Genomic DNA, 143,658 nt, shown 5'->3' on the forward strand with positions numbered 1-143,658 from the left:
TGATCAGATTAGTTAGGGGAACTCTCACCCTAAGCTAAAGGTATAGCAAAGAGGAACTCTCACTCTATTGCTTGGGGTAGTTTAGATAAGGAAACTCTCACCAAATCACAAACTACAAGTCTTAACTTTGGGAACTCTCACCAAAATTACTACTCTTCAAATTTGGAACACTCAAATTTGGACAATTAAAATTGACTAAACACAAGTCAAGTTCAATAAACAAAACACAAGTTTTTTTGGCAAATTTCTGGATGGATTTTCATTGATAATCAGCATGCTATTTATAGACTTAGTACACCCACTAATTTCCTTTACAACTTCCCTAATTAATAGCAACAAAACAAAATAAAATGCTGAAAATAAAAAGGTGATTAAAGGGCTCATAACCGTCCACTTTAATCCCCATTACAAACCCTTTGAATTCCAAGACTGATTGGAATTAATTCCCATCAATAAGAGTAAAAACCAGCTTTAAACATGACCCTTTGTATTCCAAGGCTGATTGGAAGTTAATGAGATTAAAAACCAGCTTTAAACATGGCCCTTTGTATTCAAAGCTGTTTGGAATTAATTCCTTGTAATTGAAGTCTTTAAGGAAGAATCCAACTAACTTAATCTGTAATTAGTCATGCTCAGCAAAGTGCAACCATTTGAGGAACTATACGGACCATGCATACTAAGATCATAATAGGACTTAGACAAAATTAATTCCCTTGCATTGGATTGGACTTGGACATCTTGGACATTCGTATCTTGACCATCTTGGTCATCCTCCTCTTCTTCAAAGGGAATTGCCCTCAATTCTTCATCATCATAGTATGGTGCAAGATCTCCCACATTGAACGTGCTAGAGACGCCATGCCTTCCACCCAAATCAAGCTTGTATGCATTGTCATTGATCTTTTCCACTACTTCAAATGGACCTTCAGCTCTTGGCATGAGCTTGTTTTTCCTTTGACTAGGAAACCTTTCTTTCCTCATGTAAATCCACACTAAGTCACCAACTTCAAAATTCTTCACGTTTCTAACCCTCTTGTTGGCTTGCTTCTTGTAAATCTCATTGGCCTTTTCAATATTCTTCCTCACTTCCTTGTGAATTTTGACCATGAACTCAGCTTGTTCCTTAGCACCTCCATGCACAAACTTATCTTGAGGTAGAGCAATAAGATCAATAGGAACATAGGGATTAACCCCGTAGACTACTTCAAAAGGTGAATACTTTGTAGTAGCACTAAGAGTCCTATTGTAAGCAAACTCGGCATGAAAAAGCTTAACATCCCAATCCTTGGTGCTCTTACTAACCAATGTTCTAAGTAAAGAACCAAGAACTCTATTCACCACCTCGGTTTGACCATCGGTTTGTGGATGATGTGATGTAGAAAACAGCAACTTAGTTCCCATGAGACGCCATAATGACTTCCAAAAATGACTTAGGAACTTAGTATCACGATCGGACACAATGGTGCTTGGCACCCCATGAAAACGAACCACTTCTTCAAAGTACAACTTAGCCACTTTCATAGCATCCTCGGTTTTATGACAAGGAATGAAATGAGCCATCTTTGAGAACCTATCAACAACCACCATGATTGAGTCTTTACCCCTTTGAGTTCTAGGTAAAGCCACAATAAAATCCATGCTAACATCTTCCCAAGGTCTCTCGGGAACTGGAAGTGGCTTGTATAGACCTTTATGAAACACCATTTTTGCCCTTTGACAAGTAGAGCAACGAGTGATAACATGATGGACCGTAGATAACATCTTAGGCCAATAGAAATGAGCTTGAAGAAGCTCCAATGTCTTTTGAACACCAAAGTGACCATCTAGACCTCCCTCATGCATTTCATGGATCAACAAACTTCGAATCGGACACTTAGGAATGCATAATCTATTTCCCTTAAAAAGAAAACCATCGTGTAAGGAAAATAAATCATAGACTCCATTGACACATTTCTTCAAAATGGTCTTGAAATCTTCATCTTCTTTGTAGTATTCTTTGACCAACTCAAACCCAAGAATCTTGGCTTCAACAACACCAAGTAAATTATGCCTTCTAGATAAGGCATCCGCAACAACATTTGCCTTTCCACTCTTGTATTTGGATGAAAAGTTAAATGTTTGAAGAAATTCTACCCATTTTGCATGCCTTGAATTCAACTTCTTTTGCCCATGAATAAACCTCAAGGACTCATGATCAGAATGAAGTGTGAACGGTTGTGGTCTCAAATAATGTGACCAATGATCTAGAGCTCTTACCATTGCATAGAACTCTTTATCATAGGTGGAATAATTCAGCTTGCCTTGACTCAACTTCTCACTAAAGTAAGCAATTGGACGCCCCTCTTGAATCAACACAGCACCAATCGCTTTCCCACTTGCGTCACATTCAACTTCAAATGGCTTTGAAAAATCTGGGAGTGCTAGGATAGGTGTGTTGCACATCTTCTCTTTGATTTCTTCAAATGCCTTTTGAGCTTGTGGAGTCCATTCAAACGAACCCTTCTTTGTGCACTCGGTTATGGGAGCCATGAGAGTGCTAAAATGCCGAATGAACCTCCTATAAAAGGAAGCTAGCCCATGGAAAGAACGGACCTCCGTGAGTGTTTTAGGACTAGGCCATGATTGAATTGCTTCAACCTTGCTTGGATCAACCTTCACGCCATCACCTGAAACTATGTAACCAAGAAAAGTGACCTCATATAACATAAAATCACATTTTTCAAGTTTTCCATACAATTTTTGCTTTCTCAAAACAGTAAAAACTTGAAACAAATGTTTCAAATGTTCATCCTCATCTCGACTGTAAATAAGGATATCATCAAGGTACACCACCACGAACTTGCCAAGAAATGGCCTTAACACTTCGTTCATCAATCTCATGAAAGTGCTAGGTGCATTAGTAAGACCAAACGGCATCACGAGCCATTCATACAACCAATGCTTCGTTTTGAAGGCGGTCTTCCATTCATCCCCTTCCCTCATTCAAATCTGATGGTAACCACTTCTCAAATCAACTTTTGAGAACACGTTCGAACCACTTAACTCATCAAGCATGTCATCGAGTCTAGGAATAGGAAACCTGTACTTGATAGTAATATTGTTAACAGCTCTACTATCAATTCACATACGCCAAGTACCATCCTTTTTTGGAACCAAAAGAGCAGGAACAGCACACGGACTCATAGACTCTCGCACATAATGTAACAAGAGAGGCAATCTCGATACATAATTAACATTTAATAATAATGTTTAATATAAAAAAATATTGCGGAAGTCTCAAAATGCCGAATTGTTAAAAACTTTAAATCATAAAACTAAAATTGTTTAAAACAAAAGTAAAATATTACCTCTGATAAGAAATATTGTTTGCTCAAAAAGAAAAAAAAAATACATCATCATCAAGTGATCAATAAAGATACAAAAAGAAGCTAAGTTCTCGATAAATAGTAATTGCTTAATATCACTAAAATATAATTTTGCACTCAACTTCCTAAACTTGTTCAAAGACTATTAGATTAACATACTAAATATACTTTTAGCATACACATACTTAATATAATCTTGATCATAATTTCATTAAACTAACTTCCACTAAAATATATCAACATATTTCATACTTTGCATATTATAAAGTAAATATAATGTAAAATTCCACAAAAAGAGTAGGGTAAGAAGTTATACCATACTAACACCAAGGATTAGTACTAAGTACTAATAAGTAAAGAGTGTTCTAAGCTCCATGTTCTTTAATTTCTTCAATTAATAAAGGTATTAATGTAGTAAGATTTTAAGGAAGTGAAAATATAAGAAAGAATGTTAAAAAGATTTGATGATGGTGGTGTAAGTGATCTCATGGCTAAGGGGGGTATTTATAATGGGTTTGGGCAACTTTGTAGTCATTAGATTGTATGAAAAAGAGTGTTAGGAGTATAGAAGAAGGTTAACTTGTGTAAGTGATTTAGAGTGTGTAAGTGAATGTGTAAGAGTTGGAGTGTGTAAGTGAATGTGTAAGAGTTTGGAGTGTAGAAGAAGGTTAGCTTGTGTAAAGAAATGGTGATAGCTTGTGTAAGTGATGAACATCATGGGTTACCATAGAAAGGATTTTGGTTCATCAAAATTTTGTTCTAATATGTACAAGTGAATATACTTTAAAATAATGGGTAAATTTGATCATGAAAATATGTAGTTTATTTAAAATTTTGCTTAAACTATACTTAATCTTAATAATAAAAATACGACTCATTTTTATTTATAAAATAATTATATCAAAATTATAAGGTTAAATAATAAGTATTAATGTTAATTTAAGGAGGAAAGTTAAAAAGTAACGTTTTACAAAATCGTGAATATAATAATAAAAACTTACTTTTTGTACTATAAAATAATAAAATAATATTTTAGTGCTTATCAAAAGATTTTAAACAAAATACTATTTTAAAGTTTAATATTTGAAAGAAATTACAAAATCGAAAAAGATTTAGGAATTAAAGATGGTTTGAAATGGATAATCAAAGGATTAGAGATTTGATTTGAAAATTCAGAATAACTAATCGGAAGATTAAAATTAAGAATTTTGAGTCTGTTACACATAACCCGTACCCATCAACTCTTCTATTTGACGTTGTAACTCCTTAGTTTCTAAAGGGTTACATCTATAGGTAGGTTTATTTGGTAAAGGTGCGCCTGGAATGAGATCAATTTGATGCTCAATTCCTCTCAAGGGTGGTAACCCAATAGGTAATTCATCTGGAAAGACATCCTCAAAATCCTTAATCAATTGCGCCAACTTGGGATTTTGACTCACAAATTTTTCATGAATTTCTTTTGAATACAACAAAAACAACTCTTCCTTACCATCAATTTCCTTCTCAAATTCTTTAAAAGACAACAAGGAAATTTCTTTGGATGATTTTTGTGAAAACCGTGGGGGTGGTAAAGGGTGTAATTTTTTTTGTTTCCCTTGGTGAGTTATAGTGTATGTATTATGGTATCCATCATGAAATGATTTTCTATCCATTTGCCATGGCCTACCAAGCAGAATATGACAAGCATCCATTGACACAACATCACACAATTGACTATCATGATAGGAACCAATAGAAAAATTAACCATGCATTGTTTTCTAACCCCCGTACTAGAATTTGAATCTAACCAACTCAACTTGTAAGGATGTGGATGGTTAGTGGTTGTAAGACCAAGTCTAGACACTAAAGTTTTTGACACAGTATTTGCCTCACTACCCCCATCTATAATTAAATCACATACCTCGCCACCAACCTTGCATTTGGTGATGAAAATGTGTTGCCTTTGTGGTGCCAAAGGCTCCTCCACACGTGCTTGCAAAGCCCTCCTAACAACCAGATTGGTTTTGTCCTCCATCTCCGGAAAGCAATCATCTTCCCCATCCTCTTCCTTAGGACTTTCGGTCTCCTCTTCTTCAGTTTCAAATTCCCCCCAATTTATGTTTTGGGTGGCTATGAGCCTAACCTCTTGCATGGTTAAGGCCCTTGAATTAGGACAATCCTTTTTGAAATGTCCTCTACCTCCACACTTGTAACAGACAATGTCGCTAAGTTTGAAGTCTTTCTTGTCTTTCTTAGGTGCTTCATTTGACTTGCTAAAGGAAGAACCCTCCTTCAAGGTAAAGGGTGGTTTGCGCACCACTGGAGTAGTGGTAGGCGTTTTCTTCTTTTTCCTCCTAGCATCAAACTTGGTCAAAAGTTTACAAGCTTCCACAAAAGTAAGGTTAGTGTAACCTTCAAGCTTGTCTTGCAACTCTTAATCCAACCCAGCTACAAAATGCCCCATTTTGAGCTCTTCATTTTCAGTTACTTCACACACAATGGCAAGCCTATCAAACTCTTTGATGTAGTCTTCCACTGAATCGCCATTTTGTTGCAAAGTACTCCACTTCACATATTGGCTTTGCTTATAGTTGTGGGGAATAAAACTATCCCTCATACGTTTCTTCAACTTGCTCCAAGTAGAAATGGAAGCTTTGCCCCTAAGGGTACGCCCCCTTTGCTCTCCTTGCAACCAACTGTCACCATAGCCCTTCAGTTTCACCTTGGCTATCTTATATTTCTGCACTTCTTCTTGAATATCTTTGTACTCAAAGTACCTTTCCAAGGATTTCTCCCAATCCAAGTACTTCTCTGGATCAAGTGACCCATCAAAGGCAGGGACGTCTACTTTGAGACTCCTATCTTCCCTCCTAGGTGGAGGTTCCTCGTTTTGATCTCTCCTATCTTGCTCGTTCAGGAGTCTTGCCATTAAGGCAGCAAGATTCCCTTGTAGATTGGCATTAGTTTCGGCCAACCTTTCTTGACTAGCAATGGAACGATTTAGAGCTTCCAAAGCTACCCTCAAATCTTGATTCTCTCCCATAGTGTGTAGGTATTCGACCCCTTTGGAAGTGTATGAAAAAACTCCCCCTACCTGGCGCGCCAAATGATGTGTAAACAAGATGAGAAACCTATAAAAACTCCCGCTTATAGAAAAATTATGTACAGAGTCTAGGGAGGGAAGGACGACGGCAACTCATACCCATAAAAAAGAGCGCGACCAAAAGAGTCCCCTGGCTCGAGAAAGATGATAAGACGTAGCTGTACGGAAAGATAAATTAAATGCATATAAATAAAATAAATAAGTAGAACCAACTACAAAAAGAAAACAAAAAAGAATACAAAACTAATAATAACGAAACGAGAGAAGCAAGATGGCAAGCTGATGTGTAAACAAGATGAGAAACCTTGTTACAAAATGATAAATTAAAGGGGTCACACGTTTTTTTGGTATATATTTTTTTTGTATGATCAGATTAGTTAGGGGAACTCTCACCCTAAGCTAAAGGTATAGCAAAGAGGAACTCTCACTCTATTGCTTGGGGTAGTTTAGATAAGGAAACTCTCACCAAATCACAAACTACAAGTCTTAACTTTGGGAACTCTCACCAAAATTACTACTCTTCAAATTTGGAACACTCAAATTTGGACAATTAAAATTGACTAAACACAAGTCAAGTTCAATAAACAAAACACAAGTTTTTTTGGCAAATTTCTGGATGGATTTTCATTGATAATCAGCATGCTATTTATAGACTTAGTACACCCACTAATTTCCTTTACAACTTCCCTAATTAATAGCAACAAAACAAAATAAAATGCTGAAAATAAAAAGGTGATTAAAGGGCTCATAACCGTCCACTTTAATCCCCATTACAAACCCTTTGAATTCCAAGACTGATTGGAATTAATTCCCATCAATAAGAGTAAAAACCAGCTTTAAACATGACCCTTTGTATTCCAAGGCTGATTGGAAGTTAATGAGATTAAAAACCAGCTTTAAACATGGCCCTTTGTATTCAAAGCTGTTTGGAATTAATTCCTTGTAATTGAAGTCTTTAAGGAAGAATCCAACTAACTTAATCTGTAATTAGTCATGCTCAGCAAAGTGCAACCATTTGAGGAACTATACGGACCATGCATACTAAGATCATAATAGGACTTAGACAAAATTAATTCCCTTGCATTGGATTGGACTTGGACATCTTGGACATTCGTATCTTGACCATCTTGGTCACAAGCACATCCAAAGATAATCTAAGAGGACATCAGTAGTCTAAACACATGGATATGGCGCCTCCAACTACCCCTATCCCTAGTCAGGCCCTCAGAGAAGTTTAACTCATGTAAGTCAACTCTTATTTGCTTATCTCAAGTTCTCTTGGGTCTTCCTCTACTTCTCTTACCCTCTACTATAATACTTTCTACCCTTCTCACCAGGGCAGCGAAAGTCTTTCTCTACACAAATCACTTCAATTTATTTTCTCGCATTTTTCCAGAAATAGGAATTACTCTTAGTTTGTCCCTGAACTCTCGATTCCTAATTTTAAACATATAAGTACAACAATATCAGTGTGATAGAAAGGTTAGCAATTCTACAACTACCCAAATATTAAAACATTACTTACAACATCCACATCCAAAATAATATATTTCCTCCATTTCAAAAAATAGTTGCAATAGTAGAAAAAGATACTATTTATTCATCACTCTTAATTTGTGATTAGTTTTTAATTTATAGGTTAAAACTTAGTTAAGTGAAATCTTGTTTGATTCGTCTCATTGCAAAAATTATTAATATCAAATTTTTATAATTTTTTATCATATATAATTAGAGATATTAAGGACTAAATTAGTGCATTGGACTGCATGAATAATCAAACGTTGCAAGAAAATTAATTCAATTTAATATTCATTCATTTATCTATGAAATGTGTATTAAAATAACTTATGTCATAGTTGCCTAATTAGGTTCCAAAAATAGTATGTGTAAGACTTGTTTTAGTTGATATTGTTAATGAAATACTTGTTTTTTTCACCTTAATTTTATGTAATAAAAATTCAAAATAGTAGTTCTTTTAAGAAAAATAGCACATAGATAGTTTTTTTACTTGGCATCAAAATATTTATTTCATTTTAAAATTAAATTACATATAAAAATAGATGTAATATGTTAAAATGTTATTACTTTCATTTTTTTATTAGACTATGTATCAATTACTGTTTTTACTTTTTATTTTATTCTTCTTATATCAAATCAGTTATAAATTCAAATATGAATTAATTAATTTGTGATTGATTTTCGTATTTTTTTTAGTTGATGATTGATTTTCTTATATTAATTCAGATTTTCATATTGATTACTTAATTTATTATTTATGTATTATATAATAATCAAATAATATGAACTTATGATAATCTTTATGTTAATATATTCTCTCAAAAGTTGATCCACTTAAGTCAAATATTTGTGTATATAATCTTTTGATCTTATTTCTCATCTTGCTACAAAAGGTAAAAGTTAAAATTTTTACTACATTTATTTTCTTAATTATTATTATATTTTTCAATTTATTTATTTACCACTTTTAGTTATACAATTACTATATAAAAATTAATCAATATGTCATGTAGTTATGTCTCATCCAATAATATTTATTCGTTTATCATGCCTCGTTAGAGAATGACACTCAAAAATTTCTAATATTTTTATAGTATTGTATGATAGTATTAACAATTTACTTTTCAAAATACATTTTCATAAGTTCTATAAATATTCCAAAAAATATTAAAATTGTGTATCACACATTTGTTATTCCAGTTACATACTACCTTCATTGTTGACTGTATGGTCCCAAAAGAGATTCTTACACTTTTTATTGTAATCACCCTTTTTAACTTTGCAACATTTTAATTATTTTTCTCCTTTGCTTTTATGTTTAATCTAACACATTTAATTTAACGATTGCTATTAATTACTTCCTCTGTTCCAAAAATACTTGTTATGTTTTTTTTTCATGCAGTCCAATACATTAATTCAATCCTTAATATCTATAATTATATATAATAAAAAATAAAAAAATTTTAATATTAATAATCTTTGCATCAAGACGAATCAAATAAGATTTCACTTAACTATTTTTAACTTATAAGTTACAAATTAATCACAAATTAAAGAAGATAAGTAAATAGAATAAATATTTTTCAAACAAATTTTAATGTTGCAATTTAAAAGAAAACTGGATATCGTACGTCTATACATAATAAATCAGCCAACTTAAGGCAGGTTTTGAAAGAAAGGAATGAAAACGGGGGGAGATGGTGGCAGTATTTCTAAAAACGAAACCCGTGGGACTATCTGTTTTCCCTCCTATTTTTTATAGAGAAACAATGGGCAGTTTTGAGTTGCCACCCTAATACCAAATTTAATTTAACAAACAAAACACACCGATCCCCCTAACTCCCTACTCCCAGTCCTACCCAGAGCCGTCAGAACCGTGAATTGCTTCGGTTTTGGGTCATTTTTGATGTGATCAGTTCGAGTCAAATTTTCGAATAAGGTCATATCGAGTTCAAGATGAGTATGAATCAAATCTAATGCGTCATGATTTTTTATTTTCTCTCATCACATTTATTTCGAAAATATATATTTCATATAATACTTTTGTTTTATAGTAGGTTCCGACTAAAATAATAACATAGAATTAATAATATTGATGAAAAACTGAAAACGTGTCAAACGATCAACTTCGAATTTCAGTCGGTCTTAACCTAGTTTTTCCTTTTTTGGGTTAGGTCAGTTTTATCACGGGTTAATATTTTCGAATTGTAACCAATTCGGGTCTGATTTCAGACCAATTTGAATTCGATCAAAATTTGACATGCCTAGAATCAGGGCCGACTTTAGGTTTTTAGGGGCCCAGGGCAAAAGATTATTTATGGGCCCCTAAACCATTATATATATATAGAAAGTTTGAATCTTAACACTAGTTGAAAACTAAAATTTTTTAAACGCTCTAAACGTAGACACGACTTGCACTTACTTAGGACCACTCCTATGTCTGGTCCTCGTAGTCAATTGAGGATTGACATTACAATACCACAAACTCTAAAAACAGGCAATACCGCTCTCTGTATTTCCGTTCCCCATTATTTTTTGTATGTATATCTCCTGCAACACCACTCAATTTCACCATCATTCATTCCTCACTCATCAAAACTCCCTTGGTCTAACCAAATTTCAATCATAATCAAAAACCAGCTGATTTCTTTCTTTCTTGCATTAAAAAGTCTACATATTTCATTATTTAAGTCTTTCTTTTGTCTTCTTTTCTGGGTTTCGCTAGGTTCTTACAAATACTTTGACTAAATTTTTGTTTAATTCTATATTTTTTTTGGTTTTTGTGCTTTAAATTTTAGTACTACAAATAATGGAAGGTAATGGGTTATCAAGTAGAATGTATTCTAATACAGGTGTTGGAATACATGGTTTAGAAATGCCCTTAAACCAACAACAACAACAACAACAAATGATGGCTTTTGCACAACAACAACAGCAAACTCAGCTCTCAATGAAGCAACCCACTAACTACTTACCCTACAATACCCAAAACCCAAACCCAAATCCGAACCCATGTCATAAACCCAAAACCCAATTGACCCAAATGACAAATAGTGATGAAGATGAACAAGCTACAGCAAATGATCATGAGAATACCTCAATGGAAGGGAAGAGAAAAGGAAGTGATAATATGTCTCCTTGGCAAAGGATGAAATGGACTGATAATATGGTGAGATTGTTGATTATGGCGGTTTATTATATAGGAGATGAAGCTGGGAATGAGATTGGACCCGAGAAGAAGAAACCGGGTCCTGGTGGATCTGGGTTGTTACAGAAGAAAGGAAAATGGAAGTCCGTTTCAAGAGCAATGATGGAGAAAGGTTTTTATGTATCTCCACAACAATGTGAGGATAAATTCAATGATTTGAATAAAAGGTATAAAAGGGTGAATGATATTTTGGGGAAAGGAACAGCTTGTAGAGTTGTGGAGAATCAAACTTTGCTTGAATCCATGGATTTATCACCTAAAATGAAGGAAGAAGTGAGAAAATTGCTTAATTCTAAGCATTTGTTTTTTAGGGAAATGTGTGCTTATCATAATAGTTGTGGGCATGGAAGTACAAACCCTAATTCAATTGGGGATCAACAACAAAACCCACAAAATATTTCCCATCAAAACATGCAAAATCAGCAACAATCTTGCCATCATTCTGAACCTTCTTCAATGGAGATTGGAGCACATAAACTAGGGTTAGGATCAGAGGATCATGAAGATGATGATCTCGACGACGACGATGAAGATGAGGAAGATGAAGATGAATTTGAGGATGAAGAACAAGAACATGAAGAAAGAGTAGGCCCATTAAGAAAGAAAGCAAGAGGGAATTTAGAGGCATTACAACAATTGAATAGAGAAGTAATGGGGATGTTACAAGATGGTAATAGAAGCTCAATGGAGAAGAAACAATGGGTGATGACACAATTAGTACAATTAGAAGAACAAGGGTTGAGATTTCAATTTCAAGCATTGGAATTGGAGAAACAAAGACTAAAATGGATTAGATTTAGTAGTAAGAAGGAAAGGGAAATGGAGAAAATGAAGATTGATAATGAAAGAAAAAGACTTGAGAATGAAAGAATGGTGCTGTTGCTTAGACAAAAGGAGATTGAGTTGATTAATGAACCACAACACCAAAGCCAAAGGCAATTACAACATACTCCTCCTACAAACCCATCATGTCTTACTGCTTGAACATTGTTTAGTACTTCCTTGTGACATTTTCTCACGTAATATGTTACAGTTAACTGCATGTAATGTATGTAGTGTTTTGAAAGGGAGGTAATACTTTTAGGAGTAGCTACTTTCAAGTTCAACCTTTTGCTATTTTTTGTTTGTTTTAGTTGGTTTAATTAATTATATATACTTGTATTTGGATTTCGTTTAGTTGTTTAGAGGGGTATTGGATTCTTCTTCCATGTATAATTATTGTTATTACTAAGAAAATGTAATTAAACCTTGGTGAAAAACATTGAAAACATGGAAGGAATGTAGAACTACTTTTAGATTGCATCATGCATATTACATTACATATTTCTTCCCTTCTTTTTTACTTAGCAATGTTATTGACTTTAACACTATTCATTAAACAAATTGATTTTTATATAATTGGCTATCTATAAGTTTTACATTAAAAGGTGTGAAAAATCTTCTCATTTACTTTTTTGCACAGTTTTTAAAATAAATTTTTAAGCCTTAACATCTCTAAATACACATTATATATTAAAAATGTATACGTTAAAGACGAATCTAATGAGATCTCACATGATATATTTTATTATCAATATATGTTATAAAAATGTTAATTAAATTTCTTTTTTCAAAGTAGAATATTTTAAACGGAAAGAACATTAGAAAACAGAGGGAGTATAATCCTACCTATATTACCAACTATGGCAACTAATATACCATCCATCCACTTTTCTTAGGAGCAATCTCACTAGGAGAGAGTACCATACAAGCCCAAACAATTGAAAGTACAAATAAATATTTCAAGCACGAGATTGAAAGATACTTATCAATTCAAAAGTATAAAACAAACTCTTACTATTGAACCAAAACTATTGGGAACCTCCATAATCTAATGCAGGCCTTTCTCCCCTCTTATCTCTTTACGGGAGTGGGACTGTCCCAAAACTTATTTCCAACATATATAGAATTTCATTGCAATAAAATATCTGCACACACGTTGACACACATTCATTTGTGCCATTTATCAAAAAATGGGAGTCATGTCAAAACCATGACTTATCCGGTCACATTGTTCAGATAATTTTATGCTGTAATATTCTGCGATCAAACTACTATCGAATTTCTTAAATATGGAATGGTAATCTGCATAACAGCTCCCAGCTTTAACCAGGGAGATGGAAGACACGCTAATAAACGACAAAAGATTTCACTTGTGGGCAGTATAAGGTCTAATCTTCCAACTCGATGATCTTGACCACGGATGCATCACCAACCTTTTGACAAACGACAATACGGTCATGTGATTTGATGATTCCTAATGCCTTTCCATGATCTAGTGCAACCTTCAATACGGTTTCATTTGTTGCATTTGCAGACTCAGCCTGCATGACAATGTATTTCAAATTAATTCCATGCATGAAGAATATTTAGTTTCATAAAAACTGTCATAATGGGTAGTGTATAAAGGAACGTCACTTGGCAAATTTCAGTAAACTCGACCACCAAAAGACTAGACATTAATAAGAACCATAGAATTGAGGCTTACAGGATGTCTAGGATCAGCAAGCATGGGAAAGAGGCCTCGAACTATCAATGACTGCCTAGCCTGAAAATTCATTAAAGAAAATTCTTTAGAGAAAAACAATCAAAAAGCCACATAAAAGAAATAGCGCCCAAGGATACATAAATTAGCTGAAGCTATACAAAAGACGAGTCATGTTAACTTCATACAAGATATGTCAGAATTCCACAAGTGAGCATTTATATGGATATAAAAGTGTTTAAGAAATTGTCCAACAAAAACAATGGAGAGAAGAAAGAAAGACCGCTCAAAAAAAGACCAGGGTTCCAAGCTTATTCAATCAGTACAACAGTCTTGCATCCCCAAAGCTAAAATTCACAGAATTTAATGTTCCATTTGGATCATGAGACATTCATGATTCAACTGATCAACTAACAGCTCCTAATATTCACAATAAATAGTGATAATGTCAAAAAATGCTGTCTTTAAAATTACTAGTCTGGGAATTCTGTGGAAAAATCATCATAAAACTCTCCATCCCAGAAAAGTTTAAAGTTGAAGCTTTTAGTTTAGTCATCCATAACTTTTTTCACTAGTCAATATTTGCATCCAACAGAAGACAACGTCAATAAGTGATCAGTAAAAAGAACATTTGGTTTGCTCTGATTGCTTTTTATTTCTGAAGAATAATCAATTTTTTTGGGCGGAGAGAGTACTAGAGTAAAATAAGGAATATTAGTATGCTGTGGATTAAGGAATGTGACCGAGTCAATATCTATAATTAGCTAACTAGAACACAACAACAGTCCATCCTGCTTACCTCAAAGGCACCACTGAAACTCCATTTCAGTTGATTTGTTTTAAGACGAGGGATCACAACTGAGAGAATTGGCATAGGTGGCCTGTACTTAGCAAGCAACCTGTAAACAACAAATAATGCAAGTCATTCTATGCTTCTAGCCCATTATCATCTTCACTGTCATATACATAACCTTCATTCCAAATAAACTCTTCTGGTAAAGCACTCGCAGGGGAGGGGGTGAAGGACAGGAATCGACTACTCATAAACTTAAAAAGTTGGTACTCGAATATCAGTGCGGAGCAAACAAGTACTATAAGTCAATATGAAGTAAAGTATACAATTATACGCTTTTACATTTTGATTACTGAAGTTTTTTAGTAGAGAGGGGGTGGCCACAACAACAATGCCAAAGCCTAAATCCGTACAATATTGCAAAATACCTTGCAGCCCTCCCAGAGGAAGTGAAGCAGATTATAACAGATGCTTTCACCTTCAGAGCAGCACGCACCTATAGAAGACAGTTGCCCAACTTTTCAATACTATGGAGGATAACTCTATCCAATAAACAATTTGAAGGATACTTTAAATAAAAATTACCGCAGAAGAACCAATAGATTCCAGGTGAGACATTGGCTCTCCAACATACTTGACAGCCTTCTTGAAGTATAGATCTTGATTAAATACCTTCTCAGCCTACAATTTCATTTAGCAAGGCACAATAATGATAATGCAGACAAACACGTATGAAATTTTTTAATGAGACCGAGATCATGTAAGCAAATTAATGAATTATTCCCCTGAAATTTTAGCTCACCTCAAAACAAATTCTATCAACAGTTCTAACAGTATCAACAGGATATAAACCTCTGTGAGTCTCAGCTCCAAGAAGAATTGCATCACTTCCTGAAATCAACAAAATCGTAAAGCAGCTATGAGTTGCACATCATGCCTTAGATCATGGAGATAATTTTGAGGAAGAATGTTCACATTTAAAAAATAAATGAAAAATGACAGCCACGATAGAACAATGAAATTCAAAATGGAACGATGAAACAATAACGAATACACACCATCCAGTACAGCATTAGCAACATCAGTTGCTTCAGCACGTGTTGGTCTTAGGTTATTGGTCATGCTATCAACAACACGAGTAACAACTGCAGGCTTTCCAACCATGTTACATTTGTGTAAAGCAGCTTTTTGAAACAAGAAAACCTTCAAGACAACAGCACAAGATCAGTAAAGCAGAAAACAATGTATATGCCCCAGAAACTGCCATGTCGCACTGGAGAGGAGAACAGATGTGCGGAACCTTCTCAGGAGAGAGATCTATGCCCAAGTTTCCACGTGAAAGAATGATCCCATCAGCTTCTTGTAGTATTTCATCAAAATGGGTCAAACCCTAAGCAAATTAAAACATCGAGTAATTCAGAACCCTCATACATTAGATAATAAAGAAGTAAACCATTATGAATTACAAACCGAGGTTAGTTAAGTAACTTTCTAAAGAAGATTCATTCTAACTGAAAACACCGAGGCTATTACCTCTACATTCTCAATCTTTGCAAATATCTGAGTTTGACTAAGGTCACCTAAGCTCGAAAGCAGTTCACGCGCCTATGCAAGAGCAAAAAGGTATTTATAAAATAATATTTAGGAAATAACAGAGAAAAGAAAACCAAAGTACACCACTTACTTGGCGAACATCTTCTGCATGACGGGTATATGACAATGAAAGAAAGTCAATTTTGTTTTGAACACCCCAGGTGCTTATAACCTGAAGAACGATTCACATGACAAAAAGTTGCTCTGATAAGAACAATAACACTAAAGAATAAAGATGAAGCATAAAAGCAATCCAGTAAAGAATAACACAGCTAATAACTGAAAGCAGAACGCGTAAACAAGTTAACTTACTTCCTCATCTAACTTAATCACCATCCACATAGAACAGTATTTTCCTTTTCAAAGTCATCAATTAAATCAATTCTTAATGCAGTCATTTCAGAGATATGCAACAATACATATAGTTATACAAGTGCAATAAGGAGAATATTGAACATGCATCGCCAGCAAACAAAAAATTAACAACACAACATCTGATCTGAAAAAAGTGATGCTCCAAATGTTACTGAAGTTGAAACCCTCTACAGGCAGTACCTTAGCAATGATCTATATATAAGTTGGACACCAGATATCCCAATTCCACAGTGCAACATACTTTCTCGGCATATAAAATTTGAAGTATTGGCTCCTTGAAATATTAGGTCATTTCCACGCAAAAAGGAAACCGAAAATTAAAAAAGAAAACTACTTTTCTGTACAGCATATGACTTAAGTACTTAACATAACACAAATAAACTCTTGCAGATTCAAGATAAATCTAAACACTTCTCATCCATAAATCAGTATTGTTCATCACAAATTGACTTTGAAATTGGCATATACTGCAGAAAGCTACACAGGGACTATTTTTGATAAGCAAAGAGAGAACTAAACTAAGATGGCATCTCTATAATAAACCCAAAAAAAAAGCCTTTAGTATAAAAGTAATTTTGCTTTTATCTGCAAAAAGCAAAGAAATTAACAATAGTAGACAACAATTTTATAATTGATCCTGGATATTTTCCCAAAGAGTTGCTCTAGGAAAAGTACTATTGTTTTAACATAACCCAACAATCATAATATATTGTCCTAACCTAATCTTCCATAATTTCCTAAAAGTGGTTTAATCAATTTAATGTGACATGTGAAACAGAGACCACCAGAAATACCAATATTGATATGCAATAAAATCCAAAGCAGATGCATTAAGTGAAAAGTGTTGCTTCAAAATCAATGCCAACCCAATGTCCGTATGTTATTGTTTAGAAGCACAATTAAAAGTACCAACTATAAATTCCCTATTTTTCCACCTTGAATTCTCTTAACTACTCAATTTAATAATTTGTATATGTAATTTGTTTTTCTTACAAGCTAATGATCTATGAAACAAATACATACCATGTATGAATCCTCTAGCATCCAACTTTTGCACATGGCAGCTTAAACTCGCTTAAACTTTTCCTCTCCATTCAGGCATCACAATATAACTGGTTAAATGGGGAAACTGCCTCCTAGGCACTGAAGCCCAAAAGGCAGCTGCCCGGCAATTCAATCAACCTTAGCAAGGTATATTCAAATGTTACTGCCTCCAACCTCCTTCTGCCCGTAAGATCATCAATTCTATCAAATGCACCTCAATCAAATGAGGCAATCACCTCATGCCTAGATCTTTTTGCCTTGGATAAACTATTTCTGCCAAAGTGCGTGTAATGGACTAGAACAGTCCATTGATAAGCCATGTGAATGTAGAACTGTAGAGACGGAAATGTAAATGGCAATCGTATTATAGTGATTCATGAACTACAAAGATGGTGACAAGCTTTCAAGTGGCTTGCACTCTCCTAGCCTAGGACATGAGCGTAAAACCCACTAAATGTGTATACAAAATATCTGATGTGTTTTTCACTTTTTCTACTCCCCCATCCTTATTTATACTTGTTTCCCCTTCCCTATACTAACTAACTCATACCAAAATACACATAATACTATGAACGTGCGCCTCGACCTTTTTAGCACTCTATTGATCTAAATAATTTCCACTTAATTTTCTGATGGATAAGGATGATGCATAAGCTCAAATAGGAGTGTTCATCAAATTTACATCAAGAGGATTCTGTAAAGTAGAACATGGCTAACAGTTTTTACAAGCAAAATGAGCTGGAAATACCAATTAGTTTCCATAATAAATGCCTTTATTGATCCAAAGAGCCCTATGAAAGCACTTTCCTAGTTTATGCACTATAAATGTTATCAACAGAAAAATAATAAATATAGAAAACTTTAACATCAATGCAGTCAATGGAAGTATCAACTATCAACAGAAAACAATCACCCCCTTAGTGTCCAAAGACAAAGTATTTTTCAACATGAAAAAAATAATCAAAAGATGAATGAGAACAGATAAGGTATCATAACTATAAAATGCATAAAAACACTTGAGGTCTACAGAAGGATTACTTGCCTCCTTGTCTTTCTCTGACAGAGTGGGCATATCAATACAAACTTGTGAAGCATGCAAAGTAAATAGTGTTCCATCTAGTGTTGCGGAATTCTTGATCACGCAAACCACATCATCTTCTTTTACCTCAGATACCTACACAAGTATATACGTACATAAATGCTCAGACAAAAAGTTATTGTAGTCCATTAAACATCGAATTTTCATTCCCCTGGAAGAAACCCTTACACAAGCATTATATATAGCCCTCGGAAAAGAAAAAACTATAACCACCCAACTAATTATATCCTAAGGTTCTTATCTCACCTCAAGCCACACAGATGTAGTTTCACTTCCAGTAAACAAGTATTTACCCATAAATATCATGTCTCCCTTCTTCACAGCCTGAAAAACATTTGATATTATGTCAGCATAATAAACAGTCTTTTCTTTAACAAAGAAAAATACATACTCTCTTCGACATTCGTCCGTTTTTCTTAGTAAAATAATTTTCATATGGTAGATGGATCAAGAGAGTAAAATAATAAAATAAAGGTTGGTGAAATATATAGTGAAAGTTGGCGGGACCAAAAGCAAAGTGTCGGAGAATAGGGGTATGATAGAGAAACCGTTATGACAAATAGAGAAAGATTCCAATCGAGACAAATGAAACAGATTGAGGGAATCAATTAGCACAGCACCATAGAACACTAAAATTGTTTAATACTCCCTCCGGCCCTAAGAAATTGTCACGGTTGTATGTTGCACAAAGATTAAAACATGGTGGGACCATTTGAATTGTGTAGATGATATCAAATGAGAGTTAAATGTGTGGACGGGAATAAAAGAGAGTGGTGGGGATATTTCCACAAAAAGAAATTGTAGCAAAATAAAAGTAATGGACTAAAAAGGAAATTGTGGCAATCTCTTAGGGACATAGCCCACAGAGAGTAATGAACATGAATGAGAAAATAAAACATTAGAAGTTTCAAATAAGGATGAAAGTCATTTGGATAAAATCAAAAAAAAAAAAAAAGAAACTTTGATTTTAAAATATGGTTTGAATTTGGTTTGAAAATTCAAGACCGTTGGGAGTCGGATTTGGATTGATAAATTCCAAACCTATTCCTTTTGAGTTTGGATTCGATCAGACAAATTTAAAACATAAACTGACATGCAAACCGATTTACTGTCAAAACAGAGAAAATTATATTTACTTGAAAGACCCAAACACCAAACTGGCCCAAAAAAACTTAAGGCCCAGACCACCCTTAAAGAAATGTGGCCAAAATGCCAAACAGATTTCAGTTTTTGATTTGGGTTAGGTTTTAATATTAGAAATTAATTGTGTTTAGTTTGATAATGCGTCATCTCTAGTTTGAATTTGGAATAAAAAAGATGTAAATCCAATATAATTTGATTTATTCTGGTCTTAGAAAAAACCGAAACGAACACCTTAAAATGGTGACAATCCCCAAATAGACCAAGAAAACCACTTTGCATTAATTATAGGAAATGACATGAACTTACTAACCTTCGCAAGTCCGCTGAAATTGATGGGCAAAAGATCTGAGGAAGCATCTTGTTCTAGATTAGGTGTGAGAGTAACCATCTCATCTTCCTTGAGAGTAATTTCCTTCCCAGTCTTATTCACAACTTGCAACTCAGGCCCAACTGTGTCAAGCATGACCTACACAAAAAGTATGCTTCCAACTAAATCACTTGTTTCCAAATAATTACCCTAACAAGGAATCTCATTCAAAACCAACCACCAAGGATACCATATCTATATTAACCGCTAAAACACCTCAAAAGATCGTTCGAGTAATCATGACATTGGGAGGTCAAGTTGAAACATATAAAGTAGACAGAGAATATTACAGCCAATATCTGAATATGTCCCTCGTGATGGCTATTGTAAACTACTCAATGTAACCGACTGATTGAAACCCTACTCACACTTGCGTACTTGAGTAATGTGTTGGACTCACATATTTGACAAAGTGTTTTAAATCTCAATTGGCTATTTGGTGAAAAATTTATCATAAAATTGTCCAACAATTAAGTAACATATCAATGTGTTGAGGATTCTAAACAAGTGAAATGAGTAAGAATATCATATCTGTAGGGAGATCTTCAATTTTAGCACAGGAATTTCATTATTTCAGTAACGAAATAAAGCACCAACTAGTAACACACAAAAACAATTTTTAAGCTCCCCATCAAACACACATAGCAATCATCATTCGACAATGCCACAAAACAAGCAAAACTTATTTCTAAGCTCCCCATCAAACATACATAAGAATCATCATTCGACAACGACACAAAACAACCAAAACTTAGTCCACTGCACTTGATGTACTAAAAACTCCAGTCCCATCTGCACAATTACTCTGATTTTGCATTGAAGGCATAACAACTTTTAATTACATCAACAAAACTTCAGAATTTTAGATGATATTCAGCTATATTTTACGCAGATGGAAAGTCAACTATTCAAATTATCTTCATCGTTACATTTTCCACTAAGTAACAGCAGCCCAATTTCAGCTAAATAAGCAGTAAAAACCATCTTCAACCCTCAAAAGTTGCATGATAGGAGTAATAAATATAGTAACGAACTGACGATATCAAGTCCCAATCAAAACTACAGTTACTATTAATCTTACTAATTTCATATCTCATCAAACTAAGCCAATACAATTATTCGACATTTAGTATGAGTAAGTGAGAAATCAATGTCAAGTATAGAAGTGAAAACGAAAAATATGTACAGCGCAGATTTTTCAGTATTTAGTGCTACAGAATTGACGAGAAATCAATGTCATGTACAAAATTTAAAACCAAAAAATACATACAGCGCAAAGTTTCTTGGTAGCTTTAACTGCGGTCTTTAAGTTTTCAAGAGTTTGGCAATGAGTATCAGCATCTCCCCATGAAAAATCAAATCTAGCCACTATATCAAACCAAAGTTGTCAAAATATAGTATCAAATTTCATTAAATGTGAAATCCATACTCTTAATTAGAATTTGTAAAAATAATCAAAAATAGCAGAAAAAAACAAACCTGACATTCCAGCTTTAAGCAAACCAGAAATAACTTCAACAGATTCAGAACGAGGACCGAGAGTTCCAACGATCTTCGTCATTGCAGTGAAGAAGGTCTACAACCAGACAAAAAAAATGAATAAAAAATCAAAGATGCGACAAAAATAGCTATAAAAGTTTGGAAAATCGAATTCAGATTTGGACAGAAAAAACATACAGATTTAGAAGGCTCAAGGATGGATGCCATGCGAATAGGTTCTTCCAGGAGAAGATTAGTGGAAGGCATGGTTGTGGATGTGGTTGTTGTTGATGATGGATGATTGAAGAAGTTCTTGACTGGGTGTTAATGGAGGAGAGAGAAAATGGAGGAAGGGAATGCAATTACTATGTGTTAGTTAAAGAGGAGGAAGCCAGAGAAAGAAGTAGGGGTTAATTTATTGTTCAAAGAAAACAAAGTGACGTTAATCAACTGGAAGTGGTATGCGACTTTTGATTCCCCCTTGTCTAACACTTTTCTTTTTTTTTTTTTTTAGTTTTTGGTGTTATTTGAAGAAAAAATTAATATTAATAATTTAATTTTTTATTTATTTGTTGTGAATAATTTTATTTTTAGATTATTTTTTAATAATTTAATCTTTACACTTAATTTCTTATGCTAATAGCATATACTGATAGTAAAATAGAAGCAAAGGTTGAATTATTATAAAATACTCTAAAAATTTATGCTTCTAGCTAATTAAAGTTAAAGGTTGGATTATTAAAAAATAATTTAAAGGTGGATCATTTATAGCGGATGGGTGAAAGGTTGAATTATTAATATTTATTTTCCCTTGTTTTGAATATTTTTTATTGTTGTCATTTTTGTTATTTCATTTCATCAACTCCTAATTAATTATTACTATTATTATTAGAACTATTTTTGTGAGAGACTGTCTCTCAAAGAGACAACCTCAAAATAAAAAGTCTATATTCTTATTTCCTTTTTAATGTGTATTAATTGGATTATTTAGCCTATATATCTAATGCGTCTTTCAAAAAGATCATTTCTCACGACAATTTGTGATAAATAATAAGGTAAATTTAAAACACTACAAGCATTGTTATAGGGTTGAATTATAAAAGAATCGTTAGTAGAAATAGTCAAATACTACGACTTAGTAGAAGCATTGGAATATTTAGAAAAAATTATTCATTATTTTCGTCTTGTATTATAGAGTTTTGCAGAAATAAAAATACTTTTTAATTGAAAAATAAAAATACATAATTATTGAAAAAATGACGATTTCATAAAATATTAGATGGGTGAAAAAAATATAAAAAATAATTTTAAAAAATAATTTTTTATAAATAAAAATTAATAATAGAAGAAAGTTATTTTCGTAGTAAAAGTAAAAATCAATAAAATGAACAAAAAATATCGTACTAATATTGCTATGTGGGAACTGTCGATGCAGCCAGGCAACCAGCGAATCGGGCCTTTACCAACACGTCAAGATTCAAGAACCACGTTCCACGCCTTGCTTTCTACTAGACAAACATGAATCAAATATAATTCAAATGGTCAACAAAATTATCCCATCCAAAAAAAAACTAGGTGCAAAAAGAAAACATAAAAAATATCTTCCAAATCCAAAGCAAAAATACCGGAAGAAAGTGAACTAAATATCCCATCAAATAAAAAATTGTACTTCCTCTCTTTTATGTTACTTGCACCAAATTAATTTTGCAATATTTATTATTTTATGATAATTTATATATTTTGGCTATTATACGAGAAAAAAACATAGTCATGTGAAATCTTATTTTATTCGTCTCGTTCCATCTTTTTATAGTATTAAATTTTTTTAACTTTTTACTATGTATAACTCTAGATATAAACGATCAGACAAATGTATTAGATTGCGCAAAAATGTATTTGTTATAAATATTTTGAAACGAAGGAAGTATAACAATAGTAACATTTCATTGCTCTAATGACATTTACTTAAATTTTAAGGAGTTAATGTACGCAATATTATCTTTATTTAATGGCTGATTTAGATATTATATTAAGTGAATTTAAAAAGTAAAAGTATTCAAAAATTTTGCAATTAGCAATGTACTTCTACATCACTAAATTTCTCAATATATGTTCAACTACAATAAATAAATAGGGTAAATCTATAAAGCTCAAAATTTTCAATTTATATTTGGACCAAATTTATAATCTTGTTATGAATAATTAGTAGTTTATATTTACCTACATATCATAACCCTACATGAAAAATTATAATATATACATTTATACTCATTTAATTTAATTGACAAATGTCATTAAAAAAGTATATTACCTTCAATTGTAGATAGTAAAATACATTATTATGTACATACTACTCCAACTTCTAAATTTTATATTTTAAATACTAAAAATTAGTGCTGTAAATAATAACAGTAAAAACATATTCTAATTAATATATACTAATACATATAATATGGTTTGAACTAAACTGGATAATTTAAAATTAGCTCAATTCTCTGTGCAAATGTGTGACATATCTTAATTCAATAATTATAATTAACTTTGTATAAATAAACAAAATTAATATTATATTTGATTATATATCTATGATATATTCTAATTAGTTTTACTTATCAGCCTTGTGATTTTTCAAGGGGAAATATATGATTTTGACGTGTTTCATAGGGAGTTTAGGACAACAAGTTTTTTCATTTAATTACATCATTACATGGTATTGGTATACCAAAAGAAAGAGGACATTTTCGAAAAGGGGATATTTGATCTCCGATTGGGATAAGAGCAGATTCTTAATATTAACAACTTTAATATAATGTATATATAAATAAATTAGGTGATTGTCCGTGGTAAGCACGGGTTATTTAATATTTTTTACACAGATAAATAAAAAAGTATCAAAAGAGATGAATAAAATAGAAAAAATTAATATTGGTACATAATTTGAAATATAGGTTAGTGTACCATGATATACATTACAACTGAAAATAAAGTTAAACGATATATAAATTTAGTGAAATGGATACATTTATAAGAACTTTTATCAACTATAAATATTGAACCACTTTTTTTATATAAATATTGTATGTTAAATTATAAATATTATTATAATCATCACATATTAGAATCTTTAGTTTATGCCTACTTTTGACCCATAAAACAACTACATATGATTGATCATGCATTAATACGTATTAAATATCGCCCATCCTTAAGCATGACTTATTTCACCTCAATTTGAATAAAGAAATCAATTTTACCTAATAAATAAACCACCAGTAATAAAAAAAATACTCCATATATCAATCAAAATCTTCAATAAATCAAATCCAAGCAATTCATATCCATAAGGGAAAATTGTCATAAAGTAACTAATAATTTTTTTTTCCAAAACTAATAAAAGAAGTTTTGTCAAAAAATATCTAATAAAAGAAATTGAAGATGAGGAAGAAGAATTTTTGATTTTGACCAATCAACCGTTATATTTGACGGTCAACTAAAGGAAAATGTTAATTAGTACTCTTTGAAAAAGAAAAAATTTTGTTAGGTATTTTTTGACAAAATATTTTTTATTAGGTACTTTTTGAAAAAAAAATTATTAGGTATTTTTTGACACTTTTCCCTATCCATTAATTTAAATTTAATTATTTAATTAACAATTAATAAAATTTAAACTTAGTAAAATACCCATACAAAAATATCAATTAAATATATTTGGTGTTGTTACTTGAAATTGAGCGTCTAAAATGTCCTTCATTCATACTTAATTAACTTGCATTGGAAAAAATTTACTTTTTAAAAAAATGCATTAATTTAAAATTTTTATTAGAAAAAGTGATATTTAATATTTGTAAAGAATATAACATATGTGATACTTTATATTTCCTTACATGTATATATTATTATTCGATGTAAATAAGACAATAATTTATTTATTATACAATATATGTATAAATGTAATAAAATGATGGTAAAAGTTAAATAAATTTGCCACAACAATCAATTTTCCAAAAGATTTAATATAAGAAAATTATAATAAACAAAGACACTCCTTTTATATCAATATATCTGCATCTAGTATTGGTCTTATAAGGGGGCATAAGGAGACTGTGTCGGGCCCATAAAAAGTTAGAACAACGATGCTTTTAATATTTAATAGTTAGAGTTCTATAATAGTATTTTTAGTAATTAGAGTCCCATAATAAATATTTTACACCAAGCCTCTCAAATTTCAAGGCCAACCCTAGTTACTTTCACAAAACTTATACTAAAAACACAAAAGCTTATATAGGAGTATATATTGTAAAATAAAATATATTGTCTACGGTATCACCTAACTTTTGCTCCAAGTTCTATTTGGGACATGACTAACCTATATTAATCTAATTAACTTTATTCTCAGGTTTCACCTAGTCTTCATATCTTATTATTATCCACTTATTTGAAAATCACAAAATAGAAAAACCATTACAAATGTAACGCAATTATACCATTTTGTAAGAAAATAAAATTATTTGATATGGTGCAATTAAATAAATAATGACAGTGGGAGTAATAGTACGAAAATTTTGTAGTTTCCATAATAATAAGAAATGCATTCTAATGACAGTGGAAGTAACATTTAGAAAACATATCACAATTATATCAATTCTATGTCTTTCCTCACCTCAACCAATACAGATATTAGATAAGCACACTAAATATTCTATGGAAAATTTCGAAAGATTGAACTCTATACTAAAAGAGCACACTCATAAACCCTAAAATAAATAAAAAAAAAAAGATTTAAAAATATATCAAAAATACTCCAATTTAAATGAAAAAGCGTTCTAAATTTTTTAAAGACTTATTAGACATCTCATATCTCCGGCAAATAATAGTGTCTCCTTTCTTGACATCTTGTAATCAACTTGAATAAATTTGCTAAATTAGAAAAAAAAGAGATCCATGTTTGATCAATCAAAATAATAACAATAAAAAGCAATTAGAATCTAAATTTCTAAATAAATTATTTACATGTATAGAAGAAAATATGACAACAAAATTCAATAAATAAAAATATTTAAGAAAATGAAAGAGATAAAAATGTACTAATGCAGGAGATATGACTCATTCATCGAGATTGGTTACATGCTTTACTTCTCTCTTTCGTTCAATTTAACTAAACCAAAAAATCTACAGAGAGAGATAATTAAAAATAAAAAAAACTCAATTTTTAGATATGAAAATAGATGAAAGATAGAAAAATTTTATTAGAAAAAGATAGACGTAATATTCCACCACAAGCAGCAATGATCTTCCCAAAATGTGAAAATTAGTTTAATGAGATAGAGAAAGTCAATAATGCTATAGTAATTAATGCATTAAATGTAGGGATTATTATAGTAGATAATCTAGTATTAAAGACTATTTAAGGTAATAGCGTATTCAGTACTCTAGTTATTAGGGAGAAATTAAACTCATGAGAAATTAACATGTGTCATTAGGTAGTCTCTATTTTAATATTAGAGATAGATTGTTAAATATTTTTCTTATTACCCATTTACTCTTAGGATTTATGGCGAGATAAATAAACATATTTATGATGCATATCATTGGAAATAACGACTTCAATATATAATACTTCCTTGGTTTCTTTTTGTTTTTCTCATTTTTGCACAGTTTTCAGTATAAATTTTAAACCTCAATATCTTGAAATACACATAATAAAACATTATTAAAAAATACATAATAAAAAAAAAATTAAGAGGATTCTAATAATATCTCACATGGATATATTTTATCTTCTAATTATGTGTCAAAAACATTAATTAAATTTCTCTCTTTTAAAATGAAATATTCTAAATGAGAAGAATATTAGAGAACAGAGGAAGTGCTCCAGATAAGATATTGATAAAAAAAAAATAAATGAAGTAATTTATGTAGTAAATTTCATTGAACTAAAAAGTTATTTTACCAAGGAAATGTGTTAGTTCACTTGATATTTACTATTTCAACTAATTGAAACTAATTTTTACCAATCAAAAGTAATTTTTACTAATTGTAATTGATTTTTATTTATCAAAATTATTTTTTACTGATTAAAACTAATTTTTACTGATTGTAATTGATGTTTAATTATAAACTATAATTGAGTTGTGCTGATTCTAAGTGATGTTTACTAAAAAAACATATTTTTTAATTTATAATCGATAGTTGCTGATTAAAATTCATTTTTACTAATTAAAACTGTTATTTCCTAGTATTAAATTTTTAAAATGAATGAAACTGGCCCTACGTTATAATTTTTTTGACCAACATATATTTCACGTGTTTTTTTGAATGACTAAATTTTCAGTTTTCATGCTATCAAATACAATATTTTAACATTAATATATTTATTAAAGTATAATAAAAACATATACTTCTTCTGTTTCAATTTACTTGCAATATTTGTTTTTTCATGCAGTCCAATGTACTAATTCAATCCATAATATCTTTAATTATGTGTAATAAAAAATAAAAAAATTTGATATTAATAATCTTTGCAATGAGACGAATCATTAATCTATAAATTAAAAACTAATCACAAATTAAGATAATAAATGAATAGTGTTATTTTTCTTAATGTTACAACTAATTTAGAACGGAGGAAGTAAAAAGTTACTAAGAGTATAATGAAATATGCATTAAGACGTACTAAACAAGATTTCAGTTAACCATATTTTTTTATATATTTGTAAAAATAAATTTAAAAAATTCATCAACCAGTAGTGATTTCTATTCACATGTAGCATAACAAAAAATAGAGATTGTAATTCTTTCGTTTAAATGACTTTGTCCCATTTGATTTTTTGATAACATTCACAATTCACTCTTAATTTGTATTAATTGTATATTATTCTTGATTTATATATTAAAACGGGGTCAAGTAAATACTTATTTGATTCGACTTAATGCAAAGATTATTAATATCAAACTTTAAATAATTTTTTTGCCTTAACGAAGTATCCAAATCAAAGGGAATAAAGGCGCTAAAAGAACGAGAGTATTAAGAAAATATACGAAAAAAAAAGGTAGATAAGAGTCACAACACACGAGTCCCAGATGGAGAAGGTATAAAAAACAACAAATTGCACATTGATCAGTGACTGGTGAGTCATGCAAGAAATGAACCGCATGTTTCTGACAAATGACAATCCCTCACCTCAACGTAGCACCACCCATACCCGAGCCCTAGGCTCACCCGGTTCGAATCATCATGCCTGTCCTGTTTTTACTATTTTCGTTAACGGTAACCGTGACAAGCCGTAACGGTTACAGTTCCAAATTATCTCATCATCGCGTCTTATTTAACGCCTTCTTCTAACCAAAACAAACGGTGTTCGAACGTTCCTCACCCCACACTAACGTCGTCTTCTCTCATTTCACGTCGTCACTCACAAACCACAACCCACTTTTTCTCTCTCCTCGCCAGCAATGGCTTCCTGCGACGACGATTTCTCTCTCCTCAACGATGACCACCACCACCTCCACCATTTCACTTCTCATCACCGCTATTTACAGCCAAAAATATCTTCCGGCGCCGGTAACGCGATCTCAAACGACGTTGTTAAGGTATCATCTACTGGAGGAGGATGTGGGAGCCATGAAAATGGCGCTGTTTACGAGGTTAACCCTTATGAATCGGCCGATTTTGACTCGGTACCTGAATCTGAGTCAGATCCGAAAAGTTCTAGGGTCGGCGGTGATGCAACAGAAAAGCGGAAGGAGAGAGAAAGAGAGAATCTATCTCTCTCCAACGGAAGTTATAAAAAAACGAAATCAATCTCCGGTGCCGGAGGAATAATTGTTCCAGGCGCGTGCGAGTATAGGAAAGATCGAGAAGAATGGAGTGATACGGCGATTGAGTGTTTATTGGATGCGTATACGGAGAAGTACACGCAATTGAATAGGGGGAATTTGAGGGGTAGAGATTGGGAGGAGGTGGCTGCTATTGTTAGTGAGAGATGTGAGAATCAGAATAAGAGTGTAGAACAATGTAAGAATAAGGTTGATAATTTGAAGAAGAGGTATAAGTTAGAGAGGCATAGGATGAGTAGTGCCGGTGTTTCGGTTAGTCATTGGCCTTGGTTTAAGAAGATGGAAGCCATTGTTGGTAATTCTTTACCGGCTAAGTCGGCTTCTGATGAGGATAAGATTAGTGGTTCAGGTGGGAGTTCTGGCAGGCAGCAAAAGAGGTATATATTATTTTTTTGTTGTTATTCATGATATTGTATCTCCATTATTTCCATGGATCAATAATCTATATTCTTTTAATTTCATTAAATTATGTAGACTTCTTATCTATTTAAAGTTACACATAACATCTGTTTTAACATATTTGTTAGTTTTATCATTAACGTAAGGTTGCTTATATTCGATTCTTTCAAATCCCATTGTAAGTTGGAGACACTTAATCAACTTGGGATAATGAAATGTTGTTGTGTTGTATTGTGTTTGGAATAATGATTATTTCCAACAATTCTGATTAATACTTCAACATTGTTGTTTGAATGTTCATCAGTGTTTTGTTATTATATATTTATTTAAAGTATCTCCTCCATGGTTAGAATATATCTACTAGAATGAATAGTATGCAAGAGGAAGAACCAAGAGTTGAAAATAAAATAAGGGCTAATGTTATGCATCAGTGAATACGTGAGGATCTCTAGGTTTTTAGTTGCATAAAAACACATGGTGCTCCTCCTCGGCTCACTGTTGGCTTACGATTAATACGCACCATCTTATTTGTAGCGTGATGTATGTGGGGCTTTGTTTTGCACTCGTCAGTGTCAGTATGCTCTTGTTTCAGTGTCTATACATATATGCTATGGAGAGCATTATAGCATAGAAGTATATGAGGGACATTAGGGCATATAAGTATATGAAGACATCATAGCATCTTTTTTTAGCTTAAGTTGGTATTAAAAAGCATATGTGAAGCTATTGTGAAGAAAAGGTTAGACTAGCTTTCATTAAAATAGCACCATGCATGCATGGGTTTTATGAGCTGCAGGGAACTAAAATTTTCAACTGTTCGTTAAGGAAATGGAGAGGTATAGAGGGTTCTATCATTATTATTATTCCCTCCGTCCTTTATCTTTTGCTACGTACTATTTGCTAAACTCTTCTGATACTTTTTGATTTTGACATTGATATGGTTTAGGATTTTCATTTAAATTTTTGATGAATGCTCCGTTCCGCTTTCCCCCTTTTTACCCCTTAATTTTGACACTTGGGACCTAAAGTACTCGTTGATGTATTACCCCTTAAGTAAGAAGGATTGAACTTTTGTTAAATTTGGCTACCTTATTGTGAAGATCATAATTTTGTTTGGTTTTGAGGCCGCAAAAGCACCATGTGGATGTTGGAAGAAAGCTATGCGACATGGTGAAGTTCACTAATCATAGATTGCATGTTTGATTTTCTAAGGAGATTGTCAGAGAGATTAGCTTAGATGAGGGATAGGAGTTGATGTACTGTTCCTTCTCTATAGTGGATAGATAGTGTTGGGAGGTTTGGGAAGGATGTTATAAAAATTTTATTTCAAGAGAGGAGGGGCTAAGAAACTGGGTGAAATGCAAGTTATCCATCTTCTAATTTCTACAAGGATAATAGACTTGTTCTCTTGACTTCCACACATGTATACTTCTATTTTATGCCCCTGGCCGCTTTTTCAGTAGCTAGAAAAACGTATTGATGTCTTTGATTTATTTATGGTCCTGGTTATCATGAGATAGTAGGTGTCATTTTTTATTTTTAATTGAATCTACCTGTCGCACAGATATTCTGCGGGGCCTTCTGGTTCGCTTGGACAGGTCAATAGCATGAAGTCCAAATCTATACCTAACTCAAAATGGCAGAGGGTCGTTTTTAAGATCAGTGGTGCTGCTTTAGCTGGCAATGGTCCTCATAACGTTGACCCTAAGGTTGGTTGCAAGATCATTTTTAGATTCGTTGCTAGCCTGGCAGATCTGGTAGAATGTTAAAATGTTTAAATATCTAGAAAATACTTGTTTTTGTGAGCCTATTCTCTAGTAAAGATGTAGAGCCTAGTGCGTATATATATATTACGTCTTATTTGCATGGTTGGCCTTTAACACCAGACATGACAAGCACCCCTTTGTGAGCCTTGGTTGAGTGATAGAGTCAATGGGTCTTTGATAGTAGCTATTGGATTGGCTTTTTTAGTGTTTTACCTTAACATTTGATTTATGCTCTTCATCATGATTTATGAAGGAATAATTTGTTCATCACACAAGGATATGCCCTCCTTGTGTATTCTTCTGTTTGTGAAAATCTCTTGTACCATAATGCAGAGTGCTTGACATGGGAGACGGTATTTTAGGACTTGCTTAGCTGAGCTTATCTTATCTTATTGTTTATTGGGGTTTGAAAGTTCACTTGACTTAAATTACCGAGCTAATTCCTATAGAGTTGATGATATTTGACTTCAAAACTTTTTTGAGGTATGGAGTTCAGTTAACTTGAATCATTGATCAAATCTCTACATAAATTTGTTTGTAATGGTCTCTTTGCGCTTTACTCTCAAGGGCCCCTTTATTTTGTGTAGTCTATAGGCTGCTAGTGCCTTATTCTTCTTGGTGCTGCCTTGTCATGTTTCTTTCCGTAACATATTGTTGTATTTTCATCTAGTTTCTTTTGTTATTTAAAAAAAGGTTTTCATTAACTTTTATAATAGTTTATTTTGTCAATTCTCAATGGACTGCTATTTCCATCAAGTTTCTTTTGTAATACTGATCAAGTTTCTTTTGTTTCGAATTATAGTGGACTATGGTAAAATGACTCTTTGATTCTTGTGCACTTATGTGAAGTTGCAAAAACTCTGTTATTACAAGGGTAAGGTCAAGAGCCTAGGTGGGACCCACTTAGGCATTGGGGTAAAAAATAACATACAGTTCAATATGTTAGTCAAAATTGTATTACGTGAGATAACAAGAAACACTAATATTATCCTCACCTATTGTCCGTTTCTGATCTTGAGCTAGACTTACTAAAATTATGAACGTGGGATTTGCCAATACCCCCTTTCCTCAAAACTTGATAAATTTGTGCTATGAATATATGAGTATCCCTTTGTGTTTGTGCCTTTTGGTATCAACTACATGTTTCAGAGCATGGTTGCATTCTACTCTCAAATGGTGCAAGTGAATAACTATTTAAGTGGACTTTCCAGTGTGTGATTTGGGAGGTGGGTTGTGTGGAGAATCAATGTATAGTTTTGGTGGCCTTTGTAAACTTTTTATTTAATTTATTTGTTTAAAATATCAATTAATTCTTAATAGCTGTCAAAATTTTCAGGTAGTGACCCTAGTTGCTAGAGAGATTGAAACAGTTTACCGCCTTGGGGTGCAGGTATATTTTACATCTTTATCCCCCCCATCCACCCAAAAAAGTTCACCATTTTTTTGGAAGCATCTTTAGTGTTTACATAATGAAAATGTTATACAAAATGTGAAAAGCGGAAGGCTGTTGTGTTGCAGGTAGCAATTGTTATAGGCGGGCGTAATTTTTTCTGTGGGGATATATGGATGACCGAGACTGGTGCAGATAGATCTACAACATACCAGCTTAAGTATGCCATCTTTCTGCTGAAAAGAATGTTGATTTAGTTTTTCTGCGTTAATTTTCATTAATGAAGTATGACATCCTATTAGTGCATGAAACTAGAGATAGAGTCCATACTAAGTTAGAGATGTGGAGGCAGTTGTTAGTATCAAAAGGGGTTAAACTAAGTTGGAGTACGGCATTAGTATATGGATTATGGAATGTGATTCTGACACGGATGATCATTGTTGTAAAGTTGGATAAGGAGTTTTCTCTGAGTGAGTGTTCCTACTTCCTAGTATCTTGGATTAAATTTACTCAGCGAAGATATTAATCAAGATGTATAGATTAGGATTCGGTGGCTTAAATGTAATGATGTGATGTGACTGTTATATTATGTTTATGTGATCGAGTTATGTCGCTGAGGCATGGAATAACGGGCGCTTTATAACAGTATTTGCGCGTACCACTTTGCAAAACCTGGATAGGTAATCTGTGATTTAAAATTGTTGAGTTACCGCCATTATAAGCTCTTATTCTTGCATATTTACCCTTGTTATTGAGTAAAGATTTAAGATGCTCTTAAATCAAAGTATTAGTTGCATATTCGGACCTGGATGGCACTTGCTTTCTATCTGCAGTTTCTATTTTGACCCTTTTAGTGTTTTTTTTGTTCCAATGTTTTTCAAAGGACAGTAACCATATTTTGGAGCATCATTTTGTTGGCAAGAATTTTCTGCATTGATGGATTAGCTTAGCCGGTTTCAAGAAATGTTTCTGAATACATGCTCAAGTCCAGTGGAATCTTTTCCAGGCAACAACATTTGGCTTTACTGTCTAAGCTTGAGAACTGTTGATTTTGTTACTTGATTATTTCTTGGCACAGTGTATATTTATATTGTAAATGTATTACGGCATAGTGAGTTTGGTTGTTAGAGTTTAAGGAGCAGCTAGAAGATATTAAGATACTATCTGTTTAATGGTTATCAATGATCTTACAATGAGTGCACACCATTGGCAGTATGATGGCAAATATGATGAACTCGGTGTTGCTCCAATCAGCCTTAGAGAAAATGGGTGTGCAAACACGATTGCAAACTGCTTTTGTGTTGCCAGAAGTCGGTGAGCCATACAATAGACAAAGGGCAATCAGACATCTAGAAAAAGGCAGGGTGGTGATTTTCGGTGGAGTTGGTGGTGGTTCAGGAAATCCCCTCTTTTCAACTGATACAACAGCAGCTCTACGAGCAACTGACTGTATGTCCTGATTATCTCCTGTAGTTTTGGTAAAAAATAATTATATTTGAAGTATTTTAAATTGGGCATTGTGTTTGGTTCTGGAAGTGGGGTGTTTATGGTTCACCCTCCTTCAATACCTGTTTTCATCTCTGAGTAAATTTTTTTGTCTCCATTCTTTCAGTAAATGCCCAGGCAGTTCTCAAGGGAACCAATGTTGATGCTTTTTATGACTGTAATTCCAGAAATTCTGGCATCTCATTTGAGCACCTTTCCTTCAGAGAGGCTGCTTCTAGAGGTAATACACCTATGGACATGATGGCATTGACATTCTGCGAAGAGAATGTTATTCCTGGTTAGTGTACACAACTTCATTAGCTTCAATTCAACCACCTGACTAGTACATTAACATCGCTGCACAAGATGATTGGTTTTGTTGAAAATAATATGGTTCTTGTTCATTAGACACAAAACATTCTCGTGAATGCATAGCTGATATTACATGTACATCTCTAGAGTATGCATCTCCCACGTTTTGAACTTTACATCAGCAATGCCTCGATTTGTGTTGTTACCGGAGAATTTGTATTCATCGACCAGTGATAATAAACTAATTCTGCTGTTTGTTCTGTGCAGTTGTGGTTTTCAATCTTCTTGAACCTGGTAACATATCAAGAGCCTTGTGCGGTGAGCAAATTGGTACATTAATTGATCAGACGGGAATGATTAGCTAACATCTATGACAAATGAGTTTTTCCTCATTACATGTTGTAGCTTGTAAGTTGTAAATACATAAAGATAGGGAAGATCAAACCATTAGTTGCTGGTCACTCTATTTATGCTGGGGTGATCTTGATGCAGACAGTGCTTTTAGAATTCTGTTGTCAATTATTTTGACTGATACTGGAGGTTCGAGGTGTGGGAGGTTGTCGCCTAGGCGGCTACTACTTCATCAACCACATAAGTTATAAGTTATGGCAACTAATGCCTCATCAATGGCAGGCTAAGCGGCTGTATGTATTTTTACTCTCTTTAGAATTCTGCCTCTTCTCCTGATCCTGTAGATTTTTTGCGGGCAATTATAACAAGCTTTTATCGATTGCCTTGTAAGTTGTAACTATCGAGAACTCACTATCTGGAGGATCGGTTTTATTGTCAACTTCATTGAATGTTGAAAGCTGTAGTTGCTGGAATATATTTACACTTACAGAATGATGTGTAATAATTAGTATCAACTAATTCATACAAGACTTTCATGTTAAACCTTGCTAAATATAAAAAATACAAATAAATCTTACATTCTCATATTTTGTATTAATCGAGTCATTTAACCCATTAAAAATGTGTATTTAAATGCGTATTTTACGGTAATATGGCCTTACTCAACAATTTATATTTTACAAAATGTCATTGGGAAAACTTAAAAAACAAAAGATAACTTTGGCAGACATCTAACATGTAAATAAACATTTACACATGCACATGCATGAGCATGAGATATTCTGGTCAAAGTTTGACCATGGTCAGGCACTTTTGCATCTTTATCCACACTCTAGAGTCTAGTGGCAATTGGCAAATAAGAGAGATTTATGCCATGTACTATGATTCCTATGTTAGCATCTAAGAAATTGCACAACCTATTAGAGTTTGATCAATAGACACCTCAATGTTAAGAATTTTTGAAGTTGGGATCAAAATCATAATAAATATAAATAATATTTTAAAATTAGATTTAATCTGTATAATAACTGTGTTTTTTTTTAAATTATAAATTTTTAAAAATAAATCACTTAACTTGAAATTTAATTATAAACGTAATCAAGTAAAAGAACATAGGACCACATATTTTAATTCATAAACAAAAACTACACATTCTCTGAATTTCAAGAACATTGAATAAAGTCAAAGTGTTGAAGTTCATGAATAAGTTTGTGTTATCAAGAAGAGAAAATGATATCCATAAAAGAGCTGCAGTATATTCTCACCACCTCCATATTCTTAATATAATACTAGTATGTTGCTTTGCTTTTGAGTTTTGACCTTTTTATTTTTATTTTTTATACCTCATTTTAAATTAAATTTTACATTAAGACGAATTTAATAAGACACATAAATATCTTTGCATCAAGACGAATCTAATAAAATCTCACGTAAATATGTTATATCTTCAATATATATTTAAAAAAATCTAATTTAAATTTCCTCACCTAAAGTGAAAATCAAAGAGACTATTTAACATAAAAAAACTAGCATGACGAAAGATCACAAATACATATTCCATTCACCCTTTATTTTATACCAAGTTATGAGGAAGACTCATATTGCATCCACACATCGATCTTTGAGGTATGGAGGATGAGGTATTGATAAAGCTTTTGACCCTATCTCATTGTCAAGAAAGGAATATTATTTCATGCTTATGAGTTGTGACCATAGCATAGCATCCCATCTTTGTTAAAATTGGCTATGTTAAGTGATTCCAATATACTTGTTGGTACTTGTGGTCACTACTATATTGTTAATATGTACGGCCATTTTATGTTTTGAGATTAAACTCTATTCATGTCATTAGTTTGTAAATTACATATGTTTAGTTTGGATGTTAATGTTCGAGGTTAAGTGTTAAATTAATGTTTATTCTTAACTTATATTTCAACAATGTTATAAATGATGAAGCTATGCTTGTTATTTGTGTTAAGTTTTGAAGTGATTAAGATTGGTTTCGAAGCGACATAAGTTAGTTTTGTTTGATAAAAGTTATTTTTGAAATAATTGAAATTTTGATTATTTGATGTTAATAGTTACTCATTTTATTGATTAAATATTTTTGTTAGCATAATGATATTGATATTGATCAATATAAATTGTAAATTATTGTCGTTAATATTGACATGTTAAATAAAAACATATAGAATATGGGCATATTATATTAAATATCAAAATGCATGTATTGATTATTGTGATTACGTACTAGATATAGAAATTTTTTCATTTATCTGAATTTTATTGATATGATTATAAGTAATGCAAAAATAGGGAGGATGGTGGTGAAACTAAGGCATACACATAGAAGATGCAAATATATATGTGCAATAATTATTGTGTTGTGTTCATAAAAATTTGAAAATGAGTGTTGATTGATCCAGAAAATTGGAGAATTTGTAGGATTTATGTTGTATCTCGATTTTTCAAGGTATAAATTGTAACAAATAAAGCCTTTTTAGAACATGCTTAGCATTCCAATTGAACATGACTACATGTGCATATTATTTGTTGATCACAAATTTTTGTATAAAATAGTTTTATTACGAGACATTGAGATGCCTCTCATACATGAACTGAACTATGTACCATTCAACATTGAATACTCTATTGAAATTGCTACGGATGATTTGACATGTTGTCTAGCGATATACCACTGTTGGTAGAACCTTTGAGATCCACGGTGACGGCAGTGTTTATCCGACTATGATCAAGAAAAAATCAGTCCAATTAATAAGAGTATATGATTGTTCCCGAGTTGATCATCAAACAATCAAGCCTGTAAATCATCAAATGAGGATGAGGTTTGACGTCCCTTCTCCTCCTTGTGTAAAAGCAAATTCTGGGTTTTTCTCTTTGAACACAATGTTCGCAGATAAGGAAAACAAAAACCCTAATAAAGTATATGCAAATTACTAGGGTAAGTTTGCTGTCCAATGTTTTTAATATACTCCTTATTTGTGGGAATTTCGTTGTGAGGGTTTAAACCACTATTTTAGATCTTATGAATTTGTTCTTTTGCATCCTAAATTCTGAAAATGACAATATATGCAATAATTAATGGAAATAGAACCAATTAGTATGATACTACATATATCTTTTTCACTCAGTATTTAAATTGCCATAATGTGTTGAAAATGCTTTTCTGAAATTTTCACTTGTAATTTCAGTGTATCATGATTGTATTTAATAAGCTCCTAAACAGGTTTAATCTTTTTGATGACAGATATTAATTAATCTAAACATGCTTGATTTTGAGTATGATTATGTAAATTCTGAGATTCCCTCCTTTTTAATTTGTTGTAGGGTAACCCAATGCACAAAGCGTCTCCGCAGAGAAGTTGGAAGGTTCTCACCAAAAGGAGTCAAACTTTATTCTGCATTTCTGCAAAAGGCTGTTTGATGGTAAAATTTGATCCATTAGATGTAAATTTCCTGCAAAAAATGATCATCATAAACATATGCTTCTCTGTTACATGCATGTACTTCATATAAGTGAATGTCAATTAGCAGAGGCGGAGAAAAAAATACACTTTAGACCCGTTAATTTTACATCTTTTCGCAATTTTGGGGTCTAAACACAAATAACCAAACTAAAGCAAAACTAATGTTAACTAATACTTTAGGCCCTTTAATTTGAAAACCTCTATGTGGTCGGACACCTTAGACATGCCCAGAACTACTCCAATCACTAGCTTAATTGGTAAGTAGAATGGGAATTGCTCTCAAGTCTCAACATGGAAGCTGATCTTTTATATAGCATTTGTCCTTGTATTGCTCTTTATGCAAAAAATGCATGCACATACTGAAGAGCGTTTTTTTTTTTTTTGGTGAATTGAGGTAAGATTGATCTTTACTAATGAGGGGTTTGGACACTGACTACTAACTTAGGATGGAGTTTCAAACGCAATACATACAAATTATCAATCATCTTTATTCGAAAAAGGGTGAAAAATAAATTATTGTCTGCAGCACTTTCAGCTAGCAAACAGTCATTGGCATAAAAGGCAGTCGATGCGGGAACATATGCTTACCTAAGTGCTTGATTTCCCTAAACAAAAATCAACCTGAAGGCATGCCAATTTGATATCTTTAAAGTCAATCTAAATATCAACCTGTAAAAGTCAAACTGAAACCGAACTTGGTGTATGTCTTGTATAATGTAGACTCCCCTCTTTCTGTTCCCAGTTCAAGAATTTGCTTTAAAATTTCTAAGACTTAAGGGTAGAATAACAGGAACCTAAGACTACTTCTCTATATTTTGATAAAGTTTTCATCTTCTTAAAATATGGAGTAATTGTGTATGGTTGTCTCTTAGGATGACCTTACTAATATTTAAAAACAAGGATGGTGAAAATTATACCAACTACTATTAATGTTTTTCGAGTCATACCATATTCGAATTATGTGAGGTAGCGACTGGGTAATTACAATTATTTCTAAATGGGTTGAGTATTCAAACTCCTCCTTTACTTCAAGTACTTGTGTCCGATACTCAACACTCTTCTATAGATTTGTATATTAAAAAGTATACGTCGATTCATGACCTAATTACGGAAGAGTTTCATCAAGAAACCGAGTTTAACCGATGTCTATCTATTGGAGTCCTAGAAAGGTGTGTAATACAGGATATCTTTATCATATATAGTTAACAATCACTTATTTATAACATTTTAGGGAACTCGGAAAATTAAGGTCAATACTAAACTACTAAATTATGTATGTATGTATGTCAATGGTATATCATTGCAGCTAGGGGACCGGAAAAATTCTTCTGGCACATCCTTTTTCCTTCTCTTCGATTATGCTTATGGATATCATTCAAAAATGAATTCAAAGATGGAATCTTTTGAAACCCCACTTTAGTCAAAAAGTATACAACCCTTTACTGAGTACTGACATTCCACCATGCACATAAAAGTTTCAATGTCAAAAATTTATGTCTTTCTCATCTCTGTATCCCATTCCCAGTATGTGTAGAACTTGCACATTATATACAGACTATAACAAAGAGATTATTTGACAATAACTTCATATTTTTTCATAAAACTAAATATTTTTATTATAATCTTTGTTTCATTTCTGATGATTGTAAGACGATAATCTGATGCAACTTTGTATCAAAGTTATATGCATAAGCTCATCTTTCAGCATGTTATCTTATCAGTGTGATTCTATTGTTGGCATTATGATTAGCTATGTTGCTTGCTGTATTAATACACCTTACAAAATGAAGAAGAATATAATAGTACAGAATACAGATCATAGATTACAATTAAAGTACTAGTCTTGTCGACAAGAAATCAGATAAAACCGGAATCTTATCAGAAAATCTACCAGAATAATCTTCCAGTCCAGAATGCTCCAAAGTCCAAACTCCTTTTAACCAAAAATCTTGAGGAAACTCCACTTAGTATTTAATTTAGAATCCTTTCTATAACAAGAAGTTTGTTTTAATTAAGCATGAAATGTGTAAATGTAATTGTTGCATATGAATCCTTAGGGGGTGTTTGGTAATTGGCTTTTACATTGGCTTTTTGGTTGGCTTTTGGCTTGTTGGTTGGTCAAACAGCCAAAAAAAGATTTGGTAAAAGGTTTTTGAGCTAGCTGAAAAGCTGGCCTTTAAGCCAAAATAAAAAAGCTACTCCAGTTAGCATTTTTCTGTTGGCTTTTGGCTTGTTGACCCATTTTTTCTCTAATAATAGCCAACATCCAATACTTAAATTTACCAAACATCTCCATAAACAGCTGAAAACATAAACAGCTTGGCTTTTTCAGCTAGCTTAAAAACCAACATAAACAGCCAACTGATCAAACAAGCCAACTACAAAAGTCAACATCCAACAACCAATTACCAAACACCCTCTTATTATTCTAGAACATTGTTTTATGAATATTAATGAAAACTACATGAGTAATTTACTGCACAAAGCACCAATACCAAATGACCATAGAATTCTTTGAACATCAATCTTGTACACGAGTAATTACAGAAAATGATTATGACGAAGAAAAGATTTGTGGCCTCTTCAATTGAAACTTGATATATGATATAGTCGTTGTGGAAAGCTTTATTGAAGTAATATATCCCCAACAACAGTGTGGTTTGGGGTCAGTTAAGATATAGAAATTACATTAAAATACACAATAAACACAAGAACTACGAAGCACTTGTATTCTTTAGATGAACATTATGAACAACAATTAGATAGCACAAATTTCATTAACAAAATGAGTAGCTAATTCTTTTTGTCCGTTTGCATGTAAAGATCCTTATATATATTGAGAATGAGGGTCATCAATGTGTATTAACACGTCTTAAGTTAACACATGCGTCATTTCATTAATTCATGCATACTTTCTCTAAAAAGACGTATTTTATTGTAGAAAGCCGCTTCAGAGTGCTTGCTCGACCCGGTTGAGCAATATGGCTCGATCAAGCTCGTAGCCACAAACTTAGGGAAATACTCCGAGCAAAACCTGGAGGAAACTCAACCAGGCTAATCAAAGAATCAAAGATAACAATCTCTGTGAGAAGGGAAGTTGATAAGAAATATACTATGACCTAGCTTTATGTGACTAAAAAGGTTTGAGACTCAAAACTTTTTTCCCCTTCACTGTCATTTTGGGTCAATGTTTACATTGTCAAAGGATCCAAACCACATAAATTTTCTGTCTTTGCATATCAAGGGATCAGAACCATATAAGTAATAATTACGGTGAAAAGACATGCAAAAGATTTTTGAGAAACTGTTTGAAGATTCTGTGTATATGAGTTAGCATTATGCTCCTAGGATGCACAACTACGAGGAAGCTTTAGAACTTGTACCTCTTTATGTGTCATTTAATCACAATTACCTATTCTTGGAGCAATCAATAAAGTTTCTTTTCAATACATAAAGAAATAGTTTCCACTTTATCATGGCAGTGCACATGTACATGAACACACATTTTCTAGAGGTCCAGAGGGAGAAGGTGAGGGGGAGGGGCGGGGACCAATCCCCAGCATTAGTGAAAGGCCAAACAGCAAGTTAAAGGCTCATATAGAATTCATGTTATTTATTCATAATTACTTACTCTAGGACTGTTGGTGAATTGACACATACAAGAGTAAATTTTCCTAATATTTCAAAGTCATGAACAAATTGTGGTAGCCCCAAGTTTTCTAACACCGGAACATGCACACGAATGCACATATTCTGCAGGTACTGATGATAGGGGGACCAGGGCATAGAAAATGGGTCACGACAAATCGAGAAAAGGGTTTAGGATAGCTATCTCAAGGCAGAAAAAGAAGCTGCCAAAGTTCAGTAGCAAAATGTGCGACTTTAATCTTAAGGAATCATTTCAACATCCAATTGAAAAACCTTTTGCTTTTATCAATCTTTTTAGCTAGCTAGCTGCCTTCAAACTGATATAAATTTCGTGCCAGTCCTGCCTCCTCCTTCAAGCTCTTCTCACAAGATTTTAGTTGTACCACAATTTATAATACTTGTGAAGGACAAAACTCCTTAAGGTCTATGATGGACTACAGATCAACCAAATCATCCGAGACTTCAAGGCATTAACTCTCTTTCCATGCTGTCTTATAAATTAGCACAATGATATTAATATTATTTACTTCTTGTGTTAGTCTATTATCGTGTTCTCATGTTCATTGATAACTCAAGGCTTAAATTATGCTATCACCTTGAAATGGTTTTAGTTAAAGTTGGCTTACATATTTGTATTAATGATTCATGCTTAATCATATGTATGTCTTAAAATTGACAGATTTTTTTCCTTTGAAAATTTTGCATGAAGCAGGAACAAATGTGCTGCATGTTATAGACAATTTAACAAAATGGAGCACCTTGTGGATCATATGCGGACTTCTTTCCACTCAGTTCATGAACCCATGTGCGGTGTATGCAAGAAGCATTGTATATCCTTTGAATCACTCAGAGAACATCTTATTGGTATGTTGCACATCTGCAATCCCATTCCATTCCATTTCCCCAATGCCATAAAATGGCTTTGCCTTCCATGTACGTGGGGTTTGTGGGGTTAGATGTACGCCACCTAACCTATATTAGTGATAACAAAAAGTTTGTTTTCGAAATATAATTCATTATAATTCGAAACCAAAACATGTGCTTCAAAATTTTGATTTGGAATACATTCACTAGCTGAACCTTAAAACATACGAACCATTTTGTTTGATTTTTTTCTTGTGTATTAATCATAGAGGAGCAAGATGCTTGTATAATATTCTGTAATATTAATTTAAACTTTATATTATTCATACAGGACCATTGCCAAAGGTTGAATGCGCAAAGATATTCAGCACCCGAGGATGCAACATATGCTTAAGCATCTTTGATAGCCCTAACACCCTAAGAATGCACCGAGGGACATGCCAACTCCCTCGCCCAAATGTATTGAGAAAAACCTTCTGTAATTACTATAAATAGAGTTCAAACAAATTTTGTGAGGAGTAACATCTTCAAAATTTTCTGCAGGCATTGGTTTCTCGCATGACAAACTTAGGAATACATGATGCATTGAAGATAGATAATGCTAGAGGAGGAACTCTAAAAGTAGTTGCACTTGCTTGTAAAATGGTAGGTGGTGGGAGTGATGGATCACTAGACATATGCGCTAGGGTTTGCTTAACTGATGAATATGATAACATCATTTTTCATACATATGTGAGCCCTCAAATTCCTGTCACTAACTACAGGTACTAAAATTTTACTTCTAAGGTTTTATACTGCCACTTTTAAGGTGATAATATGCTTACTTTTGTGCTGTTATTTCTTGTGTTATACTATTAGGTGTGAAACAACAGGAATTAGGCCTGAGTATTTGAGGGATGCTATGCCGCTGAAGCAAGTTCAAAGGAAGATTCAAGATTTCCTTTGCAATGGAGAACCTGTATGGAAAATTCGGTCTAGGGGAGGAAAAGCTAGGATTCTTGTAGGGCATGGACTAGATCATGACCTTGAGTGCTTAGGAATGGAATATCCTTCAATAATGATCAGGTACACATCAACTCTATCAACAACCCCTATCATTTACAAATCTTAGTTCTTTCTTAGAGATCTTCAAATTTGCAATTTTGTACTTCTAAATAGTTATGTAGTACCTATGTTACTTGGACTCGGGTACTGATGTCGGATACTGGTACGTATCCAAGTGTCGGATACGTCTAGACATTCAATTTTACCCCTAAAATAAAGTGTCGATCGGACACGGGTATGTAAAGCAAAATGAAGAGTCCGAGTAACATAGTGTAGTACTATGCACTCTAATAGAGTATATAAAATATTACGAGGCACAACCATTAGCTCGGATGCCATGTTATGGAACCATGTGCTGTAGCCCCATAATATGTTATGTACTCTATCACACTTAAATTTTCTTTTCTTATTCTTTTGAAGTCTGGGGCTTTAATATAATGGAACTATTCAATATTGTTACAGGGACACGGCAAAATATCCTCCATTGATGAAAACAAGCAAGCTTAGCAACTCACTTAAATACCTAACACAAGCATACTTGGGGCAAGTATCCTTAACTAATTGAACTATATTGTTCAATATTATTTAATCTAGTAAATAAGTGATCATTCATACTTGTATATTTCAGTTATGAGATTCAAACTGGATTTCAAGACCCTTATGAAGACTGTGTTTCAACAATGAGACTCTACATGAGAATGAGATCTCAAAATCATAGAGCGGAAGAGTATCCATTAGCTAGTGATCCACAGAATCGTAACAATTTCGGGCAATGGAGGGAAGCCGAACTCCAGAGAATGACTTCAGAAGAACTCTTAAAGATTTCCAGAGCTGACTATTACTGCTGGTGTTTAGACATAAAGGGATATGCTTGAAACAAATTTGATCCTTTATTATTGTTCACAAATATGGAGAAGGCAAACTTCCTATAGGGCTTGGGGGTATAGAAACAAATATGAATAAACCACAGTCCACAAAATTTGATCATTTACCTTATAATTAGTCAACATATTTGAGTACATTTTTATCTATAATTCATGATGTTTCCATACAGTGTAATATTATATTAATTTACAGCCTCAAAGAAAGCATTTTGTAGCGTTTCATATGCTATCTTGAATTATATAAGCATTGAAATATGGAATATTTCTTACAGTGGTGGACTTATAAAGGTGCATAGGGTGCCATTGTCTCTTAAAATCAGCTAGTAAAGTGATAAGCCCCACCAATACAATTATAGACTATATATATATAAACGTCAAACACGTACTTAACAATCAACCCATGTATGAAGGATAATTATTGTCGTCCTACTATAGTTAAAATTTGAGTTTCCCTTCTTTAAAGAAACAATTAAAGAAATACTTTTTTTCATGCTTTTCTTTATTATGAAAATGTGGGTATAGTTAATTAATCCCTCAACTTTTACCAAGTGTGCAATTGAACCCATAAGTTAGAGATTGTGAAATTTAATCCCTACGTACTTTTCCAGTGCATTTTTCATCTAGAAAAGGAGATTGCTTATGTCTTTGTTTAAAACAAGGGTATGGTTTTGCTACTTTAGGGTAAATCATAATTGTTTACAATACTTATCGATAAAATGACAAAAAAAGTAAGTAAATGTGCCAAAGAAATCAATTGAATCGAAAATTTAAGTTGATATTTAAAGTATTAGGATATGTTATGTATAATAATTACAAGGGAAATTCCACATGGTAGCATCCAGTTTTTATGAAATGCCAGTGGTAGCACTTTTGTAAGATTTTTCCACATGGTAGCATCCAGTTTATGCACTATCTAACTACCGTAGCATTTTCCGTTAAATTCTTGTTAATTTTCGTTTAATTTATCATTTTGTAAGATTTTTTCACATGGTAGCATCCAGTTTTTACTATCAAATGTTTAATTTACCATTTTAATGTTTAATTCACTGATTAATTTATCAACGCCTTTAAATATTGTAACAGTTAAGTAGATATGTATTAGTGTTTGGAATGCACCTTTTGAACTTATGAAATGCACCTTTTGAATTATTTATTAGTGTTTGTAATACACCTTTGAACTTTATAATACCAATAATTTGAATGAAAATAAAATTGTTACAACATTTAAGAGCGTTGATAAATTAATCGATGAATAAAACGTGTAAATGATGAGTTAAACATTTGAGAGCAAAAATTGAATGCTACCATGTAGAAAAATCTTACAAAATGATAATTAAACAAAAATTAACAAGAATTTAACAGAAAATGCTACGACAGTCAGATAGTGCATGAACTGGATACTACCATGTGGAAAAATCTTACAAAAGTGCTACCACTGACGTTTCATAAAAATTGGATGCTACCATGTGAAATTTCCCTAATTACTAATACACTTATTTATATAAGGCCTCTTTATATTAGTAAAGTGGATGTAATACATGCACTTTTCATATATGATGCTAAAATAGTCCACTAAAAAATGAGAGGTGAATGAGATTTGAATTTCAGCTAATTATTTTCTTCACACGTTAGCCCAAAGGTCTTTCGTGTGTGGGGGCGTGATAGAATATATAACATATGTTAGTGCGTTAACTATCAGATTAAACTTTTGCTTGAGTTAGTCTCTTAACGCATATTCCTTATCTCATCGAAAACTTGTGGTAAAGCATATTTAATATTTTCCACAAGAGACTTGGGATGTAAAATTTGATTTTTTTTTTATATACCCAGGAAAATGTAATGTGCTTTCTATATGGTCCTAGAGTTATTGTGCAATGAATAAGGAGTAAAGGACAAACCTTTTATTGAGCTTCCTATTTTGATTGCTAATTAGTTAAAGCTTTTCTTTATAGAAGATTAGGAAACATTTGCATACAACATAGGCTTATACCAAACTCCAGTAAACATTATTCAGGTTCTTCAACAGCGTGGATTTGTTTGGATTGCAGCTTCCATAGATCAATTTCAACAGCATTTCATTGCCTCAATGCCGTTAAACGCCTCCTGTCTATGGAGTTTGAGAGCTAAATGTACACATCCTTAACATTGTTAGTGATAACAAAAATGTTGTTTTCTATTTGGTAGCATACATCATCTATAACGTCACATTGATAAGAAGTGCACATGATTTAATGAGCAGTCACTAAATGAAACTCACTTGAAACCGACCCGAAACTAACCCGAGCCAACAGACGACTGATCGACCATTTTTTCAGGTTTACTTAGAACGATTGATACTTCTCTTTGGTATCACTTTTAAGGGTACTAACTTTCTTGCTGTCAATCCGATCCTACGCTCCCAATCAATTGTCTCAGGCGTAATGTGATTTTCAAGCTCCCAATCAAAATTATGTAGCAATGCACCTAATATGAGATCTAGCATTTTATGAGCTAGGGGTACCCCTGCACACATTCTTCTCCCTGCTCCAAACGGAATTAGTCCATAGTGTTGTCCTTTATAATCAATTTTTGACCCCAAAAATCTCTTAGGCTTGAATGTCAATGGATCATCCCACCTTTCTGGGTCTCTTCCGATTGCCCATGCATTTACAAAAACTTGTGTGCCACGCGGTATGTCAAACCCCATTAATTTAACATCTTCGACCGCCTTTCTTGGCACAAGAAACGGGACTGGTTGATGTAATCAAAGTGTTTCTTTGATCACTGCTTGTAAATACTTGAGATCATCGATATCAGCCTTGTGCAACTCTCTTTGCTGTCCTATAACTTGATGTAGCTCACATTTGACTTCAGACATTGCATCAGGGTTTGCAAGGAGCTCTGTCAGTGCCCAGTGCTGGTTGTCGATTCTGTACCGGCCATGAAAAACTCCTGTTTCACTTGTTGGTGTTAAGTCAGAAAACTGACATGAATGGAGAAGGGGCATTCATATGAATGACCATTGGGACTGATCTACTGACTACTAGTTCATATAGCCGACCTCAGTTTTTTCCCTCATGAAATTTGACGTCTTTAATATGCTCTAGGTTGTTGTTTTATTTTTCTATTTTGATAGGTGTTCAACGGGTCTGGGCGGGTCATGTCAAATTTAAACGAGCCGGTGCGGTTCAAAGTCCGTTTAAATCCGACCCACTTTGACCATAGTTTTTATTCTACTTTACGGCCCGTTGGGTCGGCCCACCTATGTATATAATAATATCATATAAAAATATTTTAAAAAAAGGAAAAAAAATTTCGCAACTAATTCCTATAATTATCTGACCCGGCACCAAGACCCGTTAACCACCCCTATTTGAAACTAACTTCATAGAAACAAAAAATCATAGACTTACCAACATAAATATGTTGATATGGTGATCTGATAACTTCTTAGGATCCTCATTTCCATCACCCTCAAATTCCAGCAACACATCCAGCATCTCTTTTGTCCCACCCGCTCTGCCCATCTCGTTCTCTTCGATTCGTTCTCTCACAAACCGTGTCGCGATCTCAAAAACTTTTCCCATATCTCTTTTAGTCTTCCGTTTTAGCCCCTGCAAATCCAACCATTTTAGCCAAGGAAAAAAATCAGCAACATTTGGAAGGCCAGTCCACTGAGTCAGCCCATTCATAGCAGCAAAAAACTGATCCCTCAGCTGAACTTGGATCCACGAGATTCTTTGACAGTAATAGGTTTCCGAGCAAGTTAAACTCTGCAAGGAATACGAATCGACCAATCTGAATCTCCTGTGTACCTCCTGCAGCATCTTCTACCCACTTGATCATTTCACCTACACACTTTTCTCCGATAGATGCTGTTTCTGTTAGAGTATATAAGATATCCTGGGAGCTCAATCATTAGCTTAAGCTTTTAGTTGAGTTGGTTTCTTGACATGGTATCAAAACCAGTATGACAAGAGGTCTCGGGTTCAAATCTCAACCACTCCTCATTTAAAGTGGAATATTTAGCGTCAGGTATAAGATGTGCCTGTGTTGCATTCACACTTCTAGCCCAAAGGGCTCCAGTGTGAGGAGGCGTGTTAGAGTATATAACATTAACTAGGTCCTCAATCATCAGCTTAAGCTTTTGGTTGAGTTGGTTCCTTGACAGTTTCAAGCACGCGTTTGCTAGTCAACATCTCAACGACACTGATCTTCCTCATCACTCGCCAGTGGGGTCCGTAAGGGGCTGGAATCATCGACCCCTTGTCGTAGTCAAGCACCCTCATCGTCTCATTGATGTTACAGTCAGCAAAAGAGAGGTCATGGTGCTTGAAAAACTCGGCTGCTGCACATTCTGTGAGAATGACCAGGACTCTCTGACTGCCTAGCCGTAGCCATATGAGTGGCCCGTGCTTGGTGCCTAGTTCAGCTAAGATTCGGTGTGGCATTGTCCCTAGATCGAACGTGTTCCCAACTATGGGAAAGCCACGTGGGCCTGGTGGAAGCCGCTGCTTGGTGCTGCGACATTTTTGTTGCCTGAAGAAGGCGAAAATTGGAACGCAGACGAGTAGGATGGACCAAATTTTAAAACTGAAAGGCCAGTCGATCTATATGGATGCAAGATTTCTAGCATAAATGAGACCTTTGGTTTATTTTATGATATAGTTGACTATGGATGAATTTTAATCAGTATATCAAATAATTTTTTTGCTTTCTTTTGTAAATTCACATGTTTTGATCCTACAATTCCGCCATAAATGAGATAAACTTTAATAATCTATGTCAATGCATGCCAAACAGATTAACAACTCAGTTAGGCACTAAAATATCCATCTTTTTTGGTTTGTGCAAATAATAAGTTAACTCAACGGGATAGAGAAGTATAGAGAGCAGGAGTTTGTGACGAAACAAAGCAAATAGTGCAATTGAGTTTGTTAGCAGTTTATGATTGTAACCGATAAAAATCACTTAAAATCTCAACATCGTTCAAATAAAACCGCACATAATCGCATAAATTTTCCTCTAGTTCTCTTAAAATTTAAACATTCTTCAAATAAAATCACTCATATTCTCTTATATCCTCTATGCAGGGATTCTTCTGTTTGAGGCAAAATTGACGCTTTCCTTTAATTCTCCTTATAAAGAGAGTACGGGTATAGATCATCCGTCAACTTCCCTCATCCAGACCCTACTCTCGAGCTGGATATTAAATATGATGATGATGATGTATTGGGTGTGTTTCGCAAATTTTTTTTTTATCGATTTTAGCAAATGTCTAAATAATTTTTGATAAATAACTTTAATGTAAGTTGAAAGGTTGAAAAATTAAAGAATTAGTATGAGCAATTCAATGAATTTTGATTTTTTAACTTAGTTTTTTTTTCAAATAAACAACAAATAAATAACATCTGATTTTCGTCAAACATCTTCATAATAACTAGTTTGATAAGCCGAGTTAACAACTAGTAAAATTTTACAAATATTTACAGATGATCAAACTAACCAACAACTTTAATCAACTATTCCATAACGAATTTAAATAGCATTTGAGTTATATTTTAACACTTTTCAACAATCAATTTTCAATCTCTGTCCGAAATTCGCCCACGAGGGAAATCCATCTTTGATTCTAGAAAAATTGTAGCCTATTTATGATTGTAGCTTTCTCGAACTTTCCTTTTATATCCACTTGTTGACCAAGCGGCGGTATGCTTAACTGCAATAGACAAGCCGGAGTAGCCGGCCCCAAACACAATTTACAAATTACAATCCTAAAACCCTAAATCCTAAAATACCCAATTACTACTATTTCATTTCTAACTTCTATCCAATCCCTATCTATAGCTTTTATCCAATCATTCCAACATTTGACAATGGCATTTACTCACAATCTTCGTGGGATTTTCAGTGGATCTTCTTCTGCGTTCCCTGTTCTACAGTCGCAGCTCTCTTCTATTCGCCTCAATTCAACTCTCACTTCTCCCAAGCTCTTCATCAGCGGTAATTTGACTGCGTCTGCTCCTATCTTTTTGCGCATTGTCTATATTTCTATTTAGTTGGAGTATTGATTTTGTATGTAGAATGAACTAATTTCTATGATGAGCTTATAGCCACAATTGACTGATTTGTTAGAAATCATTGTTATTTGGGCGTTTTGGGGTTTAGAAAAAATTATGTCTTTTGCAATTTCTCTTTTCTCATATGATTTTATTGGATCATTGAATTAGTATGTAAAGTGTGCTACTTTGTTTGATGAGCTTTTATCATCAATGGACTGATTTGCAAAAAAAGATCATTGTTATTTGGGCGTTTTAGGGTTTCGTTTGTGGTGAGTAATTAGAATTGTTTCTTCTTCAATTCCCATTTTTTAGAATGATTTTATTGGATTTCGATTGCTATGAAGAAACATAAAATTGCAAATTGCAATGCTCTAAAATTTCAGAAGTCTTCCACATTAGAGACCACATCTTTTATTTAATACATTTGATAGTATTCTAGTATCTAATTGCTGGGTTAGCCCCTTGATAGTTAATTCTGTTTAAAAAGAAGATCTGATGAGAAAATACAGGGAAATTTTGCTGTCAATGGTTTCTGTAAATATCTAATTATGTATGTATTTCATATCACATTCTTAAGATGAGTAGTTTTGTAATTTTTTGTCAGATGTAATGTTCTAGTGCATATAAAATTAATCTGTATCACCACCTTCTCAAACTTTTGTCCTGTCATTACATTGCTATTGAGTGTACTATCATTTTTATTCGACAAGTCATTTGTCAAAGTTGTAAATGTGTATGTCACTGGACGAGGGACTAGGTTTATTAAATGAATCTTTTGGTTTCGCATTTCCCATGTTGATCATACAAGTAGTTCCTTACCTGGGTTTAAGGACTCGTGAATGTTGAGTAATAAGCTTTGAGGTACTTGATGATGCATTTATCTGACCGCTGTCCTTCAGTGCACTCAAGCAAGGTGCTACATGGTCTTGATCAATTAACCTTACTTTCATTCTCCTAATTGTTGTTTGACGTATCCGTAGTTAATTTACCTGTATTCCTTATGCCTGTTTTAGTAACTCGTAATTAGGAAGTCCTAGTTCTTAATAAATTATTGGAATAGGATAACAAGCACCAAAAATGCTGTAAATTGGATGCATTTAGATCAAATCGCAGCAGCTTCACTTATTGTCTTCGAACTCTGATACAGGTCTTTCAAAGTGGACTACAGATGAAAAGCTCATAGAAGCATTTGCTCCCTTCGGACAACTAGTTGAAGGTATCTTTGGAACTGCTCACTTAATTTCAATCAAATTCTAGTCATTGGTATACTGTCCAACAGTCCAGCTGATCAATCTTTGTGATGAATGCAGCCAAAGTCATTGTAGATAGACCGACAGGGATATCGAAAGGATTTGGTTTTGTAGCATATGCTACTATAGAACAAGCCCAGATGGCTCGTGAACAAATGAACGCCAAGTTCTTGGATGGTTGGGTTATCTTTGTTGATCCTGCCAAAGCCAGGGAGCCTAGATCGCCCCCTCGATTTGAGTCACAACCTCAACAAACTGGCTTTTCTGTTAACAAGACTGTTGGATGGAGCAGGCAATAGAAGTCTAATCAGAATCGAAATGAATATAATTTACAATATACTTCATATTACTAGGGCACTAATGCATTATTGGGGTCGAAACGCCAAAATATTGATTGGTGATTCATTTGAAGCGTACAATCATGACATTTGTTTTGGTTAGTTTATATCCTATGGCGATTGACTGTTGATAAATTTTCCGTCTTTAACTTGTAAAAGATGTGCTTGGATGTTCGGTTGAAACTTCCCTCATCAAAAATTGAGGTAAATTGGAGCAAATTTAACTATAATTGTATACTTCGGCTACTTTTTGATTGTTATCTTAATAAATCTTTGGTGTTGATTCATTTTCCTCGGGGATGTTTGCTTATGTGGCTAGCTTGTGTAGAATGAGTTGCATGCTAAACAAGCTTTTATTTATAGGATATACCGTATATGGAGGAGTATTAGATACAACTGTATAACTCCATTTATGTTTAGTCTCAAAATACGAGGTATAAGACAATAGACAAACCAAATTAAAGTGTGTCCAAATTTTGAAAGGTCATTGACTGGAGTTGTTGGTACACATCGACGAAGTCTTGGTGGTTTTGGACAGTTAGATGAAACTTGGTGGATAACCGATGAGTCATCAGCTTCCATTTTAGGCGATGATTAGGTGACTATAATTTTTTGTGCATTCTCGTGCCTAAAAGGTAATTCATATTCGTGTTTTTTTCATTAAAACATGTTTAGGAGAATGAAATGACACTTTGAAATATGGATGACAATAGACCTTGGACTTGGAGTTGTTTTGGTGGATTTAGGTTCTGTTTTTTCGATCAGTTATAGCTGGGTGTAGATCATATCAAATTGACGTATGATTCAGATCTTAATAAGGTATTTGATTTGTGAATCTATGAGATCTGTTTTATTTTTAATATAGGAAAAATTGCCCTTTTTTCTTATTTTCTTATAATAATCTTAAGTATCGATTAATCGTGAATAATCCCAAGCATTAATATTATTTTCCTGTGGCACACTTGCTTTACCTGTTACCGGAAAGATAAATCAATATTATTTTTTTTTTATTTTGTTTATTTTATCAAAACTCAAAACTCTCCTTCATCAACCATGGCCTTTGGAAAGACCAAGAGAAATTGAAAGGGTAAGAAGGAAGGCAAGAAAAGTTGTTGATCCATTTGCCAAGAACGATTGGTGTGACATTAAGGCACCCTCCATCTTCAGGGTACCAAGATTGCTTCTGAGGGTCTAAAGCACAGATCTTTTTAGGTTTTCGAAGGCTGATCTTCAAAATGATGAGGATCACTTCTTGAGGAAGATCCATTTGGGAGCAATCAACCACAGTGAACTTACTGTTGCATTTGATTATTTTTACATCATCTGGACACCAATCAAGGTCCATAAAAATTTAAGAACATGTGTAGACTGTCATAATGTAATTAAATTTATTTTCCAAATTAAGGTCTAAAAAATTATTATGGTTTTTCATGGAAAAATGGAGTGAGAAAAAAAAAAGTATTTTATATTTAATGAACAAGAAGATATAAAAAAGAAGAATAATTTTTCGGATTTTAATGTAGGAGAAATAGGAGAATCAATGGAGGACAAGAAAGATATTAGCCTACTAATTGGGAGAAGATGATACAATATAAAAAAAGTGAATATATAACTTGGTATAATCAGTCATACACATAATAACAATGTTTCGGAAAAACAATAATTATTGGGGATTATTTAGGATTAATCAATACTTGAAATAATTGTAAAAATTGTATGAAAATCAGAAAACAATTAGATTATTATGAATAATTTTTTCTTTAATATATGTGTATATAATATATATGTATGTATATATGCGTAAGTCCCATATTAAGTTTTGGGGGTGCTAACATCTTTCTTGACCATGTCATCCTCATATGTGTAAACACAAAGTATGTTTACTTAATTGGAAGTTGGCCTCCACTTAGAGTTTGAGACTATCCGAGATAACTTGCCCCTCATACCCCTAATTGATAGAAGAATCATAAACTTAGATTATTGTTTGGATGATGTTGAATGTTCAATGTTCTAAGATATATCTCCATTTTATTTGGCTCTACATTCATATGTAATCGTCTTAATAGTAGAGAAATATTAGTATCATTATTTTATATTTAATCTCTAGATGACTCCTATCATAAAGAGCAGACCCTTAAGAATAAAATTATGCGTAATTTCAGTTTAACCTCTTAAAAGCAAACTTCCAAATGACTCTTAAGTCCTAATCATATAGGGTATACCTTTACGAAGGTCTTGAATAATTTTAGTCATATCCTTGTACATAATACTCTTTAAGATTAGTAGATTACTCTTAATCATCAAGGGTAAACTTTTTGAGAAGGTGAAATTTTTACAAAAATGATAAGATGCAGTCAACTTCAGTTTGCTTGTTATCATATTTTTTCATATCATATAATTAGTAATTTATTAAGTTGTAAACGAGTTATTAAAAATAGAAGTAAGTTGAAAGACACGTGATTAATGTTCTTATAAATTATTAAAAAAACATATTTTCCTAAAGAAACTATATTAATAAAGGAAATGAATCTCTTAAAATATAAAACGTAACGTACAATCATTATTATATATATTTATATTAAATAATTTTGATTTCTACATCGCTTGAAAATCATGTATTTTGACTATATTATTTGGTAAACATATATTTTTGAATCCTATTTTCTAATAAAGTGAAATAAATATTAAATATGTAAATCATCTGTCACAAATTTTTTATTCCTCACATAAAACCGTTTTTTAGAAATAAACAAACCAAATCAATGAATATAAACCCCATCAAAATTCAAAAAAAGCATTTTCTTGTGATGGTAATAAGCACATTAAAAAAATAAAAAGTTATATATTAAAAAAATAAAATCCCAAATCTCAATTTACCCTAGCTTCCCCTTAAATTGCTAATCAAATCCCAATATTTCAACACTCTAATTTTCATTTCCCTCTAATTTATTTTCTTCTTTCAAATTACTCTTATTTTCTCTCCGGTAATAAAATAGCTCTACTACTTTCATAGTTCTGGCGCCATTCTTTTTCCATTTTTATTCAAACTTCAAATCTCAAAAGACCCATCAATGGAAGAAAGAGGAAGTCCCATTTCCGGGTCACCCGAAAACACTGAAAGCGGGTCACCAACCCCAGTAAGTGGCGGCGTTATTTCTGCACCGCCGGAGCAACTCTCCGGTGGATTTTCTACCGCGGTGGTTGCTTTAGGAATTACTGGAAGTTCAGACCCAAACAAAAAGAAAAGGGGAAGACCAAGGAAGTATGATATCAACGGAAACTTAAATCCGGCGTATGTCAACAGAAAAAAGATCTTGAAACCGGAAAATCCGGTTTCTCCTCCGCCTGGGTTTACATTAACGACGCCGTTTCCGACTGAGTATGGGATGAAAAAAGGGCGTGGTAAACATGCTGTTCCTGTTAACTGGCATCAACCGTCTCCTGCTTCTGCTTCACCTTCTGTTTCTGCTTCTTCTCCTTCCTTAGGTCAGTTTTTTCTTACCAAACAGTAGCAGATCGAAAACATTCATATTTTTTTTATTATATTTAATTTAATATTAATAGAGTTTTTATTTTTATTTTAATATAGGACCATGATTTAGACTAAATTCTAATATTAAAAAAATAAAATAAAATAGATGATAAAATAATTACGCATTTCATTTTCAATGTTGTATAATAATTCATAAATGTAATAATCATGGTTGTTTCACCTATTTGTTTCTACTTTCTGGGTTGGGGTTTAGATTAAAAAAATAAAATAGTTGTAATTTTATTTTATTTTTGTAATTTTTACTATTATCTTGACTTGTAGTTACAACTTTTGTCTGGTTTATTTGACTGATTCTGATGCTTGGAGTTTTGAAAGTAATTTGAGAATAAAAAATTTTAAGCGTGAACGCAAAAATCCAGACCTTTTAATTTTAAATTATTCCGTTTATCTTTTAAAAGAGAAAAGTTATTTGCTCTTTGCATCTGATTAAAGTAATGGGTTACATTTACTTTAATGCTTAAATTTTGTATCTAAAATCTAAACCCTTCTTTTCTTTATTTTCTTTTAGAAATTATTATTATTATTATTATTATTATTATTATTATTATTATTATTATTATTATTATTATTATTGATCCAAAGTATTCTAGAGAATGCCTAGTGATGAAAAATGTAATTAATCATTCTTATAGTAAGTGAGAATCTATGATACCATTGAAAAGATTGTGAACCATTATAGCTCACTAGGTTAAACTATGATGTTGGATTAAAAAATATAATGGTGTTGTTTAGTAAAATAATTTATTTGATAATTTTAATTTATTTTAATACAAATAGCGGATCGAGTTGTCAAACTCAATTTAATAAAATCAAGTAATTAAATCAATCAATATAATTAGCTATCAGCTATCAGCTGATTGTCAAACATCCCAATAATTTACATAGTCCTTTAGAAATTAGAATGATAATTGAAATTATTTTTGAATATTATTTGGACTTATCTTTCATAGGTATAAATGCTATGAGTAAATTTTGACCAATTGAATCAAATATGCCTTTTAACTTTAAACTAAAGATGGAATAATTAATAATTTCTCTACTAAAAAAAAGGTAAATTAATATTTTTTGTTTGAATTAATAAATGTTTAAATTAATTAATATTTCTAATATTGAATAAAAAATCGAATCCTAGAAATCTGCTATAATTGCAGTCTTTGATTGCGAATTTCTTATATTATTATTTTTCTGATTTCGGTGGCTTCTAATAGAGCCTAGAAAAAGGAAATTTCGTGCTTGTTTAACTTGGGTTGTTGAGAATTAGAACCCCTAGAAAAATTAATAAAAATAAATAAATAATTAAATAATCAAATATCAAATAATATAAAAAAAAAAGTAGTAAATTAAATTGCTTTTCAACTAATTTTGATGCTTTTATGCCTAATTAACTTAATGATGTAAGAAAGGTTGACTTTTTTAATTATTAATTTTGGGTTATTATGTGGGTGAATGAAGGTGGAAATTTTGCAGAGACAGCAGGGTCGGACTTCACTGTTCATGTCATAACAGTACAAAGAGGAGAGGTATTTCTGAATATCTGTTTCAAAACTACTTGTGTACTCGTAATAGAGTATTTCTTAGACTATATAAAATCCGGATCAATTAGTTCTTTGATATGATATTAAAAGTCAGCGTCACAAGAATTTACTGATGAATCTCAACCACCCATATTAGAGTAAATAACATACCTTGATGCTTAGTGCCTTCTCTAAACTTTTAAGGGCCTTGAGCGAAAATTGAATATTAGCTTTTTTATTATAAACATGTTTATTTTTTTAAGTGACAATAAACTTCTATTTTATTTTTTCTAAATAAAGAATTAATTTTTTCAATTAATTTAATCAAAAAAGAAAATACAATAAAATAATAAAAGTACGATTTTTAATAGAAATACTAGCACTGCTTAGTTAATTAGATTGAATAATGATCAATAAAAAAAAATCAATCAGTAGCTACTAGACAAAAACCCAAAATTAGTAATTAACTAAGTTGTTATTATTGAGCTAATGAATTACCATTAATTATGAAAAAGCATTGACATAAATTATATGATTTACATGTGTTGCTAAAAATATTAATTTCCGGATAAATGTTAACTTTTTAGGCCCTTAAAATAATGGGAATCGTAGCCGCCCCTCATGCAGCTCATGCGGTTGAGTCGACTCTGTTATCTGTTAAAGTTTTAACCATCAACTTAAGCTGATTATAAACCGCTAATCCAATTAGTTGTTTAAACACCATATAAACCTTCATTTGTAATAGTGGTTTATAGTACAATAAATTGTTTTTTTATTTATACCATTCGCTATGGTTTATTAGTTAGACCGCTATTTGGATCAAAGATTTGTGATTGTCAAAATGTTATATTTGGTACCATTGTATGTGAACTGCACTGTTTATACGGAATCAATTCCAATCGGGCGTAACGTGGAAATTCTGTTGACATTAAGTAATATTTAGGGAGAAAATTTCTAATTTTGGCAGCTGCATTGTTATATTAATAGAATTTTTCCATGGTTCTATGGGGACCGAATGCTCATTTTACATGGTTTTCAACCAAATTGTCACCTTTTTTGTGTTCTATGTAATGCAATTCAGTATTTATATAGTTTTTAATCAAATATTTCGATCCATGACTAAGCACATGGGCCTAGATTCCCCTGCTTGGGAAATTTGTAATAATAAACGAGATTTGTTAGGTGCAACTGAACTAATCACTTTTTATTTGTTGGATGAATCTTTTGCAGGATGTTACAGCCAAAATCCATTCGTTAGGCCAAAAGGGGTCAGGCCCCCGAGGAGTTTGTGTTCTGTCTGCTACTGGTGTCGTCTCCAATGTTACCATCCGTCAATTAGGATCTTCTGGTGGACTTTTAACTTATGAGGTACTTTCTTTGTTTGGAAATAATAGTTATCCATACTGCTTTTTGTACTGTTATCTTTTGTAAATTGTGCTCCTGATGATTTGGGATTGACAGCCAAATTGATCCTTTTTTTATGATTCAGACAATGAAAGTGCATTTCAAGAAATAAGCATATGATGCTCCTACTTAAATTGTGCATATGGATCACAATATAAGATAATGATGATCTTAATAATATCAGACAAAGAGAGTACATTTTAAGAAATGAGAGTGTGATGAGCATACTCTTTAAGTTTAATTCTAGATGCATCTCAATGTCGCTATTAGAGCTATCTTACATGTACACAGATATTTGGATCAGACATGAATATCTATGTTTCCAATCATGTTTTAGGCTCAGAGTTAATGATATGTCTATCAAAGTTATTTTTGAGATGTATTGAAGATTCTGATTCCTAAGTGACATAGCATTCGAGAACATTATTGCCTTTTGAGATAAATTTTTTGTGTGTTTTACTTCCAACTTTACAAGTACCGTTTGTTAACTGCATGAATCTCATTTGGGTTTATATGTGAGCTTACCAGTTCTTCTCTTTGTTTGGGTTGCTTAGGTCCATACCTTGTTTATGATAATGGAAGTGTCATGTGTTTTGAACCCTTTATCACCCATTCTGTTATTTTCTGACTTTTGATGACCTCGGCAATATTTGGAGTTTGTATCCCCCTTATCAGAATTAAGCAGCAGACATGAGGTTCTTGAAACATGAACTAAATTTTATAGTTTATAGAAGATCCTTTTTTCCTGTTTTTCATTCTATGGTATATTATGTTTATTAGTTGGAGACTATGACTCATTGATCTTAAGGTTATTGCCTACTTGGTTGATCTTAAACATGAAGTTTGGTGCAGGGCCGCTTTGAGATATTGTTATTGAGGGGGTCGTACACAATTAACGAAGCCAATGGAGTGACAACTAAGACCGGTGGATTAAGCATCTCATTAGTAGGTCCTGATGGCCGTGTGGTCGGTGGCAGTGTTGCTGGCTGGATTACCGCTGCAAACCCCATCCAAGTAAGTGTAAATCTTCTTTATATTCTCGCTCTTAAATAGCCAAGTTAGATTCTTGGACATGTACATACCGCCATGTTGGACATATTTAAGGAACATTTTTCGTTTCCTACTAGGTGGTGATCGGAACCTTTGTGCCATACGGTTACAAGCCACCAAAGAGGAAGTACCAGCGTGAATCCCCAACTGCAACCGCTGCCATCCCTGTTTTTCCCGATACAACACCTGCTGAAATACCAAATATGCAAACTGTACCCGAAGTGTTCCCACCAGAAGTTCCCCCAATGGGAACACAAAGTCATAGTGAGGCAGACGACAGCATAGGAAACGGGCATAACCTAAATGTGATATCATCACATAATGCCCCGGAATGGAACAATGGGTCGCAGCCATCACAGCAGCAGAGATTTTACGCAGATATCAACGTGTCTGTGCCTGGTGTATGAGGCCTCAAGTATTCATTAGTGAGTTGATCCTAGTTTCTTTGCCTTGTCTAGTAGTGTCCACAGTTTTTATGGTAGTAGGTTTTAGAAAAGGTTGAAAAAAGGACTGATTTACAAAACTCAGTATTGATTTGATGGCTCTGGAGTGTGTTCTATTCTATGACCCGAGTTAAATGAACTTCACATTGACATTATAGTTCTTGTAGCTCAAAGTGTAAGCTCTATTTATATTCTGTTTCACCTTTACTTATCTGTTTTTTCTAACTTTTGTTTTTTTAAGTGCTTCAATTTTTTTATTCAGCATATTTATTTAAAGAGTACTCCTATTTCTTTGAATTTGCATTATATGATTCAAAAACTCTCACAATAGAATAATATGGTTTTATATAGGTGGTTACTGGTTAATGGTTATGAATTGACTTTGCAAGGGAGTGTAATGAAATCCAGGAGGAACAAATTTGCTTCTTGTTCTATGCATTCATTACACAACATTTAGAAGTTTAGTGTCAAATGTCAAAAAGCTCAAATCGATTTGCTCGAAGATTTTTGATATGGTATATACTCTATCACGATCTCTCACACAAAAGGCCTGCAGACTAAAAATGTCGTTTCAATATATATACTCCCATACCTAGTAAAAAAACTTTATTCGAAATAAAAAATAAATGATGTTTAAATTTGTGACCTTTTGTAACATTTGACTTTTAATATCAACTAAAAATTTAAACAGATAGAAAATATTTAAACCCATAATTTACTCCATAGGATAAAAAATCATACATTTTGATAGTCAAGCACTAATAAAACCCATAATCTCTTCACTTCAAGAAGGAAAAATCCATAATCTATGTCCTTTGGAAATTTAGAATTGAATTTTTATTTCATCATTCAAACCCTATTACAAAAAAGTCACAACTAAATAAGGCATAAAAAACTCAATTAGATGAATATTTCAACAAATGTATAAATTCAACACCACAACAAAACAGTACACAACATGACAATTGACCTCAGCAAGTACATTAAGATGGAGTATCAGAACGAAGCCAGCTGCTGCTACATCAAAGAGTGAGGAGAAATCCTAGATAGTTGGAGAAGAATACTAGAATAATAGTCCCAGTTCGGGTGTTTCTTATCAATGGCTGCCTGTCCATACAAAAAGGGATGTTGCTCCACATATCTTGGACCATCTTCAGCATCTGCTAAGCCTTCTAGATAGCGACACAATCCTGATTTTTTTTGGATCTGTTTGTTTGAACAGCACACAAATAATTAATAGTTAATCACTATTATTTTCTTATTAGGATCGAGTAGATTAAACTAAAACAAATTCCTCTGTCCCACTTATTTTCCAGAGGTTTTTCATCTTAATGATGCAAAATGAATGCGATATACATCTTAATGATGCAAAATGAGTGCGATATCATCTTAATGATGCAAAATGAGTGCGATATCATCTTAATGATGCAAAATGAGTGCGATATAGGAATATGTTTTATTATTTTCTTACCTAAAAAATCATCATTCTGATTTTCTTGCATCATATTTTTAGGAAATATGCCACGGTTTGCCTGTATCATTGGCAAAATCATCACCAGGATTTAATATGTAATCGATATTAAAAATAAAATTTCTATTTTTAAGATAATGAAAATAAGAGTAATATTTAACATATATATATATATATATATATATATATATATATATATATATATATATATAATTAAAAAAGTCTAAATTTTTAATTTTTTCATTAATTTTAAATAAAAAAATCTGCTTCTACCTACAACTAAAGACAAAATCAGAATATAAATTAAAGAAATATATAAATTAATTTTTTATCTAATTTTCTTACTAATAATAGCCAACAAAAAAACTTACATTGTTGCAAAATCAATTTACATTGAATAGTAAAATAATTTATATAATTATCTCTATTTTATGACAAAGTACCAAATGAATTGAAAAGTTCTCACATATTAGCGTCATCATAGTGTTTTTGATAGAAAAAGTATGGAATAAATAAAATTAAAATTAATAGTAAAAATAATGTTACCGGATTAAGGAGGGCTTTGTAAGGCGCATTCTATGAGCAAAGTGTTTGATTCAGAAAAAATAAGGTCTCCTCTTAAAATAGACACTTTCCAAACTTTCTTAAGCTCTTTAAAAAATAGTGGCTTGTGTTTATTGTCCAATGACTTAAACCCTAAATCAGAGCAGCTTTTTTGGTCCTACAATATTAACATACACTGTGAGTCAAATATTCACTTCTATATGTCGTATGAACTATTTCGACTATCATATTTCCATATTGTCTCTTCTGTTACACAATCTAATATTAATTGATTTTTAAATTAAATTATCCGGACTATAGACTAGACATATGTGGAACTAGATTGCCATGGCTAATGATACAAATAAGCAAGAATCTAATTATATTTATAGGTTCATAAATCATAACTAATCATATAACTTACCCAAACAAACAAGAAGCTGCTTTTTAAACCCTTGAAAGCACATTCAACAATACCATTAACATTGCTCCTACATATATGCATTAATTGTTATGTCAATATGAGATACAAATTTTTATATTAAATCTTAAAAAAGTACGTCTACAGTTATACTTTTAAAAACGAAAATAATAAAATAGTTTCAAAGGTTTAGATTAAGGTTCAAATAGACTCAATAGTTTGATTTTTTTTTTAAAAATAATACAAAAATCATGGGTATAATAGTATTATTTTTTTTTATGATTTAAATAATTTTTTGGTGAAATTTAAAATTACATTTAATATTTAATTGTATAATAATAATTAATTGAAAATTTTTATGTTGTGATCCTAAATTTTAAGCTTTTTCACAAGGTGAATAATTTTTTTTTTAATTCACATGGTGACCCTATTTTTTTTAATTACCTAGAATAAATAGAATCAGGTTTTCGATTTGGACGAATTTCAGAATCGTTAGATTTGTGAGCACGATGAATGAGCAAACCATTGAGATCAAGAACAAGCAATTTATTTCTAAGATTTGAAGTTTTGATAACATAAATTCTTAAAGGTAGAAACTTAATTTGGTTTATTTCTTCCTCTTTTTCGTTATCGTTATGAATTGAAATATTTGCCATGTTACGTAGTTGATGTTTTAATAATAATAATAATAATAATAATGTTCTTTAACCCACCTATAACTGCTAGTAGGTCCATTCGGAAATTGTGTAAGGTTAAAGAGCCAATGACTCAATGAATCAACTCTGATAAATATAACATCAATACAGTTTACAAAGAGTTGATTGGGTCTAATCCTCGTATTAATTGGTGCAAGCTTGTTTAGCATAGATCTTTAGTTTCTAAATCCCGATTCATTTTTTTGGATGGCCATGCTCAACAAGCTTAAAACCAAGGATCATCTCATGAGATTTGGTGTTACTCCTGATGACTGCTGCCCCCTTAGACTATAAAAAAAAAAATCACTTTAAAAATATAAGTGATCATGTTAAGATTATAAAGTGACCACTTTGACATGTAGATGTATATTGGGTCAGTCCTAATTGCTAATTAGCTTATAATTTTTAGCTTTATTTCTGGTAATTGGTTTATACTTCTAACTTTTTAGCTTATGAAATTAGTTAAGATTTAATTTAACTGTTGATTAATTTTCAAATCAGTTTTTTGTTTAAATTGTTCGGTAAAATTAGATGTTGAATAAAGTATAAATATTTAAAACTAATCAAACACTTTTTCATGTTAAGTTATTATAAGCAACTTTGGAAATGCTGGTATTGTACCTTCTTAAAATTGTATTCAAAAACTATGTTTTTCTTCAAAATGCTATCTATTAGAAGCTATTTTATCTAACACTAAAAATAGCTTAACTAAGTCACGAAATCAAATATGAAAAATAAGCTAACAACTACCATTAACTAAAAATCAAACACCCACTTATTTTTTATTTGACTTTTTTGTTGGCCTTTTAAATTTAGTTTTAGGCTAATCAAACAATAAAAAAATATTTTATTAATCACAAAAATTTGGACGAGACCGTCGCAAGTTAAGATGTAGTGTGGGTCGGCCCATTTCAAGCGCGTGTAACAGCATTTTAATTTTCTGAGAATTGATACCTAAGGTCAAAATTGATACCTTTAAGATCAAAATTGAAAAATGCCTAAAAAGTGAAAAAATGCTCAGCATGTTACACGCGCAAATTGGGTTGGCCCAAATTGACGGTCTCATTATAAGGCCATCTCGTCCAAGACCAGTTGTTTATTAATAGCTTTTAATTAATCAGATAAAAAAACAAGTTTTTAAGCGAAATCCAAAAACTTAGGAGTAATTAGTATGAAAAGACTTATTCATTGGCTTTTTAACTTATTACCCAATTTTTCATTAGCTAGTTGATGAGACTAAGAAATCTTATCTTATTTTGTAAAAAAAATGCACTTTAAAATTGAATAATTAATCTGTATTAGCTCATGTAATCAAAGTTAAGAAATCAACGCTTAAGTAGAGTTGTGATTTAAACACCTTCTAATTAAAGCTAAGTAACATCATAAGTTGTCAAGCACAATAGCTTCATGTGAGCTCATTAAAATGAATTCTACCAAATATATAACATCACAAAATAAAAAAATTATTGAAATAACTAACAATATGAAATAAAGATGGTACAAATTAATGCTAAAATAAGCCATAAATTGAGCCATGTAAAAAACTTATTTAGCATACTACTTTGAAGAATTACATCTTCATTTAGGATAAAAGAAAATCGGAAAATTAAATAGCTACTTAATTCGAATAATAAGATAGCTAGTTTTTGAACTTTAAAGAACGAAAAACATAATTATTTTTTCATACCCAAATAAAACTCTTGCAATTAAAGATAAAATTATTTTTCAACAGTTGCAATTTTGTTATAAATATATTATTGCATACTTTCTGTTCAAATGCATATAATAATGTAGTTAATGCATCACTATTATTCGCTTCTTATACATATCTTGAATTGATGTGATTATTGTAAATTATTTATCATTAAATATTAATCATAGTATATTTAAGACAAAATATTGGTATTATATTTAATGAAAAATATTTTACTTAATATTGATGAAAAAATATAATTGTCGATAATTTAATTTGTGTAAAATATTTATTTGTTATCATACACTTATCGTTTCTGATGGAAAGAAAATTAATATAATGATTAGAGAATTTTAAATAGGTTGTTCTCATGAAAATACGTGTCTCATATATAAATTAAATAATTTATCTAATATATATATGAGTTAAACATTATCTCATCGAATTAAGAAGGCCTTCTTATGGTTCATCATCAATGAGCAAAGTGTTCGATTCAGAAAAACGCAATTCTCAGCTAGATTTAGCAAGACTTGAATGAAATTTGCTCAATTCTTTGAAGAACAAAGGCTTTTCCTTGTTTTTCCAAGGACTTGAATACAGAGTTTGTGCATTATTCTTGGTCCTATACGTAATTTGTTAGAATATACACCATATCGATCAGTTCATATATAACATATCACTTTTTGAATATAAAAAAGAGATGGATATATAGAAACTGACCCAGATACACAGGAATTTGGTTTTGAAACCCTTGAAATTCAAAACAAAATGCATTACATCATCAACATTATCCCTGCAGATAATACATTAATATATGTTATACGTAGAGTTTTGATCTGTCTTATATCAGTATTCTACATTCTGGTTGTAGTGAAAATTATACTAAAATGAATAAAAAAAAAAAATAGCACGCATATAGAATAAAAAAAGATGGATCCATTCTAGTGCCTCGATTATAAACTTCATCAGGAGAACGATTGCGAGGAATACGAGAGCGGTCTTGGGAGTGAGCACGGTGGATAAGTAAACCATTAAGGCCAAGAACAATGAGTTTATCCTTCCTGGAATAATCTAGAAGACTAAGTGAATGTCTTTGATTCTCAAGTTTAGAAGGTGAAAAAAGAAATGTTGATTTAATAAAATTTAATACATCTATCAATGTGTGAATAGGAGTAATAAAATACTTTTTATATAATTTTTAAAGTAAATTTAAGCTTAAATATTTCTAAATACAGGTAATAAAAAATTATAAAAAATATATAATATAAAAGTATACATTAATACGAATCTAACAAGATTTTACATAGATATGTTCTATCTTTTAAATATGTCTCAAAAACATTAATTAAATTTCTTCTTCTTAAGATGGAATATTCCACATGGATAGAACAATAGAGAACGAAGTAAGTACATAAATAAAAAAATAATTAAAATACAATTTTTTTTTCATATATAGCCTTTAGGCCGAGATTAAAATATATCATTTTCCTAAATATATTAACAATTTTATGTAAACAAGGTGAGTACCTTTGTGAAAAATCAACGGATAATAATGTTAATTTTTTTTTGTCCACAAACACAATGTACAGCGGCAAATCTACGTATGGCCCCCGGGGCAAGTAATTTTTTTTTTTCTAATCTTAATTATAATTTTTATGTTCAAATTTTTGATTTTTTAGGTATTTTTACTTTTAATTTTTATGTTCTGATTTTTAAATTTAATCTTAATCTTAAATTTTTAATTTTATTGTTCTAATTTTTATTCTTAATCTTCATTCTTATTACAAATAAGTGTTTTATTGGTATTTGATAACAATGCCATCTAAATTTAATTGAAGTTAGAATTGCGAAACCAATATGTCCCTGAACCAATATTTGATTTTAAGCAAATAACTTCTTAATTAACAATTGTTTCAATATTTAGCAAATCAGCTAATGCTTTAATTTAATTAATCAAACCAACAATTACTATTGCAAAACAAATCCTATGAGATGCTCCTCCAAATATATTAAAAAAAATTATGGACACTCTCTCTGTTTTCATAGGTTATTCTTAAATATGATTGAATTTTAGTGCAAAATTTGACTATGATTATTTATCGATTTATATGAAAAAACATATTCACGTGGATCTTAATAAATGTTATAAATATTATTCCATAAAGAATCTTTTGATTTACAAATTTTAGACAAAAATAACATTGTTCATCTCCATTTTAATATTTTAATACGCTTCTTATATGTTTCCCAATAACTTTTTAAACACATTTTTTTATTAGTTATGGTCCTCATATTTTTCCACTAACTTTATTTTAATATTTTTTAAATGTTTATAAATCCGACTTTTTCTCCATTAGATTTATTTTTCAATAAAGTATTATATACCACTATCTAAAACATCTATTTTATTTAACTCTTGTGAAAATTTTTTTGGCAAAACTTTATCAAAAAAAAGGACAAAGGGAGTATTTTTCATCTAAATCTAGATATTTCACCCAATTATCTTTTTTTGTCCGTTGTTTTTCGCACCAAAATATTACGTGTTGGTCTTAGAATCTTCTAGCAACAACTCACCCCTTCCGTCTTGTTCTCATCCATTTCCAAATGTTCTAGCACGTCCTACGCTCGAATTATCTTATGATCGACTCTATTAAAACCCTACTCTCATCCCGTTTTCCATCATCAAAACAACAACTAACTCTCAAACCAAACAACCTATCGATCATTACACAACCAGTAAAAAACCCATTTACATCAATCAATTTTATTCATTTCTCAGCTAGTTATATCGATAGATCAATCATGGCTTCCGCAGTAGACAACACCAAAGACACCGTCATACTCCGAATCAAACACCGAGACGAAGAAGGCAAAATCACAACCGAGAAAACAGAGGTTAACACCCACAACATGGATACCCTTAAACACATCGAGAAGAAACTGGTAGACACGGGTTTACACCGTCTGGAACGACACTCAGCGGATTACAGAGCATCTGTGAAGAAACCACCTCCTAAAAAGGGACATGGTGGGAAGTACACTTGGGAGGGGCCAAACCCAGAAGCTGAAAACGAGCTGGAAGCGGTGGAGGTGCTGGATAAGGGAGATCCGAACTATGTGGAAGAAGATGAAGAGGTTATTGGGGAGGAAAGTAAGGATTTGGTGAAGGGTGAAATTGAAGTGCCTAAGGTTGTTGAAGAACGAGAGGGGGTTGCTAGAGTTGATGTTGATCCTCAACTTAATGTGGTTTGATTTGTGTTGAATTTGATGATGGAATTGCTGTAACTTTTTTGTTTGTGCTTGGTTTTGTTCAATGTATGGTTTGATTACAGTGGTTCTTCTTTGAGCTAATAAACTGAAAATCATTTTCTATTGTAAATTGAAGTGTTTATGCAATTTTGAGTTTCTTATAAACCTAGCTAAATTAAGAATTTAATTCAACTCGGTGTAATCCGTTAAAGTATTGGACATATTATGGGTCATTAACGGCTTACCTTAGAAGTTGTTACATGTATACATAAAGTATGTGTTATATTAATAATAATAATAATAATATATAATGTGTTAGCATGTCGATTAGCAAGGGCAAAACGAGCAATTACTTGGGATTTTAAATAATTAGGATAAAAAATATATATAATTTATAGTTTTTGCTATATAAAATATATGAGTTATTAGGATTTTCTATAAAATAATTATATTATTAATAATACAAATTAATTTATTACGTTTTTAGTTAATAATATTTTTTTATTTTTTATTTTAGGCTTAAAAATAAAAAATGCCCTGCGTGTTAGACAAAAAGTTTGGTTGACTATAAAAATTTTATTTAACACTTAGTCGTAATGAAAGTAGGTTAAATCGTACGTGAGGAAGAAAGTATCCACATTCATTGTTTATTAAAAATCTAAATCCAGGAAATTAATGATTTATGGTATTTAAATGATTAATGATTGAAAATGTTGATTAGTTTAATCGTAAGTATGATAATAAGTCGGATAAGTTAATTGTTTGTTGTATCTTGGTAGAAATTAGTTTTTAATCCTTTTAAAAAAGCATAACTCATACAGAAGGAGTATTATTTATTATATTTTTTTGCTTTTACAATTGGCTTTTTAATTGTCTATTTATCTTAAAAGGCATATACAAAACATCTTTTGACAATTTGATTATTAGAAAAATAATCAAAACATTAACAAAAACATAATTTATTACACAATATATATTTTTTAAAATATTATAAGTAAGCTCTAAGATTAATGTAAGTAGACATTTAAAAAATTAAAAATAGACATTAAGAATACAATAATTAAGCATTTAGGATAATATAAGTTGACATTAAAAATACGGTAAGTAAACATTAATCTTTAGTAGGCTGAACTTGAGATATGTTTATCAAAGAAACGGTCTCTTAAGAGACTAGATATATATATTCTTTTCCCCTCCAAAATTAACCTACGTATCCAATCCAAAGTTTGCTAAAAAAATAAGATAAGATCGTTGAGTAATCAACATCAAGGGTCAATCGCTGATAAAGTAGTTATATTCCGAATTCCAATTCTTAAAGCAGCAAACGAAGCAACCATGTAACAGTAAACTTGCATTAAGTGGTAGACAGAAACCTTAGACATTCCTTAAATAGTCAATTAACTGATTTGAAAATGTTGTTTAAGCTGCTATTCACCAACTCCAAGTAAACAATTATGACAAGACACACATCTAAATTTTATCTAGGATTATGCCTTAACTTAAAACCTATACACAAATCCAAGGATTCTTTAGATACATCCTTTTTATGATTAGTGTTTGTCGTTATATATTTTTTTTCAAACTCTAATTATGATGATGAATTTGAAATAAAAAGAATATAAATGGTGTTGGTAAAATTAATAAAGAATTAAAATATATATATAATAAGATTAAAAGAAAATAAAAGGTTATAATCCAGATTTAAAATAAAAAATAAAATAAAATAATAAATAATGGTAATTAGTATGCATGAGTATTCGTTGCTTTGAAGGGTTTGGGTTTTTTGGCTTAGTTTGTTATGTAGTTTGGCTATGTATTTGTTTTTGTTTGTTTTTCTATTGACTTGTTTGGTTGTTCTTTCTTGTTGGAAAGTTTGTCTCTTTGATGTCTTTCTCTCGTGTTTAGGAAATGTTTTTCCTTTTATAGTCTAGGTTGTAAAAGGTTTTTGGAGTTAATATATTTTTTTTTAATTGCCAAAAAAAATAATAATAATAAGTACTGTAGTATGAACGGAGTAAAATTATCTGGTGCACTTATTCCTACTACTCAGTCCTCTCTATGAGACTCTCAGTCGTTGAAATAACTACTACATAACGCTCTGTACAAAATACAAATGGTTCATTCCGGTGTATATTTCAATTCAAGTTCAAAAACTTCATTTGTAAATAGCAAAAAATGATGAGGTCCTACCGGGAGTCGAACCCAGGTCGCTGGATTCAAAGTCCAGAGTGCTAACCACTACACCATAGAACCTCCTATGCTTCTTCCATTCTAAAATAAAATTAAATTAAAAATATATCTTAACTATTACTAAAACAAAACACTACAGACATTATCATTTTTTTAAGGAATTACTTACGTGTCACTTCTCATTAAAAGTTTTCTCTCTAAATTTCAATGATCATGTCATTGTTATTATGACTTATTTTATATATTTGACTTACTAAAATCTAATTATTATTTTTTACTTTCTAGATCACATCATTTAATGCATTAGTGAATCATATATTTTATTTTATGTTTTTCAATTGTTTATAAAATCTTTTCAACTTTATTTATTAAATAAGTATTATTTAATGAATTTGATATTTTGAGATGATTACGACATAATTTTTTTTGTCTTTTATTGTGATTTAATTGTCATGAACTAGATTTTCACAATTACCTGCACACACAATGCAAAATATCATGTAATGTAAGTAATGTATACAACCGTTCAAAGTGAAATGAAATACAATTATAATGTACAATTTATTTCTTTAAATTTGAATTCTTTAGTTTATACAAATATGTCAAACAATTTTAAAAAATCGTATATTGCACGACACTATCTAATTAGATAATAAAACTTTTTAATAATTACCAGGGAAATGGGCTCGAGTTCTATGATTGAAATTATGATTTTGTACTTCCTACTAATTGACTTAGGAAATTGAATTGTTGGTAATTGTATGGAGAAAACTTAATTTATTAACAAATAAAATTTGACTTATAATTTTATTCACGTGATTTGAAAATCTTAAATGAATATAAGATTAATGGATTATAAGATGAGTTTAGATTGATTGAAGGAATATTTAATTAAGTATAGATTATAAGTTAGAAGACAGTATAATTTTATGGAGTAACGGTAGGAAGATAAAAACTTCCCAGTAAATGAATGATGCACAAGTATTTATAATGTAAAATGGAGGTTAGATGATGAATTAATGTAGAAATTATGGGCATGACGGGTAATTGATAGGTTATGATGAGTAGTGAATAGTTATTTTAAAAAGTTATTAGACCAAGGTGAGTGATTTAGATATAAAGTACATAGAGGCTTAATAGAATTTTTTGCGGTAATGTGTAACATCAAAACAAGTTACATTCTACTCATATTAGGTAAACATATATATGCAATAGTCCCACATTTCATAAAAGTAAGACACTTAAAATCAGTGGCCCCAACTCATATTCGGTACGTTTTAAATAGGCTATTTAATTCATATATATATATATATATATATATATATATATATATATATATATATATATATATAAAAGATGCGTCAAATTGTCTCATACAAGAATTTGCACTATTAGAATAATAATACGACTTATATTGCCTAAAAGTATGGTGTTTGAACCTCAGTCGTCATCGTTAAAGTTCTTAATATTTTACCTCTAGTATCTTATTCTTACCGCTATAAGCATAGTTAAAAAGTTACAAGAAGCACCATCATCATACATTGTGTATTTCGCTTAGAAATACTATACTTAGAATTTGGCGAGAAAAAGAAGATAATTTTTCAAACCTTTATTGAAAGAGGTTGCAGCTAGTGATACCCTAAATTTGAGAAAAACCAGCTAATGAAACAACAAAGACAAGACAATAAAAATACTTAGAATATATTAGGTAAATTGTTTGACAATTTGTAAATTTTATTTCTTAAAATGGTGAACTGAAAAGGTTTTTGTGAAACTAAGGAACATTAATTTACATTTAAAAAATAACTTGCAAAATAATACTCCTATATTTTAACTTAAATATTATGGTCGCACAATAAAAATATCATATTATATGAATTTGATTCTTAATCAAATTGAGTTGAATAAAAAATTTTGAGTTGAATTAATAATTATCAACACGTGTATGTAAAAGTTTTTTGATTTTTTAGAATGAGGTTCTCAATCTGTCAATCCTTACTATGTCTGGACCTGGTAAGTTTCCCCGTGTTGAGTCAAATTAAGCCGCAGGCTCCCCTCCTGGTGGTGCCCTTCCGTCAATTCCTTTAAGTTTCAGCCTTGCGACCATACTCCCCCCGGAACCCAAAAATAATTATTATTCAGAAAAAGTTTAAAATTCTGAGTTATATGCTCATCTAGTTTTACCTTTTCGTTGGTCTCTCTTATTATCCAAAAAAATATATGTAAGTTTTTGTGCATTTTATCAAGACATTTTAAATTTTAATGAAAAACAAAATAGTGTTTTTGGTAAAAAAAAAAAAAAAAAAAAAAAAAGGAAAACCAAGGGAACTTCTTATAAATAGGCTCTAATCTATTGCCATTCATCAACTTTTCTCAATTAATATCATAAATTACTTTCAAAATTTTCAGGTTCTGCTTATGTTTTTCATTTGATTTCAGAAGCAGATTCCATTTTGTTTCAACCAAAAATCATTTTTCTCTTACTTTTCTTTTCTTTTTTTCTTGTAGAAGATTAAAAAAAAATAATAAAATTAATAAAATTTCCTTCAATTTCTTCCTGATTTTTTCCTTCAAAATTCCTCTGTTTTTCAAGGAAAAATGGAGGCATTATCAAGAGAAGGGCAAAATGGGTTAATATGGGAGCAAATGAAAGCACCAATAATTGTGCCGATTTTAAAATTAGGAGTAATAATATGTTTGGGAATGTCCTTAATGTTGTTCATAGAAAGGGTTTATATGGGAATTGTGATAACATTTGTTAAATTATTTGGAAAAAAACCAGAAAAAAGATATAAATGGGAAGCCATAAAAGAGGATTTAGAGCTTGGTACCTCTGTTTATCCTATGGTTCTTATACAAATTCCTATGTACAATGAAAAAGAGGTCACATTTCCATTTCTATTTTTCGATCCTCTGTTTTTTATTATTTATTCTGCATCCTCTGTTTTTGCATTGAACTAAAATGGAGTATAAATAAATTTTAATGAAAATGTGCAGGTTTACCAGCTCTCTATTGGAGCAGCATGCGGACTTTCATGGCCGTCTGATCGAATCATGATTCAAGTTTTGGATGATTCAACTGATGAAGCAATCAAGGTAATACATTAGTTTTTATTGAAGGTAATAGTAATACAATACTGTAGTTGGAATAGATTTAGTTCACTTTTTTAAGCTTTATCATCCCCTAAAACATCATTAAATGTAATGATAATTTATATAAGTATAATAATATTAAAAATAAATAGTTTAACTAAATTAAATTGAATAATATTGGAAAAATTATAGTCAAGGTTTGAGAAGGGAAGAAAGATGTTAACTCATACCCATAAACAAGAGTGTAGTTAAAAAATACCTCTGCTTTTTTAATAGAAAATTAGTATTTTTGATTGAAATTTTGTTTATAAAAATATGATTCTTATGAGGAAAAATAAGCTTTAAATAGTTAAATTTATTGGTGTATGGAGATTTTGCAAATCCATAATAAAAATTTTACCGGTGAGAAGAACTTTTATTCAAAATGTATGCAGAAATTAATTCCTTTATTCATTTTGAATTATCTGCTACATTACAATTATTGATACTATTTATTATTAAATTTATTTTATTTATTGCGGCTAATGTGTAAGAAAAAATATAGTGAAGTGAGATTTTATTTGAATCATAATTGCATACTGTCATAATATTAACTTTTTATAATTTTTAGATTCCATAGTTCAATATACTTCTATAAATTATCAAATAACACACTGAATTACGTAAAAAATCGAATATAATAAATATAGTATAACGAATATTATATATTACACAATTTAATATAATAATTAAAAAAAGGTGTGAGATGAATGTTGTTGGGATGGTGTAAATGTTGGGCAGGAACTAGTGGCAGTGGAATGCAAGAGATGGTCAAATAAAGGAGTAAACATAAAGTACGTAATAAGAGACAACAGAAAAGGATACAAAGCAGGAGCTCTTAAGGAGGGGATGAAGCATGATTATGTCAAGAATTGTGATTTTGTTGCTATTTTTGATGCCGATTTTCAACCTCAATCTGATTTTCTCCGTCGCACCATCCCCTTTTTCGTCCATAATCCCAACCTCGCTCTCGTTCAGGCTCGTTGGAAGTTCGGTAATTTCTCTTTTCCATCCTCATTTCATTATCGAATATTAAATTTATTCGCGTTTTAATAACATACTATCAAGAACTCAATTAAAAATTCGAGTTGATGATTTAAACATCCTAATCATTGGGTATCGGCAGTGAATTCTGACGAGTGTTTGATGACAAGAATGCAAGAAATGTCATTGGATTATCATTTCACAGTGGAACAAGAAGTTGGATCATCCACTTATGCTTTCTTTGGCTTCAATGGTAACTTAACTTTCAAGTTAACTAAACCAGTGTGTACGGTGCTGATTTGGTTGACGCTCATTCATAACTGAGGTGAACGCAGGCACAGCAGGCGTATGGAGAATCGCGGCCATTAATGAAGCCGGAGGATGGAAAGATCGGACAACAGTGGAGGACATGGATCTTGCTGTTCGAGCTAGTCTCAAGGGCTGGAAGTTTTTATACCTCGGCTCTGTTCAGGTATTTTTCCAATTCTTAATTTGTCTGATTTTAATTGTTATACAACTTGCTAATCGTTTGTGCATTATGTTTGCAAACTGTGATGATCATACAGCGAGAGCTCAAGTAGCTCTCGGTAAGCTATCTTGTTGGGCTCAGAAGTCGCTTCACGATTCAAATCATCGTGAAGCTGAACTTCTGAGCTCAACAAGATAGCTCAATCTCGTACAAGCCAAGCCACACTTTACTATTCTAACTCAGCTTGGTTCCAATCATGATCACCCCTAGAAAGAACAATGTAAAGTACATTACAATTTAGAACTTTTGACATAATATCTAGCAAAGTGAGCTCACTTTAAGCACCAAAACATATCACATTCCAATGAACACTGGTTTAACCAAAACTTTGCATTGACATGGATGAACAATAGGTGAAGAATGAATTACCAAGTACCTTCAAAGCATTCCGATTCCAGCAACACCGATGGTCCTGCGGTCCTGCTAACCTGTTTAGAAAAATGGCCTTGGAGATTATAAGAAATGAGGTATACATCTTCTTTGTAAAATGCCATGATACGATTTCTCCATTAAGAAGACTACAGTTATAAACATTTTGCAGAAAGTTTCACTGTTGAAGAAGGTATATGTGTTATACAGCTTCTTCCTAGTCCGGAAGGTCATCGCTCATATTGTTACCTTCTCTTTCTACTGCATCATTCTACCGGCCACTGTATTAGCACCTGAAGTTGAGGTTCCGAAATGGGGGGCGGTTTATATCCCTACCATCATTACCTTCCTCAATGCAGTTGGGACACCAAGGTTTACTTGAATCCTTTCTTTTTTTCTTTTAGGTTGACCTTTAAATGACCTGTCTGCTGATGCCATATGCTGGTCTTATTGCAGATCACTTCATCTGCTAGTTTTCTGGATTCTCTTTGAAAATGTCATGTCCCTGCATCGCACGAAAGCAACCCTCATCGGCTTGATGGAAGGTACACGAGCCAATGAATGGGTTGTTACTGAAAAACTCGGTGATGCACACAAGTTCAAATCGGCTGATAAAGGATCTAAGAAACCTCGTTTTAGGTTTTGTGAAAGGTAGACTGTATAGAATAGAGGCAGAATTTCCCTCCTTTCCCTGTTAGCATGTTCTTATGTCTAATATCCACTGTTTTTCACCCATCGAACAGGCTGCACATAACAGAGCTGCTTCTTGGAGTTTATCTTCTCGTTTGTGGCTACTACGATCTCCTATATGGGAAGAGCCACTTCTTTCTTTACCTTTTCTTTCAAGCATGTGCCTTCTTTGTGGTAGGATTTGGATATGTGGGCACCTTTGTTCAAAGCTCTTAATTCAGAAATGGCTTGCAGGTTCTGGTTCTTTTCTTAAAACATGGGTGCGAGGGAACGATGCTTTAGCAGCAACGCCCTGGTAATCTAGTAGCATCAACATTTCATTACTCCTATGTCATTAGGGGTTACCACATAAGCAGGGTTTTACAATCAGATGTACGCAATCGTATCCTTATACGATAAAGAGTATGGTGCCTACGGCAACTCCCTCGTAATCTAGTTGTATCAATTTTGTAAGCTTAAGGGTGAATAATTGAATATAGAGTAAAAGCTGGTTAATTTTTTCAGCTTGCTACAAAGCCAACATTTTTTTAGATTTGTTGTAGTAGATACAGTTGCACTAAAATTGACTATCAGCAAATGAACAGAGTTCAAGGATGGGCAGGAATAGATTAGTACATGTTCCTTAAACACATAAACATGAAAATCTTACATTCATACTCCTACATTTTCTCTCCTATACGAGTTTTTTAAAAAAAGTGTAAAGATTTCATTCGAATAGATTAGTGCACGCTAAGCTCAATGCAAACACTTGTAATTACAAGAATAGATGAAGAAGAACACATTAATTACTTATCCATACATTTACTAAACCAAAAGACATGATGAAGTAACCAAGCACACAGCTCGATCATCAAAAAACCTCAAATTGCGGACACTAATATTTACTCCAGAAGACAGGCATCATTGTCATCTAAAAGTACCAAATCTGGACTGACAAAAAGCATATAAGTCACCATATCCATAAAGCAAGCACTCAGAAAAAGAACAATAGACCAACACCACCGTTAAATTTGCCAGGTCTCCATCATATGTTCTACAAAAACTAAAATGATGACACATCTCAAAAGGGTAATCAAAGAAATCGATCATAACAGCTCAAAAAAGTCAATACAGCTCTCATTGAAATCATATATCAGCAATAGGGTGTATGTAAGGCCACATGCTTCCGACCTTTGTCCCATGTGTGTGCCCGTGTGGGACTCTTGGACTCTTGACACTCGGGCATGAACAGTGCACTTGTAACACTTCAATTTGGCACAAATTCTCAACTTTCTTGCATAAAATAGGCAAAGCGAACTCTTAAACATTTATGTCCGACATAGATATATGAACTATTCTTGTGAGAGATCATCTTTCGGTGAGATGGTCTCAAAACAAGTTCATATGCTAATAATTATATCAGTTGTGCAATTCAGCCCATGTAAAAAGGGCGCCAAAATTCAAGTACATGTAATGATATTGTGTTGATAATGTAATAAAAAACTAAGTGATAACGGATAAAACTATACCCGAGTCTACTTAGGCCAGATCATTCCATTAAAACTCTATAAATATAAGAAATAATTTAGAGCAATAACGTAGAATTTTAGGCCCCGGTCTACCTTGCTTTATAGTTTTATTAATTATAATAAGATTGTGCAACACATAGGGGGCTATAATAATAGCCGAATTGGTTCAACACAGTTAGTATCCTCAATCCTCAATTCGCCACTAAGTTACCTGTTAGAATATCATATATCTCATAGTATATAAAAGTCAACAACAGAAATATATCCTCAATTGCAAAACCCAACAAACAATTTCCATCAAAATGCAAGAATTCAATTTCCATAAAATTAAACAAAAGGGTATAATTTAATACATAATTTATTCACCCTACAAAACATAAACTAAAACCCTTACATGAGATTTAAACTCAACTCTAAATCAAATAACAAAATTTAAAGGACCTTAAGCATGTCATCAGCACCACTGTAGGTAAAAGCACCACCATCTTCCATATTAAGAACTTTAACAACACCATCTTCAACCAGCATAGCATACCTCTTAGATCGAACCCCTAATCCAACAGGTTTATCCCTCAAATCAAGTTCAGCCCCAATTGCTCTAGTAAAATCTCCATTTCCATCACTCAATAGTAGTACTTCATCGTTAACATTCAAATTCTCTTTCCAAGCTTTCATAACAAAAGCATCATTGACTGATATACAAGCGATTACATCGACGCCTTTGGATTTCAATTCAGCGGATTTTTCGACGAAACCAGGGACGTGTTTTTGTGAACAGGTAGGAGTAAAAGCGCCGGGAACAGCGAATAAGATGGCTTTTTTGGAGGAAGTGAGGTCGGAAACGGTGATGGTTTGGACTTGGTCGTCGGCATCAAGGTAAGAGAATGTGGATTCGGGTAGTTTGGATCCGACTGAAATGGAGGACGTAATTTTGGGTTTGGCGGTTGTGGAAAAGAATAAGGGTTTTGGGGATTTGGGTTTGAATGAAAAGGAAGGGGTGAAAGTGGAGGAGAGAAAATGGGAGGTTTTGTTGGGGTGGAAAAGAAAGGTTTTGGGGGTGTTAATGGCGGAGGAGAGAGCAAAAAGGCGAGTTATGGCGGTGGATGATGTTAAGGACGCCATTGATGGTTTTTGTAAGCTAGAGATCCAGAAATTTGAGGAAGAGATTGGGGTTTATGTGGTTGTAGCCTTGTAGGGAGATAAGTTCAATAAATGGGGTTAATTTCAATTCAACGCAATCCTGCCACCTCCAACCCAACTCTTTCAAAATACTTCTATTTCATTAATTTCAAAATACTACACATTAGTATATTTCAAAACGAAAGAAGTACTTATAAGTTACGCCTATTATTATAAATTTTTAATTAAATGTGAGTATTTAAAAATGAAAGAAGTACTTGATATGTTATAAGCTTATGGCTATTATTGTTTATCATCCTATAAATTTTTTTATGATATATACTAGAGCTAATTTATGAAGGTATCGTGATTTTGTTTGAATCAATCAAGCGCATACTTATACAATGTTAATTTTTATAATTTTTAGTGATAAAAAATATAAATGATCAAGAGAGTGGATTAGATTGCGTAAAAAAAATTAAAAATAACATGTATTTCCTTCTTTTCAAATTAGTTGCAACATTTGTTTTAATACACTAATTTAATACTCAATATCTTTAACTATGTATGATAAAACATTATAAAAATTGATGCTAATAATCGTCGCATTGAGACGAATCAAATAAAATGTCACTTGACAATGTTTTAACTTATAAATTAAAAATTAATCACAAATAAAGAATGATAATAATTTCTAATGTTGTAAGTAATTTGAAATAGAGAAATTATTATGAAATTGATAAAATACTCCCTAGCCAAAATTAAGCTACTTTATTATTGTTCAACTTCTTCCTGCAATATTGCAATTTGGGAATATATGTCTCACTTTGTATTCATGAAAAACTTATTTTTCATGATGGATGGTACCATCCACCTAGAAGGGATATTATTATTATTATTATTATTATTATTTATTTTTTATTTGGATCGATCCAAAAAAAAAAGTCTTCCAACAATTTGTGTTTTTCAATTAAACGGAGTCATCTTAACCGTTGAGCCATCGCTTATTAGGACAATTTGGGACCTCAAGGTCAGGTCAGGATTCAGGTCCAAATTTCTCATTCTGTTCATGTCTTCATCTCTCCCTCTTGAGTCTTGACGAGAATCACCTATCCGCAGCAAGTTGCGTATCGCTCGCTCTTCTTCACTGCTTCATCTTCAGGTATTTCTCATATCTGTACTCTGTATAGTGTTCTAGGCTCTTCTTTTGGATTATTCTTTTGCTATTTGTCAATGAAAAACTTTTGATCATCTGCTTGTTACTTAATTTCAATTTATTTTTTGCTTCATCTTTTAACTTATTACTCACTAGTCACTACTTGAATGCTGCGGTATGTTTAGTGCATAGTGCTAATTTTTGTCTGAGAATATGGTCTTGGATCCTTTGATTATAAACCTATTAATATTGAATTGTTTTTGTATTAGTCGAATTAGTTCAACATAGATACAGATCCGCCGTATACTGTATCATAATTCATGGGTTTGCTAATGCTGTGATTCAAATGCTTTTGGTGTTGTATATGGTTGTAAATGGCTGTGAATTTTGGAATTTGTACATAGAAAATGTTGTTTGATAGTGGAGAGAGCAAAAACTCACAATAACTTTCGAGGCCGGATATTTTTACATTTCTTTTACAAATTTGGGGCTTAAAATCCTAGTAATTAAACTAAAGATGAAGTAATTTATGGCAATTGCACATGCCCAAAACCACTCATGTTGTTTACTTTTGGTTTTGTTCATCTGTTTTGAACTATTTTTAAGTTGTATTTTTCCTTTCAAACAGTATCTAGTATCTGTTATGGATTGGCAAGTTGGCATGATCTGGTCGTCAAAGGAGAATGGCTCATTTCACCGTTCATGTATGTTTCATAAGATGGAACATGTGAATACATTGTTCAATTTCAAGACTTTTTAGAGATGGTCACTAAATTGATTTGTTTGAGCAAATTCTAATTTTCAGAAGAAATGCAATGTGTTTTTTCATTATCAGGAAGAATTATATGTTGCCCTCCTCGTTTGGCAATCTATTGCTCTATAGGAAGAGACCCATGTGTTATTTTGTGATGAGATATAATAGTGCTCAATATGTTGATATTCGTACATGGAACAAGCGCATTATTCAGCTAAATAGAAATGGTCAATTAAACGAAGCACGATCATTATTTGATAGAATGTATATAAGAAACACAAGAACATGGAATGCTATGATGAGTGGATATGCTAAGAATGGAGAGATTTGGAAAGCACGTAAGTTGTTTGATGAAATGCCCGAAAGAGATAAAGATGTTGTCTCTTGGAACTTGATGATCTCAGGTTATGTTTCACTTCGTGGGGGTGGAATGAGACATGTTGAGGAAGGGAGACATTTGTTTGATCAGATGCCTAAGAGAGATATGGTTTCTTGGAACACTATGATCAGTGGTTATGCTCGGGTTGGGAGAATGGATGAAGCGTTGTGCCTCTTTAAAAGTATGCGTGAGAGAGATGTTATCACTTGGAATGCAATTGTGACTGGTTTTCTACAGAACGGTGATGCTGGTAGAGCTATTGAGTGGTATAGGAAAATGCCCAAAAGGGATGCCTGTTCATTGAGTGTACTTATATCGGGGTTAATTCAGATTGATGAGTGGGTCAAGGCAAAGGAAATTTTGCTTGAATGTAGAAAAGGAGTTGACGTAAAGAAACAAGATCTTGTCCAGGCTTATAATACTTTGATTGCAGGATATGGGCAAAAAGGGAGAGTAGACGAAGCTAGAAATCTTTTTGATCAAATTCCTTATTGTCCACATGGAAATTTTTTGGAGAGTATGGGATTTGAGAGGAATTTGGTGTCATGGAATGTAATGATAATGTCTTATATCAAAGTGGGTGATGTTATGTCTGCAAGAAAACTCTTTGATCAAATGGTAGACCGTGATACATTTTCATGGAATACAATGATTAGCGGCTATGTTCAAACATTGAACATGGAGCAAGCGGCACAACTTTTTTCACAAATGCAGGATCGTGATATAATGTCATGGAATATGATGGTTTCTGGTTATGCTGAAAGTGGAAATTTGAAATTTGCCATCGATTTCTTCAGCAGGACTCCACAGAAAAATCTGGTGTCTTGGAACACTGTTATTGCAGGATGCGATAAGAATGGAGATTATGAAAGCGCAATCAAGTTGTTCATGCAAATGCAGCATGAAGAGGTGAAGCCTGATATGCACACTCTATCATCAATTCTAAGTGTTTGTACTGCACTTGCTGCCTTGGAATTAGGTTGGCAGATCCATCAGCTTATCAGCAAAACACATACTGCAGACACACCTATCAATAATTCACTTATTACAATGTACTCAAGGTGTGGGGCGATAACCGAGTCAAGGATCGTGTTTGATGAGATGGGAATCAAGAAAGATGTAATATCTTGGAATGCAATTATAGGCGGATATGCATCTCATGGATACGCAGAAACAGCGTTGGAGCTTTTTGAAGAAATGAAGAGGGTCAAAGTGAAACCCACAGTTATTACATTTGTATCGGTCTTGAATGCTTGTGCCCATGCTGGCTTATTGAATGAAGGTCGCAAGTATTTTGAATCAATGCATTTAGATTTTGGAATTAAACCTAGGAGTGAACATTATGCTGCACTTGTAAATATTGTGGGTCGTCATGGCCACCTGAAAGAGGCCTTGGATTTGATTTATCACATGCCTTACCGGCCAGATAAGACCATATGGGGTGCTTTGCTCGCAGCTTGTAGGATGCATAACAACGTAGAGCTGGCTCGAGTTGCTTCAGTATCTCTATCAAAGCTTGAACCAGAAAACTCTGCACCTTATGCTCTGCTTCACAACATGTTTGTTGATGTGCAACAATGGGAGGATGCAGAAAAAGTCAAAAATATGATGGAAATAAACAATATTAGAAAGGAACGAGCATCTAGTTGGATAAACAGTGTAACCTCCAGAGAATATTGTCGATACTGAGTGTTCGAGAGTCTCCTGAGTTCTAGCCTTGCTACTTCGTCTTGTTTGTCTTCTCTACATGTCTTGTCTATGGCATGTCACTAATGCAAACTTCTTTTATCTCATTGATAAGGGTATGGTTTGTCGTCATCCAACCCTTTCCAGTCCCTGATCATATCATGTGCGGAATATACTGGGTACTATGATGGAGAGACTCCTCGGAGTTCTCTAGGATTCCTACAACTATATGCAGTAGCATTTTCTTGATCAGGATGCAAAGTGCTGACAGCTTTATATCGGAGGTGTGTCATTGACATTGCTACATCAATCAAGTTTCAAAATTTTTGTAGAATTTGTTTCGTAAGGCCTATTTGCCTTAGTTGAAGCTGTCAATAAAAAAGCTAATTGTCACCCTATAATCTTATTTTTTTCAATCTTATATAGCTTTAGGGTGAAGCATCTCATTTGAAAGGTGAAGCATCTCATGTGTTGCTAGATCTCTGAAAAAAAAGAACCTATGCTTATACTTCTATTTGTTAACTCTACACAAACCCTTTGAAACAGAGGGAGCATACGTTTTATATGAGAATGCTCAACTTCCATACTTTGGTAGATCTTTAGCTACAGAAAATAATTGAAGTACATTAAATTGGTAAAGTTTTAGATAGAAACAACAGTACACACTCTTCTACAATAGATGTTGTAATAAAGTCACATTCACTATTTGAAGTTAGGTTAGTTCTTATAATTTACAAATGACATTTTTAACTTATTTTAATTCATCTAAGCTAGTGCAATCAAATTTAAATTCTAGATTTAGATGCAATATTATTGAATTGTTTTTATGGGTATCAATTCATGATCTCTTATCCAATATTCAAATTTTTTATATTTAAGTCATATTCAAACTTTTTACACTTAATTATTAATATTTGCTCTAACAAAATATATATATTTCAAAATTTTCACCGATATTTTAGATAAAAAAATTAATAAGAAGGTGGTTTCGAAATAATGGTGTGTTGAATGTTATTTATAAATTAAAATAAAAAAATAAAAAAAAAACCCTAAATGCAGGCCGTGGGGTTCGAACCCACGCGCACTTGTGTGCAGAAGATCTTAGGTCTTCCCCCCTTAACCACTCAGACAAACCTGCTTGAATGAAAAATTAAAATCTTATTAATGGATTTAAAAATAATTTAGGTTACGTACTTGTGCTAATTTAGGAACCCAAGTTAGGTTAACAAACATTTGGGAATTTCATCTTGAAAATTAACCGACAATGGCGGATAAGAGAAAGAGAGAAAGGGATAACGAGACTGCAGGAGCAGGTCATTTGGCTTCCATTTTTGGAACAGAGAAGGATAGAGTTAATTGTCCTTTCTATTTTAAGATTGGAGCTTGCAGGCATGGCGATCGTTGCTCAAGGCTTCATACTAAGCCCAGTATTAGCCCTACTTTGGTCCTCGCTAATATGTATCAACGCCCTGATATGATTACTCCTGCTGTTTCTGTTGATCCTCAAGTTCAACCCCCATCTGATCCTCGCAAAACTCAACAACACTTTGAGGTTTAATTCAATTTTTAATTAGTTAATATGTGATGAGATGTGATTTTTAGTTTTTTCGATTTCAAAATCCTATTTGGCTGTAAATCAGGATTGAATTCAATTTTAAACTAGCTATAATGTGAAGTGATGTTTAGGGTTTTCGATTTTTAGGCCTTTATTTTGTAAATTGGGGTTCAATTCAATTTAATTACTCCTAGTTATTATGTGTTGTGATATAATGTTTAGGGTTTTCGACTTCATGATCCTGTTTTGTTGTAATTTTAGTGGTCAATTCAGTTTTTGAGATTTCGTTAGTTTTATAGGGAGTGAATCTGGGGTTTTTGGATTAGGATGAAAGAGGCAGAGGAAGATCCAAAGATGACCTTGAGTGCAATAGTTGTAAAGGTTAGGGATTTAAATTTACTGGTTTAGATGATAGAATATCAAAATGAACGAAAGAGGAGAATTCATGTGAATTGGACTTATTCATTAGTTTATGCTGTCGAACCTAATCTTTGGGGATTATGACTTTGTTTTATTGTTTCTATAGCTGCTGCTGCTCCTTCAATTTATTGTTATCAGGTGTTGTTTTTGATGTCATGAGATTACTGATTGTTTCATGTTTGAAATTTTGTACTTGTCTGCAGGATTTCTATGAGGATTTGTTTGAGGAACTAAGCAAGTATGGGGAGATTGAGAGTCTCAACATCTGTGACAATTTGGCTGACCATATGGTACCTCTTTTTATCAGTTACCACATAGACCATAGTAGGACTGTTAGCAATTTGTTAATTTGTTGTTTTGTTTCTAAGAAAGCTCTAATCTCAGATCCCTTGGATTTGTAGGTGGGCAATGTTTATGTGCAGTTTAGAGAGGAAGAACATGCTTCTGAGGCTTTTAAAAATTTGACTGGAAGATTTTATGCTGGTTTGTCTCGTAAACTTGTGCGTCTTTTTTTTTTAGTGAAGTAACTAATGACTTTTGATAGTTCTGAAATCCAAGGAAAAACTAGTTCTAGTACTATCTCTTCTGTCTGTTAGTTCAGGGGGTTCTATAAAATCTATACTAGGTACAGCTTTTTTTGATGCTGATAGAAAAAGGGTCATCTTGTGTATTCAGTGGTTTGATTTGCCTGTCCCAAAGAAAATAGTAGGGACTAGATCACGGGATAAACATGAACCGTTTTGGTTGCATCCGGCCTTGATCTTGCAAACTTCTAAACTGCACTTGATTTTAAGTAGGACCGTTTATGTTTCATTCTGGGTGTATTTGGCCTCCTAGTAATATCTCTTGCATCTTTTAGGTTAGGTTTTTCCATTGAATATATATTTGGGTCTAGGTATGACAATATTACCCAATGCTGGTGGAACAAGGGTCATCATGTGTATGATGGTGCTTTGCATTGTCAGTCTTGTTGCAATTTTGATCGAATCTGCTTTGAGTAGAGACTAGATAGACATGAAATATTTGTTGAATAGTAATGAAACAAATCTTTGTGGGTTTATATTTCTGCACGTAAAATGATTTGTCATCTCTTATATAACTATAAACTCTGACAGCTTCGTATATTTTTTAGGCCGTCCAATAATTGTTGATTTCTCTCCTGTAACGGATTTTAGAGAAGCAACATGTAGGCAATATGAGGAAAATGTGTGCAACCGTGGAGGTTACTGCAACTTTATGCATTTGAAAAAAATTAGCAGGTGAAGTATAATGTTCGTGCCATCTACTTAAAATAAGTTAAGTGTTAAATTCAATAAGTGACAATTTTGTTGTTCTTGTTTACTTCTATCTCAGGGAGCTCAGACGGCAGCTGTTTGGAAGGTACAGGAGGAGGCGTAGCCGTAGTAGAAGTATGAGTCCTTACAGACATGGGCATGGAGACCGTTCCCGTAGTGGCCATGGCTACGGTGGTGGAAGAGATGATGATAGAAGTCGGCGGAATGTTGATAAGGAAAGAAGGGCTAGAAGCCGTAGCCCAAGACGGAGAGGGAGAAGTACAAGTCCTGCAGGCAGCAGGAGAGATAGGAGTCCAGTAAGGGAGAACAGTGAAGAGAGAAGAGCAAAAATTGAGCAGTGGAACAGGGAAAGAGAAAAGGCAGAAACCGGGAATAATGATGTTAGTCATGATGTCATTGACAACCATGCAAAGGACCTTGCTGACAATGGGGAGGATTATTTTGGCCATCCTAACCAGTAGATGGAAGAGAATCAGCAGACATCCACCAAAACTTTTGGTATGAAATCTTCCGTGATTTGAATGATTAAAGTATCTCATTTCAAAAGACTAGAAAAAATTTATCTTACTCTCTTTAATACCACATAGCTTACCACCCATTTCCCACTGTGCAGGTGGTGTACAGGTTCATCCCCTCATCCCCTAATGATATTGAAAGTAAATATTGACAACTTTTGAAATGGTAAAGGAAATTTGTTATATGTCCGTTACAAAAATAAAGCAGAGTGAACACCATCTGATCTTCAAATGATTTTTGAATCTTTCAACTTATATATTCAATTTTACAGTCTTGCCCAATCTTTTCTAGAATCTTAGTGAATTAATAGCTGCCTTGCAAGGTGGGATAGCCGATCAATTGGCCTAGGAATGACATATCACTTCACAGCCCACAGTCTTCCCTTGTAAATTCTTTTAGGATATGCAGTCAACCTGACATTGCACTTTTGTCAATTTATTTACTTCTTTCGGGCATTACAGCTGTTTGGCTGGCGAATATGTTACATTGAACAGAACTTTTGTGCTTGTCATTGTGGTCTTTCACTCTCTGCGTTGAAACTATTGGATTAATTTAGGCTCTCAATTGAAGTATGCCATGTCTTTTTTAGAGTTTATTCATGTATTTGACAGATTTCCGCCTAGCTTGTCAGTTAAACTAGCCGTAGAAAGACCTTAGCATTGAGTCATGCCAAAGACTTCTCAATTTTCTTCATTGTCTCACGTACCGCCTTTTGTACTGTTTTTCATATGATTTGTTTTGGAGTCAAAAGACAAATGTATCACGTCAAGTGCATTGATCTATTCTTATTGTGACCTTGTTATGATAGTGTTTCAAAGATCTCTAGAAAAAATGATCCTGCTAGTTAAACAGCTGGTTTTCTTGTTATGCTGCACCTTACAATCTTTAATGCGCATTATTTCCCGTTTCACTCGCACAATCTTCTGTTATTTTTCTGAACCAAATACCTTCGTTTATTATCTTGTCTGCTTGAGATCCGTTCATGAATTAGTCTCAGCCGATCAGGTTTTGCTTACAATTTTAGAGGCATAATTTTATTTATTTTACTCACATAGTTTCTCAAGGTGTGCAGGTTCAAGTTTTTATCCTGCTAGAGGGCAGTGACTCTTCTTTCATACCATCTTTTTGTGAAATTTCCATACAGGTTGGCTGTTATCAGAGTACGCTGTTTTGTATGATCTTTTACAAAGTCATGGAAGCATTGAAGAATTTACCTCTGCTGAATCTTCTGTGCCAATATCGATTTTACTGTGTTAAGAAATTTCTGTTCTATTGCCCTATCAGTAGACTAGTTTGAATTCTTATGTCTGTACAAGACTTTCTGGAATCGATTACTTGTAAAACATTGAAAAAAAATACTTGTATGAATGACTGTGTTTGACATGAGTCATGTTCATCCTGGGTAGTCGTTACTGATCTAAAACACATAAGAGGGTGCAAAACAGTGGCTTTTAGAAGGCACAATTGATGTCTAAGCTCAGTTAGTCAGAAATCCAGTTTTCGTGGCTGAGCCACAGAAGCCTGAGATCAAATCGGAACTGCCAAGGGTTCCGTCATCTTATGGCCTCTTCCTGAGTTGAAGTCTTGTGCACTTCCCATATACCATATAGAAGTATAAACAAACAAATAGAAATGAAACTTTGCTCTTATTCTTCCTGATGATCATCTTGGTAACTAACCAACCTAAATCTGTTCTTCATGAAAATGGTCCAAAGTTGCTTGGTTAGTTGGTGTCAGTGAGTCAGTCCAACTCTAGATCTTGTCCTTACTATTAAAAATCACATTCTTGTGAGAGACAATCTTTTTGAAAGACATCTCTGACTGAGTAGGCCCACAAAGGAAAATGTAGAATAAAAGTAATGAGTGTTTAAGATTTAACGGATTGGGCCTAAAAGATGTAGAATAAAATGTAGAATAAAATGTACAATAAGCTTTAACGGATTGGGCCTAAAAGATGTCTCGTAGAAAGATGGTCTCTTAAGAGACTGGCTAAACAATTGATTATCATTTTATTTGTACCACTTTTAAAGAAGTGTGAACAATCAAATATTAATATGTAGTTGGTATATTAAGTCGGGTTCAGTAATGAGTGTTTAAGATTTAAAAAGTAAAAAATTTGTAAATGAGATTAAAAAAAATTTATAAGAATTATCATCAAAAGTGAAAAGGGCGTAAGGTAAATTGAAAAATTAAAAATTAAAATAAGATGTAAATTAAATGTATAAAAGACTAGTAATTTGATTTTTATCAAACTTTCATGTGTATACTTGGTAATTTTAAAGTATAGTATAGTACTAGAAAAGTATAATACTATTGCAACACTTCACGTCAAAGAAAATAACTACTTAAAAGTGATTACGTACACGACCGTTATAGCGATACCAACCCTAGCACCAAAATTTTACGTTATCGATCCATTTGGTGATTGATATTAAATGGTGAGAATAAAAATGAAAAGATAGTGTGGTTTTGAATTTTGATAGTAAAATTTCTTAGTTAGTTTAATGTTTATGTTTTTTCTCTTTCAGTCATCTTAATTTACCCTTAAAATTCATTCTATTGCATACTCATTTGATCAGTAGATTGTAAGTGGTAATAAAAAATTGTGAAAAAAAAATAATTTTTACGATTAAAAGCATTATCACCACTACAAATCATCCTCACTAGTGTTGTTTATTTTCACTGTTTTCATATGTTCTTCTCAAATAGAATTTATAAATTTTAGTGTCAAACTTAATATATTTTTTAAATATCAACTTTTCAAAATTTTTTAAAAATTCACAATAAAAATTATTAGACTTTTAAATTTACATTGAGATCTAAATAAAAGTTAAATGAAAAGAACAAATGAGAGAAGAGAAAGTACTAACAACCAAACAAATAGTACGGATAAACTGTTCAAATAAATCGTGCAAGTGGATTAATAAAGAGTAGCCAATGTAATGGTGCTTTAATCTAAAAGTAACGCCTCCCAAGCTGTTAAAATAGAAGAGTGTTTGTCCCTTAATATTGACACTTATCTGTTCATCTTTATAGCCAACCAGCTATTATTACTAATAGTAAGCAAGTAGCCACGCATGCATTCTGACACTTGGATATTTTAGGCCACCATTTGTGGGGCCTCTATAAGCTTTTTATTTTTGTCCCTATCTATTCTACTCTATCAATTTAACGATTTTAGTACTTCTTCCGTACCAAATTAGTTACAATTACTCTGTACGGAATAACTGATAGATATTTTAATGTACTTCCTTCGTTTCTTTTTATTTATAATATTTTAATATTTTTGTTTTTAATGATAGAGGTTGATCTTTATTGAGACTCAACTCAAAGGAGCCCACCTTTAAACGTTTAAAAAACGTATATAAAAACAAAATGTTGTATAATTATTATAATAAAAAAATATAAATTTGTGATTAAGAGTATAGGTTTTAACATATATAGGTTAGGAGTTTAAATCTTGGTTATTTTATTTTTTTGTTCAATTAATAGGTTCGCTTTTTCACAAATTCTTATGAAAGACCAAATATAAAATAAGTTTTTCGATAGACATTAAGAATATTATAAGTAGGCATTTAGAATATTGCAAGTACTTAAGTATTTACTTAGTGGATATTAAAAATATGATAAATTGGTATTAAAGATATTATATATTGAAGATTCAAATTTTGGCCACTCGAATTTTTATGTTTAATTAATTACTTTGGTCTCCTATAATTTTTATACCAAGATCCACCACTACATGTATGAATTTAAGGACTAAGCCCAAATCTCTAAAACGCGCAATAATTGTCACCTCCTCCTTAAAAATCTTGAGAGCCTTGAGTACTCAATGATTTGACGCACCTATCATTGGCTACCAACAAACTACTTCTTCTCTTCCACACTAAACAAACTTATGCGCAATTTTAATGCGTTTTTCAAATCATTTATACCCATAGTTATATATAATTAAAGATTATAAAACTTTGATATTATAAAAATATACAATGAGACGACTAAAATAAGATCTCACATGATTATATTTTTTTTCGTATAATAGCCAAAATAAGTAAATTAACATAAAATAATAAATAGTGTAAAATTAATTTGATGCAAGTAATATGGAACGGAGGAATTATTAATTAACTCTTTTTTTCACATAAGATTTGCAACTAGTTCAATATGAGTGCTTTAAAGTTCGGAGTAAAAAGATACTCCAGTTAATATTATTTTATTTACTTTTTATATGTTTGTCAATACACTAATTTAATTCATAATATATTTAATTTTATATAATTAAAAATTATAAAAAGTTGATATTGATAAACTTCACATTAAAACGGATTAAACATGATCTCACTTGACTACTTAAACACATAGATTAAAAATTATATCCAAATTAAGAGTGAAATGTGAATAGTTACTAAGTAAATGAGATTATAAACTCTAAATTAGAAGAAGTATATTTTATGAAAAAAATAAGTAAATATATAAATAAAACAAAACATAAATATGTAAACGGCAATTTAAAAAAAATATATTTCATAAAAAAATCATTTCAATTCTATATCATCATTGTTAGTCTTTGTGAGAATTAGTAAGACTCTATCTAAGAATTGCATACTTCCTCCATACTTCCTACTTGCAACATTTACAAAAGTGACATTATTTATTTATCACTCTTAATTTGTGATTAGTTTTTAATATATAGGTTAAGATATAGTCAAGTGAAATCTTGTTTGATTCGTCTCATTGCAAAAATTATTAATATCAAATTTTTATAATTTTTTATTTTACATTATTAAAGATATTAAGGATTGAATTACTGCATTAGACTGTATGAAAAAGTAAATATTACCAGTAAATTCAAATGGAAAAAGTATATTCTTACCCACTAATATATTTTAACTCTATTATAAAAATTTTCTGAAATATATGACAACTAAAATATATGACGACTAAGAAGGTGTTCTCTTCAACTTATTTTTTTGACTTATTACTTATTTTTATTGGAATCAGATCAGATCAGAACAGATCAGATCAGAACTATTCAGATCAGATCAGAAAGTTTCAGATCAGACCAGACCAGATCAGACCAGATAAGACCAGACCAGATCAAATCAGACCAGACCAGATCAGACCAGACCAGACCAGATCAGATCAGATCAAACCATTATTATTATTATTATTATTATTATTATATTATTATTATTATTATTATTATTATTATTATTATTATTATTATAATATTATTATTATTATTATTATTATTATTATATTATTATTATTATTATTATTATTATTATTATTAATCATTATAACTATGTAGTATGTAATATTAATAATAATAATAATAATAATAATAATAATAATAATAATGATAATGATAATAATAATAATAATAATAATAATAATAATAATAATAATAATAATAATAATAATAATAACAATAATAATAATAGTAAAAATAATAGTAAAAATAAATAATAATAATCATTATAACTATTCAGATCAGATCATAAAGTTTCAGATCAGACCAGACCAGACCAGATCAGATCAGATCAGATCAGATCAGAAAGATTCAGATCAAATCAGACTGAATCAGACCAGATCAGATCAGATCAGATCAGACCTTAGTAAATTCAAATCAGATCCAATCAGATCAGACGAAGAGAACATGTCCTAAGAGGGAAAAGTTGATCTTTGCCAATGGCCACCGTCATGGTTATAGATTTCTGAAAGAGAATACAATATAATTTAATTTTGTCTAAATGTTTCAATTTTATCAGATGTCTAAATGTCGTTTATAATGTTGGATTTTGTGTTAGCAAATAAAAGACCAACATAAGTCTCTGCATACTTGGTCTCCAAAAGTAGACCCCACTCCCATTTCCCATCAACGCTAAAAGTTGAATATTGTCAAGATAAGTTTGAATCGAATTTTGATGCCCCAAATAATTCGTATTCGCAGCCATCACGGTAGGGATAAATATTTCCTTACCAATATTACATTTGAAATTAGGAATATACTTTTTTTAAATTTATAATTTAATAGAGATGAATTAGATTGAATATGAGTTAATTTAATTAACTAAATAGAGTAAAATTAATTTAGATAACAAATTTAAATTAAATAAGAGATATGATTCCAACGGTTTTTTCATATGATTTGGATTGGGATTATTTAAAATTTAGGTAAAGAGTTTCTACTGAAAATAATTGTTTTTCTTATTGTTTAAAAAGACTGCAACCGTAAACAATTAAAAATAGATTATTATTGAAAAATATTAATTATTAAAGAAATTATAGGTAATTTGTACTAGATCTAAAGTAGTTTCAACCATTTATTTATGCTAAAATAAGTTAAAATTATCTAATAACTTAATTTACCAAGCAACCTCTTAGAATATTTGGATACTTATTATACTACCTTCTAGTTACTACTATAGTACTATTATTGTTCCATTTGTTTTTCTAATATTTTTTTTATCAATGACTCTTTATTTGTACGTTATTCTTAATTTATAAGTTATAATATTATCAAGTAGGATATTATTTAATTCATCTCGATGTAAATTGTATTAATATCAATATTTTTAAATTTTTAATTATGCGCGTTAGAAATTTTCAAATTGAATATGTGTATCAACAAATATGAAAAAAGTAAATAGGACAAATATTTGTTGATGTCATTGTCATCATAAGAAGTTGATCAAATATCCTAGAGTCTTCACAACTTTCAACCCTATCACCTAAAATTCTTTTTTACGATGTTAACGCGTAAATTTCAAATAAAGTCTATTTTTGACATTTTCCCATCTAAAGCCTGACTTTGTCTATGCCTATAACTAATTAAAAATTAAAAAAAGCGACAATTAGTACTTATTGCAAAGTCAAAGGAAAAAAATATTGTTATGTTGTAAATGGGTAGAGAAATAGTATATTAAAAAAGGTACAAAGAGAGTAGTGTAAATAAAGGTTTAGTAGAGCCAAACAGTAACTTAACCATAAACAAAAAAATGGTTGAGCTGTAATTTTATGATACTCTTTTTAATTTTGAAGATAACAACAAGAGGGACACATGCCTACAATTCCGCTGCAATCTCAGTTTCCCAAACCCAATTAGAGCTCTAATGAAACCATTTCAATCAACATACGATCCAATTTGGCCGTTGGATATTATTTACCTTTTTTTTAAAAAAATTTACATTCGAGGCCGATGGAGGCGATGGTTATATGTTAATTTATCAGAGAAAAAGATATTTGTTTCAATTAAAAAATTCTCAATTTTTTATTTATCTTTTTTTTATATATTTTTAATTATAAAAATTGAAATTTTATGATTAATACTCTTATTCAATCTACTTATCTTAATTAACTTCATTATATTTGCGCAGACAATACTTTAATCCTTAATATCTTAAATTGTGCGTGATTAAAAATTATGAAAATTAATGTTAATAATCTTTGCATTGAGATAAATAAAATATGATGTCGCTCAACTATATTTTGACTTATAAATTAAGAATAAAATATAAATTAAAAAAGTAATAAAATAATAAGTGAATAATAACAGAAAAAGTAATAAATGAGACAAGTAAGAAGAATAAGAGAGAGTATTACTTAAGGAAAATTTAATAAATTTTATTTGATTATATTTGATTTTAATTTATTAAGTGATTTTTATCAAGTTAGAGTTTGAATTTAACATACTTAATAAACAATTCAAGTCAAATCAACTCATTTATTAATTAAGTTTAAATTGACTTAGCTAGTCAACGTTAGCTTTTGCTAGACAACTAGTGAGACTAGCTAGAGACCAGTGAATCTTGACTGTAGAACTCTCAACTCCAAAGTCTAATACTCCTATAGGAATAATATTGCTTGCTGGTTCCTTGTACGCGGAGAACATGCTATGATTACAGCAAGGTTAGGCTCCTAGGTGAAAGATTTTCCTTTTTATTAATTTAATATTAAATTAATATTAATAATTTTAAAACGTAAAGTAAAGTTTGTTGTCTTGTTGATTGTTGAGGTATATAAGTTTTACCGTGTTTAAAGATAGTAACTGTGAAAAAGTAGATTAAGTTGATATGCGCACAGTTTAAAACAAATCTACTTGAGTTACAATACGATACGATTATATCTAATCTAACTCAACCCAATACATACAACTACCATATTTATTTAGGTCGATTTATAAGAGGTGGAAGGAGTAGCAACCAATAGTGACAACAATAGCTCGGTACATGAGGGTCGAGGGAAGCTCGATCGATATACATGCTCTATTAAAATATCAATTTGACCTCATACTAATTTGTGATATATAGTATATAAATGCTAATTAAAATTAAATATCACAAAATAAGTAGTTTGAATCATTTTACGATTTTTCATGTTTCAAAATGCAAAACTTGTCATCGAACAAAAAGTTGGAATTTTTGTTCTTTCCATTTAATAATTAAACCTTTATTATTTTTTTATTTTCCCATTCATTTTTTGCACACACTAATGTAACTTTAATTGTAGGTTTCTAAAAATTATAGAAGAATCGGTAAAATATCTAAAATGTGTCGTTGAGATTAAAAATAAAAGTTACACGTATGCATAAGAAATTAAAAGTGTGAGGTCTTAGTCCGAATTAAAAAATATAGCAAAAATAATAAGAGATAAAAATAAAACATATAGTAAAGTTTATGGAAAAAAAGTAAATTCTGAGCAAATAAGACAAAAAATCAAACCACATAAATAATATGATACTAAAAAGTGTGCATATGTAAACCAATATTAAAAACATAAAAATCTAGTGACACGATAAAAATATATATGTAAACTTTTAAAGGAAAATGTAGCAATTTATTATAACAAAAATAGTCAAAACTACTCCATATGAAAGAAAAGTCAACTCTATTCATTTTTTCAATAAAATGACAAATGACGAGACAAAGAGAGTAATATAAATAATTGATAGAACTACTTTATCCAAACTAAAACCAACTGCAGATAAAGAGCAACTTTTTGCTATTTTTTATATGTCGTTTTAATTTTATCAGATGTCTAAAACAATAGATGCACATTTAAAGCTCATTGGTAGACTGATAAAAATATAAACAAAAGAAAAAAGAGAAAAAAAAGTGGCAAATGGCAATTACTTTATTCCATGGGCACTGAAATTGACAGAATAGCCCCAGGCTCCCTAGAAAAGTTGGATAATGGAGTACTCCATCTGTTGTGTATAATTTGCATTGAAAACAATATAAGAATATTAGTTGTTTTCTAAGAAAAAGGTAGATAATGTTAATAAATAAAGAATGATAATGAATTATGTAGATAAAATTAAAAATAGTTAAAATGTATAGACGTGATTAAAAGAGAGTAGTGTGTTGTGTGTCATTGTCCAAATATAAAAATGATGCAAATTAAATGGGATGGACCAAAAAAGAGTACATCTTTAAAATATACTTCCTCCGTTCTAAAATACTCACAACACTATGGTTAACAATACTATTTATCGTTCAAGCTTATTTTATATATTGCAGTTAATGTATAAGAAAAAATATAATCGAGTAGGATCTTGTTTGAATTATTTAATCGCATACTTTTATAATATGAATTTTTTAATTAGATGTGTATAGTTCAACATATAAATAATCAAAATAACACATTAAATTATATAAAAAGTCAAAAATAACAAGTATAGTGAATTAAAGAATATAGTATCCAAAATACAAATATATAAAAAAATAGAACCGATTAAAATAAGAAATGATTGACTACTAAATAAAATGGGCTGAGGAAATAATCCAACGAGAAGAGGTTATGTATTTGTGCATTATTGTATGACAGTCAGTGAAAATATCAAATGCTAATAAAGTGAAGATAAGATTCGATGAGGGAGTAACTAAGTCACGTGAGACGACCGACAAAGATGTACGGTGAATCCGTTAATCTGACGGAATGACTGGTAAATTAGTTTTTGCCGCTTAATTAAATCTATTTGGAGTACTATTTTTTAAGTTTGAACTTTGAATCCATCTACTCCTATTAGGTTCCGAGTTTCCTACCGTTCATTTTTCATATTTGTTGATCAGAAATTTAATCTCTGGTATATAATTTTTTTTAAAATAACATATTTTAAAATGATTGATTTTAAAATTCTTAATTTTAAATGCTTAAATTATAAAAAATTTCAATTTGTTATCTTTATCTAAAAATCTCAATTTTACAGGTATTTTATTTTAATTATAAACACTACATCAGGTAACCGAAAGAGTTTAAAAAACAAACTAAATAAATGAGGCACAAAATGGACAAGTGGATTACTTTCTAAATATCAACTTTTCATTTTTCACTTATTCGACCGGTCAATATCCATAGTTATTCTTCACGTGAGTGATTCATTCCATTTATTTTCTAATACTGAATAAATATAACACTTTAAATTCCAAGATCCAAAAGCTTCACAAAAACTTCTCAAACACCTTGAAGTCCATCATATTGAAATACCCTTCTCCATAGTACATATGGTCCGTTTGGTTAGTGATTCTAAATAGTGGTAATGGAAATGAATTATACTATAAAATTTCATCAAAAATTTCATTTCATTCCCATGATAATAAAACTTTGATCACAAATAATTTTTTTATTTACAAATTTTCATTACCACCTAATACCACCTCTCTCAATGGTAATGCATTAGAATGAATTTTATGAATAAAATGAGATGATTGAAGTTGGAGAAGCATGATCATCAAGATAGCAAAGAGATTTTTCAACTAAAATTATACTAATTTTTCATTCTCATTACCACCGTTTATTACTATCTACCAAACATGGCGATATTACTTCAACTCAATGCTTAATATTTCAAATCATAAAGTATGAATAGCGCAAAATAGCCAACTCAAATTATATATTTTGGTGAATCAAGTCACCACTTGGAACAAATAACAAAGTGTTGTTGATGCCTTGTTCGAAACTAATGTGTCCTTCCATTTATTTATTTTTCTAGTACATACCTCTTTTGATATCAAATTTTAGTAAAAAAATTAACATAAATAATATAACATTTTAAATTTTTTTCTATAGTAATACTAATTAAGGGAATGGTTTTCTCTAACATCCCCATCAGGTCATCATACTTGTCATAATAGCTAATTTAAAAAAAAAATTAAAATAGATTTTTAAAAAGTAACCACTTATGTCCCATCGCCACCCCCTCCCCGACCACCTCATCCTCTTGACCACCCCTTGCTCAGCGTGGACATCCCCTTCCCCTCCCCCACCTGGTTGTACATCCCATAAAAACTGCTCTCACCCTGAGCACCACCCAACGTTTTCAGCTCACCACCATTAATACCAATAGGACACCCTCATCATCAGCCTACAAAACCCTCCGTCCTCCATCCTTCACGCCATTACTAAATGATTTTTGGATGATAGAGGAAAACACCTCTTTATGTTGCATTATTGTAGAAATAAAGATAAAATATTGTATTATTCATAATAATTTATTTTCCAAATCTATTTGTAAATAGCATTCTAAATATTATTACATAATTATTCACATGTACATAACTTCTAAAAAATTTAACAATCTATTTACTTTAAGATGAAATAAATATTTGCATTAGAGAATAAAATTTTGATTTATAATCTTTGAATAAGATATTCAAAAAAATGTAATCATCTATCAAGCTCCTAATTTTTCCTTAAGGTATTCAAAAAATATTATGTTCAATTGCTTAAGAAAAATCTATTTTGAATTTATAACCTTTTAAAATTTTACCAATACTTGAAGCAAAAAAAATTTAAAAAATTATATGTTTTGAGCTGAGAGACTTTTTAGCAGCACTCTCTTTTACGGATATGAGTTCTCACCTTTCTTCTCTCCCTAGACCCTGACTATAATTTTTATGAGCGGGATACACTGGGTAAGATAATGATAAAGACAATGACTTGAAACAAAAAAATTGATATAGCTAGTAAATAGGTTTTTGATCACATATATCTAATATGTTTTTAATGTCCTAACTCTCATCTTCTTATTTCTATTTTATAGATATGTATAATTTCAAACAACGTAAAATAAAAAAGTATATATAACATGTTTAATATTTCCATCAATTTAATCTATCAAAAAACCTTTTTGATTTAAGTATAAATATAAATTTATTCTCCTTTCGGTATCAGAGGAAATACTATACACTAAATTCACCCCTAAAAATAATTTCAAAACTCAACGAAAATTTTTTAAATCAAAATTACTAATTATTAATTAAACTATTGAGACAAATTAAGTAATCAAATATATCATGTAATGGTACTCCCAAAATATGATTAGGATGAAACGAGTATGGTGTGAAAGGTCGATAGCTAAGACCAAAAACATGTGATTTAGCAAGGGTGATGATTCTCATGTGTGACTTTGAAACAAAAATATTATTTGATAGGCGTTTTATGAGAGTTAGTTGTGTTAATAGTATGAATCGGTAGTCTTTCATTTTTTTTTCAATTTCGACTTTTATGTTTCTGTATTTATGTTATCTTTACTTTGTCTATATTCGAAAATAAATAGTCCCTACACATGATCCGACAATAGATACCACTTTTCTTAATTTATCAACTTTTTTTTATTCATTTAAATTTAAATATATAATGAGTTAGATTTTTATAACACTCAATTTCAAATATGACCATCTTGAATCATAAGTGAGAATTCTATAAAAAGTTATCAAAATAAAATATATTAATTCAATTTCATAATAAATCACTTAAAACCTTTTTTTTTTTTTTTGACATTTAATGGAGTTAAAAAGGAAATAGTAGTTTTTATTCAACAATATAGAATCAACTTTGAGTAAAAAGTTATATACGAATATGAGCATGATCACTTAAAGATTATTGTTATATATTGAACAACAATATATGAAGTATCTTCTCAATACACTATATTAACTCTGTTATTCACTAGAGTAAATATTTTAAATTATATATATATATCATAATTGTAAACAAAGATACTAAAAATCACTTTACCTTTCATACTTAACAGTTAAAATTCTATTTGGACAAAAGTAAATGGAGAGAAATGAAGGGGGAAAATTTTGAGTAATGCTAGATTTCTTACTTGGATATCATAAAGGAAAATGAATTTGGAAAGAATGGATTAGTTTTATTAGAATTGCAATCTCAACAGAGGTGGACAGATATTGAGTTAAAACAGCAATTGTTTGTTTTAAAATTATAAGTAAATGTTTTAAGACAATGATTGCATATTAGGCTAGTCAAATAAAAATTATCTCATCGGGAGATTGTTTCATGTGAGAATTTGTAAATCAATATAGTTGACTCCACTTTTAAAGTCATCCTTTTTATAAGCCCACTACTATTACGAAAATTGTTCAAAAATCGTTCCTCAATTTACCAAATTAAAATAAAACCTAACTTAGTACTCCAAGAAAAGTAATCCCTTTAAATTTTATCTATTTTGTTATGTTAAAACCATATCTACATTTTACCCCATTTATTATTTATTAAAGAAATATATATGAATATCATTAAAGTAAAAATAAGCTAAGAATAAGATGTGTATTCAATTTATGGTAACTATATGCCATAAGCATAAACTATTTATACATAATTTTATGACATTTACATGATATTTTGTTTATCTTAATACTCTCTCCTATGTATCATAAGTGTCCAATTTATTTTTTGGACACTATTCTTCGTTTACTTCTAATTTGTATTTTATTATTAATCTATAAGTTAAAACATAATCAAGTGAAATCTTGATTAATTCGTCTCAATACAAGGATTATTCATATCAACTTTTCATAATTATTAATTACGCACAATAAAAGATATTAAAAATTACAAGTACATTAAATAAAGTACATAAAGCAAATAGAACACTAGTTATGAATAGGAGGGAGTATAATTTAAAACTTCTGGTCAATAAAATAGACATTTAATAATTTGTTCTTTTATCAATTAATAAGCATAAGTCACGTCTAAATATGTAATAATAATCATAATTATACTATATATGAATTCATCTCTATAAATTTTTCAAACACCCATTAAAAATCAAAATCAACCCTCAATAGTAAGACCTATTTCTTTTCATTTTGTCTTATGTTCATAAAATATTAAAAATGACATTGCGTCATTTTCAAACTAAAATCAAATAAATTTCACTAAATTGTATTTTAATTTATAAAATAAAAATAAAATATAAATTAAAATAATTAATACACAATACTAAAAACAAATAAATTATTTAATCAAAATAGGAGATAGCAAAACTTCAAATATAGTATGCACTGAAAGAAGTTTCAAACACATACTAAAGAGAAAAATCACTTAAAGACAGTGTGGGACCCATCTTAGAATAGTTTAAGGTCTTCTCATCTTTTAAATGCTTTTCAAGTGATCGCGGCATATTTAAAAATAACTTTGACTATTAATTATTCTCTTAAAAACGAAACAACTATAGAACATGACAAACAACACCTTTTATAATTTAAGATATTAATGATTAAAGTTATAATAATCCATTCAGGAAAAGTAGGAACACATTTTATTAATTGTTTACCGGGAAAAGATGTTTTATCAGTTTCAGAGTGAGTTTATACCCTACGCATACGTGAATAAAAAGACCAAACCCAAGCCTTTTTCTTGTTTTCCATTTTTATTATTTATCTCTCTATCTTTTCTTTCTCCTATTCTCTCTCTTTTATGAATGACCAAACTGGTTTTCTCACTCCCAATTCTTCTTTCTATACTGCTTAATCAGGAACAGATCTCAGGCATTGACATAATTTTCTGGTAATTATTCATCTTAATTTAATCCTTCATTAATTTCTCTATTTTTACTTTTTTTTTGTTATTTAAAGTATTTATTACCTGATTTTCAATATCCATTTTGGGTTTCTAATTCCGATTTATTGCAAATTGGGCAAGTGAGTTTTAAATCAGCAAAAGAATATTTTTCTTTGATGGGTTGTTCTTAAATCTTGATGTTTGAGGCAATGAAAAAAAAGAAAAATTTTCTGGGATTTTTTCCTAATTTTTAATGTAATAAATAAATAAATTTATTTCATTCTTCAGCTGTGGATAATCAAAGAATGCCTGATCTGAAAGATCTGCCACTTAATTACTCCCAATTACATGATTCACTGAATCTGGGTTAATTAAGCTATGACCCTTTATTTCCAGCTCTGTCTGTATATGATTTCCCTACAAGGAAATCTGGATTTCTCACCAAATTTTCAAATTCAGATGGTTTTTTCCAAATTTATATATTTATTTCCTAAATCTAATTATTTGTTTTACAATTTTTCAGGTAAATTAAGGGTAATGGGTTTACTTTAAAGCAGATTTAGGTTTTTGGGGAGAAATAATTTGGTCAATGTCTCCTCCAACAACCCACAACAAAACAGAAACACAACAAAATTAGAGAATAAATAGTGGGTTTTATTTATAAAATAAAATTTTCCTTTATTTATTTGGGGGGAGGTGAGTTTTCCAAGAGTTGAATGATGGAAACTCACAAAGAAAAATCAGTTCCAAGTGTAAAAGATTACCAGATACAAGGTTCTTGGGTACCAGAAACCCCAGTAAAAGCACCAAATAGTCAATTTCAACCCATAAATGAAAATGCAGAATTAGAGGCATTTTTCACCAGATATGCACACCAAAATCAAAACCCCCAAAATCTTGTATCTTATACAATAACCTCTGCAAAAAATAATAATTGTATACCTTTAATCCCTAATCAGAATTACCTTTGGGATGAAGGTAGAATAAATTTACAAAGAGATGATATAGAAATGCAGAAAAGGGGTTTAGAGAATTATCTGCCTAATTGGAATAGTCAAGGTAGAAGAACTAAGGTTTATTATCCTCCATCAAACCCTCAACAGATTCCTTCAACATCAGCTGCACAGCAGAATGATTATCCTTACCTTAGTTCATGGGAATCGTCGAACTGGAAAAATTGTGGGAATTTGATGGAGAATGATCCATTGAATAGTCTATCATTTGGTGAGCTTTTGGGTGGAATGGGTAATGGCTCAATTTATCCAGCTTGGAATCCTAATCTTGGTGATGTTAGCAGCTTGAATGGGAGCTCTATGTATTGTAATCAGAACGATTCGCATCGATTCAATCAGCAGATTAGTGATCAACAGATTAGGGATATTTTTGGAAGAGAAATGCAAAATTGTAAGTTCTTTTGGTTTTGAGATTTTTATTTCAACATAAAATTTGCAAGATTTGGACTTTTAAAATGATTTTAATGTCTTAGGAAGTCTGTAGAGAATGGAGATTTATGGGTCATTTTCTCAAACTAATCATCCATTTAGAAAACTAACTGCTCAGACGAGAAAAGGAGATGCTTAATTGCTTAAGCAGTTAAAGGTAGAACCTTTTTAGTTTCTTGTCTATTTGGTCTGAGGCAGAATATTGAAGTTTACATAAAGGTAAATTAAATTCACAAATTCACAAATTCACAAATGAAATAATCTCATGATGCGATATCTATTGAGTTGGCCCAACTTATATTTATTGTTGTTTTAAAGTGATCACTTACAATATTAAAAATATTCAATGCATTGTCATTCTAAACATGCTCAAATCACTCTGACACAAGACTGAACGACTTCATAATTTGAGATAATATCTAACCTTAGTGCAAAGTCGAGTTATTTTTAATCATGAAGACTTAAAATAACTCTCTAATTAGAATTAACAAGAATAACTCTTTGATTTTGGGTACAGAGTGAAAAAATGAATAGATTTTATCATTAGGTAAATAGGTAACTTATATGAAAGAAATCGAGGTGATAATTTTATTGATTTTGGGAAAAGAGAAAAGGAGATGAAAAGGATTTCCGCCTAACTGCTACGTTACTCGAACTTGGTTATTGTGTGAAACACAGGTACATGTACAAGTCAGACTTCTAATTGCTAATAAAAAGTTTCTACTGCAATTTGGTACAAAATATGATGCGGGTGTTTGTACCCATTTTGGACTCTTAACGCAATGTGACATGAGTATTCGAGGTGATAATAAAAGTCATCAACAACAATATGATGAATATCTCAATTTTATATTTAAAATAATTATAACATCAAAATCTATATTTTTATTATTGAATCGGATTCAATGTAATGCTACATTCTTGTTTAAGTTTTGTTGGTTGTTAGTGACAGAAGAAGATTAAAAACACGAAGGAATGAAAAACACGTTTAGATGAGAGGAAGGAAGAAATTAAGTTTGTATATGAGATTAGTCAAAAGAATATGAAGCCATGGTCAAACAAGGAAGAAAGAGATTAAATTTGTAGCAAATTCAATGAGACGGAACATTTAACTTTCTAATACCTTTTATAAAATTATCACCCTTAACTGGCTGTCTTCTATTGCATTAATTGTAAAACTTTGTCTTGATCAGTAATCAACGGTAGATTGTTGCAGGTGCTTCTCTTCATCCATACCAGCAGATTGTGAGTGATACCAACTCTCTTCCAACCACCAAGCATTCGATTGCAACAAATTCAACGTTTGTGCCTGCAACTCCTGATTCACGGTGGAGAATCGACAGTGATGTGGTTCCACAAAACACACCTCACGGCACACAACATCATGGGCAAACAGAACAGAATGAGTTTCAGGAACAAGATGTTGCGGCCGCAATGGTCAACCTTCAGAATGGTATTGAGGAAGTCCCAGTTCCATTTACAGACTCGTCATCTGGTAAAGTCTCCATGGTAGTAGAGAATCACATCTCAGACAAGGGAGGCGACCAAATTATTGACCTGAACAAGACACCACAAAAGAAAACACGACGAAGAAGGTACCAACCAAAGGTCTTGAGCGAAAAAAAGCCTAGAAAAACTCCAAAACCTAAGACCCCCAAGCCCAATGAACCCAAAGAAAGTACAGGAGCTAAAAGAAAGTATGCTCGGAAGAGCAAGGTGAGCACTGATGAAACTCCAGCAACTCCTCCAGCGGAAACAACTGAAGCAGCAGAAACTAAATCATCAGGAGCAGCTGAGACAGGAGATACAATTGAAGCAACTGAAGCTAATAATGTAGAACCAGCAAAAGCTGCTGCCAAATCATGCAAAAGATCTTTAAACTTTGATTTGAATGGAGTATCAGCAGAAAACAATTTTGCTCCTACAATAAAAGAAGGTCCATGTGCAGAGCCTCCGAATAGTCACACTGCAGGAAACCAGTACAGCAACAACATTCATCTTGGAGAAGAATTAACGGTTGAAACAAGAGTGGGTATGGCTTATGACCTAAACCGTAACCTTACTCAGCAACTCGAAAATTATCTTTCGCTTCCCACAAAAGATAACCTTGCCCATTCACAGCCTGACCAAAATAGCCTCTCGAAAAGAAAAGAAAATGATCCTCACACTTTGTCGGGAAACACTGCAGAATTCATTGCTCATCTGGCACAAAGTCCCAACTCAAGTCCTTGTGCAAGTTCCAGTGAGCAACAGCAGAGAGGGAAAAAGAGGAGTAATGCTAGCATAACAAATGTTGAAGCTGGAGTTGTGGCTGCTGGTCTATGTCAGTTTTGGCAGCCAAACCAGACATTATCTGTAAATGTCAATACAGGAGAACTTCCGAAATACCTTCTTCCAGAAATTTGCAAGAAAAAGAGAACTGAAAAGGTACAAAAGTCACATGTAACAAGCACATCATTTACTGTTGCTCCAACTGCAGATGTCAATCAGGTAGCTGACACCCAAAATCTTCCAAGAGTTGATCCCTCCACATTGGCGTACTACTGCGGAAACCCTGGCCCATTTGCTGTTAATGCTGGAATTAATAATAATCATACAAATGTCCTTATGGATAACATCCAGAACAATTTCCAGCTTTCTAGTGCTTGGACTGATTTGACAAGGTTAAAGAAAAAAAGATCAAAAGGCACCAGTCGTGTACGTGATGTGGCTCAACTGATGGGAATTGCACCTGTGCGTGCCAAACCAGGGCCCAAGGGTCCTCGCAAGAAGATTGATATCTCAGGGCATGCTGACGGAGAGGTATTTGCGGTTGACAGCACTGCAAAACCAAAACCAAAAAGGAGATCTAGAAAAGACAGTTCTGAGAACGAGCAATGGGGTCTTGTTCTATATGATGCCAACAGAGGCACCAAGAAAGCAACAGGTAATAACTTTAACTACTTGAACAATATGCATCTTTTCACGGAAGGCGGGAAAAAGGATTTATTGTGCAATATGTTGCAGGTTCTTTTCCAGCACTACCATGGACAAAACCAAGCTCTGTTGAAGAAATAACCAGAAAAATGAAGCAACTGTGCATTGTCGATAGAAAAAGCGGCAAAACTAGGCGTAAAAAGAATGCAATTGTCCCTTATCATGCAAATAACCAAGAGCAGAATGCCCTTGTTCTTTATGAAAGAGATGGTTCTATAGTACCATTTGAAGGCCCTTTTAAACCTTTAAGGAAGCGCCGTGAAAGAGCCAAGGTCGACCTTGATGATGAGACCAATAAGGTGTGGAGACTGCTGCTTGAGAATATTGATAATAAAGGTGTTGATGGAACTGACGAGGAAAAGGCAAAATGGTGGGAAAATGAACGATGTGTCTTTCGTGGTCGTGTGGATTCGTTCATAGCACGCATGCGTCTCGTTCAAGGTACCATAAAAATGTCTACATTCCCTCTGTTTTTCTTCCTTTGGTAAAGGAACTATTCCCTTTTATTCAAAATGTCCCAAAGTAGCATAAGGTATCATTTATACTACTCCTATTATATAGTGGAAACTTGATTGAAGTAAAAGCTCTGACATTTCTAGGATCACTTGTTAACATTTTCAAACAGAATAAACTAAGATGGCATGTCACATATTTGGAACCTCAGACAAAAACTTTCATGAAACTACAATGTATAATAATGAATAGAAGCAACTATTGTTTACTTGAGTTTACCTTCAGCCAGAGTAATAGTCGGCACTAACAATAGTTGTTGCTTCCTTCAGGAGATAGGCGGTTCACCCCATGGAAAGGATCTGTTCTGGACTCTGTTATTGGAGTTTTCCTTACTCAGAATGTGTCGGACCATCTCTCGAGGTAAAATCATACACAGATACTCTCAAGTTCTAATCTATGAAAAACTTGGATTGTAAGCTCTTTTTTTGCAGTTCTGCTTTCATGTCACTCGCTGCTCGTTTTCCTCTCAAGTCAGAAGGCAGTGAAAGTACACTCTCAGAAGAATCAACAACGGCTCTGGTAGTAGAACCCGATATTTGTATAATTGAACGTGCAGAAAGCATTTTTTGGAATGAGAAGCCTGTAGATCAACAAGTATTGAGTAGGAATTCTAGGAGAATCAATGACATTGACCATAGTGAAGAAAAGGAAGTAGTCAATAGTAAAGAACTAGCTGCAAGAGCACCTGGTTTGGGTAGCCTGAAGGATGACTTTAGTGAAAGCAGTCAAAAAGCCTCCAATAACTCGGTAGTTAGTAATGCAAATAGTCAGACTACAGAGTCAGAAGCAGCAAGCGTTTTAGGAGACGATAGAGCAAAAGATGATACAACTTTGTCTCAGCAACCAATAATATCATCCCAAAATTCTACGAACTCTCCAAATCTGCAGCAAATTGGGATGTCAAACCTTTTTTCGGAGAGTGACTCAAGAACACAGCTATTGACAACTAGTACCCAGTCCAGTTATTTTGATTCCAACTCTTTTCTGGGACTGCTTAAGATGGCAGAGAATCTCTTGTCACATGAATCTTACGGTCAAACTCAAAATGATCCACTGGATTGCACGAATCATGTAACAGCAGGTTCTCCAGAATCAAAAGGAGTGTACTCAAGCAACTACTTGTTTAATCTAGATTGTCAACTGCCGGATATCAAGGGCATTGAAATGCTAGAAGTAGACAGCAAGACTTCTGATACTTCAAAAAAAGATGAGAATTGCACACCAACAGAACAAAGCAATATCACTATTCAATCAACATTGCAAAATCATGTGCAGGAGAAAAGTTCAGATAGCATTGCTGGCAATACATCCTCCTGCTATGTGCTCGACGGTGAGAAAATGATTATGCACTCACAATCAGTGCAAGGACCATCAGGCACTGTCGCTTCATCTGTCAATAGACAAATGAGTTCCGATTGGAAAAGTCCAAATTTGACAAATTATAGTTTGTCCCATGTAACTGCTGATGTGACAGAAAGTACTGTAGAATTGAAAAGGGAAAGCCATGACAGAAAAGAAGTTGAGAAAATATCAGCACAAGTCCATACATCAGATGGCATTTCAGATTTAATAGATGCAAATGCCAACAAAACAAAGAAAGGAAAAGCTGGAAAGGGAAAGGCTGATGCATTCGACTGGGACAGTTTGCGAAGAGAGGCACAAGCCAATGGTAAAATTAGAGAAAATACTGCCAATACAAGGGACTCACTAGACTGGGAGGCGGTAAGACATGCTCATGTGAGCCAGATTGCTGAAACCATTAAAGAGAGAGGCATGAACAACATGCTCGCAGAACGAATAAAGGTGAGATTTTTCATCACAAACATTCTGCACGTGGACGTTCTATCAGAGCAAAATAATTCCTTAAATTACTTTACATATTAATATATTCAAGCAAAAATACAGGCCCTACTGGACAGACTGGTCAAGGAGCATGGCAGTATTAACATGGAGTGGTTGAGGGATATTCCACCGGACAAAGCAAAGTAAGCACAAATTAAATGAAATAAATAAACATCCTTTTATTTCATGCTAGTAGATGTTTATTCCAAACACCTTGAGCCATATGAGATAAATTAAAAATCACTTTACACATTTTGTTAATATTTCAGAGAATACCTATTAAGCTTCAGAGGGTTGGGATTGAAGAGTGTCGAATGTGTGAGGCTTTTGACACTGCACCATCTTGCATTTCCAGTAAGTTTACACGTCAATTTCCATCAGCATTGATTAGTACAAGACCAATTTCATTACTTAATTTGTTACATTCAATCAGGTTGACACCAATGTTGGACGTATTGCTGTACGCCTTGGATGGGTTCCCCTTCAACCCTTACCAGAGTCACTTCAACTGCATCTCTTAGAAATGTGAGCTCAAAGTAATTTTAAGTTATTGTTGCTTGGCTATTTTTCATAAAAAATTAACATCAATTACCACCACAGGTACCCAATATTGGAGTCCATCCAAAAGTACTTGTGGCCACGGTTATGCAAGCTTGATCAAAAGACATTGTAAGAACAAACTTATATTGATGACCTCTTACACGCCATTGTTCTATTCATGAACAATTGAATAAGTTATCCTACAAAACTGTTTAACTGAGTTCATTGCTCATCTGATTAGGTATGAGTTGCACTATCATTTGATCACGTTCGGGAAGGTATGTTGAAATTGAACGCTTCTTAGCTTATGTTCACTTATCCATCATAGGGACTTAAATATCAGTTCTACACAGGTGTTTTGCACCAAAAGGCAGCCCAATTGCAATGCTTGTCCCCTGAGAGGAGAATGCAGGCATTTTGCTAGTGCATTTGCAAGGTTAGTATGTGCCTTGCTCTAGTAAACCCTTGTACTTGATCTGGCCAACCAACTTAACTTTGAAGAGTATTTCACCTTCTTTACTTTTTTAAACACATTTCAAGTCCATTCACTCTATTGAAAAAACATTTTGCAAGAGCTGATAATTTTAGTATGTCATTCGTCAGTTCCTGCTTAGCAGAATCCAGAAAAAACACACAGGGAAGATGGGTGTGTGGCACTTTGCTATGATTTTGATGATCCATTAACAGCTCTTGTTGGCTGCAGTGCTAGATTTGCCCTTCCAGGAACAGAAGAAAAAGGCATTGTGCCTTCAAATGGGGGAGCTTCAACCAATGCAGACCCTCTAGCAAGGATCGATCTTTTGCCATTGCCTCCTCCTTTGAGCAACTTGCATTCACATAGAAACCCTACATGTGTTGATGTGCCTAGAATAGAATCTCCATGTTCCCCACTGGCACTCCCCTTGGCACAGACTATCAATCATTTGGAGGGGCAATATAAAGTTATCAACTGTGAACCAATTGTGGAAGTTCCAGCATCACCAGAACAAGAACCAGAGCAGGAACAAACATTATGTGACATTGAAGATACATTGTACGAGGATCCTGATGAGATCCCAACAATCCAGCTCAACATGAAAGAATTCTCTCAAACTCTACAGAATTATATGAATGGAACGTCAAATGCCTTGGTGGCTTTGACACCTGAAGCCGCTTCCCTTCCAACACCAAAGCTCAAGAACATAAGCAGGCTGAGAACTGAACATCATGTGTAAGTTGGTATTTCTTGTACCATTTAGCATATTCTAACAAATGTTCGTTTAGTCTAATCACATAGCTAAATTGAACTGCATCTATGATTTGTGTGCTAGATAAATTGGTGCATTCATCTGACTTTACTGTTAAATTTAAACAATAATCTTCCACTTGGAATAACCATCTTCTATTTCATGATGCAGCTATGAACTTCCAGACACACACCCATTGCTAAAAGGAGTAAGATATACTAGAGGTTTATTGTTTATGTCTTCCATTTACTTTGATTTCCTTCTAACAGGAGTTGTATGCAGATGGACAAAAGAGAACCTGATGATCCGTGCTCATACCTGCTCGCAATATGGACCCCAGGTAGGCACATAGAAGCATGTTCATACTTATTTGATCACAATGATTCTACAGAACACAGATTGGGGTTTAGTCCCCTTCCAGATTCTTGTTTTTCTTCCTACTATATGAATCATAATTGATGTCTAAAACAGGTGAGACCCCAGAATCTATTCAACCTCCTGAGCGAAGATGCAACTCCGAAGACCCCAGCATGCTTTGCAATGATGAGACATGTTCTTATTGCAACAGTTTGCGGGAAGCAAACTCTCAGATTGTACGTGGAACACTGCTGGTAAGAGATGGAAATATTTGAATACAGTAGTGAAATTCTTCCTTTAGATGATGAGTTTCAATTTCATATAATCCAATAAAACTTTCAAAGCCTTAATCAAAATTTTGGAGTACAGCTTCACTTGATATATTTGCTGACTCTTGCCCTGATTTATCTTATTCAGATACCATGCAGAACTGCAATGAGAGGCAGCTTCCCACTAAATGGAACATATTTCCAAGTTAATGAGGTAAAAAGTTGACTGCACACATCTGAAGCTTTTTGTGCTACCTTTTTCTTGTAAGTTGTATGGTTAATTTCATTCATAATATATGCAGGTCTTTGCTGACCATAACTCCAGCCTCAGCCCAATTGCAGTTCCGAGATCTTGGTTGTGGAACCTTCCAAGACGAACAGTTTACTTCGGAACTTCAATACCAACCATATTTAGAGGTATTTAAGAAAAAAGGTGCTTCAATCTCACATATGAGACGATATTATTCAATAATCTAATCTCTAGAAATTTCTTTCAGGTCTGAACACTGAAGATATTCAACATTGCTTCTGGAGAGGTAGACCACAATGTCTTTGAATCCTTAGCAATACAAGCAATTATATATTCCCTTTCCCTCACACTAAAGGAAGACATTCACGTCCTGTTCTTTGTTCCCTCCCCCTCCACTGTCCCTTACACCACATAAATAAAAACCATCAGCAGGCAAGAGAAGCAAAAATTCAAATTTCGCTACAAAATGAATCCTTTACATTGGTGAGGATCATAAAAAGTCTGGAGCAAGCAGTTCAAGTAAAGTCCTATGCATGTCTAACTTCTAAGTCAGAATAGCACTTTCCTTTTTATGCCACCAAATGACAAAAGAAGGGCACTTAACCTCATACCACCTACATAGAACTATGTATATTACAGGTATACGCCAGAGAAACCAAATGACATGTGAATATTCGCAATATCCTAATCTCCTATGCCATTTCATAACCGTAAACTTTGGGAAATTTCACAACTGATATCACATCCAACAAGATGACCCTCAAAGGCTTTAAACATAAAGTGAAATAAACCCTTCCTCTCCGAAAATACGATACATCAAAACTGATTGAAACTCTTGGTTTCCACTGTACCGTTACATCTTTAATGTTTTGGTAGATTTTTCACTAAGGAACTCTTTAGGCCTTTCATACTTCTCCAATTTTCCCTAAAAAGGCGTTCTTTTATCACTCATTTCACTAATTCATTTACACTATTTTTCAAATTTCTTTTTGGTAACCAGTCCTTTCCTTGCAAATGCACTTTACTGCCTTAGGCATATGGAAAACAACATGAAAAATGTCTATTCTAAGTTCACATCTCAATATTTGTAAACAAAAACATCTCCCACTCACCATCTTCAACTATTCTAATTTTCACCAATGCTTGAGAAATAACGCTACATCAATCTCTGTTTAATAATACATATCTTCTACCAACTCAATAACATAAATTTATTTCCCAAACCACAGCTCAAGATAGTTCCCTTTTTTAACTCTTTTGTCATTTACATTTATCTCATTGCTCTTGCAACTTGATTTTTTTCCCTATATAAATACTAGTTTAGCCAACTCATCAATGTTTCTCTTTGAACTACTGCCATGGATTATAATGATGGAGTCTTGCACCTAATTCTGTCGTTCCTGACATTGTGTAGGCCCTAGGCAAAATAATAAATATGTGCCCTCCCTGTAGGATATCAATTCTGATTTTTAACAAGTACTTGAAAAAATAATGGAGACAAATCGCCTTATATTGAAATAAATTTTTAAAAAAAAAAAATCATCTTCTTCCTCCTCTCTTAAACATAGCCTCTTCCTAAAAATATCTACTATAAACTCACGGATTACTCTGAAATTAGGCCCCCTATGTATGCTGGGTCCTGGGTGGCGGCACTCCTTGCCTACCCCATGAATGGCCCTGCGAACACCCATCTACTTGTCACATAATTTTGGTCAGGGCATGAATCCATCCATATCATAAAAAAGTTGATGTTTCACGAAACAATTGTTTGTGATGGACACCTGATACTAAATATTTTTCTATCAGCATACCATAGATCCAAATTATACTGAAAAATAATTATTAAGGGCATGTTCTCTTTATCTAATCTGATTGAATTTGATTTGAACTTACTAAGGTCTGATTTTATCTGGTCTGATCTAATTCAGTCTGATTTGAACCTTTCTGATCTAGTCCCGTTTGCTTTGCTCTGATCTGAATTATTATTATTATTATTATTATTATTATTATTATTATTATTATTATTATTATTATTATTATTATTATTTAATTAATTAATATAATAAATTAATCAGAATTATAATTTATTTGTTTTTTATTTTTTAAATTTAATTTAATTGATTATGTTAATAATAAATTAATATTAATATTTAATTACTATTATTATTATTATTAGAATTAGAATTTTTATTTATTTATTTATTGATTAAGTAATTAATTAACATTATTATTAGTTCATTAATTAATTAAATTAAGTAGTTAATATTATTATTATTATTTAATTAATAATTAATTAAATAATTTTGTTAATCAATTAATTATTATTAATTATTATTATTATTATAACACCTACAATAATAATAATAATACTTATAATAATACTAATAATAATAATAATGGAGATAATAATAATAATTATAATAATAATAATAATAATAATAATAATAATAAGTAATAATGATTTGATCTGATATGATCTGATCTGGTTTGATTTGATTTCTATAAGAACTAATAAATTCAAAAAATAAGTTGAAGAGAACAGGTCTTAAATCTAATAACAGGTATTTAATAACTTACCAAACACTGTTACGTAATATAATAACTCAAAGTCAAAACTTGGGGGATCAAATCTGCTCTTCCGCGCAATCTATCCCCTTTTAATATTAATGAAAACTAAAACAGCCAATGTCAACTCTTCTTTATGCTTTGTAAAATTTGTTCAGCAAATTTCAATTATTCAGGACATTCCACAGCATATTTTTTCTGGTTGATAGATTCTTTTAATTGCAAAAAAAATTTATACTCTGTATCCAATTGCAATGCAGGATTTGTTTGTGTAAGGGGATTCGACCAAAAAACAAGAGCACCTCGTCCACTCATGGCCAGATTGCATTTTCCAGCTAGCAGGATGACTAAAGGGGCAAAAGGTAGGACATATGATGATGAGTAAGTGACCATGTATTGGTTTCTGAAATCTCTAAAATGGCAATGAATTATAGAAGAAAAGTAGTATCTTCTAAAATTAGGAAATGTATGAAATATGAAATTATTGACCGTGTACATCAATTACAAAGATTGTAGGCAAATTTTTATTCATGCTCGAATTGAGCAAGTTTTCTGAAGCCAGGAAAATATTGCATAGAATTGAGATCCACAGGTGAATACATTGCGGTTAAGGAGATATGAAAGATATTCTCAGTGAAATTTCATTATCCACCAGTTCTAACTTCTATGAAGTATCCTTAACGATGAAAAAAAGTACACTTGTAATTTTTAAGATTTAATGTGTATAAATGATCAAACCTAGGTAAAAGTTTAGCAGATAACTTATGTAAAATGCAGATCTTTTATATTTAAAATAGAGGATTTTAAAAAATTGGATCATTTAAAATGGCTTCAAAATTATGTTCACCATCTGTGATTTTACAACCAAAAAGGGGGGAAACTTAGTTGTTGATCCTACAAACTTCAAAAGTTCCAATTCACCGATTTATGCTAAGCAGGCTAGTTCTCCAATATGCGTTATGTATTGATTATAGTCTGTAGAACAGAAAACTTACCAGAAAGTTCCATATGCAAGTTGGGTTATTGCCACTATTTCTGAAAGAACAAACTTTATAAGCACCAAATATGAATTGACACGGCTAAAACAGGCATTACATAAGCAAATTACAAGATATAAAGTCAAGAGATCTGAAAAGGAGGGCATTATCACTATGCCTACTGGCTTAAAAGAGTATCAAGACAATTACGAGTTACAACAGCAGGAGGAATAATTTCCAAAGCAAGATTAGAGGCTCCCGGGGGCAAATTTCAAAACCAAAAATAACTTCAAATAAGGGATTTCAAGGTAAAAGAGCATGGAAAGTATTGCAGACACATATTTGCCTTACCTAAATTTAACTAAAGACCACGCTTTAAAGCAGTCAAATAGCCAAATATTATTTGGTAAAAATAAAAACAAGAACAAAAAAAACAAGTAGGAAAACTTCTCACCTTGCATCTAAATTGATTCAAACTTGACCACACTATCCTTCACTAGAATCAAGTCTTCAATCTGTAAGAAAACAGCCAGAAACATCACTGGAATCAACAACCAAGTAACAAAAATTCTACAAAATCAAAAAGGACAAACCATCATTTTATCAATTCAAAAAGGACACACAGCTTTCAGCCATGAATTATATACAGGGAGGGAAAAAAAAAAAATTAGATCCACAAAAATGACTTCTAATGATTTCAGCCTAGCAACTGAGAACTAAACAGAGTACAACTGTACAAGCTATTGTCTATATCAACTAGTAAATGATAGACAGATCATCAGTTTTTTTTTCTTGCTTCTAAAATGAATGAAAAAATTGGCTCCAGCATTAAAGATCTGCATCTATTGCAATACTGTATTGATGTTATAGTCTGCGTAACGTCTAATATACCACCCTTCAAACAAGCAATTGTAAAATTAAACTGCTAGTCATAAATTAAAAACTTTATGTGTTCCTTAATGCATCTCGATTCTTCTTCTCAAAATATCTCTCTTCGGTTCTCAAAAAAACCTCTCATTGGTACAATTTCAAATCTACCATCGCCGTCTTTCTGAATCATTTGTAAGTACGCATAAAACATAATGAAAACCTTAAACAGTTCAAAATCAAAATCCAGTGCTTCAATTCAAGACATACAAATTGCTTAAGAAAATAACTGGTTTGCATCAATTTAGAGACAATCATAAGGTTTAAGCATTCTGATGCACGAAATGCAACGATAGATCTGGTAATAAAAATTTCATAGGTGAACAAATATATAAATATACCGTAAAAAAAGGAGAATAATCGAAGCTACAGTTACCTTCTCATCGAACTGAAACTCTGAAGGAAGAATAGGGTACATCGCTAATCGCCATGAAACTTGAAAGTGGTTAGCGTAGTAGAGACTAGAGAGGTTGAGATGAAAGGAGGAGCGACATGAAAATTGGAGGGAAGAAAAAGAGGGTTATGTGTTTTTGATGAAAAATATTTTGCCGCCATTGCCGCTCTTTTATTTTTAACTTCCCTCCAACAAAAGTCTCCACTTTTTACAAATCCCCCATTCCCCATGAAATTGTTATTACTTATTTGTGTTTCGTGGAGTAGTGGAGGCGGTTAATTGGTATGTTCTTTTATTGTTGTTTTCATAATAAATTTTTTTATTTATATTATAAATTTTAGATAAAAATAATTTTATATATTTTTATTTTTATATTTTAATAATTAATAATACTTTTGGTTTTACCTAGCATTAACTTTATTTTAACTATTTTATATTCTTTATAATCTTTATATATTTTTCACGAATTTTATAATAATATTTTTTTATTATTTGTGGGTTTCATTTTTTTTCACTAACTTTCTTTTAATATTTTTCAAATGTTTATGATTCTCATATTCTCTATCAAAGTTATATTTAATAAAATATTATATCTACAATCTAAATGTTTTATTTTCATAATTCTCATGAATTTTTTATGGGAACTTCATTAAGGACCAGATTGAGTAGATAGAAATACTTAGGATTATTTTAAAAAAATAGGATTATTATTTTCTTTATCCTTTTAAATTTGAATATTTTCTAATTTTAAAAATTTGTGACATTTTTTCGCAATTTAATTGTATTAATTTAAATCATTAATATTTTAAATTTTGTATGATGATAATCCATATAGTTAGCACATTTTTCTATTTGATTACTTTATGAGTGATCACTTTAAATTGTATTTGATGACTTTAAAGTTACATGTGATTGTTTCAAATAGTAAGTGTACATTAAGCAAATCTAATATAAATACTTTCACTATGAAACCGTCCTATTTGATAATTTGTGAATTCTAAAAACAATCCAATAAAATAGTAAGTGTACATTAAGCAAACCTAAAAAGAATCCAATAAAATCTTATTTAACTATATTTGACATTATACATAGAGAAATATACACCTAATAAAATTAGTTGATGAGCAATAGGAACTAATAAACTCGAAAGTAGTATACATATAGCTCATCCTTTTTAAATTTGAAATGTATGTTAGTTAATTTAACATGTGTTCATCTCTTAAATTGACTCTTAATATATAAATGCATTCTTTACATCTTATCTATATTTTCTTCTAATAATTTTAAAATTTTATTCAACAATTAAAAGTAATATATAGAACAACTTTTATGTCTGTTCACTAGTGAAAAAAAACGTATCTGCTACTAATTATTTGCTGCGACTTTTTATATACGCAACAATAAATAGGAAAAAAAATTAGGAAAAAAAATAATAGACAACAAATATTGCGGTTTTTATGGTGCCCGCAGCATATAACCATTTGCACACATCAAATGCTGCGGTTTTAAGGTTGCCCGCAACATTTAACCCTTTTAAAAGCGCGCCTTTTAACGTTACAATGCAAAACCTTTCTTCTGTTTCATTAAACCTACTGTCTTCTTCAAACCTTCAAACGCACGACTATTTCTTCAAGCTATAATCATCTTAGTTCTTGCTCTTCTTCATCATCTTAGTTCTTGCTCTTCTTCATCATTCTTGCTTTTCTTGCTCTTCTTCATAATCTGCTGCTTACATACCCCACGAAAAACCCATTGTTGTTGCTCTTCTTAAGCCCACGAAAAACCTACGAAATTTGGACTTAGTTCTTGCTCTTCTTCAAGGTATAATTTTTTAAAGCTTAGTTCTCAAACCCATTGTTGTTCAAGCTTCATTAATTGCGTTTTAGGGCTTAATTTTTTTTATACTAATTTTTTTTTCAATTGTATAGGTTATACACAACCCAAAACCCACGAAAATTCAAGGTATAATTTTCATTTTGATTTTGTAAATTAGGTTTAAATTTATCATAATTTATCAATGTGTATGTAGTTGTTGTTTTTAAGTTTCAAATTTATCATACATTTCATGTTATGTTATATTTTTAAGTAATTTTTTCATTTTATTTATGAATGTGTATGTAGTTGTGGTTTTTAAGTTTTAAATTCATCATAATTTTTTTATAGTTTTTAAATTAGGTTTAATTAGGATTGTTTATGGTTAAATTTATTATAGGGTTAATTTGGTTAAAACAATCTTCTTATTAGAATATACATATTTTTTGAACAATTTATAGATTATGATGGTTTATTATTAATATTGTAAATTAGGGTTAAATGAATGATTATTACTTAATATGTGGTTAATTAGAGTTCGTTAAGTATATATGTTAAAAGTTGTGTATTAATTTTGTTTTGAATTAATTAATCACACTTAGGATGACAAAAGATCGTTCGATATATGGAAGCATTGAATCGTCAGAATTTATTGATGGCGTATTAGAATTTTGTAGTATTGCGGTTGAACATCAAGTTAGGACGGGGGTAGTTGGTTTTTATTACCCATGTGTCACTTGTGGCAATGTATCAAAGGTAGATTGTATTCATATCCTTAAGGAGCACATACTTCAACGTGGGTTTAGGCCTCAATATCATGTTTGGGTTTGGCATGGTGAGGAGGGAGTTTACAAAGAGAAAAGTGTTGTTAAGGATGTCAATAATGTGGCCGATGTCAATGAGAATGTAGTAAATCGTGGTGATGGGTATGAGACAGATGAAGAGAATGTCGATGAGGATGTGGATCGTGTTGATGAGATGATGGGGGAGTCGAGGATGAGTTAGGAAAACGTCCTCGTGTTTTTGACTTGTTGACAGAGGCTTCTCAAAGGCCTTTGTACCCTGGATGTACAAAGTTCACCAAACTAACAGCAATGTTGACAATTTTTAACATTAAGTCAAAGTTCAATTGGAGTGACGCTAGTTTCACAATGTTATTAGAAGCGTTAGGTGAGATGCTTCCTGAAGGAAATGAACTTCCAAAGTCAACATATTATGCCAAAAAGTTCATGTGTCCTTTCGGCTTAGAGTACCAGAAGATTCATGCGTGTCCGAATGATTGTGTATTGTATCGGAATGAAAACGAGAACTTAGAAGAGTGTCCTAGGTGCGGGTTATCGCGCTACAAGCGTAAAGGGGCTTGGGATGCTAAAGGGCCCCCAGCTAAGGTATTGTGGTATCTTCCAATAATACCTAGATTCAAGCGCTTGTTTTCTATAAAGAAAGATGCGTTATATTTGAGGTGGCATGCAGATAGGGTGAAGAAAGGTCACTTGCTCACACATCCATCGGATTATCCGGAGTGGAAAAGTATTGATAGGTTGCATAAGACTTTTGGGGATGAAGTTCGTAATTTAAGGCTCGGACTATGTACGGATAGAATGAACCCACTCGGCAGTCTTAGTTCTCAACATAGTACTTGGCCGGTACTGTTAGTGATCTATAATTTTCCACCTTGGTTGTGTATGAAGCGTAAGTACATTATGCTTTTGCTTCTTATCTCGGGTCCTAAACAACCTGGCAATGACATAGATGTATATCTTGCACCTCTCGTTGAGGATTTGAGAAAGATGTGGGATGAAGGTGTTTCCGTGTTTGATGAATATGCAAATAAGGAGTTCATCTTGCGTGTAATGCTTTTATGCACCGTTAATGATTTTCTGGCATATGGCAATTTATCGGGGTATAAGAACAAAGGGAAGAAAGCATGCCCAATATGTATCGAGGACATGGAATCTATGTGGATTCCTAAGTGCAAACACATATTCATGCACCATCGAAAATTCCTCCCACGAGATCACCAATATCGTAAGAAGAAGAAGATGTTCAACGGAGAGGTTGAGAACCGTGTAGCTCATCGACCGTTGACCGGTTATGAGGTTTATGAACAGGTTAAGGGAGTTGAGACTGTATTTGGTAAAACAGGTCACGTGCAAGGAGTGAAGACCGATTATGGAAAAAAGAATCAATCTTTTGGAAGCTTCCATATTGGAGCGATCTATAGGTTAGGCATTGTCTTGACGTTATGCATATAGAGAAAAATGTATGCGATGTCATACTCGGGACTCTCATGAACATTCCGGGTAAGACAAAGGATGTTAAGGCCGTGTGTGATTGGTTTGAATGTAAGGGTGTTCGTCCGGAGTTGTGGGCACATGTTAAGGTAAGTAAGAAAATAAATCAAGCTGATGAAGTTGGTGGCAGTAACAAGGGAAAGGGCGGTAAGAAGAAGATGAGTAATGACAAATTTTGTTTGCCTTCAGCTTGCTACACATTGTCCAAAGCAGAGAAGCGGGCATTTTGTGAGTCTTTGTGTGGCATTAAGGTTCCGTCTGGGTACTCAGCCAACATGAAGAGATTTGTGACCCTAAATGGTGAGTTGAAGTTGAAAAGCATGAAATCTCACGATTGCCATGTAATGATGCAAGTGTTCTTACCAATTGCAATCCGTGGAATATTGCCAAAAAATGTGAGATATGCTATTACCGAGCTATGTTTGTTCTTCAACACAACTTGTAGTAAAGTTCTTGATCCCTTTAAACTTGATGCTCTTCAAATCGACGTGATTGTAACTTTATGCAAGTTTGAGATTATTTTCCGCCTTTCTTTGACATAATGGTTCATCTTATTGTCCATCTCGTTTGTGAGATCAAGCTTTTGGATCCAGTTTTTGTAAGGTGGTGTTATCCTTTTGAAAGACACATGGTTGTTTTACAAAATAAGGTGAGGAATCCAGCACAAACAGAGGGGAGTATGATTCAAGGCATTGTGAGCGATGAGATTAATAACTTTATAGCCGAGTATTTGGCAATAGAAAAGCCTATTCGACTTTCCACCTCTCGACATGAAGGAAGGCTTGAGGGAAAAGGAACAATTGGCTCCAAATCGATCACACCTCCTCGAGACAGTCTTCTACAAGCACACTTGTATGTGTTGCATCATATTCTCGAAGTCCATCCTTTTTTGAATGAGCATTTAGATACATTGTGCGCAAAATATCCTTGTAAAGAGGATAGAGGATTGATGCAGTTGCATAACAACACGTTTATTGATTGGTTTCATAATTGAGTAATAAGTGAAGAACTCAAGGGTGTATCTGAAATTGTTAAATGGTTAGCTGTTGGTCCTCGTGATGATGTCAACAAATATGAGGGTTACGATGTCAATGGCTTCACATTTTATACTAAGGGTCAAGATAAGAAGTCATCTTATCTACAGAATAATCTTATCTACAGAATAGCGGGGTTTCTATTTTGGCATCATCGTTCTACATTTTACGCGAGTGCCAAGGATCAAGCGCCGGTTGATGCTAAATTGGTATACTAAGGGCGAGTACATGAAATATGGGAGCTTGACTACTCTACTTTCACTATTGGTCTTTTCAAATGTAAGTGGATAGATAATAATCGACGATGCATAATAAATGACGACCCTTGTGGATTCACTCTTGTAGACTTAGCTTGTTTGCATGATAGTGAGGAGCCATTCATACTAGCCACACAAGCCAAATAAGTATTCTACATTGTAGAGCCGTCTGATAAAAAATGGTTTATTGTTGTACCGAGAAAAAGAAGTATCCTTGTTATAGGTGATGTTGAGGATGAGGAAGAATATGAAGCTTTTGAAGATTCCCCACCCTTTATCAATCCAAAATTAGTAGATCAAGATGATGTAGATGTTGGTTATATGTGTATAGATAACACGGAATGAATACATTTGAATTAAGTGATTCACAAGGTATGAATTTTAAGGTTCTTTAAGCTTTTTTGGCACTTTTGCGCATAAAGTAGCTCAAACTTGGTTTGTTTTGCATGAAACTTTGCACACAACACTATTTGGTATACATTATTGTGTTGAAGTGGTTAGAATTGAATTTACGTGCCTATTTTCTAATATATTTCTGTTCATACTCATTCAAGCACTCATATACAATGCATCTTTTTAGAGACGAAATTGTCCCTGAGATTGAGACCTCGGATAATGAGCATCATAGTTATGACACTGAAGAGGACCAAATTGTTAGATACGAGCGTATGGCTGAAGACGCTCCACCACTTAACAATGATTATGACACTGAAGACGCCCCACCAACGGATGCTCCCACTACCACTAAGAAAAGAAAAGGGCGAGGTCCTACGAAAAATCTCAAAGTCACAGAACCTATGCATTTGGAATACAACGCATTGGGTCAATCCTGTGGAAAATGGCGTAGGCAATATGGAAAACAAGTGGGCCTATGTATCCGCAAGATTTCGATATTGTACGCATGGAACGAGGTTCCATAGGGTTTGAAGAACTCTATATGGGAGGATATTGTGGTAAGCAATAACTTTACTATTTTTATTCATTTAGTTTCATTTTAAATTAATTTACGATGAGGAGAATAAGAATGTGTTTCTTTCAACTGTTGCTGAAAAATTCAGAGATTTTAAATTCAAGCTAGTAACTGGCTAGATCACCAAGAAGCGTGCCTGTAAGACCAAAAAGGTCAAAGTGAGAAACGAAGGTGGAGAGAAATCACCTTCAAAGATGCCCTATGAAATATGGGGTCACATATTGAAGAATGAACGGGAGGCTTTTGTTGCCAGAAGAAAAACTCCCATTGAAGTTGTAAGTATTTAATATTATATTATAGCTTTTGATTTAAATTTACTTCTTTTGATTCAATCATTAAACTAATATATAACATTTGATTTCTATTGATTAATTAGGAAAAGCGTGGTAAAGCTTCAGAATCAGCAAGCAAAAAAAGAAGTTTTACCATCACTTGAGCCCAAAAACGTACGATGAGGCCCGAAAAGAGTGGGTGGATGCGGGTTTATACCTCAATCAAAGTCCGGCCACCACCTCATCTACGACTACCTCGCATCCGTGAATACTCCTGCTGGAGATTGGGTATAAGATTGGTATTGCGGACTTCATTCCCGAGATGCAAGTGGTAAATTTACCATTACTGATCCGGGATCGAAGAAGGTTGCTGATGTTGTGGTGAGTTTTGAAATTATTAAGTATATTCTTGATTTGTTTTGTATTTTTTGGCTTTGATTTACTTTTTATTTGAACAGATGGGCTAGAAGAAAAAAGAAGCTATGGGGGAGTTTTACCCCAAGAGGCAATGTTGATGCATTGCATATGGTCTTAGGGAAAGACCATAGAGGGCGGGTAGTCGGAAACGGAGGCGTCCGCGTGGGGTCAAAGAAGGCATTTGGCAAAGAGTGTGTTGCTACTCGATTTAGAACGATACCACCTGATGAATTAGCAACCCTCAGAGCAGAAATTACGAAGGACGTTCTCGCCAAAGTGGCACTCGTGTTGCAGAAGATGGGAGCACCCACTGTAGACTTGGCAAATCTAATTGTCGAGGATCCTAACGCTTCGGTCGAGTTAACACCCGAGCCCATTACCCCCGCAGCACTCTAGCCCATTACTACCCCCGAAGGGCAAAATCCTACACCGGAGACCATGAACTCCGTTGCTCAAAATCCGAAGCCAACTCTCGAGCCAATGGTAAAGGTACATAGTTTTTAAATATATAAGCACTTATTAATTTAAATTGCAACGTGTTTTAATATTTTATTATGGTGCTTATTATACTAAATGAAAAAATTTTCAGGAGGCGACTCCTTGTTCTCTTTTGCTGCCTCAGTTAGGTGTTGTTAATGATGGCGACTTAACTGAGGTTGCATTTGGTGTAACACAGCCAACCAAAGAGGGCCAAACAGTGCATTCCATGCCTGTTACAAGTGGCCACATCAGTGTGACCGTAGAAACTATTCTAAAGGGTTTTGAAGATTTCTCTCTCCCGGTTCCAATGCCGGAATGGAGTCTTGAAACACTATCAGACACCCTAGGTAGTTTGTCACATGGCCATATGCTTGGGTCCGATTCACTACCATGGTAATATTCTTTTGTATCTTATTTATTTTTATTTTTTTTATTTCATGCTTACACTAATTTAATTGTATAAATTGAAATAGCAAAAGAGTCCAAAGGGCTCTAGGAGAGAGATCGGTTCCCCATTAAAGGTGTTGACTGGGTCAAAGTTGATGGCAATCACTCCAATTTTGGCTGATGCGGATCTAAAAGATCTCTCTCAAGATTGCAAATGGCTGCATCTATGTGCATCTCGCATGCGTGAGGAGTACCCAATCGTTCTAACCCTGCGGAAGGAATAATTATGCTTTGTTGAGAGCTCTTTTGTAATTATTGGTCCTAGTGACATTGGGCAATTTTTGAGAGGAGAAATGTTGAATGTAGCTCTTATCCATGTCTACATGAGGTGACGTTCATTATCTTACAATTTAAGCATTATTGTTTAATTATTTTAAATAACCGAATTACTGACAAAATTTTCTTATTCGTGAGTTTAGTGCGGCTTACGAGGAGCTAAATTCTTGCGAAGCTCCAATAAAAATCGGATGGTTTTGTCCTGAGTCGATTTCGGGTACTAAAAGCGTAAATGATCCAGATGACGTCAAAGCATACATTGAGACTACTTTGAATAATTCCCTTACATCTTAACACACATTCATTCTGGCTTCATATGTGGAAGAGTAAGTTTTATTTTTGAAATTGAACTTATCTTTTGATTTGTAAGTTCACATAATCTTTAATTTGTTGATTTAAAATTTGCGTTTGTAGTTTGCATTTGGATATACTTTTGGTCATATGTTCTTTGACGAATACTGTGCACGTCTTCGACTCATTACAAAAAGCTCAAAGCCCGCCTCGCAACACAAAATTCAAAGCCTTGTTGAATGCGTACGTAATTTTATAAATTTTACCAATGTCATTTAATTAGGTGTTATATATATATATATATATATATATATATATATATATATATATATATATATATATATATATATATATATATATATATATATATATGTATATATATAGTATTACATTAATATTATTACATGCATTGATATATAAATAGTTATACTTTTCTCTTGCGTTTCAGCACAATGAAGAAAGTGCGTAGAGAAATGGGATCTATATGCAGAGCCACATTTCCGAAATGGACAGCAGTAAAGTCACACAACACTATTCGATTTTAAGGGTTTTTTAAGTGTTTTTTGAACTTTCGCGCATAGAGTAGCTCAAATATGGTTTGTTTTGCACGAAACTTTGCACACAACACTATTTGGTATATATTATTGTGTTGAAGAGGTAGAATTAAAAATCATAGTCATATGCTTGAAATTACGTGCTAAGTTGCGATTTTAAAGGTTTTTTAAGCTTTTTTGGTACTTTTGCGCATAAAATATCTCAAACTTGGTTTGTTTTGCACGAAACTTGGCACACAACACTTTTTGATATATATTATTGTGTTGAAGTGGTTAGAATTGAAAATCATAATCATATCTTGCGATTTTATGGGTTTTTAAGCTTTTTTGGCACTTTCGCGCATAAAGTAGCTCAAACTTGGTTTGTTTTGCGAATCTTGGCACACAACACTATTTGGTATATGTTATTGTGTTGAATTGGTTAGAATTGACAATCATAGTCATATGTTAGAAATTACGTCGCTAAGTTGCGATTTTAAGTGTTTTTAAGCTTTTTTGGTACTTTCGCGCATAAAGTATCTCAAACTTGGTTTGTTTTGCACGAAACATGACACACAACACTATTTGGTTATTATTATTGTGTTGAAGTGGTTAGAATTGTAAATCATAGTCATATGCTTGAAATTACGTGCTAAGTTGCGATTTTAAAGGTTTTTTTAAGTTTTTTTGGCACTAACATCTATTTTCTCTTAGTGCTTTCGACAAGATTATAATACCGTTGATTGCAGCTACTACACTCTCAAATACATGGGCGATATCTTACAATCCGTGAAGGAGGTTGGAGTCGAAAACATTGATGCCGTAAGTATTTGTTACATTCTTAAATTATAATATTATATACTTACTATTGGTACGTAAAATCTAATGTATATGTATCATTTAATTTAATATTATATTATAGGTTTTATACGACACTCCAAGGGAAACACGCCCTTTGAGAGATGGGGAAATGCGCGAATTGAAAAACAAGATTGCCGCGTATCTTGCTAATTTTTGTTTTTGGTAAATAATGTAATAAGTTTAGATTTAGGACTTTTGTATATGTATATTATTATATATACGATCGAGAGTGTATATATATTAGTTCGTGATTATTGGTGATCAAGAGTGTACTGAAAAGACTTGTGCTGGCCTGTATGTGGAATCAATCTATAGTTTCAATGGGTAATCATCGACGGTCTGATGGGGCTGAGTGTTACATTTAAAAGAAACCCAATTCATTTTTAACCAAACTCACCTCAAATCAAATGAAAAAAAAAGATTTTGCAAATAGTGAATATTTAACTTTGCAAATGAAAAATGAGAAAAAATAAAATTGGATATGAAATTGAAAATTATGAAAATGTTATCAGACTTTGCATTTGAAATTATGAACATTTTATAAAGTGATTTTGCAAAGAGTACAATTCAAAAAATGCTAACATAGTTTGCATCTGAAATTGAGAAAAATGACAATTTAGTTGAAAAAAAAGGGATTTTTTTATCTAATGCCATAAGTTGAAAACGAATACAAGATGAAAAGGAAAATAGAATTGGAAAACTAAAACGTAAGACTCTTCAAAAAAATTACGTTCGACAGTGGTCGGTTTGTTGAGAGTGGTTAATACTTTCCGTCTTTCCCATTACATTATACTTAATATTTGACCTTTTTACACAATTTAATATGTTATTTTAATTATTTATATATTGAAGTATATACATTTAAAAATTATAAAAACTAATATTATGAAAATATGTGATTAGACTACTTAAACAATCCGCCACTATAATATAAGTTGCTTTTAGCGAGATATATTTAGCGACATTTAATTTAAACGTCAATCCTTCAAATTTTTAATTATAATAGCATTTATTAGACCCTTGAGCAGTAAAATAAAAAATCATATTAAAGCTTTTTCGTGACATAAAATCTAGTGACATTTCTCATAAATGTAATTATAGACTATAGTAATAATTACATAAGTCATTAAAGGCCAAATAAAGTGTTACTAAATCACTTTACAGTGAAACTTAAAATAAAAACCAACAATTATTACAATAAAAATATAAATCATTGACATTTTTAAATGCCACTAAAAATGTCGCAAAAAGTTAAATTTATTGTACTGTGACCAACTTAATTTGCATTATTTATATTTTTTGACTATGACCCACAACTTCTTTTTAATCTCATCCATAAATTTAAACTCTATTTTAATTTTATCACACAATTTATTTTCTTCCTTCATTTATTATCATTATCCACCATTTTCTTAAAATTCAACAACTCTTCTTTGATGTAAATTATTCATGATAGAGGGAGTATTATTTATATTGATTAATTTTATACTTTTCAGCTCACATCATTTAATGTATTAGAAAACATAATAAGTATTTTATTTTATTTTTCAATTACTTATAAATTTTTATAATTATATATATATTAAATGAGTAGTATTTAGTGTATTGGATATTTTGAGATGGTTAAAACATAATATACTTTTATTAGAACTTTTTTGGTTATTTATATTATTGGTTACTTAAATGCCGTGCTCATGCTTAATTTTAATAAGATTTAGGTTATCACTATCTATACAAGTCACTTATATTTTTTATGACAAAAAATAATTTTTTTGCTTTAACTTTAATAAAATAGTTTTTAAATATTATTATGTTAAATTTGATTTTGACGTGTTAATAGTTGTAATAATTTATAAAAATTAATATAATATTTATTTTTGTTAGCATAAATTGGCGTGTTATATTTTGTCAAAAAACTCATCATTTTTGTATTGTATACTCCTGATACAAACCATTTATCCTTTTATTCAAAATAAACAAATAAAAGTATACACATAATTATATTAAATATATAATCAATTATTTTTGTCTTTTGTTGTGATTTATTAGTCATAAACTAAATTTTCACAATTATTTGCACGTAAGATGCAAAATATAATACAAATCTTACAATGTATTTATATATGTAATGTATACAACTATTCAGAGTGAAATGAAATATAACTATAATATAAATTTATATCTTAAAATTTAAAATCCTTAAATGATATAAATATATCAAAAAATTTAATAAAGTCGTACATCATACAGGCACTATCTAGTATCTAATATCTAATACTCCTTCCGTGCTATTTAATTTGCAGCATTTTCTAGTTTGGTCCGTTCCACTGAATTTGCATTATTTCTATTTTTAGACTATGACCCTTCACTTTCTTTTAATCTCATCTATACATTTTAACTCTCTTTTAATTTTAACCATACAATTCATTATCTCTCTTCATTTATTATCATTATCTACCTTGTTTTTAAAAAACAATCCTTTTCTTTTTGCTTCAATTTATATCCGAGAGAGTAGTATATTAATACACAATCCTTAAACATCGCCACCCTTTTCATTTTATCGCCACCCCCTAATGAAATTACGATTTTGCCTCTGGAATTAAAATTTCTTACATATACTCTAAACTCACTAAATAACACCTTTATCACACTTTAAAAAAAATTACAACATAAAAATTTTTGAAGCAAAAGCTAAAGAAATTCAATCCGCAAACAAATAATCGAGGTAATTTTTATTCGAATCGTATTATTTTAAATAAGAAAAAAGAAAAAAAAGTGAGTCGTGCGACTCACCAATTTTTAAAAATTTTTTTTTGAAATAATATACTTAATATTATTATTATTATTATTATTATTATTATTATTAGAGAAAATTACATAAAACTACCTTTTCTATACACTCATTTGCAAAAAACTACCTTTTATAATTTTTTTTGCAAAAAACTACCTTTTATAATAGATTTTTTTGCAAAACACTACCACTTAACGTTTTTTAGGGCATTGACCGTTTGTTTTCACGGTTGACCATCACGTGTCCTTCACGTGATATTCTTAGCCTTATGAAACCATCTTCTTTACTCATTTCTTTCCAAAACACGAAGAACAGGAGGAACGTGATACTCTGCCTGCAATTTTCTTCTATTCCCTTCTCATTTCCTTGCTCCATTTTCCTCTTGAAGATTTCATCATTTAAAGGTATGTCTTCTTCATTAATGGTTGTATATTTCAGTTTTTTTTTTTCGATAAAATATAAATTTTTTCTTCAAATTTGCGTTTTGGTCACTGCGTTTTTTAATGTTGAATTTCGTGTAAATTATTGTTTAATTTGTAAATTGATTGTTGTTGTCTATGATTAATTGATTAGGGTTCTATATATTTGATAAATACCTAACATGAAGAAATTGAAAATCTGGAAAAAACCAAGTACTTCGAAAAAGATGGATTCTGAGTTGGCAAATGATTTGGGTAATGTTAGGGTAGCTGAGTTGGAGGTCAATACATCTGATGTGGCACATGAGTTAGTGGATGAGTTGGAAACACCATATGTAGATGCTGAGTTGGATTGATCTTGCTAGTTGCTACTGTATTCTGTATACCAGATGTAATTCTCATGGGTGTAATTTCTTCTTATCATTTGTTTTGTTCTCGTATGTTCATAGAAAAGTTTTGTTTCTATTCAAGTGCAGCAAATCAGTATTCAAGTGCACATACTGAATTGTTCCTTTTATTGTTTCTATTCAAGTGCAGCAAATCAGTATTCAAGTGCACATACTGAATTGTACATCAATATTCAATATTCAAGTGCAGCAAATCAAGTGTTTATGTGTTTTAGTGCATCAACAATGTGCAGCAATTGCTATGTGCATCAATATTCAACATCAATTGCTGTATGTGCATCAATATTGTGCATGGATTGCTGTATGTGCATCAACAATGTGCAGCAATTGCTATGTGCATCAATATTCAACATCAATTGCTGTATGTGCATCAATATTGTGCATGGATTGCTGTATGTGCATCAACAATGTGCAGCAATTGCTATGTGCATCAATATTCAACATCAATTGCTGTATGTGCATCAATATTGTGCATGGATTGCTGTATGTGCATCAACAATGTGCAGCAATTGCTATGTGCATCAATATTCAACATCAATTGCTGTATGTGCATCAATATTGTGCATGGATTGCTGTATGTGCATCAACAATGTGCAGCAATTGCTACGTGCATCAAAACCTGCAAATCCAAACATACCAGCTCATATAATGCATCAATTGCTATGTGCATCAGTATTCATGATACCAGCTAACATACCACCAAACCAAAGCACTTCAGCAAACAATGAATCAATCTTGAACACAAAACCAGCAAACAAATCACACACTAATTCATACACAACATTAACAGCTAACATACCAGCTCATACACACCAAACAAATCACACACAGTACCTGCAAAGAAAAGAAGTGGAAAAGAAACAACCTTAATTCATTGATTCAACATTCTCAAGTTACAAATACCTAAAACATTGTTACAATTGTTGTGATTAAGGTCCTAAAATTCAAATACTAATCTTCATAAGTACAACAAACACTAACAAAAAACAAACAAAAAACCCTAACGCAAAGCTTGCACACTGATTCGTCGATTTCTTCTTCATCCTTGATATATCTGAAATCACTAGATCCTTTTCATGTTCCAAGCAACAAACCCTTGAAGTCAAGATCTTGATTTCCATTGCCAATTGTCGCTTCTCCTCCAAAAGCTTGTTCGTCACTTCTCTTTGCCAAACAGCCATTTCAGGTTGATCAACCCATTCAAACTTTTTGCATCCCCTCCAATTTGTATCAGGATCATAGAAAACGCAACTCTTAAACCTTCTTCCTGGATTTTCCTTGGTCCAAGAAACCCTTCTTGCAAATGGAACTCCACATCGACAATTCTCAGATTTCGAATTATGGCTAGAAGAAGAAGAAGTCATTCCAAATTAATTTCAAAATAAATTGGCGTGCTTTACTGAATTAATTATTCAACATCAAGGAGAAATGAAAGAAGGGAGAAGCGAGGATGAAGAACAGCGATTATGGGATTTCGAAGAACAAAACGGCATTTCAGGACTTAGGGTTTCAATTGATACAGTGAAGAAGAAGGGTTTATAAGGCTTAGATCATCACGTGCAAGTCACGTGATGGTCAACCGTTTCAATAAACGGTCAATGCCCTAAAAAACGTTAAGTGGTAGTGTTTTGCAAATGAAAGTATTAGAAAAGGTAGTTTTTTGAAAAAAAATTTATAAAAGGTAGTTTTTTGCAAATGAGTGTATAGAAAAGGTAGTTTTATGTAATTTTCTCTTATTATTATTACTGTTGTTGTTGTTGTTGTTATTTATTATTATTATTGTTGATGTTATTATTATTATTGTTTTTAAATTTTTTTTAAATATTGATATTATTATTATTATTATTATTATTATTATTAATATTATTGTTTTTCATTTTTTATTGTGATTATTATTATTATTATTATTATTATTATTATTATTATTATTATTATTGTTATTTATTATTATTATTATTGATGTTATTATTATTATTGTTTTTATTTTTTTTAAAATATTGATATTATTATTATTATTATTGTTTTAAATTTTTTATTTTGATTATTATTATTATTATTATTATTATTATTATTATTATTATTATTATTATTATTATCATCAAATTTTTATTTTTCTTTTAAATATTATTTTTAATTTATTTTTTTAATTATTATTATTATTATTATTATTATTATTATTATTATTATTGTGATTATTATTATTATTATTATTATTATTATTATTATTATATTATTATTATTATTATTAACTTTTTATTTTTGCTTTAAATATTATTATTTTTGATGATGTTGTTGTTATTATTGTTATTGTTAGTAAATTTTTCTTTAATGTTATTTTTAAATATTGTTTTTGTTATTAGTGTTATGATTATTATTATTGTTTTTGTTATGAGTGTTATGATTATTATTATTGTTTTTATTATTATTGTTATGATTATTATTATTATTATTATTATTATTATTATTATTATTATTATTATTATTATTATTATTATTATTATTGTTATTATTATTATTATTATTATTATTATTATTATTATTATTATTATTATTATGATTATTGTTAATTTAGAAAATTAATTAATATTTTGTTAAATTATATTTGTTGATAATGATTAGTTAAATATTGTTGTTGTTAAATTATATTTGTTGATAATGAGTAGTTTAATATGTTAATTAATTATTGTCTTTTGTATGGTTAATTTAACGTAACGTTTGATTATTTTTATTTATTATTAATAGTTCATTAAATTATCAAAATTGTAGTAAATGACTGGTAGTCAAGGGAAATGAAAGTGTTTTTTTAGACACTTGTTGAGCGGAAATAGTTCTAGGCTTACCCTACACAGAGGGGACCCTCATGAGAGGAGGGTAACGGGTTCTGCTAGCAGGTCTAAGCAGGAAGAGGCTGCCAGACACAGTGAGGCCCAACGGTCGAGTACGCTGCACCAAATGCGCCCTCGGTTTGATGACCAGGCTAGTGTCTAGAGTAGTTGGGGAGTTTCTAGTGATGATGATGATGATGTTGAGTACCAAGGCGTTGTTGGTCGCCCAGTGGATTGGACTGTTGTCCGTGGGGTCGACGGTAAATTCACACGCCCCGCCCGTAGTTCTGCAGGCGCATCAAAGCATGCCGGACGTAGTCACGTTGATGATGAGCCGTCACGGGGGAGCAGGCGCTCACAATCCGCTGGAACGGACTAGTTGGTCACATCGCCCCAGTCCGGGGGCCCACAGATACGCACCTAATACCCAGCTATGGCGGGCACATAGCTAAAGTTATTTTTGTCGGCTCTTAGCCTACGCCTCTTGTTCTGGAGTACCGTAGTAGAAAGAAGTCGTTGGAGGCGATCATCGGACTGCGGGATATGTCTAATGCGCTTTATGATGTTCTATCTGCCACTCCCCTCGGCTGGCTACTCTACATTGTTTTGTGCGACTGAACCGCGGTCCAGTCGCACGTTTTGTGCGACTCCTCCGTTTTTTTTTAAAAATACCCATTTAGATTGGTTTAAGTACGTACCCGATCGGATTCATAGTCGCTTTCGTTAGCCATAGTAAATCGATTCCAGCAATCAGTTTGTTTAAAATCAAAGAACGTTTTTAGAGAGATAGTACCGTGTTTGAATTCGTATATCATGCAAGGGTGCTACTGAAAATTCAATATATATAAGGCCGCGTTAAGAATGTTCGGGATTACGTTTAAATTTTAAATTTAATGTTTTTAAAGTGATAATAATATTATTAAGTAAGATTTACGTCTGTTAAACAAATTTTAAATGCAGAGGTAAAATCATAATTTTATAGAAAGGGTGATAATAAAATTAAAAAGGACCGGCGATAATGTTATTAAAAGCACAGGGCATCTGAAAAGGGGACGATAGAGAAGTTTGGTCAATCTTCCTTCTCAAATAGGAAAACCTTTTCAAGTAGGCAGTAGGCACTCTTTGATTACTCCTTATTAAATCCCAATTTGAGTTCAATGCAGAGAATGGAGACTCACTTGCGGCGCTGAACAGATAAATGCTGGCCCCACCATTGATACAATACACTTCATTCCAACTTTTTTTAATTTATTACTTATTTCAGAATATTTTGATTACGCCATCTTGCTATGACCAATTAAAATAAATAACAATTAGTCTTTGGCTTATGTTGCAAATGATTATTAGGTGCAATTTTTAGCTGATTTGATTGGATAAAATTGTTAGAATAATAAGTGAGCTATTTAAGTTAGTTATTATAAATATATTTAGTAAAAATTACCGTTTATTTATATCAAAATTGTGTCATTTTAAAGGCACATATAAAGTATTTGTTTAACTATTAGTTTGTTAATTTTTTTTGCTAAAAGCCAAAAGACCAATGAGATTAACTATAAAAAGTAATTTTATTTTGGCTTAGTTGACTCAATCCCATAAATCAGACATTTTTATTGACTGTTTGATTAAAAAGTCAAAAGTCAACCTAAAAATTAAATATTAAAACATTGTTAATGTCATCTTAAAAAAGTTGGGGGTAGTGGAGAGGGTTATTATGGGGGTTGATCCGGTGGTATTATGGAAGAGGGAGGGAGAGGAAAAAGTACGCCTTTTATTTTTTTGTTTTAAATAAATTTACCTGATATAATATGTTAGTATTAAATAAGTTAAGAGTCAAGCTTGGCAGCACATGTATAATTTAGGTTGAATTATTAACAAATAATTTAAAAGTACAATTTAAATGATTATCATTGTGTAGGAAAGAGAAAAAAATAAAAAGAAAAAAATAATTTGATTAAGAACCTCTTATTTAGAAAAGAAAAAGAAGGGGGAAATTTGAAGGAAAACATGATAAATTTTTTCAAGAATACATATTCAATAGAAAGGAAAATTTGAAGAGAATTATTATTATTTTTTTTCCTTATAATTTTCTTCTTGAAAAAATGAGGCAAATTAAAATATTCTCTCACCTCTTTCCCGACAATAAGAAAAGAAGAAAACAAAAATGAAGGCAGCTAAATGCTACTCTTACAAGTATAAGATAGCAGTTTATTAGAGAGAGAAAGTAAGTAGGAGAGAGACAAAAATTCAGGGGGAAATCTAAAGGATAGGAGATTGACGAAAATGGCGGTTGTTCATTCACCTTAAATTTTTCTAGGGTTTTGACCATATCAATCAAAATCTAGATTTTTGAATCAAATTTTTCCATGGAAATGCCTGGTAGAAGATCAAATTACTCACTGTTAAGTCAAGTGGATGATCAGATTGCAACTCCAGCGAAATTTTCTGCCGTCGGAGGAGGGGAGAGAAGCTTATTTCCATCTTCGATCGGATTGCAAAGGCAAAGTAGCGGAAGTAGTTTTGGGGAAAGTTCGTTGTCAGATCATTATGTGCCGTCGATCTCTTTGCCAGCAAGCGATCTTGATGGCTTTAGTTATGTGCAAGAGGAGAGAGATTCGAGGATGAGAGTAGCAGCGATTGATGGAGTTGGTGTTGGCGGTGGCGGGGGAGGGTCTTCATCATCGAAGAGTTGGGCGCAGCAAACAGAAGAGAGTTATCAGTTGCAATTGGCTTTGGCTTTGAGGTTATCTACAGAAGCTGCTTGTGCTGATGATCCTAATTTCTTGAATTCAGTACCCGATGGATCTTCTAGATTGTCTTCTTCTGCTTCTGCTGAATCCATTTCTCATCGATTTTGGGTAATGCTTCACTTTTCTCACATTTATCTTTTTTTAGCTTCAATTTTCTGTTGCACTTATAATGCCATTAAATTTGAGGAGAATATGTCTCTATTTGGTTTTTGAATTGAATGTTTGCTATGCTCCTGAAACGAGGCAATGGTAATTGGGTTGTTTATAGATTTTTGTTGTGGTTAGGGTTTTGAGTATAACCTTAAGATTTATTCAAATGTAGCATGTAAGTTTACAAACAACTTCTATATTTTGGAACTCCATTTGACTTATGCTTCCATTCTATGGTTTCTTTTCAGAGTATCTGTGTTTCATTCAATCCGGGTGCAAACATGCATCAATCAGGTTTCTTTAAAAGCGTTACTAAGATCTTGCCAGGCTCTATCTTAACATAGTTGTTGGTGATTTTGGCTAACCATTATCTTTCTCAGCATTTAGTTTAGTATCTAAGGAGATTTTACATCCAATTTCCTTTATTATAAACCTTATTTTAATCTTAAGTATATTTGGAAATGAAACTCACCCATCTTGGTCCTCTAAAATCTTCAAACCTTGCAAAACATTATTGTTACCCATTTACTTCATCTCTGTTACACGACATTCTAGTAGGAGAGTTAGGACTCATGTGCCATGTCGTCTTTAGTATCATATAGTCTAATTGTTGATTTGAGGTGTAGAGTCCCATGGGTTTGTTGATACCGCAATGAACTTTCCTAGTGAAATGAGTTGAGAAATCGGTTTCATATATTTTTTTTCCAATTTTAATCTAGTTAGTTTGCAAACACAAGATTTAATGGCGTTGAGCTTTGGTTGGCATGTTTGGGATTTTCTTGGAAATTCGTTGGGTCGTTGATGATTCCTAGATTTTGTTGTGGTGGTGCAATTGGAGCTTGCCTTGCAAGGTCGGGGTGGGCTCAACTGGAAGTCCTCTTTGATTATTCTCCTCTTGCACCACCCCATTTCCTGAGAATTTCTAAAGAAAACACGATGGTATGTTAATTATGTGGTTAATAGCTTATGAACTGTTTGATTGTCGAATTGGATGTGTCTTTAGCACATAGCACCGTTACCACGCGTAGCAACTGAGATTTTTCATGTTGTTTGAGCTCTTAGTTCTTTTATCTTTCATCAGGTGAATGGCTGCCTCTCATACTCCGACAAAATTCCTGATGGATTTTATCTCATAAATGGGATGAATCCTTATGTTTGGACAGTGTGTGTTGATATACAAGAAAATGGACGTATTCCTTCTATTGAATCACTAAAGTTGGTAGATCCTGTAAATGATTCTTCACTTGAGGTAATTTTGATTGATCGTCGCAGTGATTCCAACTTGAAGGAATTGCAGAGTCGGGCTCATGAAATTTCCAGATTGTGTGCGACTTCTGACGATGTTGTTGACCAGCTGGCAAAGTTGACATGTAGCCTACTGGGGTGAGTTGTCAGTGTATCCTTCACTTGATGGAATAATGCCCATAGTCTGCAAATTTAACCTTTTCTGTGACATTTTTTGGTCCTCCACAAGGGGTGCAGCTTTAACCACAGAGGAGGAATTACTTCCCATCTGGGAGAAGTTCAGCAATGGTCTCAAGGATTGCCTAGGGTCTGTTGTGCTTCCTATTGGTAGCTTATCTATTGGCTTATGCAGACATCGTGCTCTGCTGTTCAAAGTATGTAAACAATGTTATTTTTTGACGCATGTAGATATTAACTTCATAATTGAAAGTTGCATGGAAATAGTTGTGACTTCTTTTCCCTCTTTCTTATGTAGAATCATTTGGTGATTCTTTTATTATGCAATCATGAGTCACTTTGTACCTACCAAATATACGTTGAAGTTTAGCTTGATAAGAATTGCTGTTTTTAATTTGAGGTTATACAGTAAAAAGAAGAGGAGGGGGGGAGTTATGTCTCTGGATGAGTCAATGCGGCTGTTTATCTGCATTCCTATTATTGTAAGTTGTAACGTCATTTTCTTTGGCATAAGTTGCCTTCTTGATCCACATTCCACATGGTTGGAAGGCTTCTTCGTTTTTTCAAATCCAAAATCTTGTTCTAAGACAGTTGCTATGCCCTATTGAGCTCAGTTCTGCTTCATCTGATGACCATAACATGCTAACCTTATCTTGTATTATGATGTGAAAGCATTCAACCTTTATTACTAAAATTATTGATCAATTTACTTGCTACACGTGACATTCTTTTTGCCCACTGTTATTGAACTTCTATTGATTAATATCCTTTCTACTGAAGTGATTGTAAACATTTTTAATATCCTGCTTCACAGGTCCTTGCCGATTCAATTGAATTGCCATGTCGAATAGCCAAGGGATGTAAATATTGCAATAGAAATGATGGTACATCTTGTCTAGTACGATTTGGACATAACAGGTCTGCTAAAATTTTAGTGCAACATAATTTCAAATTCATTTCTAATAGATCTTCACATTTGCAATTCCTTACTTATTTCAATCATTGTATAATATAAACTTTTATTCATGACTTACTTAGCAATATGCTCTAACATCTCTTTTTATTAGGTGTAATATCAATTTATATTCTATAATTATTACTAAACAAAACCCTCAATGACATCATCTCCTTCTAAGATTGCACTTTCTCATTAATAATTTTCCCTCAAAAAACTCAATGCTGATGTCATTATTATTACCATATATTGTATTTCATTTACTTCACTATCATTCATGACAACACTGTTATCCATGTTAATTGATTTTGACTTTTAATATTATAGTATTAAAAGTATTAGAAAAATTACAAATTCATTCGATTATTTTTTTTCAATTATTTATAAAATAATCTCAATTTATTTCAATCAAATGTGCATATAAATGTTATTAAATTCATTAATTTTTTATGTGCTAGATTAGTTTTATTAAAAAAATTATAACAATACATTATATACATATTAATTATAAACATTAGACCTTTGTTAAAAATCATAAGAGTTATATATTGATTATAATAATAGTGATTAACGATTGATTTATAAAATATCATTTGTTTTATTTTCCGAAATGTTATCACCATGGATACTAATTTAGTTTATAATAAGGCTAGGCACATATGGGTGGAAGAAATAAGTGGGTGAGATGAAGTGATTGAATAAGTTGTGGACGAGATTAAAGAAAAAAGGAGTTTTACCATTGCCAAAAAAAGGAAAGGGTCCGAAGTAAGTAGGACAAGTCACAACCTTAAGTAGAAATGAGTTCAAATTCGTGGAGAGATAGAGGGAGTATCAAAGAGAGGTTTTGTGCACTTGATCCTTTACTTTAGTATTAATATGGGAGTCAAGACTCTAAAGGCATTGAAATTCCGTTAATATTGGGGTTGGTATGTCATAGTATTTCCAAGCTCTGGGCTGTTTGAAAATGTTGGAATCTTAAAAAAAATCAAAATACTGGCAAAGCTTACTTTTTGTAAACTAGTTAAGGCCAAATGACCTCACGTCTTTGCCGGTTCAATCCGGGAGGTTGATCGAGTATTATTTCATAAAGAGAATTGTTGCAAAACAACCAGTCTTGTTTCTCAATATTTTTTTGTTAAGCTTTATTTTGGTCATTTTTATTAACAAAACTCTTTTGATTTAGCTACTTGTCAATGTTGTGTGCTCACTCATAATCGTTTTGCTAGTTGCTAATTTCCATTCAATCGTCAATCTTCCATACAAAGCAGCTGGTCTTCTAGGTTGAGCTTTGTCAAAAAACCCAATTTTTGTCAACTCACTAAATTGTTTTGCATCTTACTGTATCTCCTCTCCGCATTTTTGATGTTAAGGATCTTTGGGGCAGTAATTATTATTAAATTTTTTGTTGGTGAGCTTTAAAGGAGGTAAGATTTGGGGACTGGTTATTGGCAGTGGAAGAAAGAAGTAATAAAAACTTTATGAATTACCAAAGCATTATGGTGTGTGGGAAAAGATTGGCGCACACACATACACTTGCACATACAAGACATCTAAGTTATTTTGTATATGGAAATGAGTAGTTTGTTCTTTTGTTATCTGTGTCTTATTCTTGATGGAGTCTGCTTGGTTTGATTAATTTAGTCGGCTAATGTGCTACATATGTATTACAAGTATTTTGTACAGTTTGTAACTGCCTGATAAATCCGTTCTTTTTATGTTGCAGAGAGTATTTGGTTGATCTAGTTGGGAAGCCAGGTTGCTTATGTGAGCCTGATTCCTTACTTAATGGTCCATCTTCCATCTCAATTTGTTCACCATTGCGCTTTCCACAATTTAGATCAGTTGAGCCTGCCATTGATTTTAGTTCACTGGCCAAACAATATTTTTCAGATTGTCAATCTCTGAATCTTGTATTTGACAGACCTTCTACAGGTACATTCTTTTGTTCTCATGTAGTACTTGGAATAAGTAGATATGCTCATTATATGAACTATTTATGCAGGCGTGAATCAAGAATCCGAAAAACTAGGATTCAGGATATTTCCAGAGGCCACTGATATTTTTCTATATTTGCGCTTTTCATTGACTAAGTGATTTTCGCTTTCTAGTATAGAATGCTTTGGACTCTCAACCTTATTAGGTTATTACTAGTGAGATGACCCAACTGGTTTTTATAATTTGAATAATGTTGTTTAACTTCGTCATTGTTGATATTGCCTTGTATATGTTGTGTGCTTTATAATTCTCGCATGAGGAATCTCATCCGCTTATTTTTTCTTTCCATTTCTTGAATAAAAAAAATGAGTTTGGTTATACTAGAAAGCCTTTAGTACCTTATGTCAATGGGGCAAAAGAAGCTGTGTGACAATAGGCTTAAGTGTATTCTTGTTTGATTGTTCTAATAGGGGAACGCTATTCTCAATTTTATCATTAAAGGAGCTTTTGCTCATATTGAATCATCTACTTGTCGTTTAAGGGGTGTTTGGTTCGACAAATACATCTCTCGTGGAAATAAGTTTCATTGAAAAATGAATTGATTATTATATTTTGTTTGGTTTAATGGATAACTATTAAGCTAAGAAGAGCGGACTAGAATTTTTGTGAAGGGGAGTGGATAAAAATTAGTTTCCTTTCGATATTGGTGGCAAATATTTATATCGGGATGTAAAACTCTTTTGTCAAACCTAACAATGGAACATGAATTTTTTTTTTGTTGGATAACGTTTTCTTACAAATGAACACCCACTTAGTTTTAATTAATTTTTCAATTCATCTAAATTCTTGGATAGAAAAAAAGAGATATAAATTAGCATTTTGTAGAAAGAGCTGGAAGTTTTAATGAAGTTCGATTTCTAACAAAATATGATATGCTTATGAAAAGCATTCTTTGCATAGCATAGTTGATAGTTCTTTGATCATAGTTTTGAATGCTTTTATAACGTTCTCACTTATACCTTTTTTTGGAGCATAAATGAAGATGGTACAAAAACTTTATAAATGAATACGGCATGTAGTATTAATTAATGTACTGAAAGGTCGAATATTGTTTGAACCTCTTGGACGAATTTTAAGATACTTGGAAGTTTTGAGAAAAGTGAAGATATCTTTTTCAGGACATCTTTTTCGTTTTCTATGTACCATTTGGTTTATGCGAACATCTTAAATGTTGAATTTATATGGCAGGTACAGTAGAACAAGATGCAGGGGACTCTATGTATCATAAGCATAATGTTCGTAAACCGGTAGACAATAATCCTCTACCAAATGACCAAGAACATCCTCAGTATGTTGGCCATGATAGAGATTCCCAGTTTACTGAATCCGTTGGTCCTCCACTAAATAATGCAAGAGCACCTAATCCCTTAAAAGAGTTCCTTCCATCTAGATTCTTGCCTCCTAGTCGGCAAAGGGGAACCCAGACTTTTACCGATTCAACAAGAGTTGTATCCAATGATATGCGTTTTGATTCTAGCCAATTAGTTTCAAACAGAAGCGAAGCTTCTTTGGACATGGAAGATTTGGTCATTTCATGGAGCGATCTTGTCGTGAGGGATAGGATTGGAGCAGGTTTTACATAATGAATCATTTATGCTTTTGATTTGATTTTTCACATGCAAATGGCTTTCTTCATTCTTGATTAGCTTGCTAGTTAATATATGGTTTAGTTATATATTATTTTTCTCTCTGGTATTTGTGATCTTTTGTTGTTAAATTGCCTACTTTTTCCTGCAGGTTCATTTGGAACTGTCCATCGAGCTGAATGGAATGGATCCGTAAGCATCTCAACGTTTTCTACTTTGAATTTGCTAGGATATGATACTCCAGGATGAAGAATTGGAATGTTTTATCTACTTTTGTGTTTGATTTTGATTCTAAATAGTCCTATCTCCCATTACTAGGAATGTTCTGGATATTAATATCTGTTCTATTTTGTTAGTGCTGGATTCTGATGCTCAGAACCAGAATTTATGTTTTGGCACATCCAGAAACGCCTTGCATATTTAAGGAGAGGAATGTGTTTTTCCCCTAGGAATTGCGTTTCTCTTCTGTGAATGTCCTTGTTGTCTTCCCTTGAAACCCAATGCTTATGTTTGAGAGACTCTCCCCCTTCCCCTTCATACAAGTTGTTTCCATGTCAGTCCTCTCCTATGTAGAATTCGTACCTCTAGCTACCTCTCACTATTCACTACTAAATTACTTGATCAGTTGATCTCCAAAATGTTCTTTATGTTCCAATCTGCCATGTTCCTCTTTTCCTCTTTTCTTTCACACGTTAAGATATAAAAAGAAAATTTGAATGGAATGCTCCATGATGTGATTGTGAGTAAGTGTTGAATGTCTTCATATTGTTGATATCGGGCAAAGGGGGTGGGGTGGGGTGGAATGTCAGGTTAAGCAAGGTTTAGAGTCTTAGTTTTATAAAGCGTGCCTAGGCGCTCCTCAAAGGTAGGCTCCAAAAAGTTTCTTTTCCTAGTCTGGGCTTATCAAACACACAGGCACTCTTTCGCTTTTTTCGTCTTATGTCTTGTGCTCCTTATGCGCTTTTGGTTTTTTGTTGAGAGAATTTTTTGAATAATTTATCACAACACAATTAAGTTTTAAAATTTGTCTTCTTTGAAGAAAGAAAAAGAAAAGGAAAAAGAATTTGCTCTTGTCTTTGAGAAAACAAAAAACAAGAATCTGGAGAGATAATGGTTTATTTAGTGTTCTTAAACATGCCTCCATTGCTAGATATCTTCTTTTGTCTTCTGCTATTGTGTTTCGTGTGGATCTTTATGTATTTTCTTTTATTCCTTTGGATTCATCATCCCTCTTCTCTTCCTATGGATTCTTCAATTTTCGATCTTCTAGTTTTTTCATCTATCAAAATTTCTCTTCTTCAATCCATCTTAATTTTTCTTCTAGATATTTCATTCTTTTCGATTCATGAGTAGTCTAGAAAATCCTTACACAACAAGGGGGAAGCTTAATCCTTCCTGTACGTGAGAATTGAACTCTTGTTAACCCAATATTCTTTATTATTTATCTCTTCTGTGTTCTTCGTTTTCTTCTCTTCTCTTCTTTGATGACAATTAGACTTAGAATAAGGCTTTAGAAATCAGAATGTAGGTTTTACGTACCCTTTTGTTTTATTTTATGTTATATTAGTTGCTTGACATTATGTGAACAAATATTTTACATCTTCATGCAATTATAATACACATCACATTTTTTTAAGTATCAAATGTGTTCTAAAATTTTTGAGCCAACAAAAACGCCTTGCCTACGGAAATTCGCGCTTTAGCCTTGCACTTTGCCTCTAGGTTCGAGGAATCGTCTATGTGCACCTTGTGCTACTAAGGAGTTACTGAGATAGATGTCTACTTATATTTAATGCTTTGATTTATCGGCTTCTTTGTACTGGTATTTTTTTCATTTTCATTTTCATTTTCCTTTTCTTCAATTTTATATTTATTTCTTTTTGCTTCTTATTCTTTTAACTTTACGCTTTGATTCTTTTAATTTTCCTTTGTCTCTTTTTCTTTTCTCATTGCACAAAAACCGCGCAAAGTGCGCACCTACCAAAAGCTCGTCCTTTTACCTTGCCCCCACATTTAGGCTCCGACACCAGTTTGCACCTTGGTGCTCTTCCTGCCTTTTAAAGCTAATTTTGGAGTTGAGACTTTTGATTTTAGGGGTGAGAGTGAGTAAAAAACTAATGTACATAAGTTGTAAAAAATTGGATTTTTGGTATGGTGTAGTGTATATCACGTGCCCATACTGCATACCTTGTTATCTTCGCAAAACTCCCTTTGTTGAATGGCTGTTCTGTTTTACGATTTGGCTTAAGAATTGATTCATGTGCATTAGCTTTTGATATATTTGCTTTGAATGCTTTAGATGAAGCATTGATGATGACCTTTTGAG

The 143,658-nt window shown here is 32.2% G+C and overlaps 15 protein-coding genes, 1 long non-coding RNA gene, 1 other non-coding gene and 1 pseudogene across 28 annotated transcripts in view; 11 read left to right on the plus strand and 7 right to left on the minus strand.

Annotated features, from left to right (window-relative positions):
- The first annotated feature begins 10,404 nt into the window (after positions 1–10,404).
- On the plus strand, positions 10,405–12,491 carry LOC130812659 (uncharacterized). The gene has a single exon (XM_057678209.1). It carries the CDS (start codon positions 10,776–10,778, stop codon positions 12,156–12,158), a length of 1,383 nt encoding a protein of 460 aa, XP_057534192.1. The 5' UTR covers positions 10,405–10,775; the 3' UTR covers positions 12,159–12,491.
- Positions 12,492–13,013: 522 nt separating this feature from the next.
- Positions 13,014–22,035, minus strand: LOC130812658 (pyruvate kinase 1, cytosolic-like). Its single transcript, XM_057678208.1, has 16 exons — positions 21,790–22,035; positions 21,592–21,688; positions 21,383–21,480; positions 20,056–20,211; positions 18,849–18,926; positions 18,546–18,677; positions 16,176–16,256; positions 16,025–16,096; positions 15,792–15,881; positions 15,550–15,694; positions 15,294–15,382; positions 15,077–15,172; positions 14,920–14,987; positions 14,498–14,597; positions 13,702–13,761; positions 13,014–13,537 (listed from the first exon to the last, which is right to left on the minus strand). The coding sequence occupies exons 1-16, from the start codon at positions 21,856–21,858 to the stop codon at positions 13,385–13,387; spliced, it is 1,584 nt and encodes a 527-aa protein (XP_057534191.1). The 5' UTR covers positions 21,859–22,035; the 3' UTR covers positions 13,014–13,384.
- A 6,566-nt stretch (positions 22,036–28,601) lies between these two features.
- On the plus strand, positions 28,602–35,715 carry LOC130812838 (uridylate kinase PUMPKIN, chloroplastic). Of its 4 annotated transcripts, none has more exons than XM_057678452.1 (7): positions 28,602–29,804; positions 31,391–31,535; positions 32,929–32,982; positions 33,111–33,202; positions 34,196–34,431; positions 34,595–34,765; positions 35,047–35,715. In XM_057678452.1, exons 1-7 carry the CDS (start codon positions 29,044–29,046, stop codon positions 35,142–35,144), a joined length of 1,557 nt encoding a protein of 518 aa, XP_057534435.1. In that variant the 5' UTR covers positions 28,602–29,043; the 3' UTR covers positions 35,145–35,715. The 4 variants fall into 4 exon arrangements, 3 of the variants coding, with proteins under 3 accessions (XP_057534435.1, XP_057534436.1, XP_057534437.1); XR_009042130.1 differs by having other exon boundaries at positions 28,623–29,804; positions 34,692–34,765; positions 35,047–35,105; XM_057678453.1 differs by having other exon boundaries at positions 28,623–29,804; positions 34,595–34,708.
- Positions 35,716–37,660: 1,945 nt separating this feature from the next.
- LOC130813362 (RNA exonuclease 4-like) lies at positions 37,661–45,280 on the plus strand. Of its 4 annotated transcripts, none has more exons than XM_057679192.1 (10): positions 37,661–38,092; positions 38,479–38,577; positions 41,560–41,759; positions 42,378–42,733; positions 42,979–43,130; positions 43,462–43,589; positions 43,674–43,894; positions 43,989–44,195; positions 44,637–44,717; positions 44,803–45,280. In XM_057679192.1, the coding sequence occupies exons 4-10, from the start codon at positions 42,693–42,695 to the stop codon at positions 45,047–45,049; spliced, it is 1,077 nt and encodes a 358-aa protein (XP_057535175.1). In that variant the 5' UTR covers positions 37,661–38,092; positions 38,479–38,577; positions 41,560–41,759; positions 42,378–42,692; the 3' UTR covers positions 45,050–45,280. The 4 variants fall into 4 exon arrangements, with proteins under 4 accessions (XP_057535175.1, XP_057535176.1, XP_057535178.1 ...); XM_057679193.1 differs by having other exon boundaries at positions 41,564–41,759; XM_057679194.1 differs by lacking the exon at positions 42,378–42,733 and having other exon boundaries at positions 37,662–38,092.
- A 2,095-nt stretch (positions 45,281–47,375) lies between these two features.
- On the minus strand, positions 47,376–49,873 carry LOC130813651 (cytochrome P450 76A2-like). Its single transcript, XM_057679495.1, is given in 6 exon segments — positions 47,376–47,953; positions 47,956–47,989; positions 48,451–48,742; positions 48,744–48,940; positions 49,219–49,647; positions 49,862–49,873. Coding segments are annotated over 6 exon segments (1,542 nt in total).
- An 850-nt stretch (positions 49,874–50,723) lies between these two features.
- On the plus strand, positions 50,724–52,968 carry LOC130813861 (organelle RRM domain-containing protein 2, mitochondrial-like). The gene is made up of 3 exons (XM_057679760.1): positions 50,724–51,040; positions 52,247–52,315; positions 52,410–52,968. Exons 1-3 carry the CDS (start codon positions 50,914–50,916, stop codon positions 52,646–52,648), a joined length of 435 nt encoding a protein of 144 aa, XP_057535743.1. The 5' UTR covers positions 50,724–50,913; the 3' UTR covers positions 52,649–52,968.
- Positions 52,969–55,448: 2,480 nt separating this feature from the next.
- Positions 55,449–60,873, plus strand: LOC130813686 (AT-hook motif nuclear-localized protein 7-like). Its single transcript, XM_057679529.1, has 5 exons — positions 55,449–56,173; positions 57,693–57,760; positions 58,985–59,122; positions 60,011–60,172; positions 60,286–60,873. The coding sequence occupies exons 1-5, from the start codon at positions 55,759–55,761 to the stop codon at positions 60,613–60,615; spliced, it is 1,113 nt and encodes a 370-aa protein (XP_057535512.1). The 5' UTR covers positions 55,449–55,758; the 3' UTR covers positions 60,616–60,873.
- A 795-nt stretch (positions 60,874–61,668) lies between these two features.
- Positions 61,669–63,742, minus strand: LOC130813652 (uncharacterized; annotated as a pseudogene).
- Positions 63,743–68,005: 4,263 nt separating this feature from the next.
- On the plus strand, positions 68,006–69,018 carry LOC130812905 (uncharacterized). The gene has a single exon (XM_057678547.1). It carries the CDS (start codon positions 68,112–68,114, stop codon positions 68,724–68,726), a length of 615 nt encoding a protein of 204 aa, XP_057534530.1. The 5' UTR covers positions 68,006–68,111; the 3' UTR covers positions 68,727–69,018.
- Positions 69,019–70,904: 1,886 nt separating this feature from the next.
- Positions 70,905–70,976, minus strand: TRNAQ-UUG (transfer RNA glutamine (anticodon UUG)). Its single transcript has one exon. It is a non-coding gene; the product is annotated as a tRNA-Gln (tRNA).
- A 2,302-nt stretch (positions 70,977–73,278) lies between these two features.
- Positions 73,279–77,279, plus strand: LOC130813350 (glucomannan 4-beta-mannosyltransferase 9-like). Its single transcript, XM_057679174.1, has 9 exons — positions 73,279–73,796; positions 73,911–74,009; positions 74,787–75,039; positions 75,172–75,282; positions 75,365–75,501; positions 75,912–76,025; positions 76,100–76,299; positions 76,384–76,578; positions 76,671–77,279. Exons 1-9 carry the CDS (start codon positions 73,512–73,514, stop codon positions 76,831–76,833), a joined length of 1,557 nt encoding a protein of 518 aa, XP_057535157.1. The 5' UTR covers positions 73,279–73,511; the 3' UTR covers positions 76,834–77,279.
- A 1,137-nt stretch (positions 77,280–78,416) lies between these two features.
- LOC130813351 (peroxiredoxin-2E, chloroplastic) lies at positions 78,417–79,481 on the minus strand. Its single transcript, XM_057679175.1, has one exon. It carries the CDS (start codon positions 79,245–79,247, stop codon positions 78,558–78,560), a length of 690 nt encoding a protein of 229 aa, XP_057535158.1. The 5' UTR covers positions 79,248–79,481; the 3' UTR covers positions 78,417–78,557.
- Positions 79,482–80,119: 638 nt separating this feature from the next.
- On the plus strand, positions 80,120–84,266 carry LOC130812751 (pentatricopeptide repeat-containing protein At1g62260, mitochondrial). Of its 3 annotated transcripts, XM_057678330.1 has the most exons (3): positions 80,120–80,406; positions 81,029–81,104; positions 81,236–83,805. In XM_057678330.1, coding segments are annotated over exons 2-3 (1,989 nt in total). In that variant the 5' UTR covers positions 80,120–80,406; positions 81,029–81,102; the 3' UTR covers positions 83,223–83,805. The 3 variants fall into 3 exon arrangements, with proteins under 3 accessions (XP_057534313.1, XP_057534312.1, XP_057534314.1); XM_057678329.1 differs by having other exon boundaries at positions 81,029–84,266; XM_057678331.1 differs by lacking the exon at positions 81,029–81,104.
- Positions 84,267–84,272: 6 nt separating this feature from the next.
- Positions 84,273–88,388, plus strand: LOC130812753 (splicing factor U2af small subunit B-like). 3 transcript variants are annotated; one of them, XR_009042116.1, is made up of 7 exons: positions 84,273–84,771; positions 85,398–85,484; positions 85,596–85,677; positions 86,327–86,453; positions 86,548–86,987; positions 87,103–87,170; positions 88,150–88,388. XR_009042116.1 is itself a non-coding variant. In XM_057678332.1 (6 exons), the coding sequence occupies exons 1-5, from the start codon at positions 84,484–84,486 to the stop codon at positions 86,948–86,950; spliced, it is 987 nt and encodes a 328-aa protein (XP_057534315.1). In that variant the 5' UTR covers positions 84,273–84,483; the 3' UTR covers positions 86,951–86,987; positions 87,103–88,388. The 3 variants fall into 3 exon arrangements, 2 of the variants coding, with proteins under 2 accessions (XP_057534315.1, XP_057534317.1); XM_057678332.1 differs by having other exon boundaries at positions 87,103–88,388; XM_057678334.1 differs by lacking the exon at positions 87,103–87,170.
- A 13,164-nt stretch (positions 88,389–101,552) lies between these two features.
- Positions 101,553–114,360, plus strand: LOC130813916 (DNA glycosylase/AP lyase ROS1-like). Of its 2 annotated transcripts, XM_057679823.1 has the most exons (20): positions 101,553–101,819; positions 102,337–103,217; positions 104,472–106,181; positions 106,262–106,672; positions 107,014–107,104; positions 107,176–108,547; positions 108,650–108,729; positions 108,856–108,940; positions 109,020–109,111; positions 109,187–109,255; positions 109,368–109,404; positions 109,480–109,562; positions 109,830–110,336; positions 110,524–110,560; positions 110,635–110,692; positions 110,824–110,963; positions 111,127–111,192; positions 111,281–111,395; positions 111,476–111,514; positions 114,054–114,360. In XM_057679823.1, exons 2-20 carry the CDS (start codon positions 102,530–102,532, stop codon positions 114,176–114,178), a joined length of 5,805 nt encoding a protein of 1,934 aa, XP_057535806.1. In that variant the 5' UTR covers positions 101,553–101,819; positions 102,337–102,529; the 3' UTR covers positions 114,179–114,360. The 2 variants fall into 2 exon arrangements, with proteins under 2 accessions (XP_057535806.1, XP_057535807.1); XM_057679824.1 differs by lacking the exon at positions 101,553–101,819 and having other exon boundaries at positions 102,966–103,217; positions 104,462–106,181.
- Positions 114,361–114,515: 155 nt separating this feature from the next.
- On the minus strand, positions 114,516–116,313 carry LOC130813917 (uncharacterized). The gene is made up of 3 exons (XR_009042261.1): positions 116,074–116,313; positions 115,225–115,285; positions 114,516–114,828 (listed from the first exon to the last, which is right to left on the minus strand). It is a non-coding gene; the product is annotated as an uncharacterized LOC130813917 (long non-coding RNA).
- Positions 116,314–130,596: 14,283 nt separating this feature from the next.
- Positions 130,597–131,016, minus strand: LOC130813653 (uncharacterized). Its single transcript, XM_057679496.1, has one exon. It carries the CDS (start codon positions 131,014–131,016, stop codon positions 130,597–130,599), a length of 420 nt encoding a protein of 139 aa, XP_057535479.1.
- Positions 131,017–134,564: 3,548 nt separating this feature from the next.
- Positions 134,565–143,658, plus strand: part of LOC130812761 (serine/threonine-protein kinase CTR1-like) — a 13,886-nt gene continuing 4,792 nt past the window's right edge. The window contains exons 1-7 of the mRNA XM_057678347.1: positions 134,565–135,332; positions 136,456–136,757; positions 136,849–136,993; positions 137,611–137,714; positions 139,475–139,683; positions 140,935–141,318; positions 141,484–141,524. Of these exons, the coding sequence (XP_057534330.1) occupies positions 134,841–135,332; positions 136,456–136,757; positions 136,849–136,993; positions 137,611–137,714; positions 139,475–139,683; positions 140,935–141,318; positions 141,484–141,524 (1,677 nt within the window). The 5' untranslated portion in view covers positions 134,565–134,840. The remainder of the gene's footprint in view (positions 135,333–136,455; positions 136,758–136,848; positions 136,994–137,610; positions 137,715–139,474; positions 139,684–140,934; positions 141,319–141,483; positions 141,525–143,658) is intronic.

Source organism: Amaranthus tricolor, chromosome 5, assembly GCF_026212465.1.
Source record: "Amaranthus tricolor cultivar Red isolate AtriRed21 chromosome 5, ASM2621246v1, whole genome shotgun sequence".
In the NCBI taxonomy this organism is placed as follows: Eukaryota; Viridiplantae; Streptophyta; class Magnoliopsida; order Caryophyllales; family Amaranthaceae; genus Amaranthus; species Amaranthus tricolor.

Bases quoted from the DNA above. Each gene is read 5' to 3' on its own strand.
- LOC130813350 (XM_057679174.1), top strand. From the start codon at position 73,512: ATGGAGGCATTATCAAGAGAAGGGCAAAATGGGTTAATATGGGAGCAA. The intron at 76,300-76,383 runs GTTTACTTGAAT...GTCTTATTGCAG, and splicing joins AATGCAGTTGGGACACCAAG to ATCACTTCATCTGCTAGTTT. The intron at 76,579-76,670 runs GTAGACTGTATA...CCCATCGAACAG, and splicing joins CGTTTTAGGTTTTGTGAAAG to GCTGCACATAACAGAGCTGC.
- LOC130813686 (XM_057679529.1), top strand. From the start codon at position 55,759: ATGGAAGAAAGAGGAAGTCCCATTTCCGGGTCACCCGAAAACACTGAA. The intron at 57,761-58,984 runs GTATTTCTGAAT...AATCTTTTGCAG, and splicing joins TAACAGTACAAAGAGGAGAG to GATGTTACAGCCAAAATCCA. The intron at 60,173-60,285 runs GTAAGTGTAAAT...GTTTCCTACTAG, and splicing joins CCGCTGCAAACCCCATCCAA to GTGGTGATCGGAACCTTTGT.
- LOC130812753 (XM_057678332.1), top strand. From the start codon at position 84,484: ATGGCGGATAAGAGAAAGAGAGAAAGGGATAACGAGACTGCAGGAGCA. The intron at 85,678-86,326 runs GTTTGTCTCGTA...TATATTTTTTAG, and splicing joins GACTGGAAGATTTTATGCTG to GCCGTCCAATAATTGTTGAT. The intron at 86,454-86,547 runs GTGAAGTATAAT...CTTCTATCTCAG, and splicing joins CATTTGAAAAAAATTAGCAG to GGAGCTCAGACGGCAGCTGT.
- LOC130812751 (XM_057678329.1), top strand. From the start codon at position 81,216: ATGTGTTTTTTCATTATCAGGAAGAATTATATGTTGCCCTCCTCGTTT.
- LOC130812659 (XM_057678209.1), top strand. From the start codon at position 10,776: ATGGAAGGTAATGGGTTATCAAGTAGAATGTATTCTAATACAGGTGTT.
- LOC130812905 (XM_057678547.1), top strand. From the start codon at position 68,112: ATGATCGACTCTATTAAAACCCTACTCTCATCCCGTTTTCCATCATCA.
- LOC130812658 (XM_057678208.1), bottom strand. From the start codon at position 21,858: ATGCCTTCCACTAATCTTCTCCTGGAAGAACCTATTCGCATGGCATCC. The intron at 20,212-21,382 runs GTATGTATTTTT...CTTTTTGTGTAG, and splicing joins CTACCAAGAAACTTTGCGCT to GTCATGCTTGACACAGTTGG. The intron at 18,678-18,848 runs GTGAGATAAGAA...ATACTTGTGTAG, and splicing joins CTACATCTGTGTGGCTTGAG to GTATCTGAGGTAAAAGAAGA.
- LOC130813351 (XM_057679175.1), bottom strand. From the start codon at position 79,247: ATGGCGTCCTTAACATCATCCACCGCCATAACTCGCCTTTTTGCTCTC.
- LOC130813861 (XM_057679760.1), top strand. From the start codon at position 50,914: ATGGCATTTACTCACAATCTTCGTGGGATTTTCAGTGGATCTTCTTCT. The intron at 51,041-52,246 runs GTAATTTGACTG...ACTCTGATACAG, and splicing joins TCCCAAGCTCTTCATCAGCG to GTCTTTCAAAGTGGACTACA. The intron at 52,316-52,409 runs GTATCTTTGGAA...TGATGAATGCAG, and splicing joins CTTCGGACAACTAGTTGAAG to CCAAAGTCATTGTAGATAGA.
- LOC130813653 (XM_057679496.1), bottom strand. From the start codon at position 131,016: ATGACTTCTTCTTCTTCTAGCCATAATTCGAAATCTGAGAATTGTCGA.
- LOC130813916 (XM_057679823.1), top strand. From the start codon at position 102,530: ATGATGGAAACTCACAAAGAAAAATCAGTTCCAAGTGTAAAAGATTAC. The intron at 103,218-104,471 runs GTAAGTTCTTTT...AGATTGTTGCAG, and splicing joins TGGAAGAGAAATGCAAAATT to GTGCTTCTCTTCATCCATAC. The intron at 111,515-114,053 runs GTAGACCACAAT...ATTGCAATGCAG, and splicing joins TCAACATTGCTTCTGGAGAG to GATTTGTTTGTGTAAGGGGA.
- LOC130813362 (XM_057679192.1), top strand. From the start codon at position 42,693: ATGATGGACTACAGATCAACCAAATCATCCGAGACTTCAAG. The intron at 43,131-43,461 runs GTATGTTGCACA...TTATTCATACAG, and splicing joins ACTCAGAGAACATCTTATTG to GACCATTGCCAAAGGTTGAA. The intron at 44,718-44,802 runs GCAAGTATCCTT...TGTATATTTCAG, and splicing joins CTAACACAAGCATACTTGGG to TTATGAGATTCAAACTGGAT.
- LOC130812838 (XM_057678452.1), top strand. From the start codon at position 29,044: ATGGCTTCCTGCGACGACGATTTCTCTCTCCTCAACGATGACCACCAC. The intron at 33,203-34,195 runs GTATGCCATCTT...CACCATTGGCAG, and splicing joins TCTACAACATACCAGCTTAA to TATGATGGCAAATATGATGA. The intron at 34,432-34,594 runs GTATGTCCTGAT...CCATTCTTTCAG, and splicing joins AGCTCTACGAGCAACTGACT to TAAATGCCCAGGCAGTTCTC.